General features: G+C 41.5%; 2 protein-coding genes across 3 annotated transcripts; both read left to right on the plus strand.

Moving 5' to 3' along the window:
* Positions 1-27633: 27633 nt before the first annotated feature.
* RB1CC1 (RB1 inducible coiled-coil 1) lies at positions 27634-69845 on the plus strand. Of its 2 annotated transcripts, none has more exons than XM_054179568.1 (23): positions 27634-27747; positions 28069-28196; positions 28874-29000; positions 29264-29434; positions 38279-38481; positions 39530-39965; positions 44310-44480; positions 45772-45956; positions 46861-47047; positions 47131-47212; positions 48079-48140; positions 49137-49240; positions 50826-50952; positions 53665-55583; positions 59101-59260; positions 62037-62145; positions 62266-62506; positions 64522-64573; positions 65199-65246; positions 66934-66992; positions 67951-68087; positions 68809-68879; positions 69226-69845. In XM_054179568.1, the coding sequence occupies exons 2-23, from the start codon at positions 28126-28128 to the stop codon at positions 69301-69303; spliced, it is 4800 nt and encodes a 1599-aa protein (XP_054035543.1). In that variant the 5' UTR covers positions 27634-27747; positions 28069-28125; the 3' UTR covers positions 69304-69845. The 2 variants fall into 2 exon arrangements, with proteins under 2 accessions (XP_054035543.1, XP_009901966.1); XM_009903664.2 differs by having other exon boundaries at positions 67951-68078.
* A 35420-nt stretch (positions 69846-105265) lies between these two features.
* Positions 105266-139150, plus strand: ALKAL1 (ALK and LTK ligand 1). Its single transcript, XM_054180134.1, has 5 exons — positions 105266-105372; positions 105833-106410; positions 132055-132108; positions 137109-137189; positions 139086-139150. Exons 1-5 carry the CDS (start codon positions 105266-105268, stop codon positions 139148-139150), a joined length of 885 nt encoding a protein of 294 aa, XP_054036109.1.
* The last annotated feature ends 5029 nt before the right edge of the window (positions 139151-144179 follow it).

The following is a 144179-nucleotide window of genomic DNA, read 5'->3' on the forward strand; positions in this document are numbered from 1 at the left end:
TCAAAGATCATCAAGTCCAACCTGTCACCCAATACCTCATGACTCAACCGTGGCACCAAGTGCCACGTCCAATCCCCTCTTGAACACCTCCAGGGATGGTGACTCCACCACCTCCCTGGGCAGCACATTCCAATGGCTAACAACTCTCTCTGGGAAGAACTTTCTCCTCACCTCCAGCCTAAACTTCCCCTGGTGCAGCTTGAGACTATGTCCTCTTGTTCTGGTGCTGGTTGCCTGGGAGAAGAGACCAACCCCTTCCTGGCTACAACCTCCCTTCAGGTAGCTGTAGACAGCAATACACCATGATGTTTTTTTCTTCTAGAATTCAGAAGCGAAGTACTTTAAACCCAAACCCATCTTAGTGATGCCTTAGCTAAAGCAGATGGAAGAGGCTGTGTGAACATTAATGCATTGTGGAAGGCATTAAAGAAGCCCTAATGCATTGCTCTGTACTGCCCTCCTAACAAGAGTGTTTCACTACCATAATACCTCTGCTAATTTCTTCTCTTTTTGATAGTGCAGTTTCTATCCTCATGAAAAACAAGCTGTATCTATGAAAACCAGCCAACAAAATGCAAGTGCTCTGCAGCTAAGCTCTGCACTTGCATTGATTTTCATGACCTGCCAAGACACTGAGATTAAAATTACAGTATTCTTTGTATATAATTTGGAGAAAAGTCTGATTTGCTCTTGAAAAATTCTCTGCTCTTCCCTCACCCAGGAAATGATCTGATAAAACGTCAGTACAAGAACAAGATAGTATTTCTAAATCTCAGTTAGAGCTGATTGACTTAAACAAATGCAATGTATTTTTATCTTATTTTTAATCAGATATTTGGCTTTATTACTGCTGTGTAATAATGGATGTGCAGTTCCCAGTAAAAGGGTTATTCTTTGATGCAATTCACATCACAAGCTTAGACATTTTTGTACTTGGGAGAGGTTTTTCTTTAGATCATTCTGAGTAGTAGCTCCATAAACTCTTGCCATTACAGGCACAAGCACAACAATTAAAGCCCTCCCCTGAGAACACTGGAGGGCTGGAGATCAAGTCTTTTTTCTTAATTTGTCTGTTTGTTACCAAGCAGCCTTATGCAGGTCACGTAGTACTGAAAGAAAACTCAGTTTTAGATGGAAATGCTACAGAAGCAGCAATGTGGACACAAGATAATCACCGGTTTTGAAAGTCAACCAGAAAGTAGGTTATGAGGAAGTGGAAAGATTAATATTATGTCACCCTTCAAACAGGGCAAGGTGGAGACTGTGAGCTAGTCAGTCTCACTTCTTCTTCTGGGGCCATCTCTGAGCAACTCTGGAAGTAATTTCCTGGCATATGCTGGCGAAGCAGATGACCAGGAGCAGCCAGTGGTGCTTTACTGTGGGAGCTGGACAACCTTCTTCCCTTTTTTGAGGATAAGAGTGGCTGTGTGAACAAGTGGAGAACTGGTTAACTTTGTTTGCCTTGGCTTAGTCCAGGCTTTCAATACCACCTGGCACAGCATCCTTACAGTTAGACAGAGGGAATGGGGTTTGGAAAACATTGAAATGGGTGGTTAAGCACTGGAACATCTTGTCCAAAGATCTTGTAGTTTCTCCATCAAAAGTTTAGTGGACAAAACCCTGAGCAATCTTAACAATAAAGTTGGCTCTGCAAGTTAGGCTGGGGAGGTGGGAGTGGGCTGGGCACCAGAAGTGCCTTCTAACCTAAATTATTCTGTGATTCTAAGCTCAAGTGAAGCACAGGGGATCTTTGTTCTTTCCCAAGAAAGTAATAAATTTAGTCACTGATAAGGTCAATGAAAGCAATAAATGCCTGCTCAGAACAGTTGAAAATGGATTAAACACTGCCTTCAGCTAACCCACCATTAGAGCAACCACAATCCAACTACTCATTGACACTCATCGTCCGGTGACACGTTTTGGCAGAGGTGATTTATTAGATAAATGTGATTAACTGCAGGACTCAAACTTGTTCTGTTCAGTGATACTTTCCTGAACATCTGTATCATCCCTTCAGGCAGGCCCTACTGGCAATCCATGTACTACACTTGCAATTGGCCTGTCACAGAGCTGAAGGAGTTTGTGCATCTCCCATATTTTTTAAAGCATGATGCAGGCACTATTCTGTGTTACATCACCTTTTATGGCTACCATACAGACCAGCAAAGAGCAAGCTCTTTGTCAGAAATGCAATGGGAAATGGATTAGCAAAGAATTTGATGAAATGGTTTTAGATTTTCCCATTTCTTAGGAGTACTCAGCTCAGTTGTGACCCTAGTTCAGTATTCTCATCCATTATTGTTTTCTTTCCACAGATATGCTAAAAATATCCATTTGACTGCCATGACAGCATCACAACAAGAGGACACAGTCTCAAGCTGTGCCAGGGGAAGTTTAGACTCAAGGTGAGGAGAAGTTTCTTCACTGAGAGTTGTTAGCCATTGGAGTGGGCTGCCCAGGGAGGTGGTGGAGTCACCATCCCTGGAGGTGTTCAAGAGGGGAGTGGACGTGGCACTTGGTGCCATGGTCTTGTAGTCATGAGGTCTTGGGTGACAGGTTGGGCTTGATGACCTTTGAGGTCTTTTCCAACCTTATTGATTCTATGACATCTTCTGTAGGAAGATGGAAATACTGTGAATATTTTGGACCTCATCAATACTTTTCCTTTAACGGTCTTGAGAATTGGGACAGGTAATAGGACCTCAGATAGCTTCAGTGTGCCTGTAAGTGCATAGGTCCTCTTCAGACAAAATCATGTGTGAAGGATTAGATTGGGAATGACTAATCTCTGTTTTGAGATTATTGTTGTTCAAAGACTTTGCAAATCTGTTTTGGTTTCATCATTTTTAACCTACATGCTTGTAAGGTCCAACATACACAATCCAGCTGCACGAGCCATTGCAGTGCTGGTTTGGGGCAAGTAAGCAGCAGCCTGAAAACATCCTTTAGACAATAAATAACAAACACTGTCATGCTTATTCATTCCCACGTAGAAAATAAGCATGGATGCCTGTCCTGGTTTTGCTGGGATAAAATTCTAGGCTGTTGTCAGTTTTCAGTCACCCAGAGCTGGGAGAAGCAAAAGCCAGGACACTTGAGCTGAGCTGGCTACAGTTGTATCTCATAGCAGAAATGTCATGGTCAGTATCAAGGGGAAAACTTGATCTAGGTGGGGACTGCTTCTGCTCCTTTTGGATCATTTTACAGGCCTGACATCTAGTTTTAACATGACCATTACCAAAGCACAGGATGGCTTTACCCAGATGGTTTGATTTTTTCCAGAATTATCCATAAACAAAAATCTTTGGTCTGAGCAAGATGTACTAATGAGGACTATAAAAATAGAGTTTCTTTAATATCTATTTAAACTTCTCCTGGTATTGATCTCTTTTCTAAAGTCTAATATGAAATGGAAGTGGGGTATGGGTCCTGCCCTTCTTGTGCAGTGATCCCGTTATCATTCCACTGCACAAGTTGGACTTTCACCTGTGTCAGAGACTCGGCAATCCCTTCAATCTTTCAATTAAATACCACATAGCTTTCTGAGAAAGGAAAGGAAATTGGAGTATTGACATTTTAAATACTAAAACCAGAAGAAGATTTTGCCAGACTGATAGGATCAATAATATTCCCTGTTGCATACAAAATATCTTAACTCCAGAAATAACTTGGAATATCAATGATTATAACACACAACCTTAACCCAGTCTATATTTTCTGTTATGTTCTACTTCAGAATCCTTGCTGCAATTCCTATCTTCCACTGTCATCTAGTGTCCAAAAGCCATTCTGCAAGTGTTGTTGGTGATTACACAGAAGAATTAAATACTATTTTTTCCCCAACTTAACTTAAAAAAACCCACTTTTAATCAGAAATGAATTCCTTAAGTTTGGGTATTGAAGATCTTACTCTGTCTGTATAGTAACTCAGCCTTGAAAAAGTGCAGCTGTGTGTGTAGAGCAAGGAAATGTGAAATGGAGAGGAAATAGGTTAAAAAAATCAGTACCATCACAGAAGATAGTGGAAAGAACAGGGGCTGCAGGTCCCAGTTCTCAGGGCTTTAAAGGAATTGTGGGCTTGAAGAAAGCACAGTCAAAGTATCTCAGTACAACTGAACAGAAGACATATGTTAATATAGTTAGTGAAGAATAATAGAATAGTTTGGGTTGGAAGGGATCTCCAAGGGTCATCTAATGCAGCCCCACTGAAGTGAGCAGGGACATCCACCACTAGATCAGGTTGCTCACACCCTTGTCAAGCCTGACCTTGAATAGCTCCAAGGATGGAGCCTTGGCTACCTCCCTGGGCAACCTATTCCAGTGTTCCACCACCCTCATGGTGCAGAACCTGCTTCTAACATCCAATGTAAATCTCCTCTTTAATTTCAAACTATTGCCACACATCCTATCACTGCAGGCTGTTGTAAACAGTCCCTCTGCAGCCATCTTGCAGGCCCCCTTCAGGAACTGGCAGGTGGCTATTAGGGCTTTCCAGAGCCTTCCCTTCTCCAGAAAACATCAGAATTATAGAATTAACCAGGTTGGAAAAGACCTTTGAGAGAGAGAGTCCAACCTACCATCCAACACCATCTAATCAACTAAACCATGGCACCAAGCATCCCATAGAGTCTCTTCCTAAACACCTCCAGCAATGGTGACTCCACCACCTCCCTGGGCAGCACATTCCAATGGCTAATCTCTCTTTCTGAGAAGAATTTCTTCCTAACATCCAGCCTAAACCTCCCCTGGTGCAGCTTGAGACTGTCCTTTTGTTCTGGTGGTGGTTGCCTGGGAGAAGAGACCAACCCCCACCTGGCTACAACCTCCCTTCAGGTTAGGAATATTGTTAAAAAATCTCAACCAAATAAATCCAAGTAAAACTTCAAACTGCTGAAAGAAAAACATGTATTAAACATATTCCATGCCTTCCCCTGAGCTGTCCCTGTTTCCTACATGAAGTAACAAGAAGAAATCAAACACGACACTCGTGCTCTCTAGGGCACATGTAAGGTATTGCAGCGAGCAGTTTCAGCTTGCACAGTGAAGAACAGACGAGCCATACTCATAGCTGTTAGCTTTAAGCCTTGCTTTTCTTAAACATCCACGTTTGTAATGTCAATTTAGTAGTAGTGCACTGAGAGTATCTGGGCTCCTTTTCAAGGAAATGTTTGCCAGTTTTCCACGTGAAAGATCGCATGAGACAACTGCAAGTTGTTTCTGCTTGTGTGTGCTTGCCACAGCCACGTGATCCAACTTGGTTTTCACAACATTCAAACACTGTGCAAGATGTTCTGAGGAAAATGGGAACTCTGCTCACAAATCAAAAAGGGGAATAGGATTAAAATTAAACATCAGTACCCTGAGAGGATGCTAATATATTCTGCCCTGCTGAAATTAGCCTCAAGGAACCATGTCACCAGACTCTTAAACAGACAAACTTAATGTAGGGCATTAATATTTGTTCTTCAATGCAAGCTTGCTGCCAAATGTACATTATCTGTTTACTTTGTAAATGTTAATCCAAGGGTAAAAGGCAGTATAGTGCAGCTAAATGACCCAAAATGACCTAAGGGAACATTTATTAGCATAAGATATATTAACAAAAGGGTGATTTTAAAAGTAATATGTAATAAAGTTGTCTTTGGGGGGGGGAAGGCAAATAGGCCAAACTAATGCTGTTTACATAGCTGAATACAAGCATAGAAACCACCTTAATTCCACCCTCTTATGACCTATGAAAGATGTGAAGGCTTCAAAAGAAACTTGTCATCTTTACAAACCAAGTTCATGCCACTTCTGGAATTTCCTTAAAAATAATTCTTTTCACACTTTCTCTTTCTTGTGAAAGTGTGAAACCTTACATCAAGAGCTGATGTGGATCCCAGATTTACTCTGTACCCTGCATGATTGGAGAAGATAAAAATGAATTCCTATTATTAAACTCTTCAGAGCTCCAACAGTTGCTGTCAGACAGGTTAAAAATGTGAAGACTAGCATTGACCTCTAGTGTTCTGGTGTAAGTAATGCAATAGGGTGTTGCTAGAATAAACCACAGCACCCATGGAACAGCCAGCTATTTCTAGAATATATTATTCAACTGTGTGGTGTGACACAGAAGAAGGTCTTTGAAAGAAGTAATAAAGGCTTTGTCTATTAATTAAAGCTACCAGCAGCAGAAATACTCTGCTGTTTTTCTTAAAAGCCAGTAAAAACTAGTGGAATGCTGTTTGGATTCTGACAACATAGGGACTAACTTGAACTCTTCTTTGCACCTGGTTCAAGACCAAGGGTTATGCATCAGATGAGGTGCTACACTGTCTGTCTTATACGCCCAGCACAGTTAGGACAGGAGGAGCAGGACAGAGTGAATTAATCCCAACCAGAGTAGCAAATGATAGGCCATTGTTTCATACTATTACTGGATATGTACCCTTTGGACCATATGTGGAGAAAGGACACAGCAGCTCTTCTTAAGAGCATCTTAAGATGCTCTTTATGCAAGGATAAGCAAAGGTCCTTGTTGCATGTTGGCTTTATCAGCCACCAGAGGCACACATATGGTTTAAAAGAAACCAACAGTGCTAGAATCTAAATCAATTGTCCCTTTAGGCTTGAGAGGATGCACAATACTTCTCTTTGGCAGCATTGCAGAATTCTTGGCTTAAATCTTCCAGTTCAGACTCTGCTTTTAGAATCCTTGTATGATTGCCTAAGAAACAGAATTGATTTATTTCTATTAAATACAGGGAGGAAAGTGTACACCTTCAGTGAAGTATGAAAAATTGTCTTTGGGGCCAAAATGCCACAGCAGGATGGTTTAAAAATATCATGAAATCTGTTGTGAAACCCTTGTGTGGCTTACCTGAGGACTGAGGGGTCCTTCACAAATCTAACCTAACTGAAATCACAAAATGATCTTCTTAGGTTTTTCCAGGGCTTGCTCTGGTCACCAAGCACTGAAGAGAGTAAAATTTCTGTGTGAATTCCACTTTTAGATCTGGCTTTCTCTCACTTGTTCCTTGCTTTTATGTCTGCTTAATACTTCTATCTCTTTTGTCCCCCCTAAGAAGAACATTAAGCACACTGCTGAGTTATTTCTTATAGCTGCAAGAATTTTCTGTACTATTTAGCACACTGCTTTGCTTCAAATACCTCTATTTTATTGCTACTTTCTCTACCAATGTGTTTGGTTTTTTGCAGAGTACACCTGTGCAATACTCTAGCCAATCTTAAGCTGCAATTTGAGATTATTTTGACAGCAGACTTTCAGAAATTTAATCCTGCAACAAGAGAGAAAGTCATAAAATCTCTCCTCAAAGGTTTGACTCTGCTAGACTGAAATCGGTCACAGCACTGCTGGTGCCATAGCTGCAGCAGCACAGAGCTCAGGCTGGGTAAGCTGACTGTGAATTTCCCCTTTGATGGTTTTGCAGCCTTGGCTGAACCATATGTTTCAGCTCTGCTGTCACCAGTAAAAGAGACAGTTGCATAAAGTGAGTTCCGCTCTGCTTCTATGATCTGCAGTCCCATGCATAGCATTAGCACTGTGTGTGGATTCTAAGCTTTAGCTGTCTGCAGACATCAAAAAGCATGTGATTCATGCTAGAGTATGCCTCACAAAAATATTAAACAGCACAACAATCTTAGGGGTGTGTGGAAAACAAAAACTGGTTGAGATGGTAGTCTGGAGCCTTTTTGATTTAAAGATAATTGCAGGAGTGCTTGGATTTCTGTATAGCTCTGGAGAGCATAATGCAAACACAGGCTTCAGCAAGCTCAGCTTTTATGAAGTGTTTGGGACAGACTAGGGGTTTTTCTTCTCTTGATTCCTAAGCAAACTCCCAAAGATGAGTCAGTAAATAGAGAAATACTAAATGAAATTATTTATGACACTTCCTCCAGGTCTATCTTTCAAAAATATACCTAAAATTAAGCAGTAAATAGACAGTTCCTCATGCAGATAAATCCATATTGACTAATTATTAAATTAGTGATTGTTTAGTGTCTAAAAATACTTTTTGTCTCAAATTCAGAACAGGGATGTTTTGGTCACATCACAGACAAAGAAATTGCTGCATTTACATAATTTTCCAGAGGTGGAGGGTAATGAGCAAGACTGATCTGAAAAGACCCAAAGAAAAACGTGGCAGAAAACCAAGCAGCCTCTCAAAGGACTTCCTAAGCAGGCAGAAAGCCCTGACTCTGCAGTCTAGAGAGAGCTACTGCTAAGAGTCTATCCAGATTCACCAGTTATGCAAAAGACACAGTTTGAAATTAAACAGTAGCAGCAGCAACAAACCTAATCAGTATTATGTAACACACCAGAGAAAAGGAGAAATGGATAGGAGCAATGGGAACTGAAAACTACAGAACATGAAACACTGGAAAGCTGAAATTTATAGCCAGTCAAGGCAGGGGTCAGTGGCTCTCTTGTTCCTGAAGCTCTAGAGCTCAACATTAACCCTGTAGCAAGGTGCTGAAAATGTTAATGACATGAAAATTCTCTGCTGCTAGTTAAGTTGCTAGAGACCGAATTCAAGGAAATCCAAGTAACTTGGGGTTGTATATTGGGGTCCACTAAAGTTAATATTACTAAACAATGTGGAAATCAGGGAAACTTCAGAATCTTGGCAGAGTACTAATGTTATAGAATCATAGAATCAACAAGGCTGGAAAAGACCTCAGAGATCAAGTCCAACCTGTCACCCAACACCTCATGACTACGAGACCATGGCACCAAGTGCCACTTCCAGTCCCCTCTTGAACACCTCCAGGGATGATTAGGGCAATGCTCAAAAAAGGTAAATAGATAAAATTGCTAAATCTGTAGTTTGATGTGATGCCTGCATTGTGTTGTTTCTTTATTATGCCAACAGTTCAACTCAGTTAATACAGCTAAAAGGACTAAGAACACAGCTACTGTTGCTCCAAAATGGTCTGTGAAAACGGATCCAGACCAGGAAATTTACTTGGGATATTTCAGGAAACAACATACCCAAGGCAGTAATATACTGAGGTAATTTTTATCACTGCTATGTCAGGAGTACTGCAAAACTTTACACACAGATCTGATGTTGTATACACAGTGTTAAAGAAAATCAAACCTCCAAAGCAGTTGTCAAGGAGAGAATCCTCTTCTCAGTTTGGGTGGGGAGGATGACACATCACAGTTCTGACATCTTTCTTTCTTTCCTGTGCCCAAATAATTATGCAGGTATTGATCTCTATCACTTCCAACTTGCTTATTTCAGTAGGAGAGAGTAATTCCCAATTAGTAGAGATTTTTATGGGTTAGCTTTCACTTTGATGCACTTCATATACTGAAGTATAAATGTACTAAATGGAATAGTTTGAGAAATGCATTTCAGAAAGACATTCATTTAAGAGCACTGGATATTCTTAACTCCAAAGCAGCCTGCCAGAATTTCCATCTCTCTCCCCAAATCCCTGTCTACCCTGAGTTGAACAATCTATACATGCTTTTAAAATGCACAGGGAACAGAAATAGTGTAATCAAAGCAGCGCTCAGCTCAGCTGCTGTAAGGTAACGCTCAAGTGCAGAGCGCATTCCAAAGCTGCAAAGCCCTGAAAGAGGATTCTACCAGCACCCACGCCTGATCTCATCAATGAATATAAAAAAGCTCCAAAGAATGAGTAATGAATGCAAGTGCACTCAGCATAGTCAGATTGCTTTTTATTTTTTATTTTTTTTCCTTTTTGCAAAATGATTTTAAGCCATGTTTAAATCAGGCTACTCCTACAGTATCATTTAAAATAATGGAACTGGGTACTTAGGAACCTTTCCTAGGTCTAGTCTCCTCAGGAGCTGCAAAGAATCATCACTTCAATTTACTTAGTTCATCATTTCAGTTCCTTCTGTTAATTGAGCTCGGTGACTAATTCTTTGAATTGAGGCTCTGGGAGCTCTGGTTTGGTTTCTGCTCCATTCAGGAATAAAAGTGAAACAAGAAGGGTTGAATGCTGTAATTACTAGAGCAAAGGAGAAAAAGTTAATGCTGTATGTTACTGGATGATAGTTTCTTTTCATCTTCCTGTAAGCATGAAGTGGGTTTTATGCATTTGGTTTAAGGCTCTTGTTTAAATATTCTTAATGAAATACATTAAGAGTTTCTACATCTTGAATTTCTACTCTGTATTGACAGAAAGCTTGGAGAGGAGAAGGGAATTTATATGCTTGCTTAAAAAGGCAATTAGTCCTTATTAACTAAATAGAAACCAACCCAAAAGCTAAATTAACTGCTTATATTAAATATAATCTCATTTTTCTAGCCCTTAAAAAGGACACTGTACAGTAAAATCTAACTGTAGGATGAGTGGATATCTGAACCTGCCTTACTGCAGTGCCTGGTGAGGTCCATTTCCAGGATGACTGCTGTGATGGTCTGGCTTGTCGCCCAGGGTTTCAGCTGGAGCCCCCCAAAATCCCTATTGCTGGAACAATGCTGCCATTTGTATGTGCCTAGCCCTGGTGTTCTAGGGGTTGCAGTGAGAGGCAAAATTCACTGCTGGGGCTAAGGGAGGAGCTGAAGCCTCCTGGGTGTACCTGCACCCTTTGGTTACTAAATTCTGTCTTTATGGCTGCCTAAGCAGGAAGAGTGACTGATGCAAATCATGACAGAGCATGTTACCTGTGAACGGAAAGACCATGAGACATTTAGAATGTTGCTATGCAAATGAGGATAGTATAGTCTGTGCCATAACCTGAAGCAAACTAAATCAGGTTTCTAGCAATTCAGCCCAAATCAATTCCTGGTATAACTTTTTAACCAAAATATCTGCTTGTGTAATTAATTTTATTAGCAGGAATTAGACTTAACATTTAAGACTGTGACTATGTGTGAACATGACTTGTGCTTTTGTGAAAGAAACCAAAGTGGCTACACAGTGAAAAACAGGATCTCTCCTCTTGGTACCATTAAATATTCAGTACTGCCAATACAGCAGTATCTTTCTATCAATGCAGTATTACTGTTGTTCCATGTAGTCTTGGTGCATTTACCTGGATTTGCTGCATTCAGAGAGGTTGCTGCCCAGAGAAGCTGTGGATGCTCCCTCCCTAGAGATGTTGATTGCTTAAGGCCTCATCCAGCCTGGTTTTCAAGTCTAGCGGAGAAGCATTGCTGCTCATGGCAGGGAGGTTGGAGTAGATGACCTCTCAGGTCCCTTCCAACCTAAGCCATCCTGTGATTCAGTGTTGTATGTGTTTTGTGGAAATGTGGTGGTGTGAAGGTCCAGTTGCTATGTTATACAAATGAAGTCTCATACCAAAATGCACAGCAGTAGCTTTTTATAGAATTATTCAGGGTGCCTGTTTCCCTTAGGAGCTTCTGCACTTAACCATTTCTGAGGGCATGTCCATTCAGACTATTTTATCTGAGGTTTAAATGTTCTTTGCATATTTCTGCCTAGGATCAAGAACTGATCTCATGACCTAGATGTTAAATCAAAGCTAACTATCACCTTCCTGCAAAGCAGCTCTGGCAATAAACAAGAAAAATCACTTAGGAATTCAAACCCTGGGTAGTCAGAATTACTGAAACACTGGGAAGCCATACAATGTTAAAATCACTGGTTAGGAATGATCCATAAAGGGGTCAGAGGGAGTGGTGTGCTTTTGAAAATGGCATCAGCTGCTCCTGAGTCACTGACTGTTCAAACACAAATTACTGGGAGTTGTGGACCAGTCAGTGCTCTGGGAAAGAAGCAAGAGGTGAGAGCACCTGGAGTTTGCTAGGGACTGCCAGGCTCCATTAAAGGATACTACTAGTGAGGCCACATCTGGCGTACTGGGTCCAGTTCTGGGTTCCCAACCTCAGGATGAACAGGGAATTACTGAAGACTCTGGTGAAGGATACAAAAGTGCTGATGGGGAGAGGCTAAGAGACCTGGGGCTGTTTAACCTGGCAAAGAGCAGACTGAGAGGAAATCTTCTCAATGCTGATCAACAGCTAAAGGATGGGGTCAGACACTTTTCAGTGGTGCCCAGTGATAGCACAAGAAGCAATCACAAAACAGGAGGTTACATTTGAACATAAGGAAAAGCTTCTTTACTGTGAGGGTCCCAGAGTATTGGAGCAGGCTGCCCCAAGAGGTTGTGGAGTCCTCTTCTCTAGAGGCCTTCAGAACCTGCCTGGACATTGCAGTCCTGGGCAACCTGCTCTGGGTGACCCTGGGTTGGACTAGATGATCTCCAGAGGTCCCTCCCAACCCCTACAGTTCTGTGAAGTTCATGAAGCATCTCTCCTTAACTTGAAGGAACTGTTGGAGACTGGCATCTACGTATACTCCACTTCCAGTAATATACTTCATGCTCTAAAAAAAAATTACATGTTTTTTTTTAAGTGATTATTTAGTTGTAAGAAAACTTTAATCTTGAACAAGTATTCATTTTCAATTTCTTTCCAAGATGCCACAAAGCCTCCATTGAGAAGGGAGGAACTTGGATTTAAAACATCATTCTGTCTCAGAAGGGAAGTGAATGCAGCCATTTCTAGTACTAAACAGAAATGTAAAAAAAAAAAAATGAAGGGGTGTTGGTCGAGATAGCAACTGTAAGGGAAGGAGAAGTACATAGGGAGAATTTATAGAAACTATTGCTAAAGAAAATAGGAAGATGTGGTTTTTCAAGTACATTTGGAACTAAAATACTGGCAGCATTTGTTCATTACTGGAGTAGCAGATTACAATCGTACAGAAAGACTGAAATTCTACTTCTCTGTTTGATACTGAAATAGTTTTTCTGACCTTTTATCAGTTTAAGAGGGGTGCTTAATGTATCAAGAGTATTGCAGATGAACTATGGGAATAAATTCTTAAGTGTAGAACTCAAGAGGCTTTGTGTATTTGGTGCCATGGAGAAAACTAAGAGGTGTTAAGGAACCACATGTGAACAGACATCTCCAGAGGGAAACAGATAAATATCTGACAGTGAAGGTGCCCAGCTGAGGTAATAGTATGATGCTTAATAAAACACTGTGATCCTTGAAAGTTTAGGTTCACACTTGATTTACCTAAAACAGATTGTAAATCAAACAGCAGTTTTCAATCTTGTGCCATTTTGGTTTTGGAAGAAAGAGGAGTCATCAGAGTAATTCCCATCTCCTAATTTTCTTTCCTACTTGAACAATCTCAGTAATCTGTTTTGTTTTGTTGTTGTTCTCTAAATCATCTCTCAAAAAAGCATTCTTCACTTTCAGAAATCCACCCCCATAGTTTGCAGTGGCTAATCAACCCTGCTTCCAATTCTTTGCCAAGTATAACTTTTGCAGATGGAATTTGTAATTCTAAATCACACTTACAGTATCCACTGAACTGATGGGTGAACTGGGTTTTTGGCACCAGACCTCACTCTGGTATTGTGGGACTGTGCCTCTAGTCCTTGATAATGCCCCAGCCTTGGCTCCCAGCTTGCCTTCCCATGCAGAGCAGCCTGACTTTTGCTCCCTGACTATAGCTGCATAAATGTACAGGGTAAAAATCTTTGGTATACCAAATTTAGCCCCCCAAATTAAAAGCACACTCCTCCTTGTCTTACAGAACAAGAATATACAGATGAATCCCAAACAGTATGTTGAAAGAAGAACAATGTACATTTGGTACCACACTTTGAAAAGGCAAAGAATTAGCAGCAACCCTGATTTAATCCTTTCTTTTCATATATCCTGGAGCAAAATAATCTTCACAAAACACTGGTGGGTTGTTTTTTTCTGCTAGAAGTGCTGAATATAATGTTAATTTTTTGGTTTTGTTCAGACAGGCTCATGAAAAAACCCTGCAATTAGTTGCTTGGCATTAAGTGGCTCTGGATTAGAGAGGAAGCAACATAATGAGATGTTACAAGAACAAGCCAGATGAACCTGCTCTGCTAGAAACACTTTGCTCACTCCCCAATTCCTGCCTCAGTGTTGCCTGAGCTGCCTCTCCAATCAACAGTTGTCCCACACGTGCTGCAAAAAACTGAACAGCGCTTGAGTGCCTGGAGCCTCATTTTATGCAACTGCTGAGAGCTTGAGTGGCAGGGCTGCTTTGCCAGAAAACTACATCCCCTGTCAGTGCTGCAGCTTCAGTGTTTTAAGAGTTGCTGCTGCTTCTCTTGATCATCTCTCAGCTCCTCAAACTGCAAGGTCACTCTCAGTAGTATCTTCTCAAGACAAGTTCAATGAGGCTCACTGGTGCTTCAGGCTTACTGAACCTCAAAGCTGTTTTTGACCTCTGGCTTACCTCTCTTTTTATAGCATGTATGGCACCTGTTTTGTGAATTTCTCACTTTGTTTTTCCTTTCACAGTACAGATTAGTCCTTCAACAAATTCAAAGTATTTATGAAGGACCAGACCATTTTAGGTGATGCAAAAAAAAAACAAGAAGCAGCCATCTGTGGAACAAAAAAAACAATTAACTTTGACATAATTGGTATTATATTACACAAATCTGCCTTGAATTGCTTTGTTAGAAACTTGAATTACATTTCCCTCATCTGTTCATGCTAGTACTGATGTTGTCTCAGCTCCATTCACTGCTGCAGTCAGATGTGCCTAAGATATCTTTCAGAATGTGGGTAATTAGGACACAGCTCCCTGCAAGCTGCAGAATCAAGGAGCACTTATTTATCAGGTGCCACAAGGTGGCAATTTGAGGCAGTGAAGCCGTGTTGGTTTTCAAAAACCCATGGCAGTGTTTTCCAAGAACAAATACCTGCCTGGAAAGGCTGTGACCACTCCACATTGTCTTTAACATGATAGTTAGGTGGTAAGCTCTTCGAGGTTGCAGTGGTAGCTATTAAGAGTTTGCTGTGAAAACCCTAACGCTGGCACATCAGATTTCCAATCTGATAAACTAGAAGTAAAAAATATACACTTGGGTGAAGTGTTGTGCAGATGAGTTTTAAACAGGCCAGAAACTTCAGGTAAGGATACTTTATATAATGAGCATAGCTATCTTACTGAATGCTTCTGTCCTGAAGGATGAAAATTAGATGCTTGTGCTTGTCTGGTATTTCTCTTCTGATGTGCTGGTTTCATATTCTGGCTGCATTAGTGTACTTTCAGTAGTGTACTTTCAATTTCTTGCATATGCTGACCTGCTGCCTATGGTTGTATATTATGGAAGAAGGAGAAGTCACAGGGAGCTAGTAGAGGAGATATAACCCAGTTGAACACAATGCTCCAAGGATCCTTGATGGAGAATGTTTTTAACTCCAGCATAGTGAAAGAAGTTACTTTCTCACACTCCAGTCTGATAGTCTCTATGTGGCAATACCCTCATCTCAAATATAAGAGCTCAGTGGGCTGAGCCTCTGGAGAAGCCTATAATAAAAGAAACACAGTGACAGATGCGAGTTTTTTGTGGTTGTTTTTCTGTTTATCTTTTCCCCTCGAGACAGAAACATGAGGCCGCTTCTATCTTACAGCTTTCAGCCTGCTTCGTGCCAAAAGCTGTGCGAGCCCTTCCAGGGACCTTCCCTCTTCCACGGTGAACATCCCGGCAGGGACGGCAAGTAAAGCCTGCGCTGCGCTCTCCAGCCCAGGGAGGGCCGCACGTAACGTCTGTGAAGCGCGGAGGAGGGTGACTGCTGCCCGCCTCGCTACCCACGCTGCGGCAAGGCCTCGGCAGCCTGCGGCTCCGAGCCTGACCGTCTCAGAATCGGCATCCTCAGGGGCTGGCTACGGGCTGCAGGTCTCGACCGCCCTGGCCTGCGCCTCAACAGTCCCCGGGGTCTCCCGGGGTGAGCGCCAGGGCGCGACTTCCGCCTCCCCCGGGCCCGCGCAGCGCTTCCGCCGCCCGGTTCCTCCTCCGGGCCGCCCTCTCCCGGCATGCCCTGACGCCGGAAGCGGCTGACGACAATAACAAACAGCGGCGGCTGCGCCAGGACTCCCCGTCCCGGTGCTCCTTAGCCCGTCCCGCCGGCCCCGCGCCGCCTTCCCCGGCCGCCCGCCCGCCGCCTTTCCCCTCCCGGTCGCTGTGACCGCTGAGGCGGCTGCGCGCCCCCGCCAAGCCGCTGGGCCCGGCTGCGCGGAGGAGGGGAGCGAGGAGGTGGACGCGCCGCCGCCGCAGGATGCGCGGCGCTGCCGCGGGACCTTCGGGTGAGTGTCGCTGGGTGAGGTGAGGCTCTACCCGCCGCCCCGCTTCTCGTCTCGGAGTCTGCTAGCCAGAGGGAGGGTGCGGACGGTGCTTACCAGGGGGGCGGCCTTGGCGAGAGGCGGCGGTGCCGGCTCTGGACGCAGGGCTGCACCCGTGGGGCGGGCGACAAAGAGCTGAGAGACGAGGGGTGGTGGTGGGGGGAGGGGGATGGGGAGAGTGTCGGGGAGAGCTGGGATCCCGCTGCTGGCTCGGGTCCCGGGATGTCGGGGTGACCCCGTGGAGCCGTGGGGGTGGGAGTCGGAAGCTGCCAGCTGGCAGCGGAGAGCGGTGGTGGCGGGGCAGCGCCGGGCGGCCCGGGGTGCTCCCTCCCGCCCTGCCCAGGGCTCCGGTGCCAGGACGAAGGATTCGCGGTGAAGTTACTCCAAGGAATGACTCAGCCTGGCTGCGCCTCCGTACTTGCCGGCGGCAGCGGTCGGACGAGCGCCGTGCAGAAGCGTTGTGTTTACAAACGCAGTTTTGCCTTTCCCTTGGCTGTTTACTGGTTTCTGCTCCCAAGGAAGCGTATGTTGTGTGCTGAGCATTCCCGACGGTTTCTCGTTGTTGCTCTGATAGACTTCCTGGCTGTGTTGTTGATCCCTGCTGGTGTTTCTCAGTGCCCCTCAGAGCCCTGGGTAACAGGGACCTAGAGGTGGAAATGGTGATGTCAACGCTGCGAAAATTAAACGGAGGGATCTTTGTAACACTTGGGCTTCTTCCTTAACTTTATCTAGAGAGGAAAAAACGTAGAAATCGTGTTTGCACTTGAGATACTTGGAGCCAAAAATGTTTGTTTAATCTAATTGTAGCCATAGGTTGTTTTTCTTATTGTGTCATTTGTGTTTTGGTTTGGTTTTTTTTTTTGTCTGAAGTAATTAAGGGGTATGTTCTGGCCATGAGCCATTCCCTCTGGTTTGAATTTGAAGCTTTCATCTTGATTTCTTTGTGGGAGAGAATGAGGACGTTTAGGTTTTGGTGTTTTTTTTTCCTGCCACCACTCACTTGGGTGTGTGTTAGAAGTAGCTTACACTGCTGGCATTATGGAAGAACTTCTGAAGGTGTTTGGTTGACTGTCTGGTGAAAGACACCTCGAAGGTACTGGAGAAATAAGGTGGAAAAACGTGCTTCTTACAGTTGAAGTTCATACAGCTGAGAAGTATTGTAAGGAATATTAGACACTATAAATCATAACAATACAGAACTTGTGCGCTAGTATGGTATATTTACATTGTGAACTTTAAGAATGTTTGATCTCTAGTACCTTGGGAAGCTTTTGGAAGATGAAGCACATGAAGAAAGGGCTTTACTGTTACCTAGTGCTCTAACATAAACTTCAGTGCCAAGAAGAAAATATTAACCAGAAAGAAATTAGATGTCTAAACATCATTAAGTTCAGAGTAAATCAAAGTGTGCAGAGTATATATTTGTATTTATTTTAAATGCTGTGTGGAACTCAAAATGGTTCTATGATGTTGGGAGTAGAAAAGAAAACAACTTAGTGAAGAAAGTGAGGTAAAGAACTTCAGCTGTGCCAGTTATGGAGCTGGAAAAACAAACAAGGTCTTCTGGGATAATGGATCAGTGCAAGATAGACCTAATTGCACTTTGGAAGTGTGTTATTGTTGTATATTTTGTACAAGTAGCTGTATGTTTTGTGGATTTAAAAATCACCCCAAACCTATCTTAGGCTGCCTTGCTTTAATGCAGCCTTGTGCTCAGTGCAGATTTGGGTTAGTAGCCTCTGAGTTGATATTTGAGGGGCTGGTGCTCTCCCCATGTCATGTTACCATATTTATAATTAGAAGTGTGTGCAGCAGTGTATGCACTCCACTGGGAGTGGAGAAGAGGGCAAGGGTTATTTTGAGGTCTTATGTGGCATCTGTTTAAAACATTGTTGATCCCTGCAGGTTGTCTGAACATGGCTAACATAGACTTGAGGTTAAATTTCTAAACTGCTAGTCCACTTCTTAAAATTTCAGTTATTCAGGGGAAGTGTGGGGTGAGTGTATATGGGGGGATAGGAGTAGCATGTGTGGATTTGTTCCTCTTGATAAGAGAGTGGCTTTTGCTGCAGGATTGTTTGAAAGCATTACTCTCTGTTTTATCCTGTAGGGTAGGTTGTTATCGGCATGCTCTGAAGTCTTTATTTGGCTTTAAGCTAGCTGTTAGTTTCTGTGAAAGACTGGCTCAGAGTGTCTTGAGGGTCTGGAGACTTTCACTGGTTGGGTTTGCATCTTATGGTAAAGTGAAGTAAGTCAAAGTGAAAAGCTATAGCGTGAGTACCCGGCTGTCACACCAACTACCTCACTCGTTTGGACAGTGTCCATGCAGTCATGTGTCTTCTTCTGCATCTGCATATTGCTCAAGAAAGTGCTCCTGGTTTTGATCCACAGCTTCTGGCATTATATGAGGAGTTTCTGAGGAGAATGAAAAAAAAAAAAAGGAAAGTTTCAATGTTCTGCTACTTTCAAGGCCCTTACTGCTGGTTAACATTCTGATGCAAAGTTGATAATTGAGTGTTTGCTACTCGATAATACTGATTACAAGGTGCCAACTTACATAATAATACTGTATTATGCGGCAGGACCTGACAGTGCACGGATCCCAAGCAGTATCACTAACATATAAATTACTAATCTAATTGCTAGAATTAAAAAAATGTCTATTTTGTAGCTGATTTGTAGCTGATTTGTCAGAGTAATGATTTCAGCATACAAATTGAAAGATCCTTAGACAAATTCCATGCTGTAAAAGCCTACAGCATGATTAATGGTAATAAATTGCTAGCAGTGACTTTTTGTGAGCTAATTAGCATTCTGTGGTTGTTGTGAAAGTCTCTTGTCTATTTATGAGTTAATTCATTTGGCAGATCCTCTTAATTTAGTTTTGAGTTCAGTTGAAAGAGAAGTTGGAAGACATCATTGCCATGTATCAGGTCTTCATGTCACTGTTTGTAGGCAGGGTTAGAAGTGCAGATACATTGGTGATACATTTTCTAGTAGGATTTGAGCATAACAAAATTATTAGTGGCACGTAAATAATAGAGAAATCTCAGTTGTTGGCTTCTGTGGATGGAAATATCAAAGCAAATTGACTGATACAGAGATTCATATAGGGCTGGCTGTTCTTGGCTGGTCAGCGGAACCACTTAGGATGTTAGGGCAGTTATTGCATGTCTCCTTTATATCCCCAGGTGTGCATGTACCTTTTTGTGGCTCAGGTTGGCAGTTTATAGTTCCAGAAGAGTTTTGAGCTCAACCAACTCAGCAGCATCCAAAATGTTGATGGTTTCTTTTGGGAGCAGACTTGGCAGCAGGATCTGCTGTCTTTCAAGGTGAAAAGATCTCAGTGTTCTGTATATTCTCTCTAGTGGTTTGTGGATCCAGAAAATGAGCTATTGTAGAGTGTGGTAGTTTGCTGGCTATGTGAAATGACTTCAGTGTTACACAAATTTCTGGCCTGTATTGATTACCTGTTGACTGAAAGTAAACTGTAAAACTGCTTTGACTAATTGTGTTCCAAATGTCCTGCATCTCTCTTGCTGTGCAGTGCTGTAGTTGTCGTAAGAAGAATAATGTGCAAATATTTGAGAGCGGCTTTGCTTGAGACATGTTCTGATGGTTCTCTGACCTCAGAATGTGCTGTTATTGTTATGAAATAGCAACAACATGTCAATCTTCATTATTACTCTTGATGATGTGCTTGAAAGGCCAGTATACTGTTTTCAGTTTGAACAGATTGAAAACAATGTGTATTTTGGAGGTAGAAAGCTGCATTGAAGAGCTAATTAAATGGAAAGTTTCAATTCTATCAGCAACTCAAAAATCAAACCGCTCTCAGGAAAGCTAAAATAGAAATTCTTTTAGGAGTAGCTCTCTGCTGAGGTCTGGTTTCTGACTATTTGAGGTGGCTGCTTCTGAACTCCCCAATTTTATTTTTGTTTTCTGTTCAGGTTCTTTTTTTGTAACTGACTTCCTTTTGTATGATTGAACATGCTCATGCTACAGTCTGTAAAATATGCTCTTTTGTGTATTGTTTATATTGTAGATATGGCTGCAGCAATTCTTGCTCTGTATTACTTGAACAGTGACGTTTTCCTGATGCTACAGCAACTCTAAATGTCAGTGGTTTATCTCAAATTATATTTTGGGTTTGTTGATGCCAAGTAGCTCTGCTGGTATGTTACAAGTGTGGATATTTGACCCTTATATAGTGTAGTTGTGCCTAGGATAGACAGTTCATTCTGACAAAATGGTGCTTTTATTGATACAGTTTTCCTTCCATCCTCCAGAGTGTGTATTTTTATTAAAATCAGATGAAGTAGAGATTCTTACATAAGAATATATTGTGTAACTGGACTAGCAGCTCTCCTCTAATACATTATGCTTATGCTATATTGCAAGTGCTCTGCTAGTGAATTTCAGATGACTTGCATATGGTAATTAAAAATATCCTTATTGCAAATGCCTGTGTTGTCTACTGATTGGGAGAGACAATTCAAACCCAGTGAAGGGTTCTTAAACAAAAAGTGAAAACGTGACTCAAAAGTCTCGGTTCTGTCTGAGCGAAAGGAGGGGGTGTAGTGTGTAAACTTTCCTTTTCTCACATAGTGTGAAAGACTCAGAGATCAAATACCTATACATTTCAAAAAGCAAATCCACATAAGAAGGGGGAAAAAAACCACCCTTGTAGCATTATGATTATGTACCTGGAGAGGGGATGGCAGGAGAAAGGCTTCATCGTCTGGATTTTGAGTTATTCTGTCCTCAATTGCATCCATACTGCCCATCTTTGAGTTTTCTTTGCCTGCTCTTTAAAAGGATTCAGGCTTTTAAATATATTTTTTTAATAGGTTACAATTTAGAAGAATTTATCTATTAATAAGTGATGATGGCATGGGCATGAGTGTGAATGAAGCGGCCTGGAAATTCTCACTTGTCTTCTTGGATGATGGTGCTGATGTTCGCTACCTTCTGTATTCGTCAGCCTCTGCAGCCTTAGTTGCAGTGTAACAGTTTGTGGAGGTGTGTAGTGAACTGGATCATGGATCTAATTTGAGCTAGCAGTAACCAGGGGACCTACACTTTTTCTAACATGGCAAAGTAATTCAGTTTACTCCATAGAAGTTTAGAAATGCGTCACTGAAGCCTGGTGCAGGGAAAGGAGCAGAACAACAACAAATCCCAAAGAAAGGGATTTGTAAGTCTGGTGCCCTTACTATGATCAGTGCTTATGTGGTTGTGGTCTTGATTGACCAAAGATAGACTGTTAGTGCAAGAGCATTGGTGCTGACTTGTCTGAGTTTGATGTAAGAAATAAAGGCATTTTTGTTGGCTCTTGCAGAATTGTTTATAAACACTGTAAGATTTCACATGATGATTATTTTTAAAGAGTATGCCTGTACAGGGAGAACCTTCCCACCAGCATGGAGCCAGCCACTAACTTGAATAAAACCGCCTGAAGCTCCACATACCCAACAATCCCATTCTTTGCAACATGGATATCAATCTCTGTAATTGGAGGGAGACTTGCAGTCTACAAATGCTTTTGAAATGGCAAAATTATCCATTAAAAAAAGCCAACTCAAAACCAACAAACACCCAGCTGACAAAACCTTCAGTTATAACTTTGACAAAGACCAAGTCACAGACAGCTGTGGAAAGCCTGTTTCCATCAATGAAATGCAACTGCTGTGGGCAGTTTCCTGGCAGTAAGAATGTCAGAAAACCTTGGTTTGTTTTCTGACTTGTAGTTGTGAACTGTGGCACTCAGGGTTCACTTTGTTATGTGAGAGATTGGGGGATAGTGGGGGGCTTGAAAAACAGGTGAAGTGTGTGGGTTTCTTCTGCTCCTGCAGGAGAGAAACTTCATTTTTTTTCTGATCCACTATATGGATTGTGTTTTGGCAGCTCCTCGAATAAGTGAAAACAGCAGTGTAAATAGATGCCAACCCTCAGATCTGATGCTTTGTAATTATGTACATATGGAATCATGACACAATGCCTAATGTGCTTGTTGCCTCACAAACATGTTTGAAACTATTGCTTTCCCAGAATTCATGGTGTACGTTTTGCCTGAACTTGTAAGAAGCTGCATCGTTTCATGCCACACCAATTTTAACTCTGTTCTTCAGTGCACAGTGTTTTCTTACCTGACCAGATGCTATAGCTTTTGCTCTCCTGCTGTTCCACCACTGATACTGTTGGGGACTTGAGAGGTTTTTTCTGCAACTGCTTTGCTGAATGAGGAGTTTCAGAGCTGTAGGAGTTACTCTGAGTATGGTGGTCATATGTAACTCTTAATTTATCTTAAAGAAGTGGGGAAAAAAGGCCTTTTACGCTATGAGCTACTGTATGCTGAGTTACTGACTCATGGCATTCCTCTTCAGTGAATTGTGAAGCAGGGGCTTAGGCATGTTTCCTGGCTGCTCTGCAGAGTTGTAGCTTGGTTCTTGTGTTGAGTGGAAAAGACTTGCTTTGCTGACCAGCGGCTGAGTTGGAGAGCTGTTAACAACACAGAGACTGTTGGAGATGCTGTAATTAAGTAACCGCCTCTGTGCCTGATGCACATTTCAACGTGGTATAAATAGAGCTCCAGATGGCACCTTACAGATGTCAGGGACTGACAGCCTTTCTTTAAGACTACAGTGTGGCTTGAGTATGAGATTTATAGGTTTTGATATGAGGTGGTAAAGGGAGATAGATGTTACTCCGGGTGGAGATCCTATCTCAGTGGTTCAGTGTGGTCTTCTGGTTACATTGAATTTGGAGGAGTGAAGAATGAAATTATTCTCTGCAGCTGGGTCAGGAGAAGCCCTACTATTACTTCATCACATAGCATAGGATTTATTTAACTTTTTAAAAGTTTTACTTTAAAAACTTTGATGTGCCTTTTAAAAGCATGTTTCCTTTCAAACACTTGGGTTATGCATTCGATATGGTATGGTAAGGGTATGCATTGGCATCATCTTTTAGAAACTAAGCCACTTTTGTTGCTAAAAGCATTAGTAGAGAATGTGTGCCCTCTTAATGAGGTCATTCTGCTTCTTCTGGAGATGGTAGCAGTTTTTGGCAAAATTAGGATATTTCTGGTTAGATGCATTGGTTGCAGTATTGAAGAAAACTCCTTGAAGTCTGCTTTTAGAGGTGCTTTACAACTAACATGAAGGAAGGTGGTTTTTGTTGTATGTTTGGGTTTTTTGTTTCCAACTTGAGACTCTAGTGGTTTTTTCCCCCCTTTGATGCTAGGATTTATGTGCTATAAAGTCTTTTGCTTTTGAGGTGAGGTGTGCAGGTTGGAGCAAGAGAGTGCACCTGAAAAAAACCACACCACAAAGGAAATAGAGATACAAGTTTGTAGAAGAAAGGAAAATGAATTGGAAGGAACATTCTGTGCTAGTCTTGTACTTTTGTCTGTTGTAGAGATGCCTAAGTTGTTGTGAAACAGGAAATCCATCTCTAAAAGGAGAGGAGAGAAAGGTGAAATCACAGGAATTTGCTGTGTGGAAATGAAGTACAGATTAGTAATGTTAATGCGCCACAGAGCTGCCTCTCCATCTCCAGAGGTAATAAAGGTCTGTTCTCCTTGAGGGAAAGTGTTCTCCAGAGAAGAAATTCAGTGAATGAGGAATAGCACTTGAGTCTTTTAAGCATGTGACAGACTTGTCAGCTTTTGCCTCAGATGAATTAGCCTTCTGACAGGCAGGAGTCTTGCAGTGATGTCCTGTGAGATACCTGACCCTTGTAATCGAGGGGAACTTTTATGACTCATATTGGAGGCACAGTTACCTGCAGTGTAGGCTCAGCTGGTCTGCAGTAAGAGAAGAGAAACTTCCTTTTTAGCAGCATGCAGATGATGTTCGTGCAGAGCTATGTGAATGTTTAATTAGCAGTGTGGAATTGCAGGCTTCTGAGTGAACAGTGAGAGTTGTACTTTGCTTGGGTAGTTAGACTAGTTGAGTCTGTCTGCTTTCAGAGGTGAGGCCCTTCCAGTCTGGAGAAAGACACAGTGGGGAGAGAGTTTGAGGCTCTATGACCTGGGAGATGAAGCATTGAGAAGTGTGACACTTATTGTACAGATGTGAAGCAGTACTTCCCCAGGGGTAAAAAGCAAAGTACCTTCTACTGCTGTTGTGTTGCTCTGGTGGAAGATGGAATTTTAAATCACTGGATTTAAAGGAAAGCCTTGACTTTGGCATAGTTCTGTTTAAATCCTAGGGAGTTAAAAGCAAAATGTATTAACATCTTTTGTTTGCTTAAGCTTAGTTTGTAATCCAGTTTATAAAGGAGGTATGGGAAATGAGATTTCAGAAACATGTGCATGAACTTAAATCTTGGGATATCATAGCGGAAACTTCATGTAAAGTTGATAGTGCCCCTTTAAAGTCAAACAGCATAAATGTTGATTTCTTTGTGCTGCTCTGGATGCTGTATTTCAGTGTTTTGAATTTAAGTTGGAAATAATTGTACCATGAAATAATGTGACTGTCAAAATTGGATAATGGAGCAGGGATCCTGCAGTTAATGGCAGGACTGGATGGTTAATGTAGCCATAGGATCATTTCTGGAGTGCTGTGAAACCCGTGATGCCTGTTCTGTAATTACAAAGCCGAAAGCTCTGTAAACAGACATTCATTGCCTTTTGCAGATGCAACAATGAGTGTGTTCTGAACTAAATAAGATGCATTCCAAAACTTCCAAACAGCATGCAGTGAAAGTATTGATCAAGAGGGACTTCAAAAGTACTCAGTTGTTGGAAGTGCTTATGTTGGGCATTAAAAACTTGCAGTACTTTCATGAAGTGAAGCAGATGAAGTAATTGCGTTGCAATGTAAACACAATGTAGAGCAGTGAAATGTTAGAACCAGCACAACGTATTCATAGCTGGTTTGGGTGTTTTGTTAGCTGATGGAACCAAATGCACATCTGAATTAATTCTGAAAGTTTTTTTCTACTTTGTGCTATTCTTTCTTCATGTTCATGTGTGCTCTGGCAGCTGCTACAGAAATTTCCTTTTCCAATTTTCAGCTATTTTCTAAGTGGTATTAACCATTAACCCCCCATAGTGTTAACTCACAGCTGTTGACCATACAGGCTTCCATCTCTTAATTTGAAGATTCAGGTTTGTGATAGCAGGGATCTAATGCACACAATTCAAAGAAAAAAAAATGGGTGGATTAAGTAGTTTTGTTGGAGTTTGATTACAAAGTTAGCTGCTCTGTCTTCAGTACTTACCAGATTTTATAATTGTTCAGCCTTTATTAAAATGAATTGTGTCAATAGTAAAAGGCTTGGAACTTAAGCCTGTGTAGCAGTGTAGTGCTAAAACAGCCTGACATTCTGGTAATGGCCAGTTCAGGTAATGCAAACAGACAAAGGAAAAATGTGCTTATGGATATGATCATGTTCTACTGCAGCTTGGAAGTGCCTGGCTTTCACCCCAGACTTCAGTTAAAAACTTGCATTACTGCTGATATAATACTTTTGAATTTTGAGAACATACTTAAAGATTAATTTGTGATATGGAGCTGACCTTGCTTGCAATAGCTTGCTGTAACCTGACCTTTGAAAGGAAAGAGACTTAGGCAGCAGTGACTAGTTTTCACACATCTCCCCCTTGATCTTGGATTTTATTGACCAGACTCAGCCAGATGTTATCCAGAGATGCAAGATGAGGGAGAGCTCTCAAAATTCAGTTTCTTGCAGTGTTGTGAAAACAGGCAGCTAGGGACAGGCACTTGACATAGTTCCTGCTGGAAGGAGGCCTGCAGACTGCCTTTATTGGGCAGCGGTGAATCTGCAGGAAAGCTGGATGTTGAAGCCACTTATTTTCTGAAGCCTCCCTTCACATGATTCTTCTCTTCCTGGAAGTACTTACTGAAATCTTTAGCAACCTTGGGAATATGTGAATTCTACCTTTTTCTTTTGTGTTTTTTTTTTTCTTTTTTCTTTTTTCTTTCTTTCTTTTTTTCTCTTTAAAGAGTAACTGAGTAAAAATTTGTCCTCCCTGTGTAATTGTACTTCTGTTCCCCTAGGATTGTTGAAATATTGGGTGGAAGGAACAGCACTTGGGTTTTGGCTTCTTAATGAGTGTTAATGAATTAGAAAGAGGTTATAGTCTTGTTATCCTACTTTTTCAGTAGTTTCTTCTTTTTCATGTTAATGTGGATTACTGTCATCTAAAGTATTCATACATTTATTTTGCTCAAGTACAACTACTGACTGCTGATAGCTAAACTGGAGGAGAGTACTTCAGTTACTGGTTTTCCAGTGGTGGTACTTAAACAGATGGATACAGACATATTTTTTTTTTCCTCCCCTTGTTTTATTGCACCTTTGCTTCTGGCAAGGTGATGTGTGTGTGTTTCACATGGGAGTAAAGAGGGAGGGAGCAGAAGGGAGGAAGATAATGGCTCACATAATATCCTGATGAAGTGCTGTCTGTTCCATGAACATAAAATACATGTGGTAGTTGTATAGTGGTTTGGGGTTGGTGGTTTTTTTGTTTTTTATCTTTATGATAAGGCTTTTGAAATTTGAGAGAAAGTGGTTTACAGTTAGTAGCAAGAGTTGTGTAAAATGATTTGCACGTTCTAATGGTTTTCAGGCTTCAGCACACCTATTTTTAGTAATGGATTATCACCCATTATAGTGCCTGATCATCTTCTCAGAAAGCTTGCTTGGGCATTAACATGGTAGAAATAATGTTTGTTTGCAGTTCAGTTTGGCTATGCACTTGCCCAACTGCCCTGAGCCCAGCTGCTCACCGTTGCCTTCTTTGCCAAGACCACTCCTTGGCACTGCTACTTAACTGGAAACAGTTAAAATGAACTAGGGTGGCCTAAAAAGACTCACCTTTGCTGATCTGGCTTATTGTGATTGTTGTAGTTTCCATTGTAGTTTAAACAGCACTTCGGGGGGAGGAAGTCCCTGCAAGGATGCTAGTGACAGATAATTTTGAAAGTAGGTGAATGGCTTAACAAAAACTTAGCTTGTTTCAGGGAAAGAAGGTGATGAAGATTCCTGAAGGAATCTGTTAGGTACAGCTGTAGGATAAGACCACCCAACTGCAGTAGCATGTGTGCCTTTTTACACTGCTTTTCCTTGGACAAAATGCATTTTGTTGTGACTTTCTTTACTGCTCTTAGCATTTTCCTCTCAGCATTCTGCACCAGCGCTGAAAAATACTTTCAGTTGATGGAAATACAAACAGTTGTTCTAAGTGAACTGAATTTGCCTCCCTGTAAATACTGAAGAATTCCACAAATGGTTATTTAAAACCAAATTTATGGGCAAAAGTGTTCAGGTATGTAGCAGTTTTGATCAGACAGATAACCAGGCAACAGCATTAATTAAGAAAAGAAAATGCCACTACCACATGATTATTGCTTCTGGTGTTGACAGACGCTAATTTCTGGGTTAGATGCAATGATTACCATAAAATCCTGACCTCTTAATAATACCTGTTGTTGTGTTCTGTATCTTTCCTTTGCAGATCTCCTCTGGCTTTGAACAGCCATGCTACTCTGTTGCCAAAAATCAAGTGAAACGAATGTGTGCGTGTATTCTACCCCCAAATTTGAAGATGAGGGTAGCTTTATATAGTGCCTGAAGGTAATTCTTTCTTTGTTTAAAGCTAAAAAAGTTGGGGACTTCTGATGCATATGTGGCAGATGCTGTCATAATTATTTTTGATCTTGATAATGTTTTATATTTCTAGGTTTGAAATAGCTTTAGTGTTAAGGAAAAGGCCAGGGGTAAAAGTTTGATGAAGATTTCATTCTATGTACATGATGTTTCTGGACAGATTCTCTCTTAGACATCACTCCAGCTTAGAAAACAGTGCTTATATGAACACTAAATACAGTACAAGTATGTACATCTCTTTCAGAACTCCTGTGTGAAGCTAACACTTGAATTTTTGTTTGTTTTCAGTTTCTAAATGATTTTAGCAGTGGAAGTTACAAACTTCGGCGACCTAAAGAAATCATCATGAAGCTGTATGTATTTCTGGTCAACACTGGAACTACCCTCACCTTTGATACAGAACTTGCTGTACAAAAGTAAGAAAGTAAATTAATTCCCTCTTATTTGTGTTTAAAATTAGAAAAAGAAGTTAATATACTTTTTGTGTACTTGGTTCTAGAGAGATGACAGAGAGTTGGTTTTCAGTATGTGCATGGTGTTGCCTTCTGGGTTTTCATCTATTTGGGTGGATTTTGGCTCTGTTTTGTTTTTAGATTAGTGCTTCAGTGCCTTGCAGGTGATTGTGTGTGTTTGAGGTCCCATGAGAGAATGGTAAGCTCATTTACTTTCTGGGGCAGTGACAGAAGATGACCTGTTCTTAGTTGTCTGGTATCACGTTGGAAAGAGTGTTGGAATGACTGGTGATGATCTGTGGCCTTTTACTGGACGGTGGTTTTATTTAGAATCCTCTCTAAAAGGTTTATTTTTTTACTGACTGGCATCATTGAAGACATTCTACAGATTGCTCTTTCACCCATCACTGTACAGTCATCCTGAAGAAAAAGTGCCTCTTGTAGAATTTTTAGCTTGGATGCCAAAGAACTGGCATTCAGAGTTTTGTCTCATGTCCAGGATGGGCAAAAGCTGGTTCTGTCTTAGGGAGAATCATAGAATTGTTTCAGCTGGAAAAGACCTTTAAGATCTAGTTCCACCATTATTTACCTACCAAGTCTGGTGTTAAACTTAGCACCCTCTCTTTCCACTCTTTTTCCAGTGTGGCTGATCTGAAACATGCAATTCAAACAAAATACAAGATTGCCATTCAGCACCAAGTACTGGTTGTCAATGGAGGAGAGTGTATGGCACCAGACAGAAGAGTGTGTAGTTACAGTGCTGGAACAGTAAGTACAGACTGCATTATTAGCCTAAACTCTCATGTAGGGGATGAAAAAGATGTTTTCCTAAGGCATCTAAAAGTATTTTCCTGTAGTGTGCTCTTTGCTGGAATTCCTTTTGTTTAAGAAACAGACATTTGTGTATCCAGTTTACACCTGTAGAATTGAACATGTTCTTAGGATGTCACCCACATGATGAAATAACTGGTGATTGAACAGTGTGCTGCCTTTACTCAGTATTTGGTTTCATTTTCTTGTTTTGAGCGTAGGATACCAACCCAATTTTTTTATTCAACAAAGAAATGATCTTGTGTGAACGTCCACCAGCCATCCCCAAAACCACATTTTCAGCAGAGAATGAGATGGAACTGAAAGTAGAAGAATCCCTCATGATGCCTGCAGTGTTTCATACAGTAGCATCACGAACACAACTTGCTGTGGTAAGTCAATTCCTTGCTCTACTTGCATACCAAAGGAAAAGAAACTTTTCCTATGTCAGAGGGGAAGCTTGGTATAAATGCAGAGATTGTTTAAAAGATGGTAAAAATGATTAGTGTTGATGTGTTCCTCAGAGCCTTTGTCTCAGAGTTTCAAGGTAGGTACTGAAATGTGCTTGCTTCTTCAGCATGTTGAAAGCTTCTTTCTAAAGCCTATTGTAATTCAGCTTTATGGGTGCCTGTGTTCACAGCGTTTGCAAAATAAAAGCAAGCTGGTTGCTTTGGACCCATGCCTTAATGCTCTGCCTTACTTTCAGTGTCTTTTGTCTGCCTCAGCTTGAAAACATGAAACTTACTTTGGGGAAGTTACTAACCCAAGTGGAAAATCAGCAATATAATTTTTTTTAAAGCACCATGTCAAGCTTCTGTTTCATCTTGCATCTAAACAACCAGTGAGGAATTGGTTAAACTAATGTTCTTTTTCCTTAAATTCAGGTCTTTTTATGACCAAGTGCTGACTTTTAGTTACATAGAAAAAGAAACTCATCAGAATTCCCTTTTGGGAATTCCTCTGTGTTATTTCAATAGGGAGAAGTAGCTCCCTGCAGCATGGTCAGTAAGGTATGAAGTGTGCATGCAGTAGGAATGGCTGACTAGTCAAGAGGGTGACATGATGCCTTCAGTAGCTGGATGTTTGCTTTGCTTTGTGTTAGGAGTTACTGGACTCATTTTCCTTTTCAAACTTAAATGCTTTAAATATTTTTCATGGCTCTGAAGATTATTTAAACATCCAACAGCATGGAATGAGGGAATGGTTGAGTGTAGCATGTAGCACTAAATGGATAGTAATGTATGTTTTTAGGATGTTCTCTTGGTAATAAAGTTTCTTCTTTTCAGTGACAACTTCAATGCAATCCAAAAGAGTATGCACCACTCAGAGTGGCTGGTTTTCACTACTGTACAGCTGAATCCAGAGAAAAGTGCCAAGTCTTGCATGTAGTATGAGGTGTTTTATTTTCTCCCTCAGCCTCCCCTGACCTGTCAGGAGGTGGGAAAGTTAGCTTGAATAATCTGACCTTTACTTGCTATGTGGTTTAAGGCAAGGATTGACTCCAGTAGACTCTCTTCCCCTCCCCACCACCTGTTAACAGTTACTGCTGACTTGGTGAATAGGACCTTATGTTATTAGAGATCTGTGAATCACATGGCTGTCAAACAGACAGTGGATATCAAAGCAAATTCAGCTAGGAGTGGGAGGTTTTCATTTGTGCTCCTTGAAGAGTGTGAGGATTCTGGTTTTAGCAGCTGAAAGTGCTTGAAAAACATTTTTGCGAGGTACTAAGAGGATGTAAGTCAGCAAGACAGACTGTTAAATGCCTAATATTAATTTGATAGAGAAGATAGGCTGTAGCAATTGTTACAGTCTTGTTTGTACTTAAGGGAAATGGAGGTGAAAGGTGGTGGTATCTACTCTCATGCTTCCCATTGATATTTTATCTTCTCTCTTCATCCCATCCCTTATTTTGTGCTCTTGAAGATGATTCATTTTGGCTTTTTGTCTGGTGAAGCTGCTGACAGATCAGGTTTAGTTCCTCTGGAGTAAGCTTTTCATACTCCAGGAGTATACTCTGCTTAAACTTGAAAAGAATTGTTAGTGTTGTCTTCTCTACCTCTTTGATTCCAAAGGATGTATTACTATGCAGCGCAAAGAAGTTCATTGCAGAGATTCTGCTTTTAAATTGATTTAGACTGTTAGTGACACATCCTGGTGTCATGCCTTCTGTAAAGGAAGCTCACATTTCAGAAATACTCTTAAAAGTCTCTGCATGGATTACAGCTTTTATTTGCCAACCAGAGCTGTATAATATTTAGCTAGAGGCTGTGAAGTTTATCTAGACAGAGTGATCCTGAGCTGATTTGCAAGAAGACAATAATGTTTTCCGTCTTTGATGGCACTACATGATAGGGGGAGGAATTCAGTATGGATCTAAGTAAAATGGAGGGTTTCCTTTTACCTTGCAGAATTAACTTGAAAGAGATTCTGTTCCTAACATTTTCCTTTTCTCTGCTTGTGAAAGTATCACAATGAGGTAGCATCTTTTGTAGACAACTTAATGTATTTGAAGATTAAATAGGTAGAAATATTATGAAATCTGCTACACCTTTGCAATTACAGTTCATCCAGTCTGTGATTTTAAAGCTTTCAATACCATAGGCTCTGTGTTAGGCTGTGAAAATGCACTTGGGGAGGTCAGGGGAATGGCAAAAGCACCATGTGTGTTGGAAGGTTAGTAAATAGGCTGCCACAACTTTAGGTGTACCAAGGTGTGAAAACTCTATGAAGCAGTATTGCAGCAGTGTACTAAAGAAGTTTTTCATACTGAAATGCATGGAGCATATTGAGCAGTAATTCAAAGAAACTAAGGGAGGACTGGGAATGTGGTTAGAACATTAATCTTCTTCAGGCTTCACTATAAGCCTCTTGGCTGGGAGGAAGAGGGAACATGGGGTATTAATCCTTCTCAAAATTGATTAAGACCTAGGGAGTGCTAGAAAGGCTCTGAACCTCTGTACTTGTGAGATTGATGCACCCAAAGTCATGCTGAGAGTACTGTATGGGAGACTTCTTGTAAAATGGGCTTGAAAAATTTGCCTTGTAATGATTCAGGCAGTAAGCTGCTTTAACCACAAAAGCAGAGTGGCAAGACGGAGAGTATTTTTGTCTGTTGTAATTATTTAATGTAATATAGTTAAATGTAACATCTATCTGCTATTAATGCATGTACTAATACATGGAAAAATGTGGTTTATTAGGAAAATAATAGTTACAATTATATTGTTGTTCATGAGAACAAGTCTTGCCTCTTCTTGTCAACAAGAAGCAGTGATGTGCAACTGCAAAAGCAGGGGACAGTATTTGATAGCTACCAGTTTCTATTTAATTTGATTTCTAATCTTTCCAATTCCAATTAATTTCATTCATTTTATGCAGCCTTTTTTTTTTTTGGATTTGAATACCTCCTAACCAAAAATAATTCCTGTGGGAAATCTATTACCATGTGCTTGGTTTTTCAGAGTGCTGTGATGATCTTATCAAGATACCTTATTTTTTTTCCCCTTTCTTTTTACTTCCATGATTTTAACACCTGTACAGCTTTATTTATTTACTTATTAAGTTCCTGTTGGCTAGCTGAGATCTCATTATGGAAAATTCACAATACAAAGTTCAGGTAGCTTTAAGGAAGTTATGTCTCTTACCTTTGCTTATGCTTTCACCAATTAAACTGAAATTCTTGTTGTAGGATTTGTTGTATGTGTCACAATCTCTTTGTTTTATAGACTGTTGTTATCAGATCCTTTTTGGTCAGTGTTTGTTGCATCTACTGTCTGGCTTTTAAATCTCACTTAAAGCAACTTTCTAGATCAGTTTTCCATTTATGTCTCCTATCTTGGTTTCCCAACTTGTCTGTTGAGATGTCTGTGTCTAAAGGGTTGCAGGTTGCCTTTTTAAAGCTAGCCTGGTGGTTTCCTACCTTTCTTCCACCCTTTTTTTACAACTACCTTGGTGGTGTCCCACCTCTCTTCCATTTCAGCAGTTCTGGCCTTGAGCTGCCTTACGTGGATAATGAGTGTTTGCAGAAAGTTAGGTACACACCAGCTTAGAAGACAGACTGCTCTCTCTACAGTGCATTGTGCAATAAGCTACATTGTGGGAATCATCTCAAATCTTGTGGTCTTCCAACATAACTGCTTAAAATGATTTCTGGTGGCTTGGCCTTTGGAAAAGGATTGGTTGGTTTATTTATTTATTTAGTGATCTAACTCAAGTTTCTATGGTGTTTGTTCTGGAAGGAGCATATTGGAGACTTGGCATCTTGCTAGTGGGTCTGTTTCACACTTCATCTGAAATTAGCTCTTCCAATTCCAGCTTTTAAAAACTGAAATCTTGAAGTGGTTAATCAGGAGCTTGATGCTCTAGTTGGAGGAGTATGAATTAGAGATACTGGTCTTGGTTACTAATTCTGGTAAGCAAGGTAACAGTGGAAGTGTTTATGTGCTGTTTTAGTGTAATTTCTTTTTCAAGGATCCTTTTTGTTGGCCTGAGGTTGATGTGTAGAGCCACTGAAACCTATAAGGAGTCCTTTTTCAGGATTTCACACACATGGCAATAGAGGACTTTGATGACTTGTTTCCTTTTACCACAGGGTTGTAGAGAATGGAAAGAACCCTGCATTTCCTGAGAACTTTTGTTCTTTAGAGGTAAGTCCAAAGACCACTTAAGACAAAGAGATCTTCCCTGGATTTTTTTTCCCTTCAGATGAGCAGAGTTAGGACAGTAAGATGCAAAGACAGACTTGAAATCCATGGGAAACACCTTACCAGTTAATTTCTGTTTTGGATAAAACATACTTCCATTGATTTGGGTTGAAAGGTACTAAAAAGAATTAATTTATAATCCAAAGAATCATCTCCATTTAAGTTACAATGACCAAAGGAAATAATTAATTCTGTTGAAGCACCCAGCCAAAAATAAAAGTCCTTCTGCTGGGCCTGTGAATTTCTTGACAAGTGGGAAGTGAGGATGCCTCTATTTACTGTTCAGCATAACAGCATTAGAATGTATGTTGATCAATTGCCTTGTAGACCTATACTAGCTCACATAGGACACTGAGATCTTCACCATACCAGTGGAATGTGGACCTCAAGAAGCTCCAGTATCAGTACAAGACTTGACAAAACCAGGCTAATCTCGAGTTTACGGTTAGGCTGAGCAGTAACTATAAAGGGACTTCTTATAAGGGCTTGTAGTGACAGGGCAAGAGGCAGTGCATTGGTTGGACAGGCTGGACTTGATTATCTTTGAGGTTTCTTCCAACCTTGGTGATACTGTGATACTGTGGATTGAAGCTTGAGGAGGGGAGATTGAGACTAGAAAGAAATTCTTTACAGTAAGGATGGTGAGACACTGGAACAGGTTGCCCAGGGAGGTTGTGGGTGCCCCCTCTGTGGAAGTGTTGAAAGGCTTTTAAAGCTTCTACTCAAGGCTTTTGTCTGAAGGTGAGAGAAGTCCACTCCACTTTTGATAAACCATGATACTGACCTGAAGGAGCTGCATAAAAGGACTTCATAGGAGCTTTGCTTCTGTAGATGGCTTTTATTGTTTCAGTCTTCAAGTTAATACATGGTTCTGTATATGATCTCACTTAGGAGTTACTGTCAGTAGTTTGGAGGAAGGCTGACTTTGGGAAGAGAATAATGTTTGTGAGTTGAAATTGAAATGCTTGTGTACTTTTCCAGGACATACCTTAGAACTTACGGGGATGTTCAGTTACCTTTTCAGCTTCATTCTTCCTGTGTATGTTTTAGTGCATCTTCGGGCACTTAATGTAGTAATTGAGGAAGCAGTAATTCTGCCTGGTTAGGCCACATCTTGAGTCCGTTGTCCAGTTCTGGGCCCCTCAGGTTAGGAAAGATGCTGAGCTGCTGGAATGTGTCCAGAGAAGGGCAACAAAGTTGGGGAGGGGTTTGGTACACAAGCCTTATGAGGAGAGGCTGAGGGAGCTTAGCCTGGAGAAGAGGAGGCTCAGGGGAGACCTTATTGCTCTCTACAACTACCTGAAGGGAGGTTGTAGACAGGCAGGGGCTGGTCTCTTCTCCCAGGCAACCAGCACCAGAACAAGAGGACACAGTCTCAAACTGCACCAGGGGAGGTTTAGACTGGATGTTAGGAAGAAGTTCTTCATAGAAAGAAAGATTGGCCATTGGAATGTGCTGCCCAGGGAGGTGGTAGAGTCACCATCATTGGAAGTGTTTAGGAGGAGACTGAATGGGGTGCTTGGTGCCATGGTTTAGTTGATTAGGTGGTGTTGGATGATAGGCTGGATGCGATGATATTGAAGGCCTCTTCCAACCTGGTTTATTCTATTCTATATGGTGTGGAATTTGCTTTTCACTAATTTGTATGAAAAGAGAATTTATTAAAATAATAACAAAAATAGTAATTAATAATACATTAATGTTTGTCAGTGTTATATTAACTTATATTAATTGAAAGTGTACAGAGAAACTTGAGATAGTCTGAAGAAAATGACCTGCAGATTTCAGGAGACTCTGGGTGCTGTCCTAGTTGTACTGTGGTTGCTTTTGACTTAGGAAAGCAAGAGCTCATGCAGCAAATAAAGTTACTGTTCTTTCCAGACTGGAAATCCTTACTCTGGTGTGCATAGAAAGTGACCAAATTTTGGAAGACAAGAAGACAAATACCATCTTCACTGCAAAGTGGTAGAAACTTTTATTGGCTCTTGATTTGCTTGGAGTTGTCTGTGTAAATATACCTTTGTGTAGTCATTGTTCATTTGCTGATAGCTTAGAGACCAGTGATTTAAGGACAGTGGGATTTTGTCATACTGATTGAGACAAGGCTTGGATATTTTTTTAACAGGGTGGAGACTGCTCATAACTTTTAGGTTTTGTTAGTTCTCAGATGTTTGGATAAAATGCTCTGCAGTTCTGTGGTTTATATTGGGAAGATAAGTGATGTTGGGCTCATTTTTTTTTGCCTATACATATGTGCTGCTAACCATGTGTTCGGCAGCAAATGCACTCTGAAATGTACTGATGTGTTGGGTTTTAACATTGCTCTCTCACTGTATTTGTGTGATTTGGTTTGCATCATTTTCTCCCAAGTGCTAGAGCAGAGGAAACTTCTCTGTTCAGTCCTAATGTAACAATACACTCAACCTGCAAGCAGTAGTAAGGTTTTCTTTCTAGGAGGGTGTGGTGGGTTGAAGTTTCCTCCCATCATTAACTTTTAAGCCAGACCAACTCAGTTAGAAGCAAATGAAGCTGTATTTACAAGCAAAAACTATGCTCTACAATGGAATGCAATGAATCTGTACAAAATATACAGGATTTACAATATTATACAGATATTTACAATTAGCAAATAGCATGAAAACCCCCCTGGTCAGAAGACCAGAGAAGCCTGTTCCACTGCCCCTCCCCAAACCTCCCAAACACCCCTGTACCAAGAGAGAGAGGAGTTGAGAGAAAAACAGTGTTAGGCTTACCTCAAGGCCAGCCAGAAGCGTGTTACCGTGTCCCCAGCAAAGCAATAACAGCCAAGATCAGAAGAGAAAAGAAAGGGGAATGGAAGTGAAATGTGAAGAATTGTTATGATACAGCTTCTCTTATCCCAGCCGTTTATCCAATGAATTTGTTATTCTAAACCTTTTGTTTTCCTTTTTACACCCAAGAGTGATTTATTTAGTTTTTTCTACTTTTCTGCTCAAAATCTGCAGCTAAATTTTAAAGCCATAGCCTTAAACTACCACAGAGGGTAAGTAGATTTTAAACCCCAACTCACAAGTGTTCCTAGGAGAGTGTTCTCCATGCAATATGTTACTGATAAAATATTGAGCTGATGGATTTATTGTATAACTTTGATTTACTTTCTCATTTTGGTGCTTGAGCAGTAGGTCCTTTGAGGGGGGCAATGTGTGTTCTTAAATTCATGAACTTGAAATAGTTATTCTTCCATCTAGTTAAATCTTCAGAATAAAATGTAATAGGGTGTTGCTATTAGTGGACATTTATTAAGATATGGTACTTGCCATGTGTAGGTCTGTGGTTTAACTCTCCCAGGTTGGGTGGTAGTAAATTCTCACCTTTTTAATAGCAGTCTCTGTGTCATCCAGTTCTTTAGTAGGAAAGTTTTCATCTTGGTTGGCATATACCAAGTTTCAGAGTTTTGTGGACCCATCATGTTGCTTGTGGTTTATTAATCAGTAGAAGGCTTGAAATAGTTATTTGCCCTGCTGTGTTCCTCATTGTTGTAGTTTGAGATGGGTGCCCCCCTGGTGCATTCACTTCCTGTGTCCAGAAGTCCAGCCCAGAGGGATGGACACAGGAAATTGTGTATTTCCTACCATAATTCTTTGCACCACTATAAGATCCAGTGCGGAGTCTGGCACTTCCTCTTTCCTTCCCTCTCCGAGACTTGGTAACTGGGGGAGAGATCTCCCGGCCATGGGCCTGATTGGGCCCAAGGCCACAGGGGGATGGGCAGTCTCAGGCCTGGCCAGCTGAGACTAGCCCAGCAGAGGGAGGGGGATGAAGGAGCCCTGGGGGTTTTGCATGCACCCTCAGGTGGGGATGGGATCTTTCTTTGTCACTGCGCTTTGGGTTTTCTGTAACATTCACTGCTTTCTATTTAAACTTTCATCACCTTTGCAATCCGTTTGTCTGAGTCGTTATTTCTGCCTGTGGTGGGGAGGGGATCTGCCCCAACCCATTACACTCATGCATTTCTTCTTGCATCAGATGCACCTGCACTTCTGCTGACTGATCATGCAGTTCATTGTTGTCCTGAGCTTCTGCTTGGCTTGTCAATAATTTACTCTTTGATGAACCTTGTTTGCCAACTCCTTCTGTCAGATTGTACAGGCATTATTATGAGTGTGTGAGTGCTCTGAACATTTTATATTAGCAGCATTTAATTAATTTTATGAAGTTGGTTTTTAACTGCCACTTTCCCCTGCCTGGCTTGAAGATATTTCTCAGTAAAAAGCCTGTGTGGCATTTGGGTTTTTTAGTTTGGTTGGGTTTGTTTTGTTGTTGTTTTAAAATCCCTTTTTTATCATCATGATTTAAGAAGGAAAAAAATTATGTTATTTTTGAAGTTTTAAGGTGTGTAACTTCTGAGGTATCTAACACTTTTAATGATGGTATTTTCTAGTTTATATATTAATTACCTGAAGCATTTTGTTGGAAGTCTATATGTGTATATCTATATCTATTTTAATTAGAATAAACCAGGTTATTGGTGTGTTTTTTTCCTAATTGCAGGAGATGTATGAGGTTGCCAAGAAACTTTGCTCCTTTTGTGAAGGTCTTGTACATGATGAACATCTTCAGCATCAAGGCTGGGCTGCCATAATGGCCAACTTGGAAGATTGTACATATTCTTACCAAAAGCTACTTTTCAAGTTTGAAAATGTATATTCAAGCTATTTGCAGTCCATAGAAGATATCAAGTTGAAACTTACACAGTAGGTTTGCCATTAAACTCAGCCTCAACCTCCGAGGTTACATTTGAAACTTTCTGGGTGTTTTAGGTGGTGTATGTCTGGTGGGAGTTGTGATGCAGCATGTATTTGTTTGTGTCATGGAGTGCTTGCTTTGTTTCCTACCAGTCACTTTTTAACTGGCATTTTTTCCTTGTTTTAGTCAGCACACAGAAACCTTTACTGAATTATGTGGGAGATATGCTTGTTAATGAACAGCTGTTTAAGAGCTGGAGTCCTTCCAAATGTGAACTAGAAATAACTAGATAATAAATTTAGACATTAATCAACATTTTTAAATACATATTTGCACTTTTGAGTTAATTAAAAGCAGTGATCTGTGTTGAAAGTATGAGGTCATAACATAAACTTTGGGTGTTTATCCATTTGGGAGGGTGTGTTCTGTATGTATCTACGTGTCTACACTCGTGTCCTTCAAGCTCTAGATGTTACTTCAAGGGAAATCTTTGCCATCTTTCTGGATATTACAGTATTATGGCATTTGCAGTAGTGCTTTGCCTAATAAAATGTAAGTGGATGTTGGTTACTTAAAGAAATAAAGTGTAATATACATATATATTTCCTTTAAAAAAGAAAAGGAAGCTGAACTTTCCTTAGTTCATGGTAAACAACTCTGAATGTCTTCTGGCTAACTGCTTTTTCAGTCTTTGCTAGTAAGCCTTGGTGGCCATGTAGATTGGAAACATAAAAGTGCCAGTTGTGCATTTAAAGAGAAAAAGGACCTGTCTCAGTTTATCACACTGTCCTTTTTTTATTGCATTATCCACATGAGGTTACTTGGATGTTTAGAACAGTTCATCTTAAGCAGTGGAAGACAGCAAAACTTTGTCTTTAGCTGACCTTTCACTGTCTTAATACTGAACATTGTTTAGAAAGGATAGTTACCAAATGAATTTTGAAATCTGCTTCACTTCTGAAATAAATAATATTTTTATGAGTGGCTTGTGTCTTAAGTTTTTCTGTCACATTGGCTTCTAGGCACTGATCCTGTTTTTTTTCCTTTCTGAAAAAGCTTGGGTTCTGCTGTTTCTATCATGGCCAAGATACCACTGCTGGAGTGCCTCACGAGACACAGTTACAAGGAGTGTTTGGGAAGAGTGGATTCTTCAGCTGACCATGGAGGGACAGAAAGTGATGAAACTGAGGATGGGAAATCTGCTGAATTGGTGCTTTATCCTGATATATCAAAAGTGAACAATAAATCAATGTTAGCCTCATTTTGCAAGTCAGTTGAACATTCAACCTTGGAAGGCACAGATCCTGAAGGAGTGAAAGATGATAAGGAGTCTGGTCAAAATGCTGCTGTGCAGGACAATGAGACATCAGTAGAACTGAGAGATGATGATCAGCCTTCCTTCAATGTGTCTTTGTTAGACTGGATAAATGTTCAAGATAGACCTAATGATGTTGAATCACTGGTCAGAAAATGTTTTGATTCTATGAGCAGGGTAAGTTAACAATTTCTTAAAAATCAGATTCTGTTGCATTGAGCGCGGCTGTTGATGTTCCAGATCTTGGTGCCTTTGGAGTGACTCAACTTCTTGTAACACGTTGTTTCTCAGATCACTTTCTGAATGGAGACCAAAGCAGAGACTGAGGGGGTGGGAAATACTTGAAGAGTTCTTGAGTTTTCAGAATTTGACCTTTAGGAAAATGTATAATTCCACAATGAATGCTTCTTATCTTGCTTGTGTCTCAAGCAGCTGTTCTGGTGAGAAAGCCAAGAGCTTCTTGGAGTCCATAAGCAAAGTGACTTCTCTCTTTGCCTCTTTCATAAAAAAATATGCCTGTAATGAAAGGAAAGATTTTTCTGCACAGAAGTTAATGTTCTTTGTGGTAAAAATACTGAAGCTTTGATTAAAATATAGGACAGATTCATGTGGTTAATTGTGATGAATTTATATCTTATATATATATGCATTCTTTATTAGCTGATACAGATTCATTCAGAGGAGCCCAGTTTGCATTTCTCCTGCTGGTACAATAACATATTGCTCACTTTCTTCACTCTTTCCAAATCATTATTTTAATCAGTGAGCATTATAACCTTTTAAAGTCCTTTGGCCTAGAGGTATTTCCTTCTTTGCTTTCACTGTAGCTGTTCTTACACTGTCTAGCCTTGTTTGCATGTATATAATTTTATAACTCAATATACCTTGAACAAAGAACACCATTTCTGTTGCCTTTGACACTATTCTGAAAGGCAGGACTGGAAGACTGTCTTAAGTCTAAACCCGATCGCTTGTAGGAAGTGCTATGATGTGATGAGTTCTATATGCTTGGAAAATTTGGCTTGATATAAAGGGCTGCTTAAGATTTTGAGCTGTCCAAATTGCAGGAAAGGCTGAGAGAAAGAGTGGGCTGTACAGTTAGCAAAACTGTGAAGGGCTTCCTAATTGCTGAAATCTGGGACACTCCTCTATCCTGTTCAATAATGCTGCAAGATGTTTGCTACTGGTTTAAAACAAGAGGAATAAAACCCAGTAGTGTGGTTGTGAGAGAATAAATTCACTTTCAACTTAATATTAACAGGGCACAAATGTAATAGCTCTTTTAAAAAGAATCAGTGTTTAAAGACAGATGTTGCACTGGTACTACATGTACAAAAATGAAAACATAACCACTGCAGTTAAATCCTTACTGTACATCTTTGATCAGCTTGTATTCTTATCTGACCCACATCACCTATTTTAGAGAGACTGCCTTGTAATTGTGTGCTTTTCTGTCCTTGCCTTACCTTACCTGAGGCTAGTCAGAAATCCTTTTTTTTTTTAAACTGTTGCAATTGTTTTGTAACTTAAGGTGATTTTTGTAGGAAAAAAAATGTGATTGCTCCTGTGAAAATGAAGATTCTTCTTGATTTCTTGGCAAAACCAGAATTGGCAGGTGGGAAAAAACACTTTAGTCAGACTGTACTGGCCACCACTAATAGAACTTTGATCAATCTTGATTTGTTTTGGTTCACAAGAAACCCAAAGCTTTCAAGTATTTGAATAGCTCCTAGTTTTCCTTCAGAAAACATTGAGTTGCTCTGTTTTGATAGCAGCACAGATAAAGGATTCAGTCTTTGCCTACCATTGATTTAAAATTAATTGGAAAACAGAATTGGCCTGAAGCTGAAAAGGAAAACAGCAGATTAATACCTTGTTACATATTTGTTCTCTTAATATTTACTTGAGGTGACACTTAAACATAGCAAGGTAGAACAAAATGGTACTAATTTAATACTATTTATATATTTTTGTCTGCATTTTCTATGTCTCCTTTCCTTCTTGGAAATATGAACCATACAAATCATTTGCAATTGCATTTCATATTGGAAACTCTGAATTCAGGTAAGATACTCATGAAAGTATAAAGCATCAGAGCAGCAGCTTAATACTTTTGGTCCTGGTAGTCTTGACACAGTTGATGTTCTGCACAGTGCTGCTATGTGTCTGCTCCTTTAGTCTCTGGGTTTCTATATAAAATGGCACTTCTAATTGCAGAAACCTAGGCTGCAATAAAAGCAGTGGGTAAGTAGGAGTTAACCAGATGTTTGTGTGAAGTGCTGCTGCAACCACTTAAATAGAAGGCTAGCAAAGGAAGAGACTTCTAAAGATGAGGAGAACAATACTCTCTAACAGTGAAAATAGAATAGAATAGAATTAACCAGGTTGGAAAAGACCTTTGAGATCATCGAGTCCGACCCATCACCGTCTAATCGACTAAACCATGGCACTGATGTAATCAGGTCAAAGATGGAATGGAAAGAATGGGTGGAAGAGGTAAATTACAGTGTGGAATGAGAGCAATAGACATTCTTTGTAAGAAGAGATGAAACACAATTAGTTTATCTTTGAAGTCTTTTCCAGCCCTATTGATTCTATGAAGGCAAAAGGGGAAAAAAAAAGCCCTTGCTATATTGTTCTTCAGCATTTTGCCTGTTAAGAAACTGTCTTGCATGCTGCACTGGAGTCATTCAGGATGCCACAGGGGAGTAATTCTGAATAGGATGGCAATGAAGATGATCCTATTAAAACCAATCTGGTTTAATCCCACAGACTATTTTTATTACTGATTCTTAAACATGAACAAGTCACTTGAGAGAGACTAATATTTATAAGGCCATTCATAACCCACTAAAAATTAGCATTTGCTGTTTTCAGGGAACTTTGGCATGTTTTGTCACATCATGAACAGCATTAATTACATATTCTGAAAAATTCTGGGCTAATGAACAGGTTTTGGTACTTCCCCCTGTGGTCTTTTTATTTGTTTGGGTTTTGTTTGTTTTATGAGAATGAAACACCAATCTATAATGGGCTTCCTCTTCGGATTCTTCTCTCTATAGCCCTGAGAAGTGTTTCCAGCATAAGAAAGTGCTCTGTGAAAGCTTTTATATAGTTAAATAACAGATTGAGGGGGAAGTAGTCCTTTTATTTATGTTAATGGAGAGTCAGATAAATGCTGGGGATGTTGAGGGTTAATTTGTATGGTCTGTAAGTGGCATAAATCCTGGATGTTGAGAGAAGCTAGTGCTGTGACAGCTAAGATGGCCTAACAGGATAGAGTCTTTTCAAGAGATTCTTACATCACAGATGGCATGCCACAATCATTTGGGGTAAATTTGAGCAAATTGGTTCATATTTTGCTAACACCAAAACTCTTGCTACATTCTTTACTTACATATGCCAGATTTACCCTAAACTCTGTCCTACGTAAGCTGTTGCAATTCCCTGTGATGTTTTTAGCACTAAGGAAATAAAGACTAATTCATCTCACTAGTCTTAGAGTGAAACTTGAAGAGACCCCCTTAGTATCTGTGGACATTGGTAGCTTCTTAATGTTTCAAGCACTTTTTTTGTGGATGATTGTCTATGAGGTAATGTGAAATAATTTTCAAAATCCTACTTTACTTTTAAAAAACACTAACAAAAAGGATTCCAAATGTATGGTTTCTTTTTCATAGCTTGTTTTGCAGTTACTTAGAGCTGATCTGCTTGTCTAAAAAATCAATTGAAACACTCATTTAGTGGGGAAAGGCTAATGGGTCTTGCAGCTTTTTCCTACCACTGTCCCTACTGCACTTTCCACTGAGCCACATTCACCACTTGTTTTGATTGTGATTCCATGGATTTTTGTTTCAGAGCAAACTTGTGTCCATTAGCTTTAAACTGCCTCTTCCCCTCACACCCTGCCTTGTCACCTCAACTGATGTCCCATCTTCTTGTAAGGATGCTGATTTCTATGATGGTCTGGGTGGAATACTTCAAAGCTCCTTAACTCAGAATTCTGAAACAGGTGACAGATGTAGGCACCTCTTACAATAACTTTAATATTGTTATTTATTTAGAAGAAGTCAATTTAGTTTACCTGAAGGGAGGCTGTAGCCAGGAGGGGGGTTGGTCTCTTCTCCCAGGCAACCAGCACCAGAACAAGAGGACACAGTCTCAAGCTGTGCCAGTGGAAGTTTAGGCTGGAGGTGAGGAGAAAGATCTTCACAGAGAGAGTTGTTAGCCATTGGAATGTGCTGCCCAGGGAGGTGGTGGTGGTGTATTGTAAGTGTTCAAGAAGGGATTGGATGTGGCACTTGGTGCCATGGTTTAGTAGACATGAGGTCTGTGGTGACAGGTTGGACTTGATAATCTTTTCCAACCTTATTGATTCTGTGATAGTTAGCTCACCTACCCTAGGTGATCCTGCTCTGACAGGGGCATTGGACTCGACCTCTGGAGGTCCCTCGCAACCCCTAACGTTCTGTGATTCTGTGAACTACTAACACACTTTTCATTTATTGTTTATTTTTTCAGCTTGATCCAAGGATTATCCAGCCCTTTCTGGCAGAATGTCGCCAAACTATCGCCAAACTAGATAATCAGAACATGAAGGCTATTAAAGGTCTTGAGGACAGGCTCTATGCATTGGACCAGATGATAGCAAGCTGCAGCAGACTGGTGAATGAACAAAAAGAACTTGCTCAGGTAATACCCATTTGTATGTACAACATTGGAGGATGGCAGATTTTTGTTGTGTATGCTGTTAAGGATTATAATTTGTGGTCCAAATCCATATGCTCTCATACCTATATTGCTTTTCATTCTGGTGCTTGGCTCTAATGATTATCACAGCAGGTTTCTTCAATGTCTTTGTCTTCCTGACTAAACCACCCAAGTTTTTATGATGAAGCTGTCTTTCTTCATCTCAGTTCTTCCTGCTTCTTTATGACTTCCATTCACTTGGCTCGGACAGTGGATACAGTTAAGATGTTTGCTGCCTGCTTTTGTTTTTCAGAGTCCTTACCCATTCAGTACAGAAGTTGTTCTGAGTTCAGTACATGATTGATTTACAGTGTTTTCTTCCACCTTATTGTGCATCATCTTCCTTTTCTTTCTGTTAACTTCCTATACCTGTTTGATACTTTGCTTTTTGTGCTGTCCTCCCTAGTGTATAAATCTTGCTTTGCAAATGTGTTCTGTAGCATCATATGACAAGATTGCTGAATCATTGAATCAGAAAGGTTGGAAAAGACCTCAAAGATCAAGTCCAACCTGTCACCCAAGACCTCATGACTACTAAACCATGGCTTCAAGTGCCACATCCAATCCCCTTTTGAACACTTAAATACAATATTAAATCAATAATGACAGTGACTTCGTTTTTCAGCAGTGTCACAGAAGCAGTTTGGGTGCTTATCAACTTCAGCTTCAGAGAGAGACTCTTAACACTAATGTTTGCTTTTAAAATCCTTTATTAAGAAAACAAAGTCTTAAGAAAATATTGTGGAGCTACAAATACAGTGACCACTGGTAGGGACATGATAAGAACGTGGACAAAGTCAAAGCTCAAACTGTTGTCTTTGGGTGTTCATTTCTTGCCTGGAGAACCATGCAGTTACCATCAGGATTTTCTCTCAGCTGTTGAACATGATAAAGGAGACAGTGACATGGCACAGTAGTTTCACCAGTAGCCACTCCATCCTAGTAGCTGTTTTTCTGCTGCATTAACTTCTGTGATCCTCACTGGTGTTGATTAGTTGTGTGAAATTCTTGCAGGGTTGTATTGGTAACTGTTTGGGAGGAAAATGCCAGATAATGTTTATGTGGACAGGATTATAGAATGAAAAGAAAGCAGCTTTGACACTTACCTGTGTAGCTTTCTGTTATACTGCTCAGTAGTTACAGTAAGTTTATTCAAATGCCTGCACACTTACAGAGCAGATGGGTCACTTCATGCTTTTTAATTGTATAACAAATGTGTCTTTTTTTCCTCTAGGGATTTTTGGCTAATCAGAAGAGAGCTGAGAACTTGAAAGATCCTTCTGTGCTGCCTGATTTGTGTTTGAGTCATGCAAATCAGCTGATGATTATGTTAACTAATCACAGAAAACTGTTAGATATTAAACAGAAATGTACCACTGCCAAACAGGAGCTTGCAAATAATCTACAAGTCAGGCTGAAGTAAGTTACAACTTTTCAATTTATAGATTGCTTCCACTTGTATCAAGACTGTTTAAAGAATGTGTGTCTTAAGAAAATCTTTGGTACTGCACAGAGCTTTTCTTCACAGGAGAGGAAATAAAAGCTGAATCACTTCAGTTTGTATATGAAGTTATTTGTAAGTGTGAAACAAAAGATTAAGAGAAACTTTTCTTAGAGTTTAAATAGTCTTTGTATCAATAAAACAATATCCAAGAACCTATAATCCTCTCTCCTTTCATCAACCTCAGCAGCCATTGGTATCTTGTTTAAAATTTGGCTGGCAGTTGTGCTGATGTTTTCCAAGAATGATAACTATAGAATCCTTGAATGGTTTGGGTTGGAAGGGACCTTAAAGATCACCTGTTCCAACCCCTCTGCCATGGGTGAGGACACCTTTTACTAGCCCAGGCTTCTCAAGACCTCATCCAACCTGGCTTTGAACACCTCCAGGAAGGAGGCATCCACCATGTCCCTGGACAACCTGTTCCAGTGTCTCACCACCTTCACTGTAAAGAATTTCTTCCTAATATTCAGTTTAAGTCTCCCTTCTGCTGCCTTAAAGCCATTGGCCCTTGTCCTGTCACTAAAAGTTTAAGTGAAGCATTCTTCTGTTGCTTGTGATCTAGTGGTGGCAAGTTTTCATTTTCTGAGCACTATGAGGAATTAACACATTCATTTTCTGAGCACTGTGAGAAATTAACAGGCAACTGCAAGGCAACTGCTGATTTCTGAATTGCTTGGTGCTTCCATATAGCCTATCATTGGCCCATGTAAAATGATGTCCTTGTTCAGTTCATCCAGACATGTTGCTAATCATAGTGAAATTGAAATGCAGAACAGATGACTAAGTTGCTGTCTTGTAATGTGTAACCTCCTCTTGTAGGTGGTGTTGTTTTGTAATGCTGCATGCTGACCAAGATGGAGAGAAGCTGCAAGCATTGCTTCGTCTTGTAACAGAGCTCCTAGAAAGGGTCAAGGTTGTGGAAGCTCTCAGTACTGTTCCTCAGATGTACTGTCTAGCAGTTGTTGAGGTTGTGAGGAGAAAAATGTTCATAAAACACTACAGGGAGGTAAGTCAGTCAGTCAAACTTCAAGACTAAATCTTTATGTCAGTCTATCAATTTACATCTAACTACATAATTTCCCTTCACAGTGGGCAGGTGCTTTAATAAAAGATGGGAAACACCTTTATGAAGCTGAAAAGGCAAAAAGGGAATCTTTTGGTAAACTGTTCAGTAAGTACTGCTGTGAAATGAGAACTGTGATTGAGAATGACTTTTATCTACGTAGTCAAAATGATTCCACTGGGCTGTAGTTTTAGTACCTGCCTTACTATCTTTTGCTTAAATGGGAAATGCATGCAGTGTGCCAGCTGGTCCTCTTATGAGCAAAATATTTGTCTATTAGTTTTTCTATTAAATGAATGAAGTGTTCCATTTAGCTTATCCCAAATACTGCAGAAGCTTCAGTGATTTTCATACTTGCAAAGGATCTGATTTCTAAGTATGACATTAGAATGCAGTCAGTGTTTGAACATGGCTCTGCAAGCTTGGCTCTTCTTTTAAATAACATTTTTTAATCTGTCACTGAATTTTTTTGCTATGAGCTCCTCTCTACTACTTCAGAGAACAAACAGGAATGAAAACTCATATCTAAAGGCCTTGAGTAGACGTTAAAAAATAAAATTAAAAATTATGTTGTTGCTAAAAGAAATTTGATAATTTTTTCCTGCAATGTGTGCAACTTGCTTTAGCAGCTGGTTTAGAAGATAAGAAAACTGAGCAAAAGTTCATCAAAGTTTTGGTAAGGAGATTAGCAAGAAGGAATTGGCAATTGGCAGGGAAAACTTGAAAAGGAGTTGAGGTTCTTCCTGGGATGAATTTTGAGCAAAAAGGCTTCAGCAAAGCAAGAAATTCTGCTTGAACTGGTGGGGTTTGCTTGAAGTTCTGGGCTCAGTTTTTATGTTGCAAAGAAATGGCATAGTTAGTAATGCTTTTAAATTGACTTCAGCTTAGAGTGCAGTAGCTTCCTTCTTTTCTCTTGAGGTTATTTTTGTATGTTGCATTTCTTTCTTTCAAGTAACCATTTTTCCTTTGCCCAGGGAAATCTTTTCTAAGGAATCGTCTGTTTAGAGGACTTGACTCCTGGCCTCCATCCTTTTGTGTATGTACTCAGTATGTTTTTGGGGGTTATTTCATTTTTATTAACTGTACTTTCAAAAGATACAAACCTAAGCTTAATTCATTCAAGCTGCATGCCTGTCACATTGCCCTGACACAGATGAAAGAGCTGGGAGCTAGTGTTCATTGCTGTTTCAATTGACCTACATTAACAACATCAATTTGGTGCTCCTTTGTAACAAGGAGTTTGTGGTATTGCACAAGAAATGGCTATTAAGGATCAGAAAAAAGAAGCCAGGAGGTGTATTTTGATCATCTGGTCTTGTCAGCCTGTCTTCTGAAAAACAGAATCATGGAATTGCTTAGACTGGAAAAGACCTTTCAGATCGAGTCCAAACTGTTAACTAATGGAAGCATAAAATTACTCAGATGATAAAAGCAAGTAAAAAGTTGTCACATTTTGCTGTAACCACTGCATAAATGGAAAAGTATCCATGGCTGATAACATGAAGGGGTGAAAATGTATGTCTGTAATCAAGTATTGCCTGTTAACTTTTATTTCATACAACTTGCTTAATTCAAGCAAGATAACTCTCCCTGATTCTAATCTCACTTTGCCTCATTTAACCTTTTCATGTCCTCCTTTGCAGCCTGATTTTAAAGGATACTTGGAAAATCAGAATGCTACTCATTTCAGTGTTTCAAATACTGAACTGAATTATGTTTAGCAGCACACTAATTAAGTTTCAGTGTCTTCTGTTAACTTTTTAAACAAACCCTTAGTGTTTTTGAAGCTTGGTGATAGGGAAGAAGCTGAACTAGATGATTATCGTAGGCCCTATGCAACTGAAATCTCTCATTCCCGAGGCACTGTGGGTGTTGACTACAAATGTAAATGATCTTTTTCAAGGAAAAAAGTTTGAAATCTTTTGAAAGTGTGATCACTTTTTGTTTGTTATTAATTAAGCTCTTTTTAATCCTTTGTTATCATGATGTCACTTGCTTTAACAACGTGTACATGAATTTCTTCTCGATGCAGACACGAAAACCTCGCCGATTTGACAGTGAGCTTCCAGATATCTCATTAAGTGACTTGCAGTTTTTGCAGTCTTTTTGTCCTTCAGAAGTACAGCCATTACTCAGGTAAAGCACCTTTTCCAGCTTTGTAGAAATAGCCTCCCCCAGGTCTTACCCCTTTCAGCCTCCCATCTCCAGTTGATTTTCTGTAAAGGAACAGGCAAGGATTTTTGTGGGTTTTAATTTGCTGGCTTTTGCCTGTACTTTTTACTGGAATCCCTTTTGATCAGAATTCTTGGCCATCCTTGTGACATTGCTGCTGGAAATAACAATTAGTATCATGAGTTTAGTCTGCTTGACAGTGGGTTTGTCCTGTAGCATGATACAACTGATGCACTCAATTTCTTTTTAGGTTCTTAGGCTTCTGCAGGAAAAGATGCAAATGATAGTCTCATATTGCTGATGTTTGCCTGATTTTGGAGGTTGTGAGAATTTTACAACCTTCCACAGAAGCTTGGTCAGAGTTCAGGAGGATTTTTGCCTTGGTTTTTTTGTCAGAAAAAGCAGTCACTAACCAAACTTTGTTAGTCCAAATTGTAGTGACATAGATTTCCACTTGATGGCAATAGAGGTGGGATTATGTCATGTTCCTCCTGGTTTCTGAGCTCAGGATTACATTCAGTGGAAATATAGATGATGATGGACTTGCAACTTGAGTGGGCAAGGCTGTCTCAATGCGGTAGACATTGAACTACATGAGACACTTCAGAGCAGTACTTTTGGTATTTTCATTTAACTTCTAAGGTGCAAGCAATAGGCAGAATGAGACCCAGCACACAAGTCCTTTTCTGTCAGCACTGAACCCCTGAGCTGCATAGTTAATGTGATGAATCTGTTTATTTACAGTGCTTGAGTCTTCTGAAAAGAATTGTTTGACCAATTATTTCAATCTTGATTCTACAAAAACACTCTAGGTATCACTTGGTTTATATAGCAAATGGAGAAGGCAAAATTGCAGTGTCATCTGCTTTTACTGTATTGTCCAAATGAACTCCTGCTGCACGATTTCAGTGGAGCTATTCCTGAACAGATTAAGCATTCTGGATATATGGCTTCTCAACTAAAATTCAGTGTTGCTTTTCCAGAGGTTTAGAAAGCTTGCCATCAAAAGCTCATCTTGCAAGACTTGCAATGTGATGATAGAATCATAGAATCATTCTGGTTAGAAGAGAGAGACCTTTAAGATTATGACATGTTAATTATTCTTTTAAGTTAGGTTATCTATCATTAAAATCAAATAGAGAATTAATAGGTGCTTCAAAGGAAGAGCTGGATTGGAGGGAATCCAGCTGGAGAGAAGAACAAAGTAATTTGCAAGCTTAAGTGCTTCAATTACAGATCTAATCACTGTCAATTCTCTTCTGTTACTGTTGTTGTAACCAGGTACTACTGATAAATCTTTTCCTCAGAAGGAAAGACTGACATAGTGCTTCCCCATCGTTGTGATTATCAATATCTACTCCTTAAAAGCTCTCAAGCTCTCAAAACACAAATACCAGATGGCCTTAGTGGATTTCTGTGTAAAATAAATGAACTTAAAGTCCTAAACCTAATTCAGTGAGAAGCTTAGTCTTGTTGGAGTATACACACAATAATTTAATAGATGAATATTAACATAATAGATGAATATTAATCCTATACTGTTTTTAAGGGTTCCCATACTTTGTGATTTTGAACCTCTTCACCAGCATGTACATGCTCTACATAACCTGGTAAAGGCAGCACAGAGTTTGGATGAAATGTCACAAACCATTACAGACCTGCTGAATGAACAAAAGGTATTTGTTTGCTTTTATTTACCAAGAAAAGAGAATGCTCAATTCAAAAGTATTAGAATCTTTGCATAATATTGTTCTGTCAGTCACAGAAATAAGCTTTTGGGTTTGGTTTTTTTCCCACATGTAAAGATCAGTTGGTCTCATAACTGCAGAACAGGAGTTTCCTTTCTAATGACATAGGAGTAAGTATTCTGAGAATTGAGCTCTGCAGTGAGTAAAGGGAGCCTGCCTGGAGTCAAAAAGATACTGAATATCTTCTAAGCAACTAACAGAAACATTCAGCACGTAGAAAACCGACACATTAACAGTGTAATTCCACTTCTGCAGTTTCTGTGGGAATGTGTGCATTTGTCACCTCAGTTTGTGTTTAATGAAGTTGTCATTACTTCTAGATATTTTTTGCATTGCTTAAGTCCTTTTGGAATAAAAAGTTAAGGAAAATTCAGGGCCTCACTTGGCTGTCCCAGTTAGCTTCAACATTGATGTATCACCTACTCCTGCTTTTTGGGGAAGGGGACAAACGTGCAGTCTTCTACTTGGAGGATAGGAAGAACAGACAGCAAAAAGATCTCTTCCCCTCAATTTTGCTCTGCCTGTCAAGCAGATTCTTTCCCTTAGAAACTCTGTTTCTGCCAGTCACACTTGATTGCTTCTGTGCCCTCAGCCTTTGACTTTCATAATGCACCAAACATGGTCCTTTTAAATTCATAGAATCAATGAGGTTGGAAAAGACCTCAGGGATCATCAAGTCCAAGCTGTCACCGAACACCTCATGACTAACTAAAGCATGGGACCAAGTGAAACCATGGCTTCTGACTGTAGCATATTGAAACTCTGGATGAATTTAGCAATGCTTACATTTTTATGTGAAGTTAGCTGCTTCAAGTTTGGTTTCTCTGTCAGCTTCACTATCGAAGAAAGGTGTCACTTTTGTGGGACTCCATGTTATCTGTTGTGTGTTTGTATGCACTTTGACTAGAAGCTGCCAAGGTTATGAGAATGTTGAATTTTGAATTGGCCAATTCCAGCTTAAACTAGGTGACATGAAGTCCTCTATATTCTTATTCCTCTGGGACAGCCATTAAGAGTGTTAGGGCCTGTATTAGTCAATGGGATGCGTAGGACTGCTGTAAATTTTGGGACATCTGGGAGTTTTCTGAATGTGCTCTTCTATTGGACCATGCTCTGAAACACAGAAGTCCATCCCCAATTTGGAGCATCCTGAAATCTGTCTCTTAAGAAGCTGGGTGTTCAAACAATTTTTCACTAAGGCTTGAAGTGTCAGAAATGTGTGAAATAAATCAAAGGGGTAAGCTTTAATTCAAAATGTATGTAGTAACAGTAGAAAAATGAACAGGAAAGGTGTCTTGTTCAAGTCTCGATGATTGTCCATTTTTGGCTCCTACCTGCTTATTTGAGACATTTTTATCAGTGTCTGCACAAAAAAGATGTTTTCCAAATTAGGAGAATTTGTTCTTCCCATTCTTCTCTTTTGCCATGCTTTGACCGGTTTGGATTCTTGGCTGACTCAGAAATGTCAAGTGCTTAGACAGATTTGGATAATTGTCTCCTTCCTTAGAGTAAATTGCATTGCACAGTCAGAGCTGGGCCATTCATGATGTCATCTTGAAAATGCCCATCTCAGTGTGTAATTTCAGTGATTCATTTGAACTCTTTTTTGGAATTGAAGCAGAGAGATTTTTCCTTCTCAGCGCACAGTACTCCTGTCGTACTGGGTCTTTCTCTGTTGCTTTGTTCCACAGATCGTCTAGGAATGTTCTTTAAACTATGCTACGTTTGCTTGTGTTCTTTTTTTTGTGTGTGCAGAATTACTGAAGCAGTCAGCAGTCCAATCAATATCCATCACTACTTTCTGGGGTTTTTTGGAGTTCTGTTGCTGCCCATTTATTGCCCAGCTCCACCTTCTCCAGTCAAGTAGCTGAGATCAATAGCATAAGTTTCTTCAATACTAAAGAACACCAGGCACATGATTTAAGTGTATGGATACTATTGGAAAAGGGGCAGGAGCAGGCTTTGCAGCTGAAAGCCATGTTGGATTTTTGGAGAAGTGCACCACTCTGAAAGATAGAATAGAACAGAATAGAATTAACCAGGTTGGAAGAGACCTTTGAGATCATTGAGTCCAACCTATCATCCAACACTATCTAATCAACTTACACCATGGCACCAAGCACCCCATCCAGTCTCTTCCTAAATACTTCCAGTGATGGTGACTCCACCATCTCCCTGGGCAGCCAGTTCCAATGGCCAATCACTCTTTCTATGAAGAACTTCTTCCTAACATCCAGCCTAAACTTCCCCTGGTGCAGCTTGAGACTGTGATCTGCACCGCTTCAAGACTGGACATCTTAGGGGCGTCTTTTGCTGCAACTATTGCCATGAGTTTATTTGGGAGGAGTTTGTTTTCAGGATGGCCACATTTTCTTAGATAAGTAAGATCAGACGAGGCCTTCAAGGATGATAGGCTGGAAAAGCAAGGTAATGGTTGGGTACTTTCTTGAAGCTTACTGGAAAACCTCTCTGAATTTCTACACTTTGTACTTAATTTTTAGTCATGTGGTTTGGACTTAAAGATAATAAGGCTGACCTTTTAAGTTCTTGAACTGCCTGGTAATTTTCAATCAATTTAAAATAGTATCAGTTTTGCCTATCACTTGGTTAAGTGTTTGCTTTATGTTTTATCCCTCGTAGGCCTCCAATAGCCAAGCATCGCCACAATCTGCTACCACACCAAGGATTGAAAGTGCAACAGGAGCCGCAATTGCTACCTCTTCAAGAACTCCTCCTCCATCACTCAGTCTTCAGGGTCCCCTGTGTCCTCCTGTGTGTCCCCCAGCTCCTTTAGAAGAATTGTCTCCAGACAGCATTGACGCTCACACGTTTGATTTTGAAACTATTGCCCATCCGAACTTGGAGCAAGCTCTTAAGCAAGGATCGTTAGACTTGGATTCATTAGCAGAAAGTCCAGAATCTGACTTTATGTCAGCAGTAAATGAATTTGTAATAGAAGAAAATCCAGTATCTCCTACTGTAATAAGTGATCCACAAAGTCCAGAAATGATGGTGGAATCTCTTTACTCTTCAGTTATCAATGCAATAGACAGTAGACGTATGCAAGATACAACTTCTTGTGTAAAGGACGTTACAGTAGAAAATGCCTCTCTCAGTGTGTGCATGGAGAAGTGCAAGGTTATTGCCCAGGACTCAAAGGTACATTTGAGAGGTATAAAAGAAGATCTTTGCCACTTTAGAACACTTGTACAAAGAGAACAGTGTGACTTTTCTAATTCTTTAAAATGCACTTCGCTGGAAATAGTAAATACTATTGAGAACGTCAAACTGTCCCTTGAAAAAACACTAAAAGATAAACATCAAAAAGAATTGCAGTCTTTGAAAAGTGAATATGAAACTAAAATTAATAAACTGTTGGAGGATGGTGAAGAGAACAAGAATAAGATTCAGAAGTTAAAAGGTGACTTGCTCGGCCTTGAAGAAGTCCTTCAGAATAAGAACGATGAATTTGCAATGGTGCAAAACGAGAAGGAAGCTGTAGTTTGCCTTCAGAATGAAAAAGACCAGAAGTTGCTTGAATTGGAATGCCAAATGGAAACACGAAATAGTGAGATTAAGGAACTGAGGCAGTCACGTGAAACAGTCCTTGAAGACATGAAAAAGCTTCACGTTGAAAACAATGAAAAACTGCGACTCCTGCGGGCGGAACTCGAGAGTTTAGAGCAAAGCCATTTGAAAGAGCTGGAAACCGAACTCCAGGCCAGGCATTTGCAGGAATTTGAGAAGATGTTGGCTGAGCACAAGGACTGTTTAGATAAATTGAAAAAAGAGAATCAGCACAGGCTTGAACAAATGCAGGAATCTCACACGGTAGTTGTGCAAGAGAAACAGCAACAAGTGGAGGAGTTACAGCTCAAGGTTTCAGATCTGTCCGATCTGAGGTGCAAATTAGAAGTCGAACTTGCCCTGAAAGAGGCAGAAACTGATGAAATGAAGCTGCTTCTGGAAGAAAGCAGAAACCAGCAGCAAGAGACCTTAAAATCTCAGATTGATAAGGAAACAGAAAGCTTAAAAAAGGAGATAGATAAATTAAACAGTAAAATACAAATTAGCAGTGATGAGTATCAAGTGGGCTTGTCGGAGCTAAGGACTCTGATGACGATGGAGAAAGACCAGTGTATTTCTGAGCTAATAGACAGATACGAAGAAGAATCAAATTTGCTTAGAACTGAGCTAAACAAAGTAACACTTCTTCATCAAAAAACTTCTGAGGCAGAAAAGAGACTTTCAGAGCAAATAACTGAGCTGCAAAGTAAGTTAGAATTGGAAACGAGTGCCCTAGAAAAGGAAAAAACAGAGAAGCTGTCTCTCTGTGAGCAGCGGGAAAAATACGAAGCTATTATCCATAAGCTTAAGGAAGAGAAAGAACTGTTAGTATCTAACCAAGAACAGGACAGGCAGTTGCTCATTCAGAAGCTCAATTGTGAAAAAGAGGATGCAGTGCAAAATGCTTGTAAAGAGTTTGAATTACAGAGGGAAGCTGCTGAAAAGGGGCTTTTGGAAAAAATACAGCAACTTGAGATGCAAGTAAATCGGAGGTACTGTAAGAACTGTTACTGTGTTTTCCTAGTGTTGTAAAGCAATATGGTACATTTGTAAAGTAATTAATATGGTATATTCATGCACTATGCAGTAAGTAAAACTTGTGTGTTTGTAATAGAATAGAATAAACCAGGTTGGAAGAGACCTTCGAGATCATCACATCCAACCTGTCATCCAACACCACCTAATCAACTAAACCATGCAACCAAGCACCCTATCAAGTCTCCTAAACACCTCCAATAGTGTTTGTCTGGGTTGGTTTCTATATTCAAGTCACATCCATTTTATAGGTGGTGATCTTCCTGTGTCTGTAGTTAATCTCAAAGACTGTAAATACTTGATACAATTTTACTTTGAGGCAGCAGTGAAGATTTTGTGTTTTATATTTATATTTGTTACATTGAAGGAGGGTTTCCTCAGTAGCATGTCTCTTGAAGGTCCCATTTTGATGATCTCAAATTCTCTCCTCTTACATAGAATAGTTTGGATTGGAAGGGACCTCCAAAGGTCATCTAGTCCAACTTCCCTGCAGTGAGCAGGGACATCCTCAACTAGATCAGGTTGCTCAGAGCCTTGTCGAGCTTGACCTTGAATATCTCTAGGGGTGAAGCCTCAACTACCTCTCTGGGCAACCTGTCCCAGTGTTCCACCACCCTCATTGTACAGAACTTGTTCCTAACATGAAATCTAAATCTGTTCTTCTCTAATTTCAAACCATTTCCCCTCATCCTGTCACTGCAAGCCTTTGAAAACAGTCCCTTTCAAACCTTCTTGTAGGCCCCCTTCAGGTACTGGCAGGCTGCTATTAGGTGTCCCCAGAGGCTTCTCTTCTCCACGCTGTTCTCGTTGCAGAGGTGTTCCAGCTCCCTGATCCTTTCCCCTGGTTCACTGTGTGACCATGCAGTGGCTAGCTTTTGGGCTGATAACTTCCTTTTGCTGACTGTACACTTGTTGGTGCTAATGTGTAGGGGATTATATATATGTCCCATGGCCACCTGGACTTCCTTTGACTTCAGCTGTCATGCTTATGAATTTCAGGGTCTCCAGTTTGAGTTTTAAAATTAAATACAAATGGACAACATTATTTTAAACAACATCCTGGCACCACTCTTTATTGTTAATTTCTGCAGTGTTGTTCCAGAACTATATTTTCCCTTGCTATGAGTGCCTGGAATTACTCTTTCTGCCTTCTCATATGTATGCTCACTAGTTCATAATGCATGTCAGCAGAGTAGATGCTGGTGTTATGGAATGGAAATAGATTTTTTTTTTCTATGTGACTGCTGCCTAGAAACAATATTCTATTCTGAAATGCCAGACATTTTCATTTATGTTCTTGTGTGAAGGAGCACAGCAGCTTGTCTGAACACTGCCCAAATAGAGCGTTTTCTTCTAGACATTGTGATACACCAAGTATGTGAAAATGGGTGAAGAGCAATAAAATGGACAGAATGAAATAAAAGCCAGATTAGTGCTGCAGAACATGAATGCAGACTTGTTAACATTTGCCTCTTGAATATCAGTATAATATTTGTTAAGAAAAATAGGAAGGAGAGGGGAGGCCACACAGAGTCCAACACGTGTGCACAGTTCAGTTTTTGCAGGGGAAATCTGAATATTCACTTGGATTACTTGCTTCAGTCCCATTACTTTGATATGCAAACATATCCATGATGTTGGGTCATTCTCTGTGGTTTCTATGTCAGTATGCAAAAAGAAAGCATAAGCTGAAACGATGGGTTTTTTTAGTTGTGACTGGGTTATGATGAAAATAAACCCAAAATAGTCTCTTGATGAAATATGGTGAAATGAGGAGGAAAAAAAAAGCTAAAGTTGATGTTCTCTTCCTTTTATATGTATGAGTGTACTGTAGAAGTTTTAAAAACTTGGCTCAACAGGTAAGAGATGTGTAGCTGTGGCATCAGACTTCTTGAAAGTCCACTATCTCCACGTGAACTTGAGCAATTTCTCAACAGAGATGTGTATATTTTTGAACTGGATAAAACAGATAATGATGCATTTCAAAGAAATACTGCCTGCTTCAGTCTTGCAAAGCATTAACAGTTTTGAGTTGTGTCAAGCAAATTAATTTTCAGTGTGACCTTAAAATACATATTGCCTCCTGAGGCTGTTTTTGATGTCTTTAATCTGCTGTTAGGTTTTGGGGTTTATTTCCTCTAGAAGTGAAAAGATGCTCTGTTTTTGTCTCCACAAAGCATATATGTTAAGTGAACCTGCCTTAATACTTCAAAGTCACAGTCTAGCTGATTGGGGTTTGAGTTCTTAAACCCTCAAGTGATGTCAGCAATTCCAGTTGATTTGTTATTCTCCCCGCAGTCATTGCTTAACACATAACTTGTAATGGTAGAAAGCAACTTCTGCTTGGTGTGTACCCATGTGCTTGTCAAATAAATGTCTTTTTCTGCAAGAGCCATGTCACATTAGCAGTCCAGAAGGCACGGACAGGGAAATGATTTGTTAAATTTGACCCAAGGAGTTTAGAGTTTTTGAATAGAATAGAACAGAATTAACCAGGTTGGAAAAGACCATTGGGATCATCAAGTCCAACCTAACACCCAACACAATCTAATCAACTAAACCATGGCACCAAGTGCCCCATCCAGTCTCTTCCTAAACACCTTCAGTGATGGTGACTCCACCACCTTCCTGGGCACCCCCTTCCAATGGCCAATCTCTCTTTCTGTGAAGAACTTCTTCCTAATATCCAACCTAAACCTCCCCTGGTGGAGCTTGAGACTTAGTCCTCTTGTTCTAGTGCTGTTGCCTGGGAGAAGAGACCAACCCCCACCTGGCTTCAACCTCCCTTCAGGTAGTTGTAGACAGCAATAAGGTCTCCCCTGAGCCTCCTCTTCTCCAGGCTAGAAGAAAACTAATGAAAAGGTTTAGAAGTGACAGAGAAATGTTTGTGACACCTGCATTACCCAGATCTGAAAACTAACATGTTTGGTTATCATGTGCCTGAAATTCAAGTCATGATTAGGAAAGATAATAAAACTGCAAGGCATTTGTAACTCTTCTATTCAATCTTTTCTGCTGTACATGGTATGTACTAGCCAAGATGAGCTGAGAAACACAACTTCTGTGGGGACTTCTGTTGTTAAGCAGTTTGCTGGTTAAGAGATTTATAATGTTGTAAAGAATGTTAAAAATAGAATAGGAATCCTGACTGCTTTGAAAACTAAATTACAGCTTTGTCTTCCAGCCATGGTATTGTGTAGCCACTTCTATCTTAGTCTTAACATAGAAGCTAGGAGAAATTCTTGGAGCACTTTTAGCATTAGGAGTTGTGCTTGTGAGTGTCAGTATGTCAGCACACGATGTATTAGCACTCAAGTTCATCACAGCCTAGCTAATAGCAGGAGACTTTCCCTCCACGCTTCAGGAAAAAAAGGTTTCAAAAAGAACTTCTCACTTTGTGTGTGTGTTTGCTTATTTCATGTGTTCTGGGACTGTATGTGCTGCAAATTTAAAACCTAACCATTTTCTTTTAAGTCCTCCCATTGAATCATCTGCTGAATCAAGCTTGGTTGCTGAACTTCAAGAGAAGCTTCAGGAAGAAAAAATGAAGTTCTTAGAGCAACTTGAAGAGCAAGAGAAAAGAAAGAATGAAGAAATGCAGAACATCAGAACATCACTCACAGCAGAACAGCAGGTGAAGCTGTTTTCTTTTTTACCACTTTTCATGCCATGACAGTTATTTAGTAATATTTTTTTTTGGCTATTTTGAAATTAAGGAGTTTTGGGTGGATTGGTGCTGCATAACACATTCTGAAGATGAACTGCTGTCTGGAGCCAGGCCATGGTGTGTTAATGGACTCCAGCACTAAAGCTTTAAAACAATAACCCAAAAACCAAAATCACAAACACACACAAAACAAAACCAAAACCACAAAAAATCCCACCGTAAATATCTGTGACCTGGGCAGACCAGATTGTTTTTGTTATTCTGTGGCTTCTTTTGCTTAAGTTCTTAAACCAGTCCTGTGAATTTGTATCCATGGATCTTTTGAACTCCAGAAAGATGTGGTTAAGTATAGTTTAAGTTCAACTACCCCAAATTTGTGGGCATGACAAAAGGATTTGAAATACTAATTGATTTGAAGTGCTGCTTAGTGGCTTTTAAACTTTACTAGCCTGAGCAAGTGGCATTTAAGGTTCAAAGCAAATGTTACATTTTACTTAATAAACTTAGAATCACTACTCCACACCTTGACACAAACTGGTACGATGCTGGGTTAATGATTTTATCTGTATCCACACGTTTTTTTCCTTCCAGAACATCTTGACTCTCTCAGATTTTGTGGATGAGTTCTCAGTTCTTAAATTAAATCTCTGTTAGTAACAGCTATTATCTGCAGCTTTGCATTTGAACACTAAGAAAGGATTTTCTGTTTTAAGCACCTCTAATTTAGCTGTGGTAGGATCAAGTAAGGACAAAGAGACAGTGTAGCGATCAAGCCAGCTTGGTGAATGAATGCTATGAATCACTTGATGCAGAGAGGAGAAAATTGCAGACAGTTCTACAGAAGGGAGTGTCTTGGAGATTTTTGGACTGCAAACACGAATGCCTAACTGAGCCTTACAGAGTACATCTGATGGGAACAGTTCATACATTACATTGGCAGTCTGAAGGTTATTTTTTTCCCAACAGAATATGCCTTAATATGTCATCTTCCTCATGATATAATCATATTCTTCAGCTCTACAGCATAAAGGAAAGGTTCTGAGACATAACAGCAAATTCCCAGGAAAGATGGAGCCTTTTACTAAGAGCAACAACGAAACAAACTAAACCCATAAACCCAGTGTAGCAGTTAGTGCTGAATTCTTACTGGACTGGCTCTGCAGATCACTGAGAATTCTGGGTACTTCACCTCACCTTTCTCATTTTTTATTTTTCCCTCAGTGAAGTTAATCTCAGAGGTGTTCTTTATGCTTCTGGTGTGTGGTAGTTTTGTTACACACATACCAGAGGCTGCTGAGCGCAACGGAAGGTGTGTAGCCTTGCATTTTAAGACTGAGAGTTGCTATCCACAGGTCAAGACCATCTTAAATTTCACCAAAAAAGTGAAACTGTGATTTAAAATAGACTTCTAGTAGATGGCTATTAGTAGTTTGTGTCTCTTTCTTCAACTCGATGTTAAGAGTAGAAAGGATAATGGCAGAATGGTTAGGAGGAGGATTGATGAAGCAGAAGGATTTGTGAGACTGATGCTGAAGGATAAAGGATGTGTTGGCTGCTTTTATGTTCAGTTATTCAAGCTATTAGCCAGAATTCCTGCATGACTTCTGTATCCATTGATTGTTCCCTGACTGGACATGTATTTTTAATTCATATTCTAGGTTATTAATAAAGATATTTTTCTTATGGCCTGTAACTTACCTTGATGCAGTGCAGCTTTGTCTTAGTAACCATTTTTAATCCTTTAAGTAACTGTTTAAATGTGCAACTGATAGATTCAAACTTGATATGAAGCATTAGATTTAAAAATAACCCATCTTAGAAATGATTGTTTTTAATAATGATTTCTTTATGCTACATATGGATATTGGGCTTGGGGGAAGCAGAGGGATGAAAATAGTGATTACAGAGAAACCTTGAATTCACAGATATATTATCTCTTCACCAAAATAATATGTAAACAAGCTTAATTCCTTGTTTAATTGCCATGTAGGAAACTCTGTGCTTGTTTTAATTTAGAATAGACTAAGCCAGGTTGGAAGAGACCTTTATCAAGTCCAACCTATCATCCAACACTATCTAATCAACTAAACCATGGCACCAAGCACCCCATCCAGTCTCTTTCTAAACACCTCCAGGGATGGTGGCTCTACCACCTCCCTGGGCAGCACATTCCAATGGCAAATCACTCTGCTCTTTCTGTGAAGAATTTCTTCATAACATCCAGCCTAAACCTTCCCTGGCACAGCTTGAGACTGTGTCCTCTTGTTCTGGTGCTGGTTGCCTGGGAGAAGAGACCAACCCCCACCTGGCTACAGCTTCCCTTCAGATAGCTGTGGACAGCAATAAGGTCTTCCCTGAGCCTCCACTTCTCCAGAATAAGCAACCCCAGTTCCCATAGCCTCTCCTCATAGGGCTTGTGTTCCAAACCCCTCCCCACCTTTGTTGCCCTTCTCTGGACATGTTCCAGGAAGTCAACATCTTTCCTAAACTGAGGGGCCCAGAACTGGACACAGGACTCAAGTTGTGGCCTAACCAGTGCTGAGTAGAGGGGCAGAATGACTTCCCTGCTCCTGCTGGCCACACTGTTCCTGATCCAGGCCAGTATGCCATTGGCCTTCTTGGCCACCTGAACTGGTGTGTCTGGTATCTTCTGTACTCTTTCACAGTATCTTTGTGTTCTGGTGATGTATTTTTGCATTACATTTACACATGACCTCTCTTATTTCAATCTTTCTGCTTTCAGACCAACTTTAATACTGTTCTGGCAAGAGAGAAAATGAAGAAAGAAAACATAATTAATGATCTGAGTGACAAATTAAAAGTGCTTACACAGCAGCAAGAAAAAGATAAGGGTAAGCAAAGTTCTGGTGAAGCGCTCACCTTTTCTGGTGGGACAATTCTCTTCCCTCCTGTTAGGTTTTGATCCATAGTGCTGTTCATTGGAAAATAATTTTTGCTTCCTTATGTGACAGATTTGATTGAAACACTTTCTGAAGATCGAGCTCGCTTACTTGAAGAGAAGAAGAAACTTGAGGAAGAAGTTACTAAATTGAGAAGCAGTAGTTTTTCTCCTTCAACCTACTTAGCAGCAGCTTCAGAACCTTGTGGAGCCTGCGCAGCTGATATTCCCACTGACACAGACAGATTGGTTTCAGACATTGCAGCTGAAGGGAGGATGGACTCCACAATGGAAACCAGCATGATGGCTGTGCAGTAAGTAGGAGGCTTTGTAGTGGAAATACACAAAGCACCTTCTTTTCTTTGAATGTGTGCAGTTGGGTGTTGTGCAGTACAAATTAGTACATTTTAACACTGCTTCTGCCTTTGTTCATGCTAAAACCAGTCTTTTAAATATGTGCTCACAGTTGTGGTGTCACTACCTGCAGAAATGTGAGAGTTTAGTACAGAATACAGAATTAACCAGGTTGGAAAAGACCTTGGAGATCATTGAGTCTAACCCATCACCCAACACCATCTAATCAACTAAACCATGGCACCAAGTGCCTCATCCAGGCTCTTCTTAACCACTTCCAGTGATGGTGACTCCACCACCTCCCTGGGCAGCCCCTTCCAATAGCCAATGTCTCTTTCTGTGAAGGATTTCTTCCTAACATCCACATTCCTCCCCTGGCACAGCCTGAGACTGTGTCCTCTTGTTCTCGTGCTGGTTGCCTGGGAGAACATGCCAACCCCCACGTGGCCACAACCTCCCTTCAGGTAGTTAAAGATGGCAATAAGGTCTCTGAGCCACCTCTTGATGACTTAAAGGTGAGACGTGGCCTCACAATTATGACATGAACATAGAGACCTAAGTATATGAAGAGCAGTTGTAATAGTAAATGATCTGGGTGGCTACATGTTATTGGCATATCTTTTAGGGGGAAAAAAAACCCCAACCAAACAAGCTTTATGATGTTCATGGACACTTCTGCAGAATCCTCAGGATTCCAAACAAGTAATGGGACTCAAGTGGCCTTGATGGATTATACTTGTAGAAATGATTGGACATGTTAAGCTACTAGCCTGTGATCTAGTCTTAGTACTTGACTACAGACTGGTACAAAGAGAAGAGCAACAAAATTGGTGAGGGGTTTGGAACATAAGCCCTACGAGGAGAGGCTGAGGGAGCTGGGGTTGCTTAGCCTGGAGAAGAGGAGACTCAGGGGTGACCTTATTACTCTCTACAACTACCTGAAGGGAGGTTGTAGACAGACGGATGTTGGTCTCTTCTCCCAGGCGGCCAGTACCAGAACAAGAGGACACAGTCTCAGGCTGTGCCAGGGGAGGTTCAGGCTGGATGTTAGGAAAAAGTTCTATACAGGAAGAGTGATTGCTCATTGGAACGGGCTGCCTGGGGAGGTGGTGGAGTCGCCATCACTGGAGGTTTTCAGGAGAAGACTTGATGGGGTGCTTGGTGCTGTGGGTTAGTTGTTTGGGCGGTGTTGGATTGGTTGATGGGTTGGACGCAGTGATCTTGAAGGTCTCTTCCAACCTGGTTTATTCTATGTATTTCTATGTATGTAAAGGTGTTTTCTACTGCAGATGCATTTTCTGTTCTTTCAATACTGACTTCCCTGCACATGTGCATGAAGTCCAGAGCCTTGATTATTATTTTTAATGTACCTGTAGTAATTTTGTGAAGATTGGAGTTGTAAGGACTGTGTAATACCCCACAGGGCTGGGTTATGATGATACCTGCAAAAATGCCTTTTTTTTTCAATAAAAAAAATTATTTCCCCCCCCCACTTTTCTTTACAATTTTTGTCATTTTCTCACAATGAATACAGAATGTTAGGCTTAAAAATCTTATATTACAATCAGCACAGTCTACTGTGGGCACTGTGAGTAGAATAAGACAGCATGAATAGCAGATGATACATGTGCTGTAATATAGGCCTCATTACTAGAAGATACTCAGCTATTACCATACTTAGTGCTTTCTAAAGATCCATTCACAATGGATTACTGGGAAAGAATTCAGGGTGGGGGGAAAAAGGGTGAAGAAGTTCTTTCCAAGGGATTCCAATTAATTTTTTTTAACTCCACATAAAAATTGGGGAAAAGTGTCAAAACACCTGAAGTGTGACTTTCTGTGCTGCTCCCTCTCTGCTACCAAACACATGGCACCCATCACTGAGTGAGAATGGGAGAAGGGTAGGAAAGAGAATTTTTGGTGCTGAAAACAGTTTTCATTTTTAACCTCTCCATTTTCTTTCCTTCTCTTCTAGTGAAAATGTCCATATGTCTGAAGAGAAACAGAGGATAATGCTGTTAGAAAGAGTGAGTAGATTGTTTGTGAGGTTAAGCGTTACAGCCTCAGCATTTATAAATAAGCCTGTGTGAAGCTGTGCTGTGGTCAGTTGTCTGCTCTGATGCAGCATAGTATCTGCAAGACTTCTAAATACCTTTACAGGGAATGATTTTTCATTGCATTCATTTCAGATCAGTATAATTCTTTGAAGTGATTAAAAAGAGGTGTTAGTATATTGCACTTAGACTAGCTTAAAGTTCATTTGTTTGGTTTATGTAGGCTTCAGGGGTAATATTCCATCTTAGAAGTGACAAGGGAATTTCTGTAGCAAAAAGTAGTTTTGATTTGCTCTTTCATATCAAAGGATCCAAAGCAGCTTGACAGGAATTAAGATAGATTTACCTGTTCCTCTAGGGTATGGTTAAATTCTTCTCTTAGGTTGTTATTGCTTAGGTAATTTTAATTCTATCTTGGGTGCATCTTGACAGTCTTACTTCTGTAGAAAGTAAAATAACATTTGTTCTAAAGTGGAAAGCTGTGGCAAATATGTCTGTTTTGTAAGTAGCCAGCTCTGGTCATATCAAAATGTTTGTAAAAGATGTTTATACTGTGTAAGGTGTGTTAATTAGTTAATCAGATAAGATTTTCTTTCAGACTTTGCAGTTGAAAGAAGAGGAAAATAAGAGATTAAATCAGAGATTGGTAGGTACTTGAGCCATGCATGTTTTAAGTCTTATGAAAAAAAATGGAGAAGGTTGTAAATGTTAGTTAAAATCTAAAAATGTGGAGTTTAGTAACTTCAGAGATGTTTTAGGTGTTAAGGCAAGTGGCAAATGGGTGACCTGGTAACCATTCAGAGTTGTCTCAACTTAGCAATCTTCTGAGGAAGATTCAAAGGATGCAGAGTAAGAGACATCTACCCAAAAAACACAGACTATCCAAGCTTGGGGACCACAAGCTCCACCCCTGCCCCCCTCCTTCTCAATACATTTGTGAAACTGAAACATACATCTGCATTAAGCTACTTCACATAAGGAACCCAGAAGGAGTCCTGCACAGCAAAAGAAAAAATGTAATAGGTCATCAGAAGTTGAGAGGTTTTTGTGGGGTGCTGTGTTCAATTTAGACTCATTCTTTGAGGAAAGGAAGAAACTGAGCTGTGAATAGGCTTCAGGCTTGTGTTAAAACAGGCTGATACTGCTTCTGGGGAAGTGTGTGGGGGGAAGACTGACAATAGGAAGTATGCTGTAGGTTACAATATTTGAGTTACAGCTGAAAAATCGTGTGCTAAACTTAAAGTATGAGTAATCATGATTTGATTAGCTTATAGAAATGGTCCAGGAAGTAGGGATCTATGGAAAAAATGCAAGACCTCCTGTCAGAGTTTCTGAAGGGCAATTAGGAGTTGTCTTCTTGTGAGGAAGTTACTAAAAACTAATTAAATGTATACATTCAGATCAGCTTCTCTATCTCCTTCCTGTATGTGGGCTCTATATCCCTTTGTAGACAAAAAGTAATGTTCCACACTTTCATTTCTTTTCATCACAGTTTCTGTAGGAAGTGTACATCCATTGGTAGTGATTTTTAGATCTAGCTTATCCTACTGAAGTAGGTTCATATGCCAGTGTTAAAAGCAAACATGCAAACAGGAGATAAAAATTAAGTCCAAAAACTTCCATAGTTGAGCCTTTGGTCTTAGTAAATTCGACTCCAATTTCATTCCAGGGAGTGCTGCTCTATTACAGTGACGTTTAGATTGTGACAGTCTTTAGTCAGCTTGAGAGCATACTGAGCTCAACACCCAGAGTTCAGTTGTAATAAGTGTGTTTTACCTCCAATGGTTTACCATCAGCCTTTTTCAGAGTGTCAGTGGCTTCTGTGTTGGGAGTGCTCAGCTCTATCATAGGTCTTCTGTATGCTCTGAATAGATCTTCAGTGGCATTCATTTGGAAAGCATTTCTCAGTTTTAAATGGGGGAGAAATTTCATGACCAAAGGTACCTGTTTAAAAAAAAACAAACAACAACAAAACCAATGCAAGCAACAGCAAAAACCCCAACAACAGAACACACACACAAAACCCCAGGCAAGCAGAAAAAGATTAAAGCCAAACATCAAACCAACCAAGCAAGAACAACAACAGAACCCCCAAACCAAAACTGAACAACCCAAACAACAAAAAAGCCACAAGCAATAAAATCTCCAAACACCAAGCTTGCTACAGAGCAGAATGATAGAAGGGTGGGCTGTTTCCTTGAGTGAATAAAAGATCTGCAAGAACAGACAGGCTGAAATCAATAGTAAAGATTTCTCTTTGTCATACTGTTACCTGCAATGTTCATTTCATCACACCTTGCCAATGCTTCATAGCTTGTATTCTTTTTTTATAGATGTCTCAGAGCATGTCATCAGTGTCCTCAAGACATTCAGAAAAAATAGCAATTAGAGAGTAAGTACTTGTGAATTGTCATATAAACAGATGAATGTGCTTCCAATAAACAGAGTGTAGTTAGAGTGTCACAGTTCTTGCTCTGTGGTGAGGAGATACAGTTCTTCCCTGTAGTTTAGCTGTTGGTTATTGAACCATCCCTGTTGGGCATACATAAAGTTTTGTAAAGCCTTTTATTGAACAGAGAAAGGGCTTCCTGAATTCTCTGTGTTGCTGGCTTTCATGAATTCAGTGACATAATTTACATTGTTCATAAGGATAATGCCCCATGGAACTTCTGGAATCATAGAATGGCTTAGGTTGAAAGGGTGTTCAGAGGTCATCTGCTTCAACCTCACTGCCATGGGCAGGGACACTTCCCACTATCCCAGGTTGCTCAAGGCCTCATCCAACCTGGCCTTGGACACCTCCATGGAGGGACCATCCACAACCTCCTTGGGCAACCTGTTCCAGTGTCTCACCACCCTCACTGTAAAGAATTTCTTCCTAATCTCCAGTCTAAATCTGCCCTCCTCAAGCCTCAATCCATTCTGTCTCATCACTACGAGCCCTTGTAAAAAGTCCCTTTACGGCTTTCTTGTAGTCCCCCTTCAGGTACTGGAAGGCTGCTCTCAGGTCTCCCCAGAGGCTTCTTTTCCCCAGGCTAAACAGCCCCAATATTTTAAAGCAAAACCATCAGTTCTTTTAAAAAAAGAAATCATTGTGGCTGATGATTATGGAAGAACATTTCAAAAAGTAAGGGAGAGTGTTTTGTTGACTTCAGAAAATATACATAAGCTGGCTTAACAGGGAGGAACATCTGTGCTGTGATTCAGCTGCAGTCTCAGCCTGTGCAGTACTTGGAAATCTAGTTTTGGGGGGGTTTTATAGTTAAGTTACTTTATTTTTTTTGTTGTTTGTTTGTTTGTTTTGATTTTTTATTTATTTATTTCCCTCTCCTCTGCCCCCCCTGCCCCAGTTTCCAGGTCGGAGATTTGGTTCTCATCATCTTGGATGAGAGGCATGACAACTATGTATTGTTTACTGTTAGTCCAACCTTGTATTTCTTGCACTCAGAATCTCTTGCTGCACTGGATCTCAAACCAGGTGAGTGTGGTAAGTGTCAAATTACTTCCAATTATTCTCTCCCCCTTCAACTAATGCTCCTAATTTACTAACACTTAGTAACTGACTTTCTAACTATGTGACCACTATGAGAAGCAGGAGAGCTGTCAGCTGTCTTTGTAGCTTTTGCTTCAGAGCTCTTCTGAAAGTTTGTTTATGCCCACTCTTGCTCTTCTGACCTGTCAGTTTATTACTGAGTTTTTCCACTTTTCTCCTTTCTGAGCAGTATTTGGGTACCCTTTGAGGACTGCAGCCCAAGCTAGCAGATCTCTAGGGTATTAAAATTAACAGTTATGAGTAATGAATGTCCATCATTAATGCAGAAAATCAATTGTTTCAGTAAGGACAATAAGAACAGCTAACTACAGACAACTTTCTATCCTTTGGAGTACTTTAATAGATTCTCACCATAAACCAGACCACTAAGTCAAGCTTGGTTGACAAGAATAGTTTGGAACCATTAAATGAATTTCAGCTTTGATTTGCTTTTGCCTCCTGGGGTATTAACTTTGAAACCAAAACTAAAATGGAAAAATCAGATTTCCTCTCAGACATCTGAAATTACTTCATTTTGCTAAAAAAAATGGGGGGGTTGAATGAATTTCTGCTTTTAGCTGAATCACATGAACAAAAGGATCTGTAACCATAGTAAATATAATATCCTCTTACCTGTAGCTGATGATCTAAAATAATGATTATGTTGTCTTTTTAGCTTCAGGTGCATCTAGGAGACCTTGGGTGCTAGGAAAAGTGATGGAAAAGGAATATTGCCAGGCAAAAAAGGTAAGGAAATAACTAATGGAAAAATCATCTGATTAAATTTAATAGAGAAGAAACTCAGACTTGATGTTTGTTACAAATGCTCTCTGCATAATAAATGAGGTGAAAATTGTCTGAGATTCTGCTATTCCTGCTCTGTCTTTTAGTCAGGGAATAGCAAGAGAAGGGCAACTAGAAAGAAAAGAGCAAGTGGTGGGTGGCTTGGGTAGTTATGTCCAGGACCTTGCCAGACTCTGAAGGATCTTGTGAATGCCGAGGAGCAGGAATCAGTTTCTGCTTAACAACACAAAAATCAGAGGAATACTCTCACGGTTCCGGTGTCATTTGATCCTCTGCTTTTGTTTTGTAGGCACAAAACAGATTTAAAGTTCCTTTGGGTACAAAATTCTACAGAGTGAAAGCAGTACCGTGGAACAAGAAAGTATAACCCAAGCAAGCTTCAGTTCACTGTCTCCATCCTTTTTTTGATTGTCCTTCAGTGCTCGTTCATCGCTCCAGACACCAGGCCATCTTTTTATACCGAGGTCGTGTGACAAGATACATCATGGATGTACTGCTTTTACTTTTTAACAGGTCACATTTTAGAAACCAGAACTTCATCCAAAAAAAAAAAAAAAAAAGGCAAAACCTCTGGCCCTAACTGTTGCAATTTTTTTACCCAGGTAACTTTAGGAGTGTGGACCAAATGAGTTCATTTTCTCAAAGGGCAACCACATGAAACATGGTTCGTTAAGCCATGTCAATTGCCTGCTAAATATGCATTAGCTTGTATCTAGATGTTAAATGTTAGCTACCATTATTACCAGCATATGTCCGTTTGTGAAATCATTATCAAAGTACTTGCACTCTTTAACAGATTCTTTATATGTGTAAAAGTCATCAACTATTTAAAGAGGAGTGTTCATTGCATGCAGATAATCATATAATTTTTTCTTCAACATGAGTTTGCCTCAGTAGATGAATAAAAAAAACCCAGCAGCAACAACAACAACAAATAACTACTGCAACTTGTTTCATGACATGAAAATGCTCTTTAATGTTAAAAAAACAAAAGAACCCTTGCCATTTGATAAGGCTGATTTGGAAAAATCAGTCCCAGTTCGATCTGCAATCTTCCAAAGCACTTTTCGCTGGATTGATGAGAGAGATTCTGAGGGGAAGGCAGCTGCGCCGGCGGTTCCGGGTGCAGCGCTTGTTCTTCCCGCCCAGCCAGAAATCTTGTGTTAATCTGTTTAGCAAAATCATATTGATGAAATTGTATTTCATGGTTGAGTTTCAGGAAGGGAAAAAAAACCAACCACCACCAACACAAGCAAAACAACCACCTCATTGTACATTAACCATACCAGAGTCATTTAAGTAACAAATTATTGTAATTGTAAAAGACATGTAGAATTTTAAAACAATAAAGATTTGAAACCTGTATGTGTTGGAAGTATTTGTGTGCCTTTTAAATGCCAGCTGTAATATTTATTTCATTCTAATCGGTTGCAGCTTCTGTCTGGTTCCTCCAGAAGTTTCATCACCTAGAAATATCTTAACTTTTCCTGCAAGAGGCGTTATTGCTCAACAGCATTCAGGAGTTGCAAGAATTACCTTAGTTAAAAAACAAAAAAGGAACTTTAATAAAGAAGTTAAAGACAGGAATTGATTTGTCAGGCTATTCAGTGGACAGATCACATTTTTCACAGCAGGCTGCATTTTACAAATGTGGTCTTAATTTATTTTTTTATTAGCAGTATAAAAATATGTACTATACATGTGTAGCCAACACAAAGTTCTGGATGCAACTGTGTGCTTATGTCTAGGATTTAATCCATAGAGTTGCTCGACTTCAGAAAGTGTGGAGTGGAGAAGGGAAACCAGGTAAAGGAGTGATCATATGCATATGTTTGTGCTTCTGCCCATGTGTTGCAAATATAATACTCCTCCAGGCTAAGCAGTCCATCTGGATACCCAGAAACTTCTGTATATGCTTTATTTAACACTTTTGTTCCATAACAGTTCTAAGTTTCAGGTTTTTCTGGATTGCATGGGCTTGTAATTGTATCACACCTTTGATGAAATAAATGTGAGAGAGTTGATCTCCGGCAAGCAGAATGTCAAGTTGTGTTCTTACCTAATGCTTCCACTTGCTAGTTGATGTATGGGCTTCTTAAGTCACTTAGCAAAAAATGTGCCTTGTTCTTCAAGAGCAATGTGACCACAGTTGAGTACTGCCCAGTGTCAAATATGTCAGTGATGTAGAGCTTTAGAACAGGTTTGAAGTGGTCAAGAATAATGGTGATGATGCAGTATTGCTTTGGCACTGCATTTTTGACCTTCACCTACATGGGAATTCAGTTCAGTCCATGTGGTTTGGTGCACTCTGGTTCCTTCAGCCATGAGTAGTGTAAAACGTTGCACACGTAGCACAATCCATCCCTAAAATACTGAGTGTTCAGAAGCTTCAATATCTCTTACCCTGCTGACAAAACTTTCCCAGCCTCAGATAATCACCCATCTGCTGTGAAATCACTTGTCCTGAAGGACAAGTCTCCCAGTAGCCACCAGGCTTTGCAAAGAGGTACAGAGTCCTTCCGTGTCTGGGAGGCCAGTTGCTCCTTTAGTAGCAGCAATGGCTCTTTGGGTTGAAGTGCAATTCAGCACCACAAGATGAGACCCCCCACTCTTCTGTTATTGAGCAGTTTGCTTCAAAGGTAAGTCAAAAGCCCCCCCCCCCATCATTTTCTCCATGGAGAAAAGGATGTTTGTCAAGTCCTTCCAGGTTGGATAAAACTGCAGATGTGGTGATGCCCCTAGAGGATTGTGCACCTACAAGCAGCACTGCTTTGGGGCATACAAAAAGTATTTTTCCAATGCTCTAAGCTTGTTGAGCACCAAGGCCTTTGTGTGTCCTGCCACTCTGTGTGGAAGACGTACCAAGAAGTACAGTGCAGGCCCTGGGAGGGTGTCCGGAGCACGGAGGTGAGCTGAGAACATAACTCCATGCTGAGAGTTCAAATAAATTGAGCTTTCTAGTCTCAGTTTATTGTTGCCTAAATTAAAACACACATATTTAAGCTTATGTGGACAGTAGCATTGATGATTTATAATGCTCTGAAAGGTGCCTTGATTTTTAAGATTGAGAAAGGTGTGACTGGCATTTATATAACTCAAAACACATGAGCATCAGAATAGAATAGAAGAGGAAAAGAATTAGGAATAGGAAAAGAATTAGGAATAGAATAGGAAAAAACAGGTTGGAAGAGACATTCAAGATCATAGAGTCATCATCCAACACCACCTAATCAACTAAACCATGCAACCAAGCACCCAATTAAGTCTCCTAAACACCTCCAGTGATGGTGACTCCACCACCTCCCTGGGCAGCACATTCCAATGGGCACTCTCTCTGTAGAATTTCTTCCTAACATCTGGTCTGAACCTCCCCTGGTGCAGCTTGAGACTGTGTCCTCTTCTGCTGCTGGTTGCCTGGGAGAAGAGACCAGCCCCCGCCAGTCTACGACCTCCCTTCAGGTAGCTGTAGAGAGCAATAAGGTCTCCCCTGAAGGTGAACTTGTGAAGCACCTAAATAAACTGATTGAAATGAAGTACTCTAATGCAAACTATGAGGAAAGAAAAAGTCTTTCCTTGCTGATATCTGCCACTAAAAAGAACACCAGGATCTATCTGTTATTGTTACATGACATCATTTTTTATATATGTAGATATAGATATATAAAAATATCTAGCCATGGCTTTGGTTTTTAGGAATATTTGTCACATGTTTCATTTTATAATCTTTATGTATATCCAGAATGGAAATTCTGTCAAACAAACTCCTAACATACTCAGTAATGATTCTCAACAGTCATTGAGAAAAAATGTAGTTTACATATTTTTTGTATGTCACAGCCTTGCTGGTTCTTGAAGCTATGCTTGTTATGCACCACCTATGTGTTTCAGCCTGCTCCCCAGTGAAACTTTGTGTATAGCTATATAATTTGGATGAGGAGCACATTCAGAGGGAGTGGGGGCAAGCTGGAGGATAAACAGTGAGCTGAGATTTCTCTAATTCTTCTGTGCAACTGCCTGTTGGAAACTTGGGGATTACTGGAAAAGCCTCATGCTACTGCTAGTTTCTGTTTAGAAGTCTGGCTTTAGACAAAGGCATCTATTTTTTCATAGTGCAGAAAGAAACATGAATGGTAGAGAAAGCTGATTGGAAGCGAATGTTATCCTGCAGACTTAGCACAAACAGGATGTGCTAGATTAGAAGGGAGGATTTTTTTTTCCCATGTTTTTTGAAAGCAATATGCATTTGAATACTCTGAGAAGCATGTGGTGCTTAATTTTAGACCCTGTAATATTCAATGTATTTATTATCCTTATGTGTGTAGCTCTTGTGTATAAGTGAACTGTTGTAAACACAAATAATTGGCCAGAGATAGGATGCATGCAGTTAAATATGCTTCTGGTGACCTTCTAACAACAGGCTGCCCAGAGATGTTGTGGAGTCTCCTTCTCTGGAGATGTTGAACCCTGCCTGGATGCATTCCTGTGTGACCTACTCCAGGTAATCCTGCCCTGGCAGTGGGTTTGGACTTGCTCTTTCAAGGTCTCTTCCAACCCCTAATGTTCTGTGATTCTGTGAAACCAAGCCCAAGATGCTCTCTGAAACTGTTCCACTTTTCTCCCAAGCACGATGCTGCAAGAGGTCAGTGATTCATGACCCCCCCACCCCCCCTAAACTTCACTCTATTGCTGTGCCTGTTCCCCCTCTTCCCAATCACAACTATTCAGAGTTCCAACCACTTGCAGTTGTGGCATTTAGATGTCTTTAATACACCTCCAGGAAGTCTCCACATTTTTAGCTCCTTAAAATAGATGCCTGGTTTCTACAGGACCACGTCTGTCTCCGTTGCATAACCTTCTTTGGGTTCTTTCCGAGGGAATATTTTTGTTAAGTCTATGCACACAGTTATTAGACAAATGACAGAGCTATAGTAGCACTTCCATTTTGGCATGCCCAAGTTACTCCTTTTTAAACAAGTGTGTGATTATAACATGAAAGTCAGAGTGGTTGATGTAGCGGTTATTTTAGCTTAAAATCCATTCTAGATGTAAAAAGACCAAAAAAATAAAGAAGTGTTTAAATTCCAGTGCAGGGGAGGTCTATTATTAAATTTTTGAAGGCTTAAAATGGGTCTTGATGTTGCTATTTCAAGTGTGTCCCAGGAATGCAGGAGGCTTTTTATAACATAAAATCTGTGGGTTACTTCAATGAAAAGGGAAAAGGCAAACTGTTATTCTCACACCTTTTTAACCTGGCATGCATCAAGAATAGTGTGGCCAGCAGGAGCAGGGAAGTCATTGTGCCCCTGAACTCGGCACTGGTTAGGGCACACCTTGAGTACTGTGTCCAGTTCTGGTTCCCTTAGTTTTTGAGGCACTTGAATGTGTCCAGAGAAGGGCAACAAGGCTGGGGAGAGGCCTCGAGCACAAACCCTTCGAGGAGAGGCTGAGGGAGCTGGGGTTGCTTAGCCTGGAGAAGAGGAGGCTCAGGGGAGACCTTATTGCTCTCTACAACTACCTGAACGGAGGTTTTAGCCAGGAGGGAGTTGGTCTCTTCTCCCAGGCAGCCAGCAGGTTGGATATTAGGAAGAAATTCTTCACTATGAGGGTGGTGAGACACTGGCACAGGTTGCCCAGGGAGATGGTGGAAGCCCCATCCCTGGAAGTTTTTAAGGCCAGGCTGGACGTGACTGAGCAACCTGATCTAGTGTGAGGTGTCCCTGCCTGTGGTGGGGGGGTTGGAACTGGATGGTCCTTGAGGTCTCTTCCAACCCTAACAATTCTATGATTCTATGAAATAGCCATAAATATGGTAGCAGCTACAAGGGAATCACTTGCTGACTTCATGTTTTATCCTTCAGCAAACAATCCTGCCTAGAGCCTTAGCTCAGCGTGCTCTGCCTCTACCATATGTTTCTCTGTAGGTTATGCAGCATGAAGGCAGCACTGGAGTGCTGCTCTGTGTGTAGCTCTGACTGGGGGATGTTTTGAGTGTGCTTAATGTAAAGCTGATAATTCCCACTGCCTGTTTCTGTCTGACTTGAGATTAGGCTTTTCATTAGACCCACTCCCTCTAGGCCAGCCTTTAAAAGTTGCATGTGTTGAAGACAGACATCAAAAAAAACCAAAGAGGAGTAATTTCCTGCTAGGCATTAGTTTGAGCAGCCTGTTTCCTCTCTTTCCACTGAGTTCTAGTTTTGATTTGTGAGTGGACATCTCTTCTGCTTTTAAAAGTAAGTTACAAGGGAAGCATGGGGCTCTGCAGGCTGCAGTGCTGCTTTGCAAGAAGCAAAGCTGGCACGTGCTGGAGAAATGAGAGCTGTAAAACAAAGCACGAATAGAGAGCTATAGCTCATGGAGAAAGAGATTCCCTGGCTGTTAGACTAGAGGGGACTTTCTTAAAGACAAGTAACTATTTTACTATCCTGCAGTTCCACTTATGTTTTTGTAATCAATGATGTTACTCATAATTCCACTCACTTCTCCGTATAATGTTTTGATAGAATAGAATAGAATAAAAACAGGTTGAAAGATACCTTCAAGATCATCAAGTCCAACCTATTACCCAACACCATCTAATCAACTAAACCATGGCACCAAGCACCCTGTCAAGTCTCCTCCTAAACACCTCCAGTTATGGCGACTCCACTGCCTCCCTGGGCAGCACATTCCAATAGGCAATCACTCTCTCTATGAAGAATTTCTTCCTAACATCCAACCTAAACCTCCCCTGGCACAGCTTGAGACTGTGTCCTCTTATTCTGGTGCTGATTGCCTGGGAGAAGAGACCAGCCCCCGCCTGTCTACAACCTCCCTTCAGGTAGTTGTAGAGAGCAATAAGGTCTCCCCTGAGCCTCCTCTTCTCCAGGCTAAGCAACCCCAGCTCCCTCAGCCTCTCCTCACAGGGCTTGTGTTCCAAACCCTTCTCCAGCTTTGTTGCCCTTCTCTGGACATGTTCCAGCAAGTCAACATCTTTCCTAACCTGAGGGGCCCAGAACTGGACACAGGACTCAAGGTGTGGCCTAACCAGTGCAGTGTACTAGATGGGCATCCATGAGGACACCAGACCTATTGTCGTTGTTGTACTTTAAATCCCTGAATATCACAGCCACAACTGAAGTTAGAAAACTGATAAAAAACCTGCTGCTGCTTTGAAACTTTTTTTCCTCCTCTTCCAAATTAGCAAAAAGTTGTGACAGGAAATAAGAGCCAAAAGGCAACTGGTGGAATTGCCTTTGATTTTTTTTCAGTATTCATGAGAAGCCTTGTCTTCACTAAGAATGGTTTCTATTAGTGTCTTGCTGAAATGAACTTTTGACTCCTCTAACATCTGCAGTGCCATGGACAAGGCAGTCTATTCACTGATATGGAGTCTTCTGTAGGAATTCAAGCAGTCCTAGGTGTTAAATACACCATGGGAGATGCTGGAGGATTGTGCAGTGGCCAGCTTCACCAGGAAAAAATTGTTGGAGCTTTTCCCCAACATCTTTAAAATGCTAAGAAGAACAACCAACCATCTACAAAACAACACGTGCCAAAATACAAAGACACCTCATGAGAGGCTGCCTTCTGGGATGGTATTGAAGGTGCATCAATTTACAGGTATATTTTTAATCTTGTAGAACAGATATTGAGAGCTTTTAACTTCTACTTCAACCTAAATCTAGTCTCACTTAAAGTGCTTTTTCACAGGTTTATGCTGAATGTGTCCTTCAAAATTACTCTGCTCTTTTGATGTCTGGGGTGTCGGGGGGGAAGTTATTCAAAAGACAGGACAAGAGGAGGAAGGGAAAAGAAAGAAGCTGATGTCAATTTACCTTGGGAAAACTACAGTAATCATGTTACAAGTCTGCTGGAATTGTGCTGTGAGGCTAAGCAAATGTACATTCGTTATAACAAGCTTGAACATCTAGGTAACTATTTTGGGAGCTGGCCCCTTAGAGTGGTTTTCCACTACAAGATAATTAGATACACAGAAAGCAAAAACATCCATTGAGCTTGCTGTTCAGCAAGCAAGTATGTTCTTAGAGTCATTTTCATTCTTTTGTACCTATGTTGCTGGCTGTCTTTAATGTTATTTAGGTTCCCAGGTGCTTAGCTTGCAACCAAGTCACGTGGAGAACCTGAGTCCCACTGACAAATCTTGCTTCTGCATCCCACACTGCTGTCTTGTTTGCAGTGAAGCTCTGTGATGGGTTTGTCTCTGCTAACTGACAGCTGCTGTCTGAAAGCTGCAGAGATGAAGGTCAGGCTGGTTTTGGAGAGCAAGATCTTGATTTGCTCAGAAAAAACCAACATGATAATCTAGTCATGAGGTCTGTGGAGACTGGTTGGACTCAATGATCCAAGGGGTCTCTTCCAACCTTAGTTATACTGTGATAATGTTTAAAATTATATTAAAACCCCCCACTTCCTGCAGCCTCTTAAGGCCTTAGCAAGGGAGAAAACATAAAAGGAGTCAAACTAATCAGAGCAGTAACAGTTAATGATCAGTGTTGCTACTTACACTTTTAGCAGTCATGTAGATGTAGGTGGTTTAATACATCCTCAAAGGCATTTGCTGCTGTTGGCTCAGTAAACCCCAAACTAATTTAATTATGACTCTTCAGACTTCTTCAAGGCCAGCCTGAAGAGACTATCAAATAATGTTTTGAAGTGTGATGGACTTGTTGGGTTTCTTGGGTATTTGTTGGTGTTTGGTTGGCTCTTCCCCAGCTTGGTTTGAAGCCACTCTTAGCCTTTTGATCTTCCTCTGATCTGCTTTTGTTAAGTATAATGATTACCAAAGCATTTCCATAGTAAAGGTTATATCAAAAATTCATTCAAACACAAGGAATGTCCCTCTGCTGCTCCTGGAGACAGAGGCCCCTGGATAGCTGCTGAACAGCAAGGCTGCCCCCACCTTAGGATGAATAGAAATAGAATACAAATAGAATAGAAGTAGAATTAACCAGGTTGGAAAAGAGCTTTGAGATCATCAAGTCCAGCCTATCATGCAACACCATCTAATCAACTAAATCATGGCATCCAGCACCCCATGACATGATGTCAGTGCTGGGTAGGATCAGGTACCCTTCTTTGTGAGCATCTCTTGTGAACAAGAAGTGCTGTACTTTGGGAGCATCTCTTCAGCTGCTGCAGCTGCCAGATGTGGAGAGGTCTGCTAGCAGGTTATATCTCCCGTGACACTTGCACTGCGGGAGGTGGAAAGCATCCAGCAGTCTGAAGGGTTCTCAAGAGTTGAGAAAGATAATAAACATGCCTAAAAACAAAAAAAGCTCCTTCCAGATACCAATCCAGCCAGAGAATTTTTCACTTGGGGTAGCAACAGCCCTGTTTAGCAAGGTATAAACTTCCCTTTTTCCTAAACATCCCAGGCATTATGGAATTTGCAACTTAAACAGCTGAGAGGAGCGGAGTGCGGCTGAAGTATCTGAGGAACTGCATTGCATAGACAAGTAGGGTCATAACTTATTAAAACATTTGCAAAACACATTCCAGTGAGACAAAGTTAGACAGCTAGAGCATCTTCCCACGTAAGAAAGGCAGGGCGGAGCAGAATAGGTAATCATGGAAATGGGCTGCCCAGGCGCATTCCTTGGATGGCTGAGCTCGTTTTTGAGCACTCTGAGCTCCCCCTTGTTGGCTTGCAGGGCAAATTCAATTGGTTTTGGAGTGGAAGTGATGCTGGAGCTTACGTAAGAATTTTGTCCTTCCCATGTGCCGCCGTGCTGCTGAGCAGGCTGTGCTCGTAGGCTGCCTCTCCAGCATATGCTTGGGTCAGAAATAGAGTTGTGTGCAATACACTTCTCCTGAAAACCTTGCTTATAAATAGTATGGGTGGGGCAGATGAATTCAGTTGTCCTCCAGTTCAGTGGCAATTTGCAAACTGGTCTGGCTGTCCCTGCTGGAATGATGTCATATTGGCAATGGCAAGCGGGAGCAGAGCCAGGGATCTCAAGTTCATGCACAGAGCTCCTTGGCTGCTTCTGTGTCCCACTGAATGTGTAACTAGTGCAGCTGCATGGTCATGACACTTTTCCCTCCAATTGCTGTTAGCTACTGCACTTCGAGTTGTGCCAGGGGAGGTTTAGGTTGGACATGAAGAGCAGTATCTTCTCAGAAAGGTTTGTCAAGCCTTGGAACAGGCTGACCAGGGCAGTGATGTGGACTCCATCCCTGGAGGGTTTTAAAAGCCATGTAGATGTGGTGCTGAGGGATGTGGTTTAGTGGTGACCTGGTAGTTCTGGTTTAACAGTTGGGACTTGATAATCTTAAAGGTCTTTTCCAAACTAAACAATTCTATGATTCTCTACAGAAGAGGCAAATTAGCTGGGAAGCTCCCACCCTATTTCTTCCTAGGAAAACTGCAGATGCATTCAGGGAAGTGCTCACCCCGCACCTCTAAGAGCAAAGGTAGTGTTAGCAGCAATGCAAAAGTGTGCCCTGTTGGTGAAGATGCATGCAACAAATTCTCTTTGCAGTGTATAAAAAGCAAAATAGATCCAAAAGTTTCCAAGAAATGAGCTGGAATCACAAATCATTCCTTTAGAAAGCTGAGGGCAACAAGCATGTTAAGGAGTGTCTGTTTCATTTGTTGAGTGTCACAAACTTGTTCTGAATATTAAATAGCAACAACCTTCATGCACAGAATGTGTCTGGGCTCCGTGCTCTCCACTGTTAACCATTTCACAATGTACAGAAAACAACCAGCTGACTTGCTAACTGGAGAATCCAAGTGCATCATCACTTGAAAGCTTCTCTGAATGATGTTTGCACACAGTAATGAGCAAAATTGCAATGAATCATAGAATCATAGAATCAATAAGGTTGGAAGAGACCTCAATCACAGAATCACAGAGTCACCAAGTTTGGAAGAGACCTCAAAGATCATCAAGTCCAACCTCATGACTAAACCATGGCACCAAGTGCCACGTCCAATCCCTTCTTGAACGCCTCCAGAGATGGTGACACCACCACCTCCCTGGGCAGCCCATTCCAATGGCCAATCTCTCTTTCTATGAAGAACTTCTTCCTAACATCCAGCCTAAACCTCCCCTGGTGCAGCTTGAGACTGTGTCCTCTTGTTCTGGTGCTGGTTGCCTGGGAGAAGAGACCAACCCCCTCCTGGATACAGTCTCCCTTCAGGTAGTTGTAGAGGGCAATAAAGTCTCCCCTGAGCCTCCTCTTCTCCAGGCTAAACAACCCCAGCTCCCTCAGCCTCTCCTCAGAGGGCTTGTGCTCGAGGCTTCTCACTAGCCTCATTGCCCTTAAGAGATCGATGACTACTGTAACTGAAAATGAACAAGAGGGTGAAGATCCTCATCGTCACTGGCCAGTTCCCGAAGACATGCAGCTTTAGGATCAGTCATTCTTAAGTCACCATCCATTCCTGCAAGGCTGAGCGCTGGTAAACCTCATTAGGCGTAACAAATTTGTTTTTCTGGCTCTAAGGCTAAATGCTATTAGCCCAAATGAGCTATGGAGGTGAGATGAGAAAGGCCCTGTCGAGTATTTATTCAGAATTCAATTAAATACACATGTGCCACTTGCTCTACAAAGAACATAAGGGAAAATGTGACTAATACATAAGAGCAAAGATTAGTTTACTTGTCAGTTCACGATCATGATATAGGTGGAATTTCCTCCCATAAAAACAGCATGACAAAGAGTTCATGAATATTTTCTCCAGTAGCTAATGTTTCCATTCCCAGAGGAGTGCTCTGAGCCCACAAACAAGAAAGGCTGCTGCATCTGAGATTCAAGAGAATGTCACCACAAAATATAAACTGTCTGCAAGAACCTTGCAGCTTTGATAGCTTTATCACAGCAGAGACAAGTGCATCACAGCTGTGAAGTGCATCATAGCACAGGCATGACCCGCGGCTAGAAAGATCTGTGACGGCGGCTGGGTGCGCTGGAAATGGCGTAGGTCTGGGTTCTGCTGGGGGCAAGGAGAGTTTGTAGGTGGAGGGCAGAGCTGTCTTTCCATTTTGCTATCTTTTTCAGGTGAAAGGTGCAGCTTTTATAGTGCTGTGAGGATGGATTTTCAGAGGATGGCTTTTCCCTGTGACATTCAAGCTTGTTCCGAAGTGCAGCAGATTAAACTATAGATCAGTAAGTAACACGTAGGTGCAGTGAGTATACATTTTGAATGTGGCTGTGCCATAGAAATTATTGTTTAATAACTCAAAAGCAGCTCTCTCCTAGAATAACCAACTCATAATTGAACATGAACTAGTTAAATACAATCTGGCTTTGAGGTCTTGTGTAAAGAGTTTGTGCCAAGCTGATTTGAACCAGCAATCTCAGGTGTTTAGAGCTGCTTTACCCTCTGCTCAGATGAAACCTGTGCATCATTTTGGCCATTCCCATGTACTTTTTTCCAGCCTTTTATCCCTTCTCCTTGAAAGGAGGTGGGATAGGTAAACCAAATTGAAAGGAATATTACCCAAATACAGGTAATGAATGCAGGTAATAAAAAAGGCAGTGCTGCAGCAGATCTGCAGAAGCCAACGCACAGGAGAAGGTTGCCTTAATTGCAAATGAAGGAGAATGGTGAGGCTGAAGTTAGAACAGTATTCTTAAAAGCAGATACTTAACAGAATGAGGTAGAGATGTCATAACTGGGGGAATATGTTCCAAAATGGATTATGGGAGAAGGCTTGAAGCCTTCAGAAACTGAGGATTAGAAAACCAGCAAGTTTCTATAAAGGGACAAAATCCACAATGATCTAGAAATAGGTTTACTTTTGCCTGAGGGCTGTGACATCTTTTCCACAGAGTACAGAAGTTCAGGAAGTTCTTATTCTACCTGTTGAACAAACCCAAAGGGGCAGACACTACATTTTTTCCTGAAGTGCATGCAAGTTCTCATGGCAAGCAGCAAAGTTCTAAGAAAATGAGATAATTAACTTATGGGATCCCAGACTCTAAGGAAGTCTTAAAGAGCATATTACCACATTCCTTTTGTTTATGTTGTTTTTAACATTTCTCCTTAAGAGGCAGCTGGCCTGTGTCTTCTGTTTCACGTGCAGTGTGGTCCAAAAAGCAGCCAAGATGTAGCTGGAGTGGGGTGGTGAGAGTTGTCTTTCAGTGCCTGAGAGCATACTGGGGAAAGCAAGGAATCTCTGGGGTCTGTGCCTTCCTGATGCACTGGAACGTGGGACCTAGACCTTGCATTGCTTTAGGGGGTGAATCCATGCTACCAGGTATGTACACACTGTGCAGTGCTTTGCTGCATGGGCATCATGCCCCTGGTGCCCACTGATGTTCTTCTTTGTTCCAGGATTCCCAGATGTCCATCATCCCATGCTGATAGATGTCAGAAAACACTATCTGGGAGTCACTACAAGAAATACTGCACCTCTCCAAGTAACAAATTGTTCAGTGTTTTGCTCTCAATAACTGTTATGTAAAATACCAGTGAGTGAGTATTCACATCAAGAGCAGTTTAGGGGTTTTATGCAGGACTTGAGAGCAGTTCTGCATAATATTGTGCAAATAGTCAAGGTTCCAGAATGAAAAAATAATGCTCCAGTTTACTGGGGGAGTAAAAACAAAAGGGAAGTGGTAATATTTGTTGCAGAAAGAAGATGTGCAGAAGGGAAGATACATGCATAGAGCAGAAAAAGGAGTACAGTGTAGTGCTAGGAACTTCTCTGTGGACACAGAAATCAGGAAGTTAAATGTTATGGGAAAATACCACAAAGGCAAAGGCTATCTGTTTGTTCTTCCAGTACCCCTTATAAGAAAGCAAACTTTGGCTTGTTTAGGGGCTAACTAGGCAAAAATGTTCTGAGAGGATGCCATGGTGCCCAGTAAAGCAACTGGCTTTTAGAGAAAATGCCCTGAAATCTCAGGAGTAAATTATCCCCTTTTACAGGACAGATGATTCTGGCAAAAGGCCTCCTTGGCCAAGCAAGGAACTGTTTGAACTACCACAGATAGAAAGGGGAAATGGTGACAGATAGAAAGGGAAAGGGAAAAGGCTTCAGAGGTGAAGTATAAAAGCATTTATTGGATTTGTAGATGTGAAATTGAGGAGATTAAAGCTCAGCTGGAGCTAAGAGTAGTAAGAGACATAAAGGAAGTACTTTACAAGTTTGCTCACAGAGAAAATCAGAGAAAATGTGGGCTTCAAGGGGATGGTGGGGAAAAGCTGAAGAAGGGATGACAGAGAAAGCAAAGAACCCAACGTTATTTTTTTCCTCCTTTCCACTCAGGAAAATTCTATCTTGGTTTGTGAAGGAAAGGCAGAGCCATTACTGAGAGCAACAAGGGAGAGTATGGAAGGTGGATGGGAAAGGTAGGAGGATCAGGGCAGCTTTAGGCTCCCTTGCCCCTGTTCCTGGAAAGATGACATAATCACATAGTGGTGGGATTTGGAAGGGACCTCTGGAGAGCATCTAGTTCAACCCCCCAGCCAGAGCAGGTTCACCCAGAGCAGGTTGCCTAAGATGGCATCCCAGTGGGTTTTCAAAGACATCAGAGATGAAGACTCCACAGCCTTTCTGGGCAGCCTGTTCCAGTGCTATACCACCCTCAAAGTTCATCTTCACATGTAGATGGAGCTTCCTATGTTCACGGTTGTTCAATGAGTTGCATTTATTGACATTAGTATGCATTCACATGTTGTATAATATTATCTTGTTAAAAATCAAAGTCTTATATAAAATTGATGATTACTTCAGGGCTAAACCCTTCTTTAGTTAATTTTTTTTAAATATATTTAAGAAAGATGCTGCCTTTGGCCCCCTTCAGCAGCAAGTCTGATCTTGGTCCATCGCAGTTTGTTCTGCTTTGTAAACCCTGGGCACATGCCATGGAAATGCACTCAATTTATGGAAGCTATATTGCTAAATCATCTGCTGAGAAGAAGCAGAAACTAGCTCTAAATGCTTTTTTTTCTGCATTTCCTAGCCTAAACATACTGACTGTTGTCTTCACTGAGCAACAACATCTGTTACTCTGGGAAAACAGATGTGTGAAGTATACTAGCAGTCAGGAAACATCAAAAAGGTGGAGAGGAGCTTTCAGCAGCTCCAGAGGCAGTAAGGAAGCTGGAAAAGAAGGCAGATGCAGTATGTGCTTGCAAACAGGGAGTGTGGAAGAGGGAAAAAGACCTCATGGGAATTGTTTAATTTAGAATGATAAAGAGAAGCCCCAGGAAGAAAAGTACAATATTGTGAGGCCTTGCTTATGCTTTTGTTTTCTTTAATCACATTCCTTATTCATAACAGAGTTGATGACTTAGGGGTTTCCCAGGAATCCTTTCATAGTTCTGGATGTTGATTTATACTGATTCTCATGGGTTTGCTATCAAGGGGATGTTGGATTAGCTGAGCAATGGCTGGGTATAATTCTTTGACATGTTACAACAATTCATAAGATAAAAGTCTGGCTCCCAGCAGGAGCAGGGAGGTCATTGTGCCCCTGTACTCAGCACTGGTTAGGCCACACCTTGAGTACTGCATCCAGTTCTGGGCCCCTCAGTTTAAGAAGGACATCAAGACGCTTGAACGTGTCCAGAGAAGGGCAAAAAAGCTTCTTCCTTGGGGAGGAGGAGTTGGGTTCTAAGAAGCATGGCCAGCAGATCAAGAGAGATGATTCTGCCATTTTTATCTGCTCTGGAATGCTGTGTCCAGGTCTGGAGCCCTCAACACAGGAAGGACATGAACCTGATGGAGAAGGGTCCAGAAGAGGGCCATGAAAAAGATGAAGAAGCTGGAATACCTTTCCTAGGAGGACAGGTTGGGGGCACTGGGGTTGTTTAGCCTGGAGAAGAGAAGGCTCTGGGGAGACGTAATAGCAGCCTGCCAGTACCTGAAAGGGGCTGCAAGAAGGCTGCAGAGGGACTGTTTGGAAAGTGATAGGATGAAGGGCAATGGTTTGAAATAAGAGAAGAGGAGATTTAGATTGGATGTTAGGAACAAGTTGTGCACCATGAGGGTGCTAGAACACTGCAACAGGTTGCCCAGGCAGGTGGTTGAGTCTCCATCCTTGGAGATATTCAAGGTCAGGCTCAACAGGGCTCTGAGCAACCTGATCTTGTTGAGGATGTCCCTGCTCCCTGTAGAGGGGTTGGGCTAGATGGCCTTTGGAGGTCCCTTCCAACCCAAACCATTCTATGACTGTAACCCTCGTGTAATGCACTGTGTCTTTGGGTGTCTCTGAAAGCATTGTAGTCTCAAGACTGTAAGATAAGACAAATCCAAGGAACAGTTGTTTTGTTTCTGGACATCATGGAGGGGGTTAGCAGAAAAGCTAAGAGTAGAACTGAGCAGGCATATAGAAAATACCATCCTGGATTATGTCCAAACCACACCTAATCCCCTACCCTGTCTCCAGCAATGATTAGTGTTATAATCTGCAGATGAAAATGGGATTATGTGGCCTTTGCTCCTCCACAGACATTTAAAGGCTTATTCTGAGTTGCAATCATTTGAAATTGGCTTAAATTCTGAAGGCTGTGGTTTAATGTCTCTTGCAGTGAATTGATTGCACAGAATTATGCTTCTGTGGATGTTCCTGTCACCCACAGAAATGGCCACTCTCTCCTCAAGCAGTGGTGGCGTAGACCTTTCAGAGCTTTGCTTTCACCGAGGTCAGTAGAAACACAGAGGTATGGTTTGTGAGACCCCATTCAGCAAGTGAACAGCCACTTTCTTCTGGGAGAAATGCCACAAGTAAATTATGGATGAGATAGGGTAGCATAGAACAGAACAGAGTAGAGTAGAACAGAATTCATTGCCCTCTACAACTACCTGAAAGGTGGTTGTAGACAGGAAGGGGTTGGTCTCTTCTCCCAGGCAACCAGCACCAGAACAAGGGGACACAGTCTCAAGCTGTGCCAGGGGAGGTTTAGACTCGAGGCGAGGAAGAAGTTCTTCACTGAGCGAGTCATTCGTCATTGGAATGGGCTGCCCAGGGAGGTGGTGGAGTCGCCGTCCCTGGAGGTGTTCAAGAGGAGATTGGACATGGCACTTGGTGGCATGGTCTGGTTGTGAGGTCTGTTGGGACAGGTTGGACTTGATGATCCTTGGGGTCTCTTCCAACCTTAGTTATACTGTGATACTGTGAATAGAATAGAATTGAATTAACCAGGTTGGAAATGACCTTCGAGATCATTGAGTCCAAACTATCACCAAACACCACCTAATCAACTAAACCATGGCACCAAGTGCCCCATCCAGTCTCCTCTGAAACACTTCCAGTGATGGACATTGTAAACAGAACCAATTTTAGGTGTTTGACATCATTAGTCCAAAAAGAAAGAAAAGAAAAAGTTCAAAAGACATTTTTATTCAATTTGAGCTTCTTGTGTTATTTTGATTCTCTCTGGAGCATTCAGCTGATATCTGTACGGTGCTGAAAAACTGAATTTGTGTTGCTGGAATCATCACAATGAGTCATTAAAATAATTAAAATGAGTCAATGAAATGAGTCACTGAGTGAGAGAGAGTTACACCTGCAAGCAGCTCCTGTCCCTGTGTTATGCAATTGAATTTTTGATGATTTGGGGGCTTAAAAACTTGTGGCTTTCACGTTGAAGTGTTTATTAAGATCTCATGCTGCCACCTGACTTGTAATATTTAGTGCTGCTGAATGAGCCTTGGTAATTGCATTAACTTGTTAGTCACAGAAAGCAGAATCTGCCACACAGATCCTTGTTGCTTGATAAGAAGTGTTTCCTTGAAAAAAGTTTGCAGAAGCATATGCTTGGGCAGAAATTGTGCTGATACCAGGGTTAGCCTTCAAAAGTAGTCTGCTTTACAGAGATAGAGCCTGCTTTCCATGTTTCAGTTTATTTACACCTTCATTCTTGTGCTGGTGAATTTGTCACTTATGTCAATTAAAATGGTTTGGTTTTTAGGGAAAAGGAAATGATATTTTATAATGGTATATGCTACATGTATTTCATAGAATCAATAAGGTCGGAAAAGACCTCAAGGATCATCAAGTCCAACCCGTCACCCAACACCTCATGACTACTAAACCACGGCACCAAGTGCCACATCCAATCCCCTCTTGAACACCTCCAGGGATGGTGACTCCACCACCTCCCTGGGCAGCACATTCCAACAGCTAACAACTCTCTCAGCGAAGAACTTTCTCCTTGAATTTGTATTATATAAATGAAGCACTTGAGCTTTTTAAGGTGGGGGATTACACATTATGGGTATCAGCATAGTGCCTCTCATGCCTGTTTCCTGCTGGTTGAGTTGGTACCTTTATTACTGAAAGAAAAGGAAACTCAAATAAGTAGTATCCTTATTTATTATTTGTTAGGTGTTTTTTGCCAAGTAGTGAAGATTGAGAAGTGCTCCAAAACTTCTAGTGACTGAAGTTACTTCACTCATTTTGAGGAGAAATTCAGTGAGTGGATTGTTCTTTTTAATGACTGTGAGTACTCTGTCCAGTTCTGGGCCACTCAATTTAAGAAGGACATTGAGACTCTTGAATGTGGCCAGAGAAGGGCAATGAGGCTGGGGAGGGGTTTGGAGCACAAGCCCTGTGAGGAGAGCCTGAGGGAGCTGGGGTTGCTTAGCCTGGAAAAAACGAGGCTCAGGGGAGACCTTATTGCTCTCTACAACTACCTGAAGGGAGGTTGTAGCCAGGAGGGGTTTGGTCTCTTCTCCCAGGCAAGCAGCACCAGAACAAGAGGACACAGTCTCAAGCTGTGCCAGGGGAGGTTTAGGCTGGATGTTAGGAAGAAGTTTTTCCCAGAAAGAGAGATTGGCCATTGTAATGTGCTACCCAGGGAGCTGGTGGTGGAGTCACCATCACTGGAGGTGTTTAAGGGGGGACTGGATGTGGCACTTGAAGCCATGGTTTAGTAGTCAGGAGGTGTTGGGTGACAGGTTGGACTTGATGATCTTTGAGGTCTTTTCCAACCTTATTGATTGTATGACATGCCAAAGGTAGGTGCTGCTTCCCAGCAGGGCTTAGGAAGATGGTGGCACTCAGTTATTTCAGCACTTTGTTTCAGGAAAAGGAAGCAGCAGCCTGCTGGATCAATTATATTCTTTCTAAAGAGTTTGGGCTGTTTCATAAGCAGTGTGAGATGATGGAGGAGGAAAGTCACACCTCTCCTCTGCCTGCCCAGCGCTTTTTCTTCAGTAGGCTTAAGAAGTTCACTGAGGAATTAAAGGATTTTAGCCTTTCCTACAGGTAGGTTATCAAGTAGAAATTTATACTTTGCAACAAAATGCCTGTTCTAGACAGATTACACAAATTTGTTCGCTGAGTCTACTTCATAATCTGTCAGATCACAGAGAGGTACCAATCAGAACTGCCTTTTCTTCTGTGATAAGCTTCTATTTTAAAAGTGATTTACAATTCCCAGACAGAAAATCAGAGCAAAAGAGCTGCAAAATTTATTATTGTGATCATATCACCTTTCTCTGTGGAATTGTGAGTATTTAGTAAGTAAAAGAGAGAAAATCCATCTTCTGTGGGTAGTACATCACCTCCACAGTGATGGCAATCTTTCATTTCATTTTGGCTTGCATGGACAGGGAGATACCATTTCTGTGGGGAAAAACTCAAGCCCTTTCCTCTTATAGTGCCAGGTATCTCCTTTGGACCTTTCTAGACATAACACTGTGCTCTTAGTCTGGTTTTTGGGGGGTTTGAGTTTTTCAGCATACAGAAGCTTGGAGGTTTGGTCACTGAGTAATGCCTCTCTTTCTTCACATCTGTTTGTTACACAACATGCTGTTTGTAGATGGATCTGTGCTGAAAGAGTTGTGCTTGGAACTGACCATAGTTTGAACAGAAGAAAGGAAAAGGAAGGGGATTTTAAGACATCTAGTTTTCAGATGTACCCTTTCTTTATGCCTCTTCATGAAGCTAGAGTCAGACTTGCTAAAATAAGGCACAGCAATGCTAAGTAGAGCCTCAGATCTGTGAAAATGCTGATACTTTTAGAGTAAAATTCTCCTTTTTTTCCTAACTGCTGGTGTCAGAATATTTCAAGTAAATACATCCTCCAAGGAAGAATGCCTCCAGCTGAATTATCTGCCTTGCTTGGTCTTTGCTTTCAAGTTAAATAACACAAGATGAAAATCAAGAGTAGCTTTCTTCCTGTTCCTTTCTCAGTCTGAATGTTTCAGGAGTCTTAAGGGAAATTCTCCAAGGACTCTAACAGGCAATTTCAGTAATGCAGCAATGTTATAGATTCTTGGCTTTTCTGTAAGGTGGACCATGATTTAAGAGACAGATCTTCTATTTATTTGCCTCAGTCTTCTATTAAGGAGTTTCTGCCTTCCTGGAAAAATGCTTATTTCTATCATTGATTGATGTCTTCGGTGAATCACAGTTTAAAACCTGGTTCAAGGGTTAGGTAATTCTCAGTGATGTGATTTAATATTTTCAGACAATAACTTTTGTGTTTAAAATTTGAAACAACAGTGTATTTCAGGAAATGATGCAGGCTTTGTTGTTTTATCAGCTGTAACCAGAGTAATGGTCAGGACAATTCTCTTGCAGAATTCAAAAACGAAACAGCAGAAAGCTTCTCCTAGGCTCTGACTATGCCCTTGAACCTCAGAAAACAAATAACCAGCAGAGTCACTCATCTTCCCCAGAGATGGGCGAAGGGGAAGGGAAGGTTTGAGGAAGATTTGATAATAGCCTTCAATTATGTTAAGGTTAAACATGGAAGAAGCAGCACACTCACCCTGTTTTAAGTAGGGCTAGGAATAATGGGCTTAAGTTATCACAAGTGACAATAATTTCCATGGGAAGAAAACTTCTTTATAGTATTGAAGTACTTTATTTATAGAGATGGGGGAGTCTCTTTCCAGTGTAGGCCCTTCAGAATAGACTGAACAAACATCTGTTAGAAATGCCTGTGGTGTGTTTTGGGGCAGGGCAAGAGGCTAAATATTATGTGATAATGATATCCAGCTCTAAGAGTAGCTCTGATCTCCTCTAAAGGCAGACAATGGAGAGCACACTTCCCATGATGCCAGGGCTGGGCCATCACCCCAAAAAGAAGGTAAAGTGGGGAGTAGCAGTATGACCTGTAATGGAAGGATGATGAGGAAGGCAGTGCCATTTCTCTGTTGTGCCTGCAAGGTGTAAGCTCACTCTGCCTTCGTCTTTGCTAATGGAAGAGGAAGCATTTACTAGCTGCAGGCTACATTCAGAGGAGATGCTGACACAATTCCCTTGCTCAGTGTGTGATTTCTGCAGGCACCAGGCTCTGAGAGCTCAGCTATGGCTCTGGGCTTGCAGCTGCTACCGCTTAGCCTAAGCATACAGGAATCACACAAACTGCACTTAGAGAAAGTCTCTTAGCTGAGGCTCTTAGGGCACTACTCAGATAATTCTGCCACACTTTGAAGCTGAAGAAAATGGGTCACAGGGTAGCTGAGTGGCAGTTCAAGCTCACAGAAAAGTAGTCTTGCACTCAGAGCTCCTTGTCAGCCTTCGGTAAAACACAGGAGTTTGCTCAGTAGTTGTTAGCTGAACAAAACGTGCACTTGTCCCTGCTGCTGAATGGACAGCCACTGCATTCCCAAGAGACCCTCAAAGAATGAACAACTTGGTGAATTAAATTAGTAACCTCATGGGGATGAGCTCAGCAACGAGGCAAAGTAATCAAACCCACTGGACTTGTACAGATTTAGTGCAAAGAAAATTTGGGGTAATTCAGACTATTTTTTTTCATGATGGCAGGTGAAAAATTGTCCATCGTGAGTTCTGGTCTAGTTTTGATTCCACTAATGACACTGGAAGAATGAAGCTGTCCTCTTTTCAAGGACAAGTCTAAGTTTTGTCTCCTTGTACAAAGAGACTAAAGAAGGTTTCTGAGAACACCACAGCTGCTTGAACAATTTCCATCTCCTTTTGCTCAAGTAAGTGTTTATCTTGCCATTTCAGTTATCAGATCAGTGCAAGCCTGCTTTCCAACCTGAAATGTGTTCACCTGTTACAGCATGTCAGGGATCCTGCTGGCTGAAATGTTATAGGAATTAATCCAGACAGGCACTCAGTTCAAACTGAATAATAGTATTAAACAAAATGGTCCTATAAGGAGATTTTCAAGAGATGTTTAAACCAGCCATGGAACCACGAAAAAAACCCAAACCAAAACAACAACAAACAACAGAGAAAATAGTCAGCTTTATTTTGATAAGTTCTGATCACAACTGAGCGATTTTGGTGTATTTTGGAGAGATTAAATTTGTGCATAAATGTTTCAGAACCAGGCTTCTCCCTTTTGTACAATCCATTGGTCCCTCACTGCCTTGTTCCATATCCACACGAGTAACTTTGCATTAACTCTGAACTCCATCCAGCAAAAAGATCTCTCTGCCAGCCACAAGGGGTAACTGCAGAGGAGACCTGCCACAGACCCCTTTAGGAAGGTGTCAAGACATGTGAGCCAGAGGGAACAAGAGAGTTCTGTGAAGGTTCTTTTCCCATCATCTCCTTCCAGAAATAAGGATTGCCTGGCTTGACCAAACTCTGTTTGGACAGAGTTCAAAAGGAAGTGGATCGGGGATGTTGTGTCTCAAATGGAATACACATATTGCCTACTAGGGAACTACTTTTTCTCCCAACATCCTATTTAGGACATTTGGCTTCCTAAGTGAATGTTGGTATGTGAGCCATGTAAACCATTTTCTTTTGCCATCAAGTTGTGTATCTCTATGGCTTGTGTCTGTACCGCTACTGTTTTGACCACCTTTTATCTCTTTGCAGTGGTTCATGCTCCTAATGATTTGGCTAACTCTAGCTGTAGTAATTTCACAATTTAGAGCTGGTGATCAGTTTTTCTCAGCTGAGAATCCTACCTTGGCAGTTTGGTACTTTATTGCACTTACCTTTTGTAAACTTCGTAGGTTAGGACTCAAGGCCAGTAAGAAGCACCTGGATCAGAAAACAGACAAAACAGCAACTTGCTGAAGATTTGGTTGTCTCTTCCATTGCTTTCATGCTGATAGCACAGCAATCCTAGGTGATTTCTGATTTGTTCATTGGAACTGAAAGGAGAAATGTTGAATCTCTCTCATACCATAGCTGAGGGGAGTTTTTGCATCACCAGTGACACAAACCCCTTTATTCAGCTAATTCTCCATTCTCATACCCCAAAGCATCTTGCCCATCAACTCTACCTTTCAGTGTACCTTTCAAAAGAGAGTGGTGACTGCCTCTTGAGCCCACCCTTGATAGCTGCCCATTAAGCATGAGGGACAAGTTGGAAAGAAGGAAGGGGTGGCAAAAGAAAAGATGCCTTCAAACCAAGCAGTATATGGTAGCAAAGGAAGTACTTCCATCTGCTTGCCTCCTGAGAAGGGATGAATATCTCACTGGGAAGGCTTCAGTCCAGTAGGCTGATACCATGACATGGAACTGGTTTCAAAGGGGGCATCCAAAGAGGTTTCCCTAATCCAAGGATTGCTTGATACCAGAACATATGAAAGGATGGTGATGTTCTGGTCAAAAACACAATATTAATATCAGTAACTGCAGGATTTGCAGAAGGATCTGCCTGAAACACCTACCCATCTCCCGACACCTGGCTTTTGTTCCACAGCTCTTACTCCTGCAGGAAACTGAGTGCTCACTGCCATCTATTGGTAACAAATAAGCTAACATGAGTGTCCCACTATGATAACGCAGTAGAAATTACATAATTTACCTGAAACTGAACACTACACTCTTAAAGATGGTGCTACATCTTCCCAGGCTACTGAGTGTCATCTTTCCTTTGTTTTCTTTGTTTATTTTTAATGAGACTATTGCACCACATGAGGTGTGCTCTCCTCACTCTAGCTTTCCTTTATTTACTTAGATGTTTTTGTCTGTTACAATACAGCTCTCCATTTGTATGATTCACATGAGACTGCACTCATGGCAGTGTCCAAGCAAAGCTTGCTGAGCTCCCACCCCAACCCTGGAAACTGCAATCATCCCAGGGGCAGGACCGGGGCCACTTGTTAGAGCTAGAGGCTGAGCAGGGCTTGTGCATTCTCAGCAGCAAAATGAATGGTGATGATGCCATGCTTGCAGTTTAGCAAAGTGAGAGATCTTGGCATCACCTTGCAACTGGCCTCCACAGTCCCCAGAAACCGCTGCTCCCTTGCATGGGGAAACTGCTTGGCACGGAGCAAGGATTCCAGAGCTGTGCTCCGTGGAAGTTCAAGGTGAGCCAGGCTTCCTGACAAGCTTTATGAATGCTTGAATTTTGTAAGAGAAGGCTTTCATAAAGTTGTAATCCTTTTATCTCAAAAGGATTGCTGCTTAAATTACTGTTAACAAAGTCAAGAGTGGGAGGCAACAGCAGAGGCCTGCCAGTATTAAGAAGATCAAAGCATGCTGGCATCGATAGCTGTATTTATGTTGCAGGTTTACTTGTATTAAATTATTTAGGTACTTAAGAAGAGATGAAACATTGCACTAGCAATACAAGAAGTATTATACCACTAACTGTAGTTTAAACTTATTCCTTTATTTTTTGTAAGAGAGTGTCTTTAGTTTGTCTCATAAATAAAGGTTGAAACACGGTTTCTTTGAAAGAAAGCAAAAGCTTATGTTTTCCTCTATTTTTCTATGCTTGTTGAAGGCTTGGGGGAAGAAGTGGTTTCCACATCCAAGACAACCAAATCTTGAAACGAGGAGGCTTCCTGCTCCTTTTATATTTCACTTCTTTCCTGTTATAATTGCCCCTTTGTATACAGACAGCGAGGCATACATACAGAGTACCTTTTAAAACGTATCTGTAGACACAGGTGCACACACGTGTATACATTCCCTCCTGGATCAGGATAAAAAGTCAGAAACTCTAATGGGAATGAGATCTTTCTAATGTCTCTCTTGATCTGCCAGAAGCCAAAATCCTTTGCTTCCCACCTCTGTGACTGCTTTCCTGGACACTCGGCTGCCCAGCTGCCGTGCTGGCTTGTTGGCTGTCCGAGGAGCCAGCTGATCCCACAGAGAAGTGGAAGATCCCTGGGAGCTGGCAACATGCCCACCCCACTGCCAGCCAACTGGCTAGTGCCTTGTGGGGCAGGCTGGCTGCAAACCTGTGTTATTTCTGTGTTATTTTCTGATGGACTCCTGTAGGATCTATATGCCCTGTTTAAAGCAGCACTCTCTGGTGGAGCAGTATTTCTTTAGGGACAAAAACTAAGGAGCTCCAGTGTGGCTGTGGGATGTAGAAATGCCCTTCTCCAATGTGTCCTTTAGCTACAGCTGCTCTCAGTGCCCAGCATGCTTTCGATGTGTGCAGATGGATCACAACAGTATTCAGACAGGGGTCAAGAAAAATGAGGAGAGAACCACAGAGCTACTGGATGCTGGCACTGGAGAATTAACAGAAAAGGAGCAAGCAAGACATTTCACAAGGGTAGGAATGACCTAAGAGAATGGGGGGAATTTGGGTGGAATTCCTGACGAGCCAATGTCTTCACTTTTTAGAGATTAGAAAGCTATGAATGTGTCATGCTGCAGAAATGCTTAGAGTCAATGTATAAAAGCTCAGGATTGTTGCATGAGTAGATAGTAGCTAAAAAACATCGTCTGTGGTTATGCAAAGCCAAGTTCATTGCCTTTCACTTACCCCAGTAGCAAGCTGAATGTCAACATAATGCCCATGCCAGAGAAAATGTTTTCTTTGGGGACTTTTTTCCCAGCTAGTAAATAGCATAAAATCCAACTAATATACCAAACAAATCTATTTAAGACAACTCATATCTGAGAAGAGGGTATGAAAGGTACCTGACTCAGCTGTATGTGTTGTAGGTGTGTATTTGGTGACATTTTGATGGCCCTTCTCCATAAATGACTGTATTTTAAGCAGCATTTGGGGTTGGTATTGTTTTTCTTCCCTTTTCTGCTGTTCAGAGCCAGTTTAACTCTCCCTGTGGAAAGACCCCTTAATTTTCTAAGGAATATAATATTTGTGAACATAATATTTGGACCACTACCTGTATACCTTAACTTCTTCCCCTCCACATAGCAAATACATCAGTTTTTTCTCCTTCCCCCTCAGCTCACTATCCTCCTCTTCTTCTCTACCTAGTCTGTCCCAGTTCCTTCATTTCTTCTTCATTTACTTCAGTTTCTTTGTGTAATAGAAAATGTCTGGAGTACAACTTCCTTCCTTCAGCCTATTCAGGATTTTTTCTGTCTTTCCATTTCTTTCTCCTTGCCCTTCTGATTTCACTCTAACAAAATTCTTCCTTCCTTTTAACATTCAACTTTTTGATTTCTTCTTAATCACCTCCTCCTACTCTGCATTGACTCAGACTTTCTTTTCCTCCTCTCTTAACCCTTCCCTGCCTTGCATCTTTCTTTCTCCCTGCACCAACAGTCTTTTCAACATTTTTTCTACCTCCTCCACTTATCTCTCCTACTAAAAATTTCACCTTGACTCATTTCATGGTATTACTGTTAATAATGATAGTAGAAAACGAGCTTTCCACAGAGAGCAAAAAGGATCTCTGCAATGAACATGACAATACAGAAAGAGATTAGAGAGACAAAGGTAGAGCTGAATAGGACTGAAAAAGGCAAAGGCTCCTAATGGGACAATGAAGCCTTCCTTTTTCAGTTCTCCTTCATTTTGTTGTTTAAGTCATCTTCTGCTAGAGGAAAATTGAGTTCAGAATTAAAGTACTTGCGAAGCTCACTTCAGATAGGTAACTGCTTTAGATAGCCGAGTGGGAGTGCTTTGACTGTGTCACTGGAGCCATTTGTCAGAGACATCTCTAATCTTGCTTTTCCAGCATTGCAGTATTTATTCTTTTGCCCTACAGAGCTGACACTGTCTCATGCAGAAGGAAAAGAGTGGGTTGGTCTTTTTTTTTTTTTTTTCCCTTTAATCTGAATTAGTCTCCAAATATTTAGTAGGGCTTACATCCAAATAAGCTAAACCTGCTCAGATCAGATTTAGTAAAGGTCCATATGTTGCAGGCAGTGTGAGAGGCTATCCCTACTCTTATTTTTCCTCCTCAAACATCTAAAGATCTCTGTCTGGGCCAAGAAGATCTGCTTATCTTCGATCCACTAGCATAAGTAACACTTTTTTTTTTGCAGTGTTTCATAAACTCTCAAAAGCTTCATGTCTGGAAGCTGAAATCTAATTTTTGTTTAGAAGAGAGGGAAGAAAGGGCTTGAGAAATGCAGTCTTGGTCTAGCTTTCAGCTGGGTTTTGCATGGCTTGGTTCTGCCTAGCAGGTACTAGCACAGCTGCTTCAGGAGCCTTGTGCAGTTTGCTCGGCAACATATTCAAATTGCTGCCATGATAATGAAATGAGAGTTGTGGAGGAGGGAAAACAGGAGATGAGACAGGAGAGGAGACAGGAGAGGAGACAGGAGAGATGGAGAAGTAGCAAATGTAGTACTGGGCCCAGCTCCCACTGAATCAACTCTTTCTTGACCTTGTGGGAAGGAGGGTAAAAAAGCAGGGCATCCCTCATAAAGAATTTGTTCCTTTAACTCTTTGTGCACTAATGAATTGTCCTCTCTCCTTTTGGCTTTTACATTTAGAGAAATGTGAAAATATCTTCATCTGGTTTCACACATCTGTCAAGATGGTTGAAATGCCGTACTTGTGAACATGGTAAGTAACCATTTGCTTCTGGAATCTGTAGTCCTGCCTTTCCCTTGCTCCCAGCTCTTCACTGACATCTCCACTAGATGATCTCCATAGGTCCTTTCCAACCCTTAGCATTCTGTTATCTCCATGGTATCTGCATCTTCATATCTACAAGAGGAGTTGTGAGCTGTAAGTTGGCTGCTTTGGGAAACTAGCTGATAGGAACAGACTTCAGTTTGAATCAGTATTTTAACCCAGCTCAGCAAGCAACCACCTAAACTCCTGTGCCAGCCTAACAGAGGTGGCAGCTCAAGGGCAGAAATTTGGTGGCCAGAGGGATGAGGTGTATGATCTCGATCTTTTTGGCAGCCATTCCAAATTACATTGGTTAAATTGTGCATGAAGCTACAGACAAATAATGTAATTGGGTGAAGAATTCACTGCCTCAGGAAAGCAGATTTTAACAAGGTGTAATAAATGCTCATGTTACTTTCCAGCTATGAAGAGTGGAGTTGCATTGTGAGGCAAAACTGAGCAGCGGGTAAATCACTGCAGGTGGACATTGTAGGCTGTCCTCTCTGTCTTTCAGGTCAGGCATAACTGCCTTAGACATTCTGGTTAAAAAAAACACAACAAACAAAACCACCTTCCAAATATCCATTTATCATCCAACAAGCAGTCACAAACCAAATGAGTGCCTTTCCCCAGTGCCTTGGGATATTCCTTTAGACAGGACAAACCTCCCTTATCTTGGTGCCATTGAGTCAGTATCTAGGAATCAGATGCCCTGGCTGCTTGCCAGTGCCTGCATTTTTCTGTCTGCCAGGGCAGGCTCAGCAGCTTCCCTGAGTCTGGGAAGGGGCTGTATGGACCATATCTGGCAGCACTGCTTCCAAGAAGCTGAGCAAGCATCTTCAGGGCTGTCTCAGCAGCTGCTAGAACAGCATCTTAGTGTGCCTTGTAGTAATCCTTGCCAGTGATTGAGAAGGGTTGATACATCTTTAGGTTTCCTTGGTTTTCTACTCCGTATGATCCTTTCTGTACCAGAAGAGTTCACTATTTATTGCAGGATGTCCAGTTGTGACAGAGATGAGGATGTGAAGTGAGTTAAGGAACTGAGTGAATTGAGGAGCCTCTTCAGTGGTGCACAGAAAGGGATCAAGTGGTGCAGTTTAGCTCCCATAAGGTCACGCTGCAAACGATGCAGTAATTCAGAGCAAGGAATGCACAACCTCAGCACAACTTCCAGCTTTAATATTGGTTTCAGCTAAACTGAAAATAATCTCCAACAACAACACAGCCTCTAATTAACACAGCTTGATTCTCTCTGTCAGTCTTGATTCCCTTAAAAATTTTCAAGTCACTTGAAAACAAGAACTCCACAGGAAAAAAAACATCACCCACAACAATAAAACCCTCACCATTTTTAAAATGGAAGTGTAAAAAGTATGGAAATAGAAGAAATGAAACCCAAATTATAACAATTAAACACAAAATTAGAATAGAAACATAAAAATATCCTGGAATGCTAAGGGTCGGAAGGGACCTCCAGAGCCCATCTAGTCCAACCCCGCTGCCAGAGCAGCAGCATCACTTGGAGCAAGTCACACAGGAATGCACCCAGATATTGTATGTAAATATATATGGACTTTAGAAAGAAGTTCTTCCCCATGAGGGTGGTGAGACACTGGAACAGGCTGCCCAGGGAGGTAGTAGAAGCCTCATCCTTGGAGGTTTTTAAGGCCAGGCTGGATGTGGCTGTGAGCAGCCTGATCTAGTGTGAGGTGTCCCTGACCATGGCAGGGGAGTTGGAACTGGATGATCCTTGAGGTCCCTTCCAACCCTAACGATTCTATGATTCTATGATATATAAAAAAAATCTATTTATCTATCTGTCTTGATCTAATTATATAGATTTATTTATAAATACAAAAATTGATCCCTTGTTTATTAAATTGTCATAGTTCAGGTACCAAGAAGCAAAAGTTTCACTGAAATTTTCTATGTTTACTACGACTTCTTCTTTTCTCTTCCTTGGTAACAAAGATCTTTGTGGCTTCCTGCTTGTTAAAAACACAAGGGCTGTGTAGAAAAGAGTATGAGTGAACATTTGCTATTTCAGCTGTAGTGTCCTGTGTAATTTTAAATGGAAAGCAAAAGAACAGCGTTGGGGATGGATGTCTGAAGAGAGGAAGGCAAGATCAACCCCTGTGTACCACAGAGAAACTGAGGCTGTGGAAGGATCAGGTAAGGTGAATATTTTGGTTGTAGAAATACCATGACATAAAGAAGAGGTAGAGAGACACAACTGAAAAGTGTTAGAAAGGTCAAGTTCTTTATTTGGTATTATTGTGGTGCTGGGTATGGCAAGGATCCACCTTTGTCATGCAAGGGAAGGGAAAGCAACATTAAATGCCTTTTCTATGCAAACTTATCCTAAACATACACATTTGCATAATCTATATTTTATTAGTGCCACTCATGGTCATCAAAAACTGGGACCAAGGATATAGCAGGGTCTTTAAAAGGATTTCACACCTGATGTTAACAAATTAAACAGCTTATTTCTTTTGTTTATAAGACCTGAAGGCATTCATATAAATTGTGATAATGTGATTTTTCTCTCTGTCATTTGCTTTAGACTTTTACATATTATCTTTTATTAAAGGATGGAGAGCTGAAAAGTAGACAAAACCTGTTATCAAGTACTCCTGTAACATGTTATTTCATTTGGGAGAATTAATAAGAAGTCTAGGAGGGGAATAAAAATAATAAAGAAAAGTTAAAGCCATTTGTCCCACTGCCGCTGTTAACAGAACCATCCTTCACTTAGCAGGCTGTTTAAAAAAAGCTTCCAGCTGTATCCATGTGACTTTGGAAGTTCTAGGATCACTGCTCAACTATTCTGTTTCCATTGCTTTAAACCCAAGTTTTCACCAGCCACCTGATGAAAACAGGGACCATTCCCTAGGTATCACTTCGATGCCTGGTTTGATTCAGAAGGGGGAGAGGAGGAAGGGGTTGGTATTTTTCCCTTCTAAGTCACTGGAGACATTCATGGCTGAAAGCCTTGTGCCTAAAAGATCCATTAGAAGTTCATTAAATTCCCAGCTGCTTGTCTAGTGTATGACAATCACAGGCTCAGATATAAATCTGTCACTGGGGCTGGAGTCATTATGAAGTTTTTCTTCTAGGCCAGGTAGGCAGAAGCATTCTGACATCCACAGCAAGAAGATGACCTGCTGCCTTGCCATGGTTTATTTAAAAAGCTCCCTTCTTCCTGCAAGGCTTTTCACAGAATCACAGAATCACCAAGGTTGGAAGAGACCTCAAAGATCATCAAGTCCAACCTGTCATCACAGACCTCATGACTAAACCATGGCACCAAGTCCAATCCCCTCTTGAACACCTCCAGGGATGGTGACTCCACCACCTTCCTGGGCAGCCCATTCCAATGGCTAACAATTCTCTCAGTGAGGAACTTTCTCCTCACCTCCAGCCTAAACTTCCCCTGGCACAGCTTGAGACTGTGTCCTCTTGTTCTGGTGCTGGTTGCCTGGGAGAAGAGACCAACCCCCTCCAAGCCACAACCACCCTTCATGTAGTTGTAGACAGCAATAAGGTCTCCCCTGAGCCTTCTCTTCTCCAGGCTGAACAATCCCAGCTCCCTCAGCCTCTCCTCATTCTTGTTTGTTTGGAGTTTGTTCATTGTTGTTGTGGGTTTGTTTTGGTTGGGGTTTTTCCCCCCTTATGTTCCTTCAGATATGACAGCTTTGTTTTATGGCCTCTTACAGGTCTTTTAAATTTGCTCTAGACTATTTGAAAATATGGTGTCCTTTGAAGTAAGAGCATGTGGAGTGTGTGTCTTGCACTCTGTTTGAGGTAAGTCTCCATTGCATTCTTACTGGCAGTTTCAGTGTGATAGAATGAATTGCCGTGGTGGCCTTTTCCAAATTGAATTAAAGAGTTCCCTACCATCACATTTCTGTTTTCTGAGTAGATATTTTTAGTTAGCTCAAGGTTCTCTCTGATAAAATACATAGAATACATAGAATAAACCAGGTTGGAAGAGACCTTCAAGATCACCGCATCCAACCCATCAACCAATCAAACACCACCCAAACAACTAACCCATGGCACCAAGCACCCCATCAAGTCTCCTCCTGAAAACCTCCAGTGATGGCGACTCCACCACCTCCCCAGGCAGCCCATTCCAATGTGCAATCACTCTTTCTGTATAGAACTTTTTCCTAACATCTAGCCTGAGTCGAGGTTTTTGCTTTAATGTGTGTTTTCCAACCTCAAAAGCATATTCCTTATTTGTCTCCAGTTTCCTGCTTTTATTTCTGAGGTGTGAATAAACAAAGCAACTATTGGAGATTTTCCAGGACAAACTTCCAGTCTTCAGAGCCCTGGTTACACAAATGGTTTCAAATTATCTGTGTCACAACATTTATGAAGGGCTGCAAGCAGTTCAAAAGGCTGCTTTGGTCAGGATGAGTGCTGCTCATGCCTTGAGATCTGTTCCTCTTCAGCACACCACTCTTGGTTTATCACTGCTCCCTCTCTTCCTCTTCACTCAATCTAACCATCAGCTTGACCAAATATGCTCCAAATAAAGAGGTAAAACCACTCTTGGGTCCTGCAAAATCTGGTGAGGTTTTAAAGTCTTGCCCTTACTCTTCTATGCTAAGTTTGCAGAAGATCCTTTCCAGGGAGCAATTTAAGAAGCAAGCAAGGTTCATTACTTGCTATTAAGTTCCAAATATCAACTGCCCTAAGAGAGAAACTATTTGAATTAGATTATGGTGAAATAATCTCTGTAGACCCAGACTCTACTTTTGAATGTGGCAGTAGAGCCTTCCATTGTCAGCCAGTTCATCAGTGTGTCCTGTGCCTCAAAAGCTGCTTGCGAATGTTTTGTAGATTCAGAGAAATAAAGGACTGCAAAAACTATTCAAAACTGATCAAGTCCTCTGCACTGAGGCAGGATCCAGTATATTTATACTAGCCTCAACAGACACATGTGTACATTCCTATTCCAAAACTCTGATTTTAAGGGAATAGTGTGATCTGAAAACCAGCTGGAATCCTCTATTATCAGAAATTACAATATCCAGCTATAAATTACTGCCTTGGACACAATGCTCACATTTTGGAGGTAATTTTTCACTTCCTCACCTCTCCTTTAGTAACAACCTTGCATCAAATCCCAGCTCACCAAAGTTAACAGGAACATTCCCAGGGACTTCAACAGCACCAGGTTTTTCTGGCTTTCTTCTTGAATTAGCTGAGTGGCCATGGGAATCTTTGGCTGACAGAGATTTATTTAGAAACAATGAGACACCTCCATTTTAAATCTTACTTTAGCCTGCCTTTTATTTGAGTGTGTGCTTTGGGAATACATTTAGATAATTTCTATATTTCAGTGTAAATCCCAAGGTAAAATGTCACTACTAAACCAACGTTTGCCAGTTGTTCATTTAATGGATTTGGGTTGAAGTGTTGAGCTTGATGGGGAAAGTTGGGATTCTTACTGAGCCCTGATGACATAGGTAGAGTTGGCTCTGCCTTGGGCAATGAAAGGCACTAGATCATGTCTCCAAGTCTCTGTCAGCCCTATGATACTTTGATTTAACTAGTTTGCTTTTTAGCTTCAATCAGACATAGATTGTGACTAAGACAGATCACGAAGTGAAAAGAATATGCCACAGGAAAAGAAATGTGATGCACTTGTTTAAATCCATTGCCTGAAAGAAGCAAATAACCAGACTTATTTAGGCTCACTATGAGCAGGTTTTCTGTTCCTAAATAACATACTGAGTGAAACTTTAAGATGTTCCTTTGATGTAAATCCCATGCTGAGGTTCTTTCTCCATATAATGATGAGGAGGCACATTAGGTCTACTAACAAATGGGCCAATGTTACTGTGACCTGAGAATGGGTTTTCAAGCTGCCAAAATTGCCTGGGATTAGTAGAACACTCATCCTCCTCTTGCGGTTCTCTGCTCACCGTTCTTTCAAATGATCTCTGAGGAATCCAAACATCAAAACAATTTAAAAGGAGACAAGGCTTTGTACAATCATGCAAAACAATTCTTTTGTTTTGTTTTAAAATAAGTCTGGAAGGCCCTTGGGCAAAGAAAGAAGCTGGAAAAGCTACTTAAAAGTTGTTATTTAGATGTGCTGTGGCTCTAATTGGTTCTTTTCGTTTTAAGGCTGATAGATCTGCTACTCAAGCTGCTTTGCAGGGATGCCCACTGCCTCCTTTCCTTCAGTTCTTGTTTACTCTTTCTAAAAATACACAAGGAATTTTTGTTATTATTGCTTTTTATTTTAAGCTTAAACAAACAAACAAAACTCCTGGTAACAAATGAAGCAAACGACCTGTCGGTCTGCTCGAATTTAAAGCATTAATTAAAACCACTTTATTGCCCTCTGGGTGGGTGTAATGGCAATCCAAGGAAAGAAGGCTGCAGATCTCCCAAAGGTGGGAAGCAAGTGGCAGTGGGGACAAAGGTAAAACTGGGTGGCTCACTGGGCCTGGATGGGTTCCAATAGGGAGCTTTACAACTTTAAATCCTCATCATGTAAGCTGAAGAACAAAATTTAGTGGCTGAAGTAGATCTAATAGTATATGTATCTTAGAAACCAACTTCATGTGGGTGACACATTTAACAATCTTTGTACAAACTTTGCCAACCTGGCAGCTCCAGGATGTTGTCTATCAAGACTGCAGCTCTGTTGAAGCAGTTTGCAATCTCAGGTCTTTTTCTTTTTTGGGGGGGATGTAGGACTCTTTGCTTGCCTTTTGGAATATTGCTTTGATTCATTTGTGTTTTTTTCTGCCAGCATTTTGCTACCTGCCTCAAACAGACACACAGTAAAAACTTTGTATTTTATATGGGTAAAAAGACTATTTTGTCTTAACAGGGCCACATAAATTTCCTTCTTGTGTGACCTGCTCCTAGGGCTGGAAGATATAAATCTAATCTAGGATTAGTTATGAAGGTGGGTAGGGGAGCTCAAGTCAAGGTAATACTTTGGTCATTTCTACAGGAGAATACAGTCCCGTTCTGTGGTGGCAATGTGTGTCTCTGAGGCATAAAATAAATAAACAAAGGCAAACAAAATCAATAAAAGCAAATAAAAACAAACAAACAAACAAACCCCCAAAATAAATGCAAGTGGAGAGAAGTTTTAGGGCTTGTTTTGGAGCTGGTAAGTTATTATGCTGCTTTGCTTCTTGGCTTATCACTGCTCCCTCTTTGCCTCTTCACTCAATCGAACCATCAGCTTGACCAAATATGCTCCAAGTAAAGAGGTAAAAGCAGGAAATCATGCAGTAAGAAAGAAATTGATCCTTCCCTTCTTGTTACTCTGGGAATCCAGTGGTCAGACCAGTTTATCCAGCCCAGTGCACTGACATCTAAAAAAAAAAAACCCTTTGTAACTCTTCATTAGTTAAATTTGGTTTGATCCTCAATCTCTGTGGTATCAACCCCCCCCCAGCAGTGAGTGGGGATGGGACAAGAGTAGGAAGATGTGAGGAAGAAGCTGGCTTCTCTTTACCAGCCTCTGTGAGGTACAGCCCTGAGTGTGCTCTGCCTGAGATAACCACTGATGGGTACAAAAGACAGAGTTTTGGGAAAGACAGTTTGTAGGGAAATGTTGTATGTCAGACAGATGCAGGCTAGGTTAAATCTCTTTCAAGGCTAAATTCCCCATTTTCACATCTTCAAGGCTATCTCAAATCCCTTTCCTCCCAGTCTTACTAAGTATCTCAGAGGTACCTTCTGACAAAGCATTTTCCTTGCAGATTGTGTCATGATGTGAAAGTGGCTGGTGTCCTTTAAAAACATGTGTTTCCAACACAAATTCAACACTTTTCAGTCTGCTCCCAAACACCTGTATGCCCTGAACTCCAAGAGCCGAGAAATCATTCAATAATTATTTGCTTTTCTATGCAGGGCTCTAAGAGGCAGGTTTTTAACCTGTGGGCTTGATGGTTTAATTAGGTCAGGACCTTTTGTGCTAAAAGGCTTTTCATTGTACCTTGTAAAAAAATTTAAAGAGCTGCCTTGGAGGAACAAACTTCTGCAAGGTCTCCAGTTTGTGAATTCAACCACCAAAGACGGTTTACAACTTTCTTTGCCATTAAAACAGAACCAAATTTATACACACCACAGCCTTTGCTCAAGGCTTCTTTGTTCAATAAGAAAAGGGGGTGTGGGAGGTTGAGGGGGTGTGGGGGGGGGAGTAGTTCTCTTGCTGTATTCCCAAGGGAATCCCACTAAGTTAAAGCACGTTTTAATCTCTTGAGCCGGCAGCTTTATTAGTAAGCGTTTCCCAATCTTCAGGGAAATCTAATTTAACAAATAGATCAGAGCCACTTCAAACGCAGCTTTCAGTTGCTATCCACCGGGGGACAAACGGGGAGGAGGAAGTTTGTCAGAAAAGCCCTTCTCTGAGCCCAAGAGTGATTACCAGAGGTGTCTCCATCGACTGCCACCCACCTAAAGTCGATACTACTCAAATGAGTACGCCGGTGAGGACTATATAAGAGAAGCGCATGGACCTGGAGGGCGCATCCCCCCTCTCCGGGCGCAGCCACCGACCGCCCTGCTCCGCGCCCGGCGGTGTCTCCGCGGGAATACGGGCTCTGCGGTGACAACCGAGGACCGCTGTCCCCAGCCCGTACTGCCTCACCGAGCCTTGCCTCCGCTTGAAGGTAAGCAGCTGTCCTCCGGAGAGCATTTTGCCGTGGGGCGAGGGATGCCGCTACCCATGCAGCGAAGGCGGATCGTTCCCCCCCTTACACTCCGGGTTTGCCGTGAGTCCCGGGAGGCAGAGCACGGAGCCGTCGGGGAGAGCCGGCTCCCGTGCGGCTTCTACTAACTCTTTCGCCCAAGAGGATTTTCAGAGGACGGCGAGTATGAAACAGTTTGCAAATAACAGAATTTCCCTCCCTCCCCCTTAATCCTCCCCGTAAGCTATAATTAGAGTAGCTTACTTAGGGGCATTAAGCGCAGCTCTCGAAGCCTCAGCTTCATGTAATTGTTTTTGCCCTTTACACCGCGATTTGCAGCAGTTCCCGCTGTAATTCGCCCCTAACTGAACTCCGACTACTTGCCCTCCCGTACGCTTTGCCCGACAGCCAGCTCGCAGCTGTGCCCCGGAGGATGGCAGGGGACAGGGTGGACCTCGGAGGGCTGCACCGCTTCACCGGCGGAGGGAGGGGAGCAATGGGGGAGAAGGGAGCAGAGCAAAGCGCAAATATGCGCGGCGTGGTTAATGCCCTTCCCCTAATCCTGTCCATACGTGAGCCCTCTGGGGCGCCAGGCCAGCCCGGCGAGGCTGCTCGAGGGCTGGCGGGGAGGGGACAACCGGTGGCGGCCCGTCGAGTGTCCGTTCCGCGGGGCTGCTCTGGCCCGGGAGTGTGGGAGCGGCGGGCGGGTACGCACCGCCTCCGTGCCCGCGGGGGTGCCCCCGGGTACGGGATGGGGGCCGGGCGGGCGGGCTGCGGGCCGGGCCCGGCGCTGACAGCCTTCGCTCTCTGCCTCCTCCCAGCGCCGCAGAGATGCGAGGGGCGAAGAGACGCCAGGCGCTGCCCGCCATCGTGCTCCTGCTGCTTGCCTCAGCACCGCCGCCGCCGGGTGCCGAGGGCAGGGACGTGCCCGCCGCCGAAGCCGAGCGGGGAACGCTCCTCGACCTCCTCCTCCAAGCTCTGGGGGACGGCGACCGCCCGCTGCCGCCCCGCCCGCCGCGGCGGGACCGGGTGATCTCCCGGCGGTACAGCAGCGGCGGCGGTGCCCCGCCGACGGACCCCCGCTCCATCGCCGCTGCTCCCCGGCCACCCCCAGCCGGCGCCGCCGCGGCCCCGCCGCCGCCCCGGCTCTTCGCCCCTGCCCGCCACGGAGGTAAGAAGCACCGCGCTGGGAGCCCAGAGATGCAGCCCCCAGGGGGTCCCGTCCCTAACGGATCCTCCGCCGGGGCAGTCCGCTGCGGGCAGGAGGGAGCGAGTGGGAAGCGGGGAGCGGGATGCGCTGCGGGGTAACAGTTTTCGGGGAGATTCAGCTTTTGCTGAGGTCGAACTCCGCTAAGGGCAGAGCATCTCAGCCTCCCCGGCGGGAGTTCAGCTATGGAAGGTACCGGGGCACTCGGGAAGAAGAGGGTCACTTGGGCTTCAGCACCTTCTACTGGGACCACACTGGTATGCAGTCCCTCTCTGGTCAAGCCTCTCAAGCTTCCTGCGCTGCACCACTGGCAGCACAGAGGGAACACACTTTCTCCCCAAACTTAGAGCTGCTCCTCTGTTTTGCACGAAGAGGAAAGTTGACTAATCTGAAAGACAGATATCTGGACTTACTCCTTTCAACTTCCTCTTCAACTTGACTAGCTCCCATGTGATGAGTTTTTCTAGTTTTGATGGGGTGGTGTAGGTGAGCTGGGCTGTGGTGGGCACGGGGCTTGGTTCACTTTTGGAGGAGTCTCAGGCTAGGGCAGGTCAGGCTTGGCCGTGACAAGCAGAGGCAGTTCAGGGCCAAGCACAGTTGCCTGGTGATATTCAGACTATGCTTGGCCAGGAGACTGGGCAGTGGTTCACCTCTGCCACAGCTAGTTTTGATGCAGAGCCACACAGAATGTTTCCTGCTAGTGTGGAGATGCCTCAGGGGTTTGTGTAGGTCAGGATGGTGCAGTTCAGCACGAAGGAGATTACAGTGACTGTATTTTAGCTGTAGCCCACTAACTTTTTTGTCTTGTTGTCCACCAGAGACCGTACTGGAGAGAAACCAAGATAAGGGCGAGTAGGGAAATTTGGTTCCTTAGGAATTTATGTCCCTGGGGAGCGCCCTTGTGGCTGATGGCTGGTAATAGGTGAAGCTGAGATGCAGCCCTCCCCAAGTCACACTGGTAGACTTGCTCTTCTCTGTGCCTCCTGTTCTGTTTTAAAGACAATTAAACCCCATTTCAGAAAGATTTGAGTGACAAGCTCAGAAGTTAGAAGCTGAATAAAAGTTTTTTAGGGCAGGCACTTGCACAGTGAGATCACTGCACAGTCTAAGGAAACAGGGCTGAAAAAGGACAAATCAAGTGAAAAAATAATGAATATTCTGGCATTAAAAGTTTCTGCTGTGTGCTCTGCCCCGGGTACTGAGCAGTCCATCAGAAAGGAGTTGTACTGTCCCACTGAACTTCCAGATATTCCTACCTTTTCAGAGCTTTAGTCTCTGGCAGTTAATGACAAGTCATCCCAAACCAGATTGTCACAGATTTGCTTGTAGACTGGAAAAGATGCTGCTGGCAATCAACATGACCGGTCATGAGTGATCACTTACTGTGGCTTGAATTCTTTATTTGCTGTGAGCAAACCCCCAGTATACAACTTTTCCAGGAAACAATACCAAAAAGGTATTTTCCAGGCAGAACACATGAATCCTTATGTGTGTCCTCTTTTCAAGAGAGTGGTAAGAGAGAAGAGTATAACCCCGAGAGCAGTAGTTACTAGTGTCAGGTAGCTTGAGGAAAAAGTCTTTTGTGCACAGGAGCATCTCCCTTTTGAGATATTTACTCCCTAGCTAAATAATTTTATTGAGCTATAAAATAAAGGTGCAAATATTTCATCATATTTATATTGCTTTGGAGTGGAATTTTATTGAATTCATTAGTATTATGCATATCAGGGCTTCATTTTCTATTCATTGCTAGTTTTAGTAGCTATATTGCATACAACAAGGAGCAGAGCTGCTGAACATCCTTAGAGAAATTCTCTGGTGTAGGTGCAGTGTCCTGTGGGCTGTTACAATGGTTGCTTTCTCTCCAGGTTAGAAAGGGCAGATCTACAGCTTAAATAATAAAGTTTTCACATTGGTTCCAGGTTTTTTTGGTAGCAAACATCAAGGATGTGAATTAGTACCTGTTGTGGTGCTGTGTGTGATTGTGGGGTTTTTTTGATAGACAGCTGTGACAAAGCTTTTCTTATAAGTCATTGTCCTTGTCTTGTAACTCCTGTCACCAACATGCTAACTGCAGCTTTTTGCTCCAGCTGGTAGCACCTGAGTGCCAGCTGAAGAGAATGGCTCAATTTCCCATCAGTCAGGAAAGGTGTTGTTCAGCTGAGCACTCAGCCAAGCATGTAAAACCAGTGCCACATGTTTGTATTGCTCATTATTGCTGAAAATCAAACCCAAGTGTTTGATTGAACAGTGAGTTGAGCAGCTCAACTTGAAACAAAACCACCCAGAACAGTGCCATGTACAGTGCAGAGCAGGAAAGAAGCACAATTTGTGTGTTCTCTCTCTCCCTATCTATTTATTTGTTTTCTGAGGATCTATATTATCAATGAGCTGAGAACAGGAGGGCTGAAATGTTCATCCCCTCCTGTTCTTCTGTCTTTCCCTTGTTCTCAGGACCAGTTCCAGCTTTAATCTAACCACACAATGAGCTAATTCAACTCGCTCTGCTGTGCCTCCATGCTCACCTTTTATTTTATTTGTCTGGGGGCTTGGTTAGCTATTTGAATAGTGAGGAGAGTTGGCCTGGAGTGCCCACTGGGTGAACTTTAGGAGCAGCACAAGGCAAGTGACTGAAGTACATGACCGGAGGTGAGGTTTGAGAGGGGAAGGAACTTCTTCTTTGATGCAGTGGAGACTTGCTCATTTACCTTAGGCCATAACAAATAAAGCACAGCATCACAGAGTGGCTTCAGTGAGGCTGGAAAAAGAAGAATGAGATGACAACTGCCAGACATCCTACATGTACCATTCATTTATAGATGCATAAAGAGGATGTAAAAGTGAGAGTGGTTGGTCTGTGATGCCCAATCTGAATGTGGCTTGCAGGTAATTTAAGGGCAGGTCCTGGGTTAAAGCTGTGTTATAGGAATATCAACTGTGCTCTGTTTCATGCAGGTTCACTGGGGGGCATGGCAGGACTGAAATAAGATAGCCACCAAAACCTGCCCTGCCACGTTGGGGTAGTGAGCTGCAGTGACCTGTATGGAAATGACTCTTTTGGTCTTTTTCCCTCCCTTAATCAGGGATGCATTCCATGTAGTGTGGTCCCTAGCTATATGAAGAGTTGTACTGTGTATCTTGTAAGACCCAGAAAGACATCCACATAGGCAATAAAGATACCAGTTTCACCATCACCTTAGCTATCTTGACATCTTATCCCCTTTACCCTTCATGTTCATAAGTCATCTCACACAGACCTGTCCCTCTCTTTCTTGGTGGCCTGACTAATGAGAGCAGGCGCTTACTGTGAAGCATTAATCCATTCCAACTAACTAAAAAGCAACCTTCATCTTTTGCTAGGATTCCTGGTAGGATGTCACTAAAAATACAAGTAGTTCCTTTGAATTATTGTATCTAGTGGCATTAAATTTTCTGTCACAACATCCTTTACTTGCCTCATTTCCATGAAGTTTCTGTGCTTGAATATGGGGTTTGGTGGGAGTGTTTTTTTTGCACTAAGAACTGTTTCATAAAGTTATTAAGCTTAGCTATGAGGGCTTCTCAATGAGCAATCTTTTTCACAACTGTCCCTTGTTTCTGATGCATAACTTTGCCTAGGTTTTTTGTTGTGGTGGTTTTGAAATGAAGACCCCAAATAGGTATTTTCATAAAGAGAGGATTCATCAGGTTGTTTCTGAGTGTCACGCTGGGGGAACTAGGATCGTTCACCATTCCTTTCAGATTTGCTTCGTTACCTTTATCCAAACACTTTCTGCAGAACCAAAATAGCTTTTGTGTAGTTAGATTCAAAAAAGTGTTGGGGAGATACAGTCTGTATTAACCATCCTTTCTTTACATAGTCCCACAAGAGTGGAGAAATGAGCTAGCTAAACTCACAAGGAGCAGGGGGCTGAGATTTGTCTTTGTGCTTGAGAGACCGGCAAGACATTTTAAAACATTTTGATTAGTGATTTTTCAAGCCTGAAGGAATGAAGATAAATATTGCTCTCAATTTACCTCTGTGGTCAAACTAGCCTCCTGAGCATATCTAATTCAGATTTAGAATAACAAAGCAGAGAAGAGAATTTGCCTCTCAGACTTCGAGGTTAAACTCAAGAGTTCCGTTTTACGCCAGAATTTCTTCCACATCAGCAGAGGAAAAGTCTAAGCTGTCCCAGGACGTGGTGCTAATTTAACCATCATTCATAATGAGTTTGATTTGAAAGATATGTTTGGGGGTTATTTTAGTTTATGGTTGAATCAAACCCATGTAACCTTATGTAAAGCATAAGGAAAGGTTTTGTTCTTTTTACTCACTTAGCAAGTGAGTAAGTGTCACGTTAGTTACAGATGGGAGTCTCTAATTCTGCCAGTCCTGCTGTGCCTAATACTAAACTACTTAAGTAAATGTAATTACTGATCTGGAATAAAAAAACCAGAAAGACTATTGAGGAATGCAAACCTTGTCTCTAGGAAATTAAAATGTATGGTATGGCACAACACGGAGCTCTTTGTGGTCCTTCTGTCTTGTTCAATTGTTATTCGTATTCATAAAAGAGTTTTTTGTTGTGTTTTTCTTGTGTTAATAGGAATTTCTGGGCATTCAGGAGGCTGAAAGGAAGATGAGAAGTAGCAAAAATGACATTGTCCAAAATCATGCTTACCAAAACAGACATTACGTCAGAAATCAGCCAAATAATGGGTGGAATTGATTACCAAAAAATAAGAGAGATGATATTACATTAAAAAATCAAAACAAATGTCGTTGCCCTGCAGTAATTATTCCTGGTTCCACATCTGAAGTTTGTTTGAATAAGTTATTTTTGCAGTGTCGTTTGTGGGCAGGCTTTTCTGGAAGGGGAGGCTTCCTCTAGAAGCAGAATATATTTATCTATTCCAGGCAAATATATTCTGCTTTCAGAGGCTTAATATAATCCACATTCTAAACAGTTGGGGGACTTATTTTTCTCTGCTGCCATTGAGAAGGAAATGATAGGCAAATAATTCAGAACTCTCTCTCTCTTCAAGATCTAGTAACGAAAAGAAAATGCCTTCTCACAATTTAACAACTGAACTAATCCTCAGCTATTATTCATCTCAGCAGAACATCTATATTGCAGCCTGCATGGAAGAAGGTAACTGGCTTGGGTACTGGAAGCAGTAAAGCTTCCATAGACAAATACACTGCCCAGCCAAATGGTTACTGTGGCAGGATCAGAGGGGCTGTGAGGGTCTTGCCACACCACGATGCAGAAATGCAAACAGACCCGATGAATCCAGTGGAAATAACCATTATCTCTGCTGGTGCCAAGATTAGGTGTCAGTTCTACTGGAAAAATAGAAGTAGGCAGCATAGATTTCATTTGGATGGGGAAAAAGATTTACTTTTTGTTAAATATATAGCATTTTGATCTCAAAGTCATCCTCAGTTTTTCCTTGATAAGTTCACCTAAACAAGCTGATACTGTCCAATTTTTAATGACACATCAACAGGTTTAGTTCTAATGAGTGCATATTTGCAGCTCTATTTGTATTTGGAAGTGTATTTTGCTTTTCCCACCATTTTTGCTGGTTTTAATGGAATGATCCTTGACTTTACCACCTTTCATTCAGGTCAGCTGTCATCATCATCATTTCCTTCCAGAATGTGTTACTCTCGCACTGGTTCCCCTGTCTGTAAGATGTCCATGATCTCAGTGCCTCAATTTGTGTGCTGACTTTCTTAGCTTCTAATTTAATTAGGTCCCAGATTCTGCAGAGAGTGTATGTTCCTTCAGCCTTCAGTTCTGTGCAAGTGCTTGGGTCTGTCCTTGTGTCCAGCTCCTTCATGGTTTTAGAAGTCTTTACAACCTGTAACCCTGTTGCTGCATTTCTTTCCTTGACAGCTTGAGTTTCCAGGTGCATTGTGCAGTATGCTTTGTAGGAGCAATAGTGTGTACTTGGCAAACATGATTGCCAGGCAGCTAGGCCATGGAACAGGAGGCATCTGAAATCTGGGACAAGCCAGGAATTTCCCTTATCATGGTGGAGAATGTGAAGCCCATGGGCCAACCCTGCCAGCTGGTGAGTGAGCAGTGACAAAGCAGCCATTATGTAACTGTAATGAGGTTCATTAGAGCAGTCCTTCAAATGACATGATGACACTGGCTCTCCAAGGGGCTCTACCTTCACTTCCATCAAAGACAGCACAAACTGGGGTGCTCAATACCTTATGTTGTACTTTGTCCTGGCATGTGAAGGGGGAAACCCTGTGGAACTGCAGTACAGTGGGCAGCAAACATGTTGGATGTCAGTATGCCATGCCAGGAGCAAGACTGGACGTCAGCATCTAGCTATGCCTTGGTGTTGGGCTGTTGCATAGAAAGTCAGTGACCTTTTATTTATTCAGTATGAGGAGATGATCTGGTTTTTGGTTTAGTTCTATTTCATACTTTACATAAATTGCATTTAGCATGATGAGAGAGACAGTCACTGATGTGTCCAGTTCTAGCCCCAGAAAAGTGAACGGTAGGATTAGGTCTGTAAGAAAAGATTGGACGTGGCACTTGGTGGCATGGTTTAGCTGATGCCATCGTGTTGGGTCACAGGCTGGCCTTGATGATCTCAGAGGTCTTTTCCAGCCTCAATAATTCTGTGATTCTGTAATTTTCATGGCATTGCACCAGCATTGGGCCTGAAGTACACCAGGGCTCTTCCAACATGCGGGGAAGTGAATAATAAATAAAACCAGAAATTCCATTTCAAAGTAGATCCAAGTACATGGAACTGTAGCATGCACCTTGGCTTAGCCTCGCTTGGCCTTGAGCTTGTGAGCAATCTGGAGAGCTGATATATTTTGTGTTTTTCTTTTTGTTTGCTGTAGACATGGTTTGATCTTTTCAAACAAGAAAGAATGGCAGGTTTCTGATTTGTTGTGCCAGGTGTTAATCTGCCAGGGAAAGCCTCTGAGAGGTGGGAGAATGATAGTGCACAGGTGTAAGGCTTTGCAATGCATTTGTCATTTGGTAGAGAAGCTTTAACCTTGATTGCTTCACATCTGTATTTTAAATACCTATGTATACAAGGAGGAAGACTTAAAAAGATAACAACTGTGCATACATATATGCATATTCATCTTCTAATTATTGATGTTTTGGGGCAATCAGGGGGAAAATGATATGGTGCTTCAGACCTACATGTGACTTAAAAGTTACAAAGGAGGCTTACAAATGTAGGCTGTGCTTTCCAAAGTGCTTAAACCAGCATTGAAGTCATGGCATAGTAGTAATCATTAGTGCAGAACTGCAGGGAGAACCTCATAATCAATGAGGGACCCTAGAAAGATGCACCCTGGAGGAAAATGGCCACCAGAAGGCTGCAAAGAGAAAGAGGAGGCTGGTTCCATGTCTAAAGTGTACTTAATCGGATTGTTTTGTTCTCAAAGATCTCTCCAAGTGACCTTAAGGTAGGTTTTAACTGAGGGGAAAAATATCCCCCTTATAAACACTTCAAGAGAGCTAAAATTTTCAGTGGGTTTTTTTTTCTTCTTTATCTAGTGCATTTCAGTAAAGTTAAAAAATTAGAAATACTTAAAGCTAAGCAAACATAGTTTAGTAATTTGTAAGGCTTGTTTTAAAACACACCAAATACATGCACTTTTGAGAGCCATCTTAAATATCTTCTTCTTTTTTTCAGTAAAAACACTCAGCTGATTTTGTACTGGAAAAAACCAATATCTATATATATAAAATAATTTGCTGCTTACATTTGGGGGCTCAAAATGAGGAAGATTATTAAAGCAGGCTGCTAGAAAGGAACAGAATGCTTCCTGAGTGTATCCACACATGAGCAGCGTTATGCAGGACAAGACATATCCTTTAAGCTGGAAAAAGAGGTAGTCTCTGGGACATGGCTTTGGTTGTGTTTTTTGCTTTGACACCTAAGCTATTTCATATTCTCTCTGCCCATGAGACCACGACCAAAACTTAACCTCAGCGAGGAAAATGCCAAAATGAAGCTTGCAAAATGACAAGAAACCAGGAAGAGATGCAGGGTGGAAAGCATTTTGCTCCAGAAAGTGCAGCTGATCTCCTGTGTTAGCCTCAGTTGATGGCTGGCTTTTTCTGTTCAGTTTAAGGATGAGTGCTTCATTTTGTCACTTGTGAACTGAAGGTTACTACTTCAGTGCAAGTCCCACAGGCTATTTATTTGTGTTTTGGTCATTTTTAATGTCGGTCAATTGGCAAACAGTTGCTCCAGCGAGAGAATCGATTGAGTATTGATCACATACTGAGGGTACAATTCTTTATCTCGAGGATATAAACAAGATTTAACACACGAAGGATCCAAGCCCTTGATTGGTTAGTGGCCATTTTTACATTATCCCATGTTTTATTGTGTCTGCTGGGCAAAAAGTCAGTCATGTGCAATGCTCCACTGATTTGACTAGGACGGTGCATAAAGCTGTGTTTGTTTAATACAAGCTTTAACATCAATGGAAAACGAGGTCTGGGATTAGAAAGTGTGACTGGTTTTGAATCTTAATATTTCATTTTAAACCAAAAAATGAATCATAAAGGCAGAGCTTTGCATGCTATTTAAACTTTTTTTGGTACTCTTATGTGTTTTTTTAAAGTCTCTTTAACAACTGAAATAAGTTGGTCAGACTGCATTTTAGTGCAGGGTCTCTTACTATGTGATTTGAAATCTTTTTCTTTGGATTGGGAAAAAAAAAAAAAGCCAACATTTAAAGTTGCATCAGGAAAGCATCTGTTGTTTCTTGCAGATTTTGGACAACTTCAGGAGTAACATGGTAAAAGTGTAATTGAGGGCTTTGCTACTTAAGTTATATTGTTTTAACTTGAGCCTGTAGAATAAAGATGAAATGCAAAATGAAACCCTACTGGAAAAGAGTCACAAATCCTTTACTCCTCAACCCTTCCTGGTTGCGATAGCAAGGGGAATGTGATGGGTTTCAACAGAAGGAACCTTTGGAATGAAGTGTTAGGAAATGCATCCTCTTCAGTGGATGTGGCAGCACTGGATATATGCACTAGATTAGCAAAAGCCTTAAATCCCATTGGATTAAAATAGCTGAGGAGATAGCTGTGATGTTATTAATGTAATCGTGATATAGTAATTACTTCTTTCTTCTCTCTTAACATGCCTAATGCCTGAGAGAATTCTCCTCTGTCACTGAAATGTTAATGCAAGAAATGTAGGGAAAAACTAATTTTTTTTTTTACACTGGACACAAATTTATGGCCAAAACATCCCAATATGAGGATTTTTTGTGGTCTCCAGAGAAATCTCTGGATATTTCCAAGAGATACATCAGGATGTGCATTCGTTTCCCTCTTTTTAATATAATCTCAGATTACACCTCCAACTGCCCCAGAATCAGAGCTATGTCCCAACACAAAGCCATTAACTTGTAAATATCCTCTTGAGAAGCTCTACTTCTGAAGGCCTTGTAACTTTCCAGCAAAAGTGTCTTTATTTCTTCCTTAATGAACATAGAAGGGCCGCTTGCTACCTTTATAAATAAGAGGCAATAAAACATTGTTTTCTTTTATGTTGAAGCTATTGCATGCTTCCTTCAGCATTTAAAACATCTCTATTCAATAAAAAAAAACCCCACACATGTGCAAACATGAAGGCTTTGCAGATTCTGGACACTATCAGAAGAAAGACAGTGGGAGCTGAAAACTTGAAAGGATTGTTCAGTTATAACCAGAATTAAATTCCCTGGAGCTTACAGACAATGCTACGTTCAGGAAGAAGGGCAAGGTTTTGGGAGGAGGCCTCACATGTGAGATATCTGTGGTCTCCAGAGAAATCTCTGGGAGAGAAGGCAATCTGAAGCAGGTTAATCTCTTTCACTTTATGCTCTGGGCCTGAAGTTTGAGTGGACCTGTTGGTCATTACTAATTCAGCAAGATGCCCCACACAATTTGTGCTTTCCATTATTATATGATCAAATCCCAAGTTACATGTGAAGTTAATGTAGACAGAACTATCCCTGTCAGTAACAAGACTTCAGGCAATTTTCAGACTTTCTGAAAAGGGATAATTACAAAATAAACAATTTCTGTAGGTAAAACCTGTGAAAATACAGCAAACTTAACACCCAGATGTACTGCTCATGAACAGGGCAGCTCTGCATCACCCCCACGGTGAAGTCACTCCATGTGTCTACACTCTCATGGGTCTACAGACAATTCCTTAGTCAAGCTGCAATAAAGGCTTTCAGAATCCTTGAGACAGACCCAGACTGCACTTTTATACTGAAGTTCACTCACCCAGAACTGAGCAGCACCTTCAGAAGAGCCTTGCTTCTCCTTTACTTTTGTCTGGGGTAGCTATTCATCTCCTGTCAGAGCAAGGAGTGAAACAAGGAGTAAATCTGGAGATTAAATACACTAACAAGATAAATGCTATCTTAGAATAGATAGGAAACCTCTTGAATATGGAGAGTAACAGTTCTTTCTCTCTGCAGTTACGTTTTCCATCTCAGAGAACCAGAGTATTATAACAGTGAAGAGCAGTGTTTAAGAAACAGAGAAGAATTAAACTTCCTTGGTCCCAGGATATTGAAAGTGTCTTCTGGTTTTCAAGGCCAGCACTCTCTGCTCAGCACATTTTGGCCCACTGAAATGTATGGTTCTCATGTATTTCACACCTCCTTCTGATCCTCAAAGATAAGATATCCAATATCAATACATTTAAATAAATCACTGTGTTCGATGAATTTATATGTAACACTGAAATATTTTGGTGCCAATTAACATTGATAAGAAGTCTCCTTATGCAGCTGTGGTAGGGTAAAATCACCTTAGCCTGAGTATAAACATGGCGTGGATTCACTGGGAGCACCTCTAAAATAGCAGTTCAGAATAAAGGGCATAGAAGGGAGAAACCATGGATTATTAATCTATGCTCAGAGTTCTGAATCTGTTCTAATTCAGAAAGAAATAGAAACATTTCTAAAATAAGCACAGGAAATGTAAAGTACAGTGAAACACTGCCATTTGCACAGCAATCAACCTGGAGCCTATTCATCCTCCAAAAAGAGCAGGGTCTAATTAAGCTCTGGCAAACTCAATTCTTTTCCCTTTCACTCAGAGTTTGCCTGCGTTTGTCAGAGCTGAGCTTGGCTGGTACGCAGTTAAGCGCATGTCATCAGTTTTCATTCAGACGATTCAACTAGTTCATATATTGCCTTTGATATATTGCAGCTGTTCTTGTGTTTAATTTATGCAAATATTCTAGAAGCTACATTTATTAGCAGCCATGGTGGCTAAAACAGAATACTTGCACAGAGTGCTGCGGAATTGCAAGAAGTGAATTTCCTCTTCACATCTATCAATGTGTGGTTGCTGCATCTCATTCTAAGGGCGATTCTGCCCTCAGTCAAGAGCTCTCCAACAACTTTCCAGGCATAATTTGGAGTCCCTGAATTCATCTGTCGGGTTATTTTAGTGTTTTTTTAAATAGCTGGTGGATGAATGGAAATTGTTATCTGCTACAGGAAAAAAAACACACACCCTGTGAATAGGAAAAGATGGCTTCAGTAAATTAATGCCTTGAATAGTTTGACCAGCCTTAGCTATATGTATTAATTCTCAGTGAATTATCCTTTTATAGCCTAATCAACAATTAATGTTGTAGTGCATCTTTCCTCTTGGGAAGATTGAAGTGCATATTTGTGGTTCAGGATTCAAAACAGTGGGGGTTTCATAATGCCATGCATTTGCTCGAGGGATATCCTAGCCTGCATGTTAGAATCTCTTATGGAAAAGAACCAAACAACTCTTTGGCATGAACTCATACATCAGGCCTGTAGTTGTTCAGAGACTCTTCCTTCTACTTTTCAAACTACATATGTGTTCCAGTCTTCCCTGTTGATGTCTCTGACAGAGGACAAATGAAGGAAAGAGATTCTTCTGAATGATTCACATAGTGTTTACCTGTATGTGTGGTGCTGTTCAAGAGCCTCCCAACGTAAAGCACAGTTGCTGATTTTGTTTGTTTGTTTGTTTGCATTTCTTCTTCAAATGTAAATCTTGTCAGAATATGTTTGTCCAGATCTATATCCATTCCACTTCTGTTTTCTAGAGTGATCAGTGATAGTAATAGCTGAAAAGTAACTGTATAATACACCACCTCTGGCTTATTTCTTGATCCCACAGCATTTTCTGATGGAAGCAGGGATTTAAAGAGAGGAGAAAAAAAATAATAAAGAAGAGAAGAAATCCATGCTCCTTAATGTTCTGTTGCCAAACAAATCTAAAGGTCTCCACAGGCAAGGATTAACTCATACAAATACGCTTTCTGAGCAGCTATTTAAGAATTATTAATAAACATCATTACAGCTGAGTTCCTCTTAAATATATCCTGTTATAATTTCATTATGGCTGGCTGAAGCCCTAGGAGAAGCCAATGTTTCAGCCTCTTTGTTCAAGCCTTTATGAATGATTGGAAAGTGGCTGATTAGCAAGCACTGAATCAAAAGGGACTGCTGCGTTCTGAATGTTCCTCTCTTTGATGTTGTTTACCTCCCAGGTTGATTCATTTCCTTCTCTAAAAATCTTCCTACACAAAGCTAGTTTGCATGTCTGGAAGTCAGATGTATTAGGTAGGTATTTAATGAATGCTCTAAGCGCCCATTGAAGCTTACAACCTAGGACCAGATTCTGCCCTGGGGTGGGGCACAACTGGTCTGTAGCTAAAGGGGATATAATAAAAGAAGTGGCATGCTTAACTAGAAGTTTAGTTTCTTCCTAGACTAGACACACTTCCCTACCTTTTTCCTGTTTGGTGGATCTGCTTGCTTCCTGCTTCTGAATCAAATGCCTCTAGCTGTTCAAGGTAGAGTCTAGACAGCAGAAAGCACCTGTTCGTGACACTCAAGCCGCTGCATGTTGCTGGGTAAGAGCTAGAGCCTACACTACGTGTCAGCATTTCCTAGAGCTTCCTTTTCTGGAGACTTACATATTTTAGGTAATGAAACACTAGCACAGGCATAAGGGATTAGGATGTGACTGCATCTCTTCTGGAGCCTGGAGTCAGATCTTTGATGAATTCCTACACAATGTCAACATCTTCAAAGAGGCAGATGAAGTTTGAGTAGCTGCACAGTGGCTTAATGGTGTTCCACTGCTTCCCACAGCACACTTACTGGGCAGTCCTTCTGAGAGGGTTCACATTTCACAGCAGTGACACACTGGGATGTTGCCTAAAGTGAACCCAAACAAGAGCAGTGATATCTACATCCTGATTTCTTTGATCTCCATTAACCCAGAATCTTTTCATTGAGTGCAACACCTAAAGTGATGCAAAAGGAACAATCGTCAACCACAAGCTTCCCCACTCAGGAATGGTTTACAAACACTTATCAAACAATTGAACCTGTCTTCAGGGTGCCCTTAACACAGCCTTTGTTGTCTTGGGGTGGAGAGAGGTTAGAAAAGTTGGCTTGCTTGGCTTGAGGCCCTTTTTTTTTTTAAGGATGACCTTGCAATGTGATTAAATTCCTAAGCATGGACTGCACAGATAGGAATGGCTTCTAGTTTAAGGGTTCAAAGCTTCTGAGATGTCTCACTGGTAACATGCCTTGAACAGATCTCCAATTACATGTCTTCTGAAAACCCAAAGGAGGAGCATCATAGTGGATTGTGTTTTCACTTCACAGCATCACAGGTTGTTAAGGGTTGGAAGGGACCTTCAAAGATTATCAAGTCCAAGCCCGCTGCCAGAGTGGGACCATAGAATCCAGCACAGGTCACACAGGAACACATCCAGATGGGTCTTGAAAGTCTCCAGAGAAGAAGACTCCACAAGCTCTCTGGACAGCCTGCTCCAGTGCCCTGTGACCCTCACAGTGAAGAAGTTCCTCCTCATGTTGAGCTGGAACCTCCTGTGCTGGAGTTTATATCCATTGCCCCTTGTCCTATCACAGGGTGCAGCTGAGCAGAGCCTGTCCCCTCCCTCTTGACCCCCAGCCCTCAGATATTTATAAACATTTATTAAATCCCCTCTCAGTCTTCTCCTCTCCAGACTAAAAAGCCCCAGGGCTCTCAGCCCCTCCTCACAGGGCAGTGCTCCAGTCCCTCAATCATCCTGGTGTTGTCTGATGGTATCCAGTGAAAAAATTCACTCTTGCAGAAGTTATTTTTTATTGGTTGTTAAGATTTATTTTGATCTGAAAAGCACAGATGTTTCCCACCAAGAAAAATGACAGTGATGGAAAGATTTCATTGTAATAGCCACCATTGTGCTTTATTTTATGAAGTATGGATGGGTTTATTCTTTTTGCATGGAGGCAAAGCAAACCATGAACTGCAGTTGTACATTAGGGAAAATGTATGGAAAATAAAGCTATTTTAGAATCCCCTTCTTTCATCTCCACCTCCCCTTTCCCACCATATCTGCCCCTTTTCCACCTCCTTTTTTCCCCTCAAAACCCAGAGCACCTGGGCTCTGTCAGAGTCTCCTCCCACCCCAGGTGTGGCCACTTTGCCCTCCCCACCCACTCCTCTTTTTAATTCCTCCCAGGAAGGGCAGAAGCCCTAAGCTGAGCCCATCTGGGCTGAGGATCCTCCTCTCATCACTGGTGAGTCCTCATGGTACACACTGGGTGATGGTGGTGGTGACAACAAAGGCCGGGGGGCCTGGTGGCCCCCCGGTTAGCTAGGAAGACACTTGATGACCATTCCAATATCATCCATGGGCACTGGCTGGGCTTCTTTACTGGGGCTGAGCTCCTCTGTCTTATCTTGGCTGGTTGAGGGTCTTGTCCCTGGCTCTGGGATAGGAGCAGGAGTGGTGGTGGAGGAGCAGGAGCTGTTTAGACAGTGTAAAGGATGGTGTAGAGGCAGCAGGGGCTGATTTGGGAAGATGAAGTGGGGTGGTGTAAGTTCAGTTACAATAGCCTCTGGATTATTTAAAGATAACCAGATAGCTTTAGTTTGAAGAGGGAAGTATACAGGCTGAGGCTGTTTGAGGCACAGTAACAAGGTCTGTAGCCAGTCCTATTTACCATAAGAAGATGCTGAAGGTTCAGAGGGTGCAGATCAGAAGGAAATAAGACGAAAGCTGGATTTGCCAGACAGGTAAAGACTTATTCACGCTGGGAGAAGCTCCAGCTGGGAAAATCCGTGGCTGTTAGAGCCTTTGTGCCACCAGAATAGAAAAAAGAGTTGGCTCAGAGCAGAGAATCTGGCTCAAAGAACTTTAAATAAATATCAGATGTCAGAGCTGTGACTTAATTGTTTAGCTAAGTAGATCATGTGAATTACACACAGACTGAGGACCTGCTTTTGCTACTATTGAAATCAAGGAGAGCAGAATCAGGCCATACTCTCCATCCAGTGTCTTTCTGCCCTCAAAACTGTGTTATTTGAGAGTATGACATCTAGAATAATTTCTTGTACCACTTAGGAAGCCAGAGAGCTGTTAGTACATAACTGCTTTGTGTTTTGTGACAATGGGCATAAGCTAAGGCTTCAAACAGAATGCATTTCCTTAGCTGCTGTTGGCTTTTATTTCAGAATTGGTATTTAGTCAATGGCTTCTGTTCATGGAATTTGGAGCTCCAGGTATCAGACATTGTTTTCTGACCGAAGCCAGTTTCCAAGAGATACATCAGGATGTGCATTTGTTTCCCTCTTTTTAATATAATCTCAGATTACACCTCCAACTGCCCCAGAATCAGAGCTATGTCCCAACACAAAGCCATTAACTTGTAAATATCCCCTTGAGAAGCTCTACTTCTGAAGGCCTTGTAACTTTCCAGCAAAAGTGTCTTTATTTCTTCCTTAATGAACATAGAAGAGATGCTTGCTACCTTTATGAATAAGAGGCAATAAAACACTGTTTTCTTTTATATTGCACCTATTGCATACTTCCTTTAGCATTTAAAACTTCTCTATTCAATATAAAACCCCCAAACACGTGTAATCATGAAGGCTTTGCAGGATTCTGGACACTCTCAGAGGAAAGACAGCAGGAGCTGAAAACTTGAAAGAAATGTTCAGTTGTGACCAGAATTAAATTCCCTGGAGCTTACTGACAATGCTACATTCAGGAAGAAGGGCAAGGTTTTGGGAGGAGGCCTCACATGTGAAACTTCTGTTACCTGATTCAGAGCCTTCACATAGTTGTCAGGGTGAGATATTGGTAGACAGGTGACAGAAAGAAAAATGGGAAGATCCGCAGCCAGTTTGCAGACTGACATGTATTTGTACCAATTGTGGCTGGATGATGAATGACTCTGGGTACAGCAGGTAACTGATGACATTAGGAGCGAAGGGAGGGCAGACAAATTATTTAAGTATTGTATTTCTGGACATACGTGGAAGGTGCTGTGGGAAATAGCCTGATTTAGATAGGGCAGCTTTCAGGTGCTGGATTGTGAATCCCCACCGCAGGGGGCATTAGAGACTTGCAAGCATCTCTGCTCTTGCCCAGCCAGGATTCAGCCTCTCCAGGCTTAGCATGACAACATCAGTTCTACATTATTTTAACTAGCACAAGGTGAGATTTCTTGTTTTGAAAAATGAAAGTACAGTGCCTGAGTACTCAGCAAGCAATTGCTTTCCCTTCACAAATGATGACTTAAGCAAAGAAAAATCAAAGTCTAAGGGGGAGAGGAGGAACATAACATTGCCAGTGTTGAAAAGCCTGAATAGTTCACAGCAGGCAAAACTGTCCTCCCCACCCCTTGCCTGCCTCTCCTGCCACTTCAGATGTGATTAAATGCTTCTTCTGCAGCCTGAGCGAGTTCGCTCCCTGCAGCCTCAGGTTACGTCCTTCCCACAGTTCAGTGCCCAGGCTCAGAGGAGCCAACTGTGGGGATAATCTGTTGCCCTTAAGAGGGTGTTGAACTGGAGGCTGGCAACCCCTTCCAGGCTGTAAATAGTCATAGTCATTGCTCTGCTGAGGTAGGAAGGCCTCCCTGGAATTACTGTTCGTGCTGTTAGTTCTCTTCATAGCAACGATCGCTGCTAACTATTCCTGTCACTCCGCTCCCGCTCGCAGCTCCGCAGAGGATAGCCAAGGGAGCACAGGGAAGGGGAGAAGGCAAAGTGCAATGGCTGGGCAAGAGTAGGGCATGGGCAGGGAACAGTAGTGGAAGCAGCTGGCTGGCTCCTTCCCATGGATGTGAACAGATCTTTATCATCCTCCCATGACTGCGAGTCAACCTTTGCTACTGCTGAGGGACTTCAGTTAAAAATCCATTTCCTCCATAGCTTCAGAAGAGTAGACCTGTGTATGGATGAAGGTAGGAATGATAAGTAGGTGTCCTTCTCCTGTGCCTGGTGTGTTCTGTGTAGCGCTCCAAGTGATGCAAGATGAATACCACATGCTTCTGTGCCTGTTTCTCCTGCTTTTGTTCTCTTCTGGAGAAGTGCCTTTGTGCTGTCACAGGTGCCTTCACTTTTTGTACATTACAGTGATCTGGCTCGCAGGGAATGAGAAACTGAGACAACATGAGCAGTTCTGGTGTCTCAAAGATGATTCCTGTAAGTTAAAGCAAGAATGTTGGTTTGTAAAGGGAAAGAAATTCTGTATCCTTTCCAAGTAGCTTTATGATAAAATGAAACAGAGCAAACTCAAAGGAGGTCCATAGGTGTTTTGATTTTGTGAAAGCTTTTGCTGAAGGACTGGTTTTTAATGGAAAATCCTAGAAATTAAAGTTTGTCTCAGAGGACTTTGTGACACTTCCCTTCACTTGCACAAAAGTAGGGAGGTCTCCCACAGACTATGCTTGAGAGGGACTGTATTGGCAGTAGTGCCATACTGCTAGCTGTGGTAGCATAAGAGCTTTGGCCTGGCCACTCTGCTTTCACTAGCAGAAAGGTACAAGGGTTATGTGACTAAAGGTCTCACTCTTTTTTTTTAAAGAGGACAAACTTCATTTTCATTCACTCCCTATCACAAATGAATGGAGAGAAAACAGCAGCAGTGAAGAAAACTTAGAACACAAATGAGCTCATAACACCTGCTGAGGTGATTAGGAAAGAGAAACTTGAAAAACAAGTAGGCTATTTAAAAGTCATCTGTCTCATGATACACACTAAAGTTTAGTTACTTTTCATGAAAACAGTGTTTTGTGGCCTGAAACATCCTAAAGGGAACCAGCTAAAGGATATTCTTTTCAGAAACCTCAGCTGAATCAGTCTGTTACTTATGGATTTATCCTGTGCTAGAAACGTGGCAAGGAATACAAGATGTTTAATTTCTAACCTTGTGTGCTCCCTTGTAATGTGGCAATAAATAAATTGAATTAGTTCAGAAATGAACACTATACAATTATTTGTAGTAAACAAACAATGAAGGAGTTAGCCATAAAACACTGCAGCAAACAGATGTATTTCTTCTCAGGATAAAAGAAGGCATCTTTTACATGGGTCATCATCATATATTTCCAAGTGAAGTTAAGAGCTAGCATTTTAATCCAAAGAACAACAGAGGAGTAGTAGGGATTCCAGAAGGTCCTCCATCTTGGATATCCATAGACCATGACCCAACAGCACATAGAACATAACTGTTATATAGTTATTTGTTGCTTTAAAGCTAGTATTTCACACTTATAAATCCAGTAAGTTTATACCATATGATTCTTAAATCCAGCCATCTGCTATTTCAGGCAGCACATCCTAGAACCTTGTTCATAACCTCTTCCAAGAACTGGAATGTACCTAGCTAATATAAAACTTGTCTTGCCCATTTACCAGTTGGCAGAGATAAATAAATATCCCTTTCTCCTTAAAGAAAGATCCAAGTTAGATTAGCCTTGCTTCTTGGTGTTACTATTTATATTTGATTATTGTATGCAGAGCATTTTCCATACTATTTACAACAGTGTTGCTAAAGCATCTTGCCCCATTGCTCAGGTGAAGGCTACATCTCCAATTGAACTCAGGTGTCTCAAGTTAGTCTTTTTATGGTACCCACATGAAGATCTCTGTAATAACAGTGCAGCCCAAAAAGAGTTGGGTGCAAAAACCCTCCTGGAACTCCCTTGCAATTATAGTAATGGGGTGGTGATGACTCTGAGGAGAGAGTTGGACTGGGTTTTTCTGTTTTGTGGCATGTAGTGCTCTTGCCAGTGGTAAAGCTTGTCAGTCATAATGAAAACAATCCCTCTTAGACTTTCCCTTTGAGGGAATCATGCTCTTGTACTTCTAAACCGACTGATGTCACAGTCAGTTTTCATCAGGTACCTGAGCAATAAACCAACAGAATTAATAATTTTGAATACATAACACCAGAAAGTGTATTTATAACTGAAATTGGGAGAATTTGAGAGTGCTTAACATTCAAAAAGGAGTGTTATCCACCATGCTGACATGAGAACAACATGGCTAGAATGAATGTCAGGGAAAGCAAACGTTAACTTCCTAGTTTAAGTATCCTTAGAAGCACTGTTTCAAACCTGGGCAAGTAAATAAACATGGAAGTGTTTATTTGACATGGGAGCAGAACCAGCATTTTAAGACTTGACTAATGAGCCACAATCCTATATCACAAAGTGCAGTCCAAATATTCCCTATAAATAAAGTTGAAGTACCAAACAAAGCTTTTATGGTTAGCAAATAAATCCAAAGAGATTAGAATACTGTTTATGTCTGCTCTTGGAGAGTTAGAAGATAAATTGACCCAGTAATTCCTTATGAATTCTTAATTGCACTCTCTTTGTAACCCTTAAGCTCTGGAGTATACTTTGTGTTGTGAGAACCAAAAGGGTTCCTGTTAGGTGGAGTAAAAGGGAAGCCTTGCAAGCTCCACTCTTGGAGTAGCAAGGTATGTATGAGTACATCCAGCATATTCTGCATTCAGTAGATGGCAGTGGTATGCAGCTGTAGATTAATTTGGGATTTTCTCTTGAGCAGACACTCTCATCTCTCTGAATCCAAGCAGTGTTGGTCTGAGCATTTACTTGAGGCATTTTAATTCCCTGCCTGCCCCCCCCCCCCCCCCCCCCTTAAGAAATCAGTTATTTTTTTGCCTACCAAAGCAGACAGTGACAGAAAATGCCAAAAGTCTTGCTGATGCATTGTGATCTTTATTATACAGCACCTGGAAGTATCTGGGAAGGTTTGAATTCCAAACAGCAGCATTACATACAGAGAGGAATGCATCTGTCTGGAGCATTGACTCATTTTCCATTTATGCCTGGTACATATACATCAGGGTCTCAAAATAAAAGTGTTCAGTAGGTGGGAGCTGTCTCTGTTACTCAAAGAGGCAGTAAGGTGGTGATGTTGTGGAATACTGCACACAGAAAAAGAGATTTCCCTTGTCTGAAGGGATGAATTCCAGCTCTGCTGGGGGAAAGCAAACAAATTACTAAGACAATTAGAAATCAAGAGGAGTGTTGCCAGCAGGTCAAGAGAGGTGATTCTTCCCCTTTATTCTGCTCTTTGGAGATGCCACCTCAAAGACTATGTCCAGTTCTGGTGTCTCCATCATAAGGAGGGCACAGAGCTGTTGCAGAGAATGTAGAGGAGGATCACAAAGATGATTTGATGGCTGGGGCACCTTTGCTGTGAGGATAGGCTGTGGAAGCTGTCATTGCTCAGCCTAGAGGAGACTCCAAGGGGATCTTAAAGCTGCCTTTCAATGCCTGAAGGGACCCTACAGGAAGGCTGGAGAGGGACTTCTCATAAGGATGTCTAGGTACAGGATAAGGGGGAAGAGTTTGAACTGAGGGATAGTAGGTTTAGACTGGATCTTAGGAAGAAACTCTTCAGTCTAAGGGTGGTAGGATTCTGAAATAGGCTGCTCAGGGAGGTTGTGGAGGCCTCCTCCCTGGTGGTGTTCAGGGCCAGGTTGTGTGAGGCCTTGAGCAGCTGAGTCCAGTTGAGAGGCATCTCTGCCCATGGCAGGATGGTTGGAATAGAAGATTTCTAAGGCCCCTTCCAACCTAAGACATTCTGTGATTCTATTATAAAACTCTTAATTATGGAGAAGTGAAAGAAAAAGATTAAAACAAAAACTGAAATACAGTATATGGGGTAGAAACCACACATGAGGAGCTCTAGAGAGTTAAATTACATCATTTAAGTAGATATTTTCTCATATGGCAGTGATTTCCAACACAAATAGTAGAAAATGTTTAATGATTTATGATTAAATGATGGAAGGAGTTGTTCTCTGTTGCACAAGCAATGTTTTTTCTTGCCTCCCTGTGGGAAACTGCAATAGAAGCTGCATTTAAATACATCAGCCTGTGAATTGAGTTGTAACACAACCACAAAGTTGTCCTAAGGATTTTGAGCACTCTTGGACAGACCCCAGAATCAATTGGTGGTCCCTGGGTAAGGAATACAAACGTCAGACATTTTCAACAGAGAACTGTGTGCTCTGTTTCTCTGTTGTATCAGACATCACTTGAGGATCCAGAGAAATATTTCAGCCTACATTAATATGGCTGTTGTTTGTAGAACAAAAAACCCCAATGCCATTCTGATAGCAAGGGAACAGCAGCATAAATAAAGTGTTTCCGACATAGCTAAAGCTGCTGGAAATCCTGGGTTGTGCAGGCAAGAATTTTGTCCACCCATGGGCCCAAGAGTAAGAGTTTCGTACAATCTGGCTGCAGGCAAAGTATAATAATGAAAATAGGAAATGAAGCTGGTCAGGGTGCTGAAGAAACAAGTGTATTTTAATTGACTCAACTCTGCTCGATGTCATCTGCTGCTGAGGGCTGTGTAAGGACGAGCTTTTGGTTTTCCAGATGCCATAGTTAGAACTTTGAACAAAATATATGGGAGTCAAGATTTTAATAAGCTTGTTGCTCACAGCTGCTAAGCTCAGACCTTGCTAGCTCTCCCAGTCATCCCTTTTATTCCAATAAGGGCTAAAACTGGCAACTCCAGTCACCTTTTACTTTAAGCCCAAAGATCCTCTGCGAAGAGGCACAAATTGAGAAAGCAAACTGTGCAGGATTTAGCACCAATTTTCCAGTATAAACTTAGCCACTGTGTCTCAGAAGCTGAGCTGGAAAGCCCTCTAAATTTTTCTTGCCCTTAGATTTTGCCATAAATATTTGTAGACAGAAGATCCAGTAGCAAATCTGTCCTGGCACCACTTAATAGCACTCCATGGCCATTGCTGTCTGTGGGAGGGGTGTGTGACAGGCAGCAATTTGCCCCAGATGAGTTCTCTAGGGAGGCATACAGAGGTCTTAATGCAAATCAGAAAGAAATCTCTGAAATAAGATTTTTTAAATGATTATAAACTGAGATTATACCCAGGGTCAATAGCACAAGTGCCTTTTAACCCAGATGTACTCTTTATGGTGAGGAATGGCAGATTTTGTAGGTCCAGGCATAAGAATGCCACAGTCCCAATATTCCCCCAGCTGAATAAAAGCAATCAGTTACTATATCCCATGGGATATGTACCATATATTTTTTTTTTCTGGTTTATGTGACATGGTCTTGGGGCAAGGATGGGTTGAATAAAGCCTCTCCACTTAGTATTTCCTATTCATGTGAGTTTCACACTTAAAACTTACTTCATTTTCGTCTTTCTTTAGTGGGTTTGGGGCTTAGTTTGTTTTGCCCAGTGTGGCATTCAACTGTTCTGGTTTTAGTAATGCTTTTGCCAGTCTTATTGGATTCATGATTCTAATTTTCCTTTGTGAAATTAATGCTTCAAAGGACTTAAATTTTCATTGTGAGGATGAGTGTACGTTATGAGAATGGATATTAAACTACTACCTGTTGTGATAGGTACCACACCAAATATGGCTGGAGCAGCTAGGAGCTTGTTAGATGCCAAGAAAAGCTGCTGCAGAGGTTTTGTCTTGATCTTTTTTCACTGGTTTTTAAAAGCATCCTGTGTGGAGTTGAGATCCTGCTTCTGGCTGCAGCATGGTTTGGTTGGGAGTCAGCAATACATTCTCTGTTCAAAGAGGTGTTCATTAGTTTGATTGAAATCCTAAATCCTTTGAGGCCTCAGCCCCACAGTTGTGTGTAGGTCAGAGAGCTTGGCTGGTGGATGGAAGAAAATGACTGTGCTTGTGTTGGGCATTGTTCAGGGCAGGTCCCCCTGTCGTTAGAGCCAGTGGCCAGAAGGGTTCCAGCAACCTGTGCTGCCCGTGATTTTTATACAGATGAGCTTAGGTTGTCTTTGTGGAGGGCTGGGGGCTCGCTGCTTGTGCTTTACCAAGCAAATGCACTGTACTATTAAGAAAATGAACACTTGAAGGAAGCTGGGAGGTGGGCACATGTTGAAAAGCTGATTGCTGCCTGGAGGGACAGCAGGCACAGCAGGGGAGGAGCAGCACACAGCTCATTCTGCCATTTCCAACACACCACTGACCTAGATTTCCCTACTGGGACAGGCATAGCAGGGCTGGTGTGAACCTTGGGCTGATGGGGGTTATTCACGTGAAGCAGACCCTGCAGCACTTCTCAGGCTTGCTGACACAGCGCTGGATCTGCACCCCGGTGCTTGCAATGCCTGTCTCCTGCCTGAGTATCAAATCTGTGATCCTGTTTTACCTTCTGTGCATCTGGGGGTGGGGTTTTATATTGTAAACCAGACTTGTCTCAAACATAATTACTATGGGGCAAAAGACAGGTACTATCCTCATGGAGATTCTATTGCCTTTGAAAGAACTTGGGTCTAAGTTGTCTTTGTCAGAGCACAAATGCCTTTTCCTAGCCCAGCCTTTGATTATTGATCACTAGTGGTCCGCTTGAGTCATCCTATTCAAAACTCACACAGATCCTTTCACTATTTTGTCTCTTCATATGCTTCATTCTCCAATTTCAAATTATGTCTTAAACTCTAAGTTTAAAGGAGAAGGGGTGGCATCGCCATAACAATAAGGCAAAAAGTTAATTCAAACTGAGATTTTTTTTTTTTGTTGAGGAATCTTAAGTAAATCAGGTCCCCTAACCTTGCTGAGTTGTAGTAAGACTTGGGCATTTCAGCTTGAAATCCCAGCTGAAAAATACACTTATGTGACCTTTGGGAAACTGCCTGAAGCCAGTGGTAAGGATTTATTTTGGCAAATCACCAACATCTTCCAAAAGTATGAAAGAAAACTTGCTCTCTTCTGAGCCGAATGTTAACTCAGATGGGGAACCATAAAAGAAAAGAAGGAAGAAAAAGAGAAACAACAACAAAAACCAGCATAGGAAAATACAAAGATTTAAAACTATATTAGTGTTAAGGAAATATTTTTCAGTGAATAAATATGTTTAGTTGCAGGTTATTAATGTTTCTTTGTGCTAAAAACCAGGGGGATGTGTTTTCCATTTAACTTCACATTCAGCTGTTATAGGCAGTCGCTGTCTGCACTAATACCTTTATTGTAGTTACTCAAGGATTTTTAACACAGTTTTTCAGTGGAAAATGTATGTGGTTGAGGGGAAATACACCAGTTCTGAGAATATGTGTTTGCATCCAGAGTTTCTGCTGTAGCATCCCATTGCAATCCAGAGTTTGCAGCATCTTGCTGCAAAAGAAGTGAGTGAGCAGGGTTTCTCTGTTTCTGTTCTGCCTGATTCCTTTGGCTGTTCTTGGACTTCTAGTTTGCATGATACTTTTCTGGGAAAAGAAAACCCCCCAAACATCTGTGAAAGGGAATATTTTTAAAACTCACAGCAGAGGGGTCATACTTGTAGTGCAGTGGAACTATGCATGACCCAGATGCATCTTAGATGATCTGGAGGAGATTTTTCAGGTACTTGTTATTTCAAACCCTCAGACATGGTCTTTATGTACAATACTTAGATGAATACAAACTAATTTGTTCAGGTACACCAACAGTTGGATTAACATGGTGATTTATTTGTTTTGCTTGCATAAATATTTGCAAGGTTATAGCTCACCTCAGGCCCAAGATGTGTCCAGTTCTGGGCCCCTCAATTTAAGAAGGATGTTGAGACTCTTGAACGTGGCCAGAGAAGGGCAACGAGGCTGGGGAGAGGCCTCGAGCACAGCCCTGTGAGGAGAGGCTGAGGGAGCTGGGGTTGCTTAGCCTGGAGAAGAGGAGGCTCAGGGGTGACTTTATTGCTCTCTACAACTACCTGAAGGGAGGCTGTAGCCAGGAGGGGGTTGGTCTCTTCTCCCAGGCAACCAGCACCAGAACAAGAAGACACAGTCTCCAGCTGTGCCAGGGGAAGTTTAGGCTGGAGGTGAGAAGAAAGTACTGCACTGAGAGAGTTGTTAGCCATTGGAATGTGCAGCCTAGGGAGGTGGTGGAGTCACTGTCCCTGGAGGTGTTCAAATGGGAATTGGATGTGGCACTTGAAGCCATGGTCTAGTAGTGATGAGGTGTTGGGTGGCAGATTGGACTTGATGATCCTTGAGGTTTTTTCCAATCTTATTGATTCTATGAAATGACAGTCAGAGAATCTGCTGCTGTTAATGTATTGTAGTATTTTTAGGCTATGCCTTTAACTTTTCTTCCCAGCTCTTGAGAGGAATTACTTGAAAGATTTCACAATGTTGTTTCCACACAGAAAACAATGAAAATGTATTTCTCAGTGAATTTGGGAAGGGGGCTGCTCTCTTTACAGCAGATACCTTGGGGTATTTCGCTTTCAGAGCTTTTATTGCCACTGCTATACTACATAATTTGTATTTCTCCTCTCTCCTCAGAAATTTTTCCAAGAGATTCCAGTCTAAAAGACAAATTCATAAAACATTTTACAGGTAAGGCAAGTGCTTGCTCTTAATTTACTTGCATATGTGTGTTCTAAGTAGCCATGAGTGTCACACCATTAGCCCTTTTGAGGTTCTGCAGCCAGTTTAACATTTGTGAAATTGAATTTGCATTGTTTAGGACTTGAAGTCTAAAAAAAAAAAATTAGAAGCTTAAAAACCCTCTAATTGCATTTAGGTTTGAGACTTTGAATGAGCTAGCACAGAGTACCTTTCAAACACAGGCAAAACATGCATGATTTAAAACTCACCGTTTCATTTCTATCGCCCTGTTGCTGCCTGTTGATCTGGGGCTACAGGATGAGTTTGGGTTGTAGGTACTGAATGTACACATCTGTATGCTCCAGATACTGCACTGTGGATCTACATGCAAACAATTTGTAGCATCCCATTGCAATCCAGAGTTTGCAGCATCTCGCTGCAGAAGTGGTGAGTGAGTAGGGTTTCTCTTTCTGTTGTTATATGCAAACAATTTGCATGTTGTTACAATTTGTTTGCATGTGTGAGGACCTATCTGCTGCACCTGGCAAACATTATTTTAATGAGAGAAGTCAGCATTTTTTAATTATATACAATCTCCCCCCACCCCTATTTTTTATTGCTCCTGCAAGACTTATTTCCAAGTTAGGTTTTTAAAGCTTTTCATTGCACTACACGTGTCTTTCAGAAGCACACCTCTGTGGCTAGGGAAGTCATACTAGGTCAGAGAAACACATCTTGTCTTCCAGCTCATGATGTTTGCCTTGTTTTAATAGTGCAACCTAATAGAACAAGGAAAAAAAGTGTAAATCAGTCAAAAGTAAGTTGCTGTTTCAAATGTGAAAGCTTAATAGGAAAGTTTAATATGATTACAGTCAGGGACTTGTACTTGAGCACTGAGATGGTGTTGTGTGATGCACTTACCTTTGGGATTCTATTTTGTAACAACTGGGAAAATATTGCACCCTCTGAATATAAGCAAAAATAGTTGATGACAGCATGAAGCTTGCAATAGTTCTTTAATCTACAGTTCCAAATGTTCTGTAATTCAGAGAAGTAGGGGATTCAGGGTATGACAGTGCAAACCTATAGGTGATCTTAAGTATTATTTGGATTAGTGAAACCTAAAAGCTTGAGAAATAGTTGGCAGTTGGAGCAGAGGAAAAAGAGAACTGGAAAGATGCATTTGTTCTTTGCTGGAAATTTCAGACAGTCCTTGGCAAGAAAGGAAAGAATTTCTTGTCTCTTTTTTTTTTTCTTGGGGGAGGTGTCCTCAGACCTTTTGGATAAGCACAGCTTTAAAGATCTTTCTGCCAACTGCTAACTGGAGCCTGAGAGCATCTGCAGGGAAGGTGCTGTGCTCAGTTGGCCTTTGATTCTTGCAGTAAACACAGTAAGGAGGAACCTTACCATTTTCAGTCCATCAGAGAAAGGAATGAAAAGAACACAAAGATTCCTATGCAGCACAGGAAGACTGAAAATTCCTCTCCTGGGGAGGACAGACAAGAAAGATTTGCTTATATTAATACTTAATCCATTTCCCTTTCTTTTTCAACTTTGGAAACTGCTCAGCCACCATAAAAAGCTCAACACAAGAATCTGGGGAAGCTAAATAATGAATGCAGAACAAGTTTCATTACTCACAAACAACAGTGGAAAAACAACCATGAGATTTACAGAAGGTATTTTGAGAATACTAAATCATATAATGAAAAAGGGCATAAGGCACTTGAAGGTCTCTTTCTGGAGTCATTCATTAAATTGATATTCCTTTTCTGCATGAGTAGTTGCCATCAAAATTGCTGAAATTATTTGACTAAATTTAGCTGGAATGACTAAGGAAAGGAGGTTCATTCCAAAATTCAAGTTTATTTCTTTGCTGGCTTAGAATTTCTGCCTACATGTTTATATATATATATATATATATATATATATATATATATATATATATATATATATATATATAAAATTATTATTGTTCTCTTAGGATCTTTAGTGATGGATTTTTTTTTTCTGTCTGATTTTGTGGGTTTTGTTCAGTTTCACAGCTTTAGTGAATCTTGTACTTAGAATCATAGAATTGTTTCACCTGGAAATGACCTCCAAGATCATCAAGTCCAGCTGCCAGCCTAACACCTCCATGGCCATTAAACCGTGTCTCAAATGCCATGTACACACATTTCTTGAACACCTCCAGGGATGCTGAGCCCACCACCTCCCTGGGCAGCCTGGTCAAATGCCTGACCACTCCTTCAGGAAAGAGAATTCTCCCAATATCCAAACCCAACCCCCCCTGGCACAAACCAAGACATTTTCCCCTTGTTCTGTCACCTGACACCAGGGAGAACAGATCAATCCCCAACTCACCCCAGCCTCCTTTCAGGAGGTTGCTACTTGTATGCTCCTGATTATATTCTGCAGGAGAACAGGCCAGTTTAATCGTCCTGGAGTGCTTCCTACTTCTTCCCTACCCCCACTTCTAAATAACAGTTATGTCCACATTTTGTCTCAGCTAATTGTAACTTTTGCATTATTTCCAATTAGGAACATTATTTGCCAGCTTTTGTGAGTTAAAGAACAACTTTTTCCTGCTCTCTGTTGCTGCTGTATCCCCTTATGTACTTGTAGGAGTTTTCTTTAAACACAGCCCAACTATTATTTCTTCTTCTGTGCAAACTGTAATCCTCTTTCTATCAACGTGAGTTAAGCAAACTATTCAGTTACAGTCCAAGAGTTGGAACACCCTAAACTAAAAAGCTGTGAAAAAGAGGAGGGAAAGGGAAATCAACATTATCTTTAGAGTTTCAGTGTTAAAAAAAACCCCAATTGTACACTTGCACCATGCCAAGAATAGTAGACACGTTTTAAAACTAACTAAGAACCAAATGTAACAGTCCTTGGCTATAGGAAAAATCCTAAATAATCTTCTGAGTCATAAAGCTATCTATCAATCCAGCTTGAAAAGCCAGCTGACACAGAGTGCTCTGGTTCAGGCACAAATAAAATTAACAGCCTATTTTTGGTGGCAGGGAAGAAAACTGGAAAACCATATATTATCTGAAGGGACGGGAAATTTATTTAGTGCCAAAAGCTGATGTTATCTCCATACATCCTGGATAATTTTGAATGACACACTTTTCTCCTGCGCCTCATTACTCAGATAAAAAAATAATGGCAACAATCTTGCCCTTCAAAGTTGCAAATCTTTGTCAGCTTGTTGCAAAGCTAATTTGTGGCTGAAAAACTTCTCATTAAAGCCACACGGTGTTGCAAAATACATCTAATGTGTAAGTGTGATCGCTGTCATAGAGAGGACTCCTCTTTAGCTTCTGGCAGTTTGACTCCACTAGCTAAAGAGAATTGGCTTTTTATGTTATTTATTTCACCAGGCTAATAAACCATCTTTTGAACTGTAAAAGAATATATGTATATAAAAATATTTGGGATTGTTTAGCCTGGAGAAGAGGAGGCTCAGGGGAGACCTTACTGCTGTCTACAACTACCTGAAGGGAGGTTGTAGCCAGGAGGAGGTTGGTCTCTTCTCCCAGGCAAGCAGCACCAGAACAAGAGGACACAGTCTCAAGCTGCACTAGGGGAGGTTTAGGCTGGAGGTGAGGAGAAAGTTCTTCCCAGAGAGAGTTGTTAACCATTGGAATGTGCTGCCCAGGGAGGTGGTGGAGTCACTGTCCCTGGAGGTGTTCAAGAGGGGACTGGATGTGGCAGTTGATGCCATGGTTTAGTAGTCATGAGGTCTGTGGTGACAGGTTGGACTTGATGATCCTTGAGGTCTCTTCCAACCTTATTGATTCTATGTGATAAATATTTATCAATAATACAATATTTACTATATATATTTTTCCCCCTGAAATGGTTGCTCTCTTCCTCTGACAGGAAAGTTAGCTAACAGAGTGCTTCATGTGGATCCTTTTGTAACACTGCTTGAATCAAGCTGATTTTTCTGAGGGTTCCTATTTGTGCTGAATTTAGAGGATGCAAATGCAATTTACTCTTGTTAGTGTCAGTTTATGTCAGTGTTTTTTGTTGAAACCACAGGAAACTCATCCCCAGCCGCCAGCGCTCAGCAGGCTGCATGATGTAAATATGACATTTTTAACTCTCCTTTTCGACTTGGGTGTCATCCTCAATACTTTCCTGAGGCCATCAGCAACTGTGGAAGGGCTCTTTGGCAACTTGTTACCTTTGAGCCATGCTTTGGAGGCCAGTAGCTACCTATTCTTATAAAATATTACTGTAGGACGATGACACTGCGTGTTCAGGGTCGGGAGAACAGGCTGGAAGAGCAGAGACACCACAACAGCACACCACACCCTGGGATATCCCTCACCCAAACATTGAACTACATGCTGCCCTCTGCATGTCTGCACTCTTCCTTGCCAGGACTATTTTAACAGATCAGGTTCCTAGATGCTTTTCAGCTGTCATTCTTTTTCTCAACACCCACGTTGTGTATTAAGAACTTTGTAAACCATCAATGTGCAAATATAAAGCATTAGTACGTGAAACTACTTCATCTTTCCAGGGCCTAGAAACTTGTATTTGCTTAAAATGTGGCTTTTATTTATCTTCAGAAACAAATCCTGCATTCCATCTACATCATCCCTTCTACATTAGACTACTGATGACTGCTGAGTAAACTAAGTTCTGTTGTAAATGCATCATTCTGTTTTTTTACCATGTAAGACATCTTGCTGTTAATTACTAGAACTTCAAGCCTTCCCCCCCACCCCAACCCCAGGGCCATTTGTCTGTTGTTCAGATCCCAAGTGTAGTAGCATTAGTACTATTTTCTGATATTTAAGTAGCATTGTAATAATAGTTTTGCATCAAAGTTGTTTAAAGTGTAGTAAAAGACCAAATGTGATGATTTTTTTAGCACAACCCCCCACAAAAAATAAGAATTGAACTTATTTCTATGTGCTGATGTCATTCATTGAAGCTGCAGAGCAGTGACGCTGAATGCTTGTGGCTAACTCTTGCTCACTTTCAAACAGGGCCAGTCACATTTTCCTCAGAGTGTAGCAAGCACTTCCATCGACTATATCACAACACAAGGGACTGCTCAACGCCAGCTTGTAAGTAGCAATTACAGTGCCTTATAAAGCTATCAGTGGGACTTGTTTAAAAGGTACCTTCTCTGCTAAGTGTTTGATGTCATCCTGAGGTCATCCTGAGTGCAATCACGCAACACTTAGAGGATGGCCAAGGGATCAGGCCCAGCCAGCATGGGTTTAGGAAGGGCAGGTCCTGCCTGACCAACCTGATCTCCTTCTATGATCAGGTGACCCGCCTGGTGGATGTGGGGAGGCCTGTGGATGTAGTCTACCTGGACCTCAGCAAGGCCTTTGACACCGTTCCCCACAGCAAACTCCTGGCCAAGCTGTCAGCCCATGGCTTGGATGGGAGCACACTGAGATGGGTTAGGAACTGGCTGGAGGGCCGAGCCCAGAGAGTGGTAGTGAATGGTGCCACATCCAGCTGGCAGCCAGTCACCAGTGGTGTGCCCCAGGGATCAGTACTGGGCCCCTTGCTCTTTAACATCTTTATTGATGATCTGGACGAGGGCATCGAGTCCATCATCAGTAAATTTGCTGACGACACCAAGCTGGGCGCAGGAGTTGATCTGCTGGAGGGTAGAGAGGCTCTGCAGAGGGACCTCGACAGGCTGGGCAGATGGGCAGAGTCCAACGGCATGAGATTGAACACATCCAAGTGCCGGGTTCTGCACATTGGCCACAGCAACCCCATGCAGAGCTACAGGCTGGGGTCAGAGTGGCTGGAGAGCAGTCAGGCTGAGTGGGACCTGGGGGTGCTGGTCGACGGTAGACTGAACATGAGCCTGCAGTGTGCCCAGGCAGCTAAGAGGGCCAATGGCATCCTGGCCTGCATCAGGAACAGTGTGGCCAGCAGGAGCAGGGAGGTCATTCTGCCCCTGTACACTGCACTGGTTAGGCCGCACCTCGAGTACTGTGTCCAGTTCTGGGCCCCTCAGTTTAGGAAGGATGTTGACTTGCTGGAACGAGTCCAGAGAAGAGCAACAAAGTTGGTGAGGGGTTTGGAACATAAGCCCTATGAGGAGAGGCTGAGGGAGCTGGGGTTGCTTAGCCTGGAGAAGAGGAGACTGAGGGGTGACCTTATTACTCTCTACAACTACCTGAAGGGAGGTTGTAGACAGACGGATGTTGGTCTCTTCTCCCAGGCAAGCAGTACCAGAACAAGAGGACACAGTCTCAGGCTGCGCCAGGGGAGATACAGGCTGGATGTTAGAAAAAAGTTCTATACAGAAAGAGTGATTGCACATTGGAATGGGCTGCCTGGGGAGGTGGTGGAGTCACCATCACTGGAGGTTTTTAGGAGAAGACTTGACGGGGTACTTGGTGCTGTGGGTTAGTTGTTTGGGCGGTGTTGGATTGGTGATGGGTTGGACGCGATGATCTTGAAGGTCTCTTCCAACCTGGTTTATTCTATGTATTCTATGTATTCTATGTGCTGGTCCTTTTCTAACTGTTGCTCTTTGCTTTGGCACTGTACACAGAGTATATCCAAGGCCTTTAATATACAAAGATTTTCTATTAGAAATAGAATTAACCAGGTTGGAAGAGACCTTTGAGACCGAGTCCAACCTATCATCCAATGCTATCTCACATCCAACACTGTTAACACCCTTGCAGTCAGCTGCATGTAATGGAATTCCTTCAGAAAGCCTAACATAAATGAAATGAAAACTACACTGAAAAACCAGTCAGGCATGTCTGTGCAGATGGGAGATATGAATAGAATAAGCCACATTGGAAGAGACCTTCAAGATCATTGCGGTCCAACCTATCATCCAACCCACCTAATCAACTAAAACATGCAACCAAGCACCCTATCGAGTCTCCATGTTCTCCTCCTTGCTCCCTTTAGCTCTGCTTATAATGTGTGCAATAAAGTGAAATCTAGCAACTGAGATTCATGGTTTTGCTTTGCAGATTATAAAAGGTGTGCAAGGTTGCTAACAAGATTAGCAATGAGCCCTTTGTGTACACAGTCCTAGGATGTTTGCTATGTAAGTATCATTTTCCTATTTGCTGAATGACCTGGTGATTTGCTTCACACTTGTACCTTGGTATGATGTGTGCATACAGAGAGATGTGGGTTTAAGAGTTCATCAGCAGGCATCTGTGACATTGCTGTAAGATCTGACCGATTCCTTGCTGAAGTACATAGAAGCACAGATAAATCTGACAGGCTCCGTTGTCATTTCCTCCAAGTTTATTGTGGCACCACATGCACTGGGTGACTTCTTACTGTTCAAAATTTCATGAAGGATTCCAGTTGCTGAAAGAAAAATTCATGAGGACTTCATCAGCACATTTATTTCAGACCATTTCAATATAGGGCTTTAGTGGTGGTGCATGGAATAAACAGAATGTCTTGGACTCAGGTCTGTCAATGCACTCTCCATAGATTGCTGTTTATTAATGTTTGGGACCACATTTCAGTGCCAAATTCTTTCTGCAGAACTTACCTGAAGTTAATACCAGTTTGTGGTGCAGAAGTAAATTGAGTGTAAAGATGTGACAAAGCTAAATGCTTCAAGTAACAGGATGTGGAGGGAACCAGTCCATTCCTGTTTATGAAGAGCATGTTGAGTGTGTTAGTTACTTAAATGTCTTTGTACCATTGTCACTGATGAAAGGAACAGCTTCCAGTGAGCTGTTTTCTGCAGTTGTTAGAGTATCAATATGATGGTTGTACCTCCACTAGTAACTTGGAAATCTGCTCTGGCTGTTACTGACCACTAAAATATATCAAATCACTGAATTTAATGTGTTTAAGCTTCTTCAAAGCTGATTTCCTTTCACCCCCACCTCCTTCTGACAAATACTGCAAGCTTGGAGTTTGGGGGAGTTGTGTATCACTTCTTCCTGCATCAAGACTTCAATTCATACTAATCAAGAATAAGAAAGGAAGAGAAGGATATGAGTCAGTGCTAGCTGATTTGGTTTCCAAGTGGAGGTGGGATTGAGAAAAAGATTTGAAGAATGTGGCCATATTTCAGTGCTGAGAAGAAATGACATAATTTCTTCTTCTTTTCTTAACTGTTTTTAGTACCTTTGGCCTCTTGCCTTTCAGGTCTTGCAGATGGTTTTGAATATATCAGGGGCACTAAATTAGAGTGCTTTGCCAGGAACTCCTTTTCATGACTAAAGATTTATTTAGTTATTAGGTGCCTAAATTTCCATTTGTTATTGTTCTCTTTAAGACTTCAGCTTTGTAAAACACCTCAGATCTCTCTCATTTTCAGCACTTCCACCTATTTAATCTGCGATTTTCCCTTCATATTGATCTCTTTACACCTCTGGGTTCATGGCTCAGGGCTTCCAGAGAGATTTCTGGGTGATTCAATGCTTTCCCCCCACCCCCTTTTCTTTCAAGAGGGTGAGTAAAAAATCTGCCTCTATATCCACAGTATAGAAGCATCTCTCTCATCCTATATCCATCTTTAACATTCAGAAAGATCAAAAGTTGCTGTGACTTGCAAATCCAGGTATTCTAATTTGCCTGCCAAAAATACACTCAAGGAGATAACATGTGGGGAAGGGAGGGTTTAGATGGCAAGCAGTTAGCAGCCTGTGTGTGCTGCACTCACTTGAAGTTGTATCTAAGCCGACTTTCCTCTCCACTTTGTTAAAAATAGAGAAAACATTACAGGAAAAGCAGAGTTGTGATCTGAGTGTTTCCTAGGTGCCTCTGTGCTCCCTCACCCTGTTCCACCAGCAAATAGGTAGAGAGTCTACTCTCCACTAGAGACACAAGCAGCTCAGGTCTACATATTTACTCATACCCAATATCTTGGAACGGAAATGTTTTCCTGGGAAGGATGAAGGGTGGCAAGGGTCACTCTTCCCTCCAAATAAACAGAGTTCTGAGTGTTCATCCCTCAATAACACTGCATTTGTAGCATATCTGTGATTGCTTCTGCTCCCTCTTTTGACACAGAGAATCTGTTTTCCTCACCACTCTCATGGTAGCTTGGAGAGGTCAGGGTCACAGTTTCTGTTTAGGGGAATTTGCCTTTGCTATAACATCTGAGAGAGTCTTGGAGATTGTTGGTTGCTTTTGGAGGTTCTCCCAATTGAAGAATTGACTATTTTTAAGCATTTCTCCTACGTGTGCTAAAACAGGCTGCTTTTTCTTCATTGGAAAAAAAAAGGAAAAATAGCTGCAGTGCTATTACACAAATATTTTCCTCCCTCTCCAAGTGCTCAGGCCTTTAAAAAAGGAGACACGGTCTTTCTCTGCTAGAAAGAAAGTTTTTTCCTGGAGCAAGCCAGTCTTCCACGGGAGGTGGAAGATGGGACCCGAAGGGAAAGGGCCAGGGCTGATTCAGGACCATGGAGAAGGACTGCAGGGAGCAGCTGCCGAGATGCTCCGGGGATGTTCCGGGGTTGGGTACAGAGCACACACTTCATAGCAGTTACTCGCTCTTAGGGCTTCTAACAGTGTTGGTTTTATGTGGTTTGGGTTTCATTTAGCTTGGTTTGGTTAGTTTTGGGAGGGTTGGGGTTTTTTTTTTTGTTGCTGGTTTGCTTCTAATTGAGATTCTTGCAAATAAAATCAAAGTGCTTCATGAAACCCACAATCTAGAAATGCACAGAACTCTTTGTGGGAAGTTTCCTTCTAAGGTTCATCAGCATGGACCATTCTGTGTTAAACCTCTCAGCATCCACCCTGAGGATTTGCCACAGCAGAATTCATTCGTGTTCACAGGAGGGCAAGAGCCTTCAGCATTCTGGAGTTAAGCTTAAGATTTCTGCAATCCACCCAAAACTGTGATTGCTAAACAGAGTTATCACAGAATTTCAGGGGCTGGAAGGGACCTTGAAAGATCATCTAGTCCAACCGCCCTGCCAGAGCAGGATCACCTACACCAGAATACACAGGAACACATCCAGGTGTGTCCTGAATATCTCCAGAGAGGTAGACTCCACAAGCCCCCTGGGCAGCCTGCTCCAGTGCTCTGTCAACCTTACAGGGAAAATTTGTTTCCTTACATTTACATGAAACTTCTTATGCCTCAACTTCCACCTTTACATGTTTATAAACATTACTCTAAGCTGTCTGCCTCTGTGTTTTGACAAAACTTCTAAAACTGCCCACCCTTTTCTCTTGCAGACTTTCTACCAAGGAGAGAATTCTGATTTGCCAAGAAAGTGCCTTGAGATCTTCCAAGACAGAGAAGACATCTTTTACCTTTGGTTTCCTTTTTGATTTATGAGGCTTTGTTACTAGATGCATTTTTATTTTCATATATTTGTTGGACATTCCATGTTTGTGTGTGAAACATTATTTTATTTGAATTTGTACATTTGTTGCCTATATAGTTCAGACAAGCCAATTATTTAAGTACATTGTATATAAAGACTACTAATGCTATACTGATTAAGTGTTATAACCATGTGCAGGGAGTGGGTAGCATCTTGCTGTTTCTCTCGTTCCATTGTATTGACATCATTCTGCTCAGGCTCTTACTGTCATTATTTGCACTAACTTGAGATGCAGAAGTCCATGTAACTGAACTCTGAATAAGCTGTAAAGTGGGGCAGTTTTACTTGCCATGGAAGATATTTTATATTATGAAGCTTTGTTAATATATACATATATATATTATTGCTCATCAGAAAAAAAAAAACCAACACAAACCAAACCCCAAACCTCCAAATTGCTCAGAAATGCACCTTGCTTTCAGGAACATTTGTATGACTGTTCTGGATTGTCATCAGTTACATTTGTACTGGCACTTGTGGAAAGAGTTGCAAATAATGTAAATATAAAGACTGGAAAACTGCAATGCAGTTTTGGTGGAATAAAGAACATAAAATGACCTATTTCCCAGGAGGGATTATTCTATTAAGAGTTTACTTATTTATTATACAAATTTGGTTTAGCTGATGAGCTTGAAGGCAGCTTGTCCCCATAGAATAGAATAAAGCAGGTTGGAAAAGACCTTTGAGGTCACTGTGTCCAACCTGTCACCCAACGCCATCTAATCAACTAAACCATGGCACCAAGCATCCCATCTAGTCTCTTCCTAAACACCTCCAGTGAGGATGACTCCACCACCTCTGAGGCCAGCACATTCCAATGGGCAATCAAAAATAGGACTCTATCTTACAGTGTTCTCCCTGATCAAGCTGGAAGTTATAAAGGGCCACTTGCATTTCTTACCTGACACCATGAATGCTTGGCTAGAAATATTGGTGAGCCTTCCCTCTACAACTCCTTTGCAGATTGCTGGGATGAAATGATAGGGACATCAATAGGTCTAACTCCCTGGGGGTGTTGAACTGGTGCTTTTTGGTAACAGACTTGTTCCTGCTTTGCTCAGAGAAGGCTGTAGATTGAAAGGGTTGTTTTTTTTTAGTTAAGATTAAGATTGAAAGCATCACTAACAGTAACAATCTGAGAGAATTTTCTTTTCAATTTTAATTATCATCCACTCTGAATAATAAGCAGAGCAGCTTGAGTCATACTTTTTATCTCTTCATCACAAAACTGACTTTTGGAGAAGTAAGGAACTGGGAGTCTTATTGTCACAAGACAAAGCAGTGTACTTCAGGCATGGCTTTAAGTTTATAGCAGTAGAACTGAGCTGGAGTCTCTCACAATCAAGAGATCCTGGAGACTTCATAGTATAGTGAAGACAAATGTACTTTGAAAGATAAATAAGCTTTGTTTTCATATGTGTAAATTTTTATTGGAAAGAAGAGAGATGAATCCCAGAGTGGTTTACGTTTGAAAGGAGGGAACAATGCTTAGAACTCCCAACATTTAGCTGTGTGTCTTTAAATTTGTAAACAAAAATGAGAAATTTCTGGATGAGTCAGGGATGGGGGAATAAAACTATATTCTTGGCAGAACAGGTGGTCATGGAAATGACAAAAGCTTCTAGAGACGATCAAAATGCAAAAGCTGAAGAGAAGCCATTCTAGAATCACAGAATAGCAGGTTGGAAGGGACCTTGAAAGCTCATCTAGTCCAACCCTCCTGCAGTCAGCAGACACATCTACAACCAGAGC

The sequence above is a fragment of the Dryobates pubescens genome, chromosome 3, assembly GCF_014839835.1.
Source record: "Dryobates pubescens isolate bDryPub1 chromosome 3, bDryPub1.pri, whole genome shotgun sequence".
NCBI classification, from domain to species: Eukaryota; Metazoa; Chordata; class Aves; order Piciformes; family Picidae; genus Dryobates; species Dryobates pubescens.

What these genes read in the sequence shown, in the direction of transcription:
- RB1CC1 (XM_054179568.1), top strand. Translation starts at nt 28,126, where the DNA reads ATGAAGCTGTATGTATTTCTGGTCAACACTGGAACTACCCTCACCTTT. An exon ending in ACAGAACTTGCTGTACAAAA is followed by an intron (nt 28,197 to 28,873) that starts GTAAGAAAGTAA and finishes CTCTTTTTCCAG; the next exon opens with TGTGGCTGATCTGAAACATG. An exon ending in AACAAAAAGAACTTGCTCAG is followed by an intron (nt 44,481 to 45,771) that starts GTAATACCCATT and finishes TTTTTCCTCTAG; the next exon opens with GGATTTTTGGCTAATCAGAA.
- ALKAL1 (XM_054180134.1), top strand. Translation starts at nt 105,266, where the DNA reads ATGCCGCTACCCATGCAGCGAAGGCGGATCGTTCCCCCCCTTACACTC. An exon ending in CGCCCCTGCCCGCCACGGAG is followed by an intron (nt 106,411 to 132,054) that starts GTAAGAAGCACC and finishes CTCTCTCCTCAG; the next exon opens with AAATTTTTCCAAGAGATTCC. An exon ending in GGACTGCTCAACGCCAGCTT is followed by an intron (nt 137,190 to 139,085) that starts GTAAGTAGCAAT and finishes TTTGCTTTGCAG; the next exon opens with ATTATAAAAGGTGTGCAAGG.